General features: G+C 40.9%; 1 pseudogene; it reads left to right on the forward strand.

Annotated features, from left to right (window-relative positions):
- The first annotated feature begins 35,680 nt into the window (after window positions 1-35,680).
- Window positions 35,681-112,232, forward strand: LOC109184331 (annotated as a pseudogene).
- Window positions 112,233-144,179: the final 31,947 nt, after the last annotated feature.

The raw sequence follows: 144,179 nt of genomic DNA on the forward strand, positions 1-144,179 counted from the left end.
TATATATATATATATATATATATATATATATATATATATATGTATTGTATTTCAACGCGTTGGAGTGGGTTACCAGCATCTCTCGCTGAACAAATATATTTGGCTTTCAGGCACAGTGGATTAGAGCACCGGAGCGCGCTAGACTGGAGCATAGAAGTAGAGTAGTTTCCCTTTCGGCCTGCGTGCCATGTTATGCATTTACATTTCGGAGAATATTAGTTAGATAGCCTGTGCACCCGGGTTCTCTAGCCCAGGTGTGGCATAGCACCCCGTACGCTTATGTGATACTTTGGGATTTAGTGAGATGTTATGCTTGTTATATAAGTTTTAAATGTTCTTGAAAATCTGGGGTGTTACACCTAGGCTTGCCAGGATAAAACTTGCTAGTGATTCAATGTTTGAGCACTAAAACAAGGAATTCGACGAGCAAGACAAGCTTGTTTCGCCATCCGTATCTGAGATTAACTACGCATCATGGAGCAGATCCATGAGAATTGTGTTAGAAGTGAAGAACAAGTTCGATTTTTTCGACGGAACTGTTCTATGTCAAGAAGTTGGTGATTCGAAGCTTGCATCATGGAAGAGATGCAATCAGATCGTGTGTTCATAGATGCTGAAATCTATCAACCCTAACATTGCAGAAAGCGTGATGTACCTTGACAATGCATCAGATATATGGAGCTTGCTACAAAAGAGGTACTCACAGTCTGATCCTCACAAGATTTCTGAAATCCAAAATGAAATTTTTAAGAGTGTTCAAGGAAAAATGACTACTAACGAATATTTCACCAAGAGCAATTGTAACACCCCGTGACACGGCCTCTAACCCAAACTAATTATTTGATTACTCACCCTTAAAAGAGAATTAAACTCCCTTAATTAATTAGGAAGGGTCCACCATAAATCATGGACCCTTATCCCTAAAACAACCTTTAGTCCTATGAGGAATAGAATTAGTAAGTCCCTACCATTCAGACCCTAATTAGGACTCTTAGAGATATATATAAGGACATAGGAGGCACCTAGAATTCACACCACAATAGATTCCACCACACAAGAATTCCCCTATCACCAAACGTAGGAGAAATCAAGAAGAGGAGATCTTAGAGTAAAGAACCTTAGTAGCCAAGGATTCTAATTAAGGCAAAGAGGTAAACCATGTCTCAAAAAAACCTATTTTCCTTGCTATAATCTTCTTCATTGGCTCCTTTGATATGCAATTCTATGCTTGTGTCTTGATAAGGCTTTTATGATGATTATGATATAATCTTGATGTTTATGAGATAATTTTATGTGTTGATTGTAACACCCCCTAAAACCATGCTATTTTAATTCTTAAAACATGCAGATAACTTAAACCATAACACCAAACACAGTGGAAGACTGAAAGAGAAGATATATATAAAACAAGGAAACGGGGTGCTATGCCACGCTCACCCAAGGGTGAACGCACAGGCTAAATCTGCGTTGTTTAAAATCTACAACCATCCAACAGAGTACTAAGTCTAGATTGGCTCACAGGCCACAAAACATAAAAGGGGAGCTATACTAGCTGGCACTAGACCGCGCACTCGTCTAAGCATCACCTGAAAGAAGCATATAAAACATGGGACGACGCCCGGTCAGCGAATAATGCTGGTAACCCACCAATACATGTGAAATATCATACATAGATAAGATATAAGTTGTAAGTCCAAAACCAAGAGTAATAGTCAACACAAGACTCAAACACTCTCAACAAGAACACGGGAACATCCCAAGACTACAAAGAACAACAACGACTCACAAGAAGTCTCAAGGTATAATCTATCATCACACAATAGATTAGTACCCGACATGCATAACTCAAAGGAATAAGACACAACAAACGGCAACACATGCCTTTGTGACTACACACGTCACAAGATGAGAACTCACAACAACGGCTACACAAGCCCTCGTGATATCACCCATCACGAGTTGATATGCCTTCCTTATGCCCGGTTCCAACGTTATGGTTACCCCCAACCTTATATCTTCTTCCAACCATTACCTCCAGGACCCTTGTACACCAAGTCCAACCTTTTCCCTCCGAGTACCGTCGTCCCCATCCGCCAACGACCGCCAACAAAACCACCGATTTCATAGTACACGAGGGTACCGTTCACACACACGGAAACACATGCCTCTCCCAAAATACGTGAACCTGACACACAGGTCACAACTCCATAATTACGTCATGGCCACTATGAGGACCACTGCAATACCTTGGTGACTAGTGTCCCATACCACTAATTGTGCAATCCATGTAAAGCCACACACGCATCACACCACAACAGGAATCAATCAACGGATCACAACGAAGATATGAAACCATACTCAACCAAGGAATGGGTTACAGCCCAACAACAATAATGATGAATAACATAAGTTATCATCAACCAATAAGAAGGTACAAACAACACACACGCTAGCATTTAAACACTGAACTAGCATGCTTATCAAACGGGTAAACCAAACGTAGTTCCGAAGAACACACAAGACTCATCACGGTTCAACGAATCACAATGTTGAACACTTAGCACGATTCAAGACACCAAAACCTACATGGATTCCTACCATATAATTCTAGACATATGAAACATCAAGAAGACGCTCAAATAGTTCCACAAAAGAACATCGGGGAGTCAAAAGACCAAATACCGAGTCAAAAGAATCACGGGGAACAAATCCTCGCACAACCAACATATGTACCCCACAGGTGGGCCCACGGGTGGACCCCCACCCGTGGGTACACACCCACCAAACCACGTTCTCCGCGGGTGGGGCGGAGGGTAGGCCACTGCTCGCCGTTCCGCCCGCGGGTACACCACCTGTACAAAAATAATCCCTTCGGGGATTTTCAACACCAAGCTCAATTTCAAGTCCAAAACATGTCAAATCTCACCAAACACAACAAAATGACTTGAATCAAAGGAATAACCAAGCAATGGCATACAAGAACCCTAAACACAAGCTCTAGATATGCATTTTCACAAGACAATGGATAAACACTCACATTTCATAGCAAAACACATGTAGAATCCAAGAAATATTCATATAGGTAAGCAAAATAGATTTTGTAGAGCATGGGTTACCTCTTGTAGACCAAAAACCATCACTTAACACCACACCAAGCTCATATCAAAGCTCACATTCCAAACCCACTTCAAGAACATACCAAAAGATCATAAAGATTCTATGTTTAAGAAAAGACACCTAAGAAAATACTTAAAAGACAAGATGAACATGGATCTTACCCTCCTATATGCCCAAATGTATGAAAGCTAGAATCTTGGAGACAACTCTTGAAGTCTTGACAGAGCTTCAACTTGGCTTGGAAGAAAAGCTACCCACCTTTTTAGAGAGAAGGTGGAGCTAGGATTTTGGAAAGTGTAAGGATAGAAATGAGGATGTTCTTACTAGGTTAGGTTATAATACTAACACAAGGTGAAAGGTCAAGCATACCCTTACTAACATGGAAAGGTGTAACGAACAAGGGAACTCCTTACAAAGCTCAAGGTACAACTTTGACTATGGGGTTGACTAGTCAATTACTTGTCCCCGACTATTGAATTTCAGGAATTTAAGGAATTAAATTACAAATTGAAATAGGAGTAGTTACTTAATTAATCCCTTAACCGAATTTGGATTTCGGGGTGTCACATTGATCTTGATAATCTTGATGATTATGAGAGGATCTTGATAATTGTGTTTTGATCTTGATAATCTTGATGTTCTTGATTTTAAAGAAAAATTATGATCTTGTGCTTTAAATATGATTAGAGCCCTAGGTTAAATCGAGGATTTCGTATTGTGATGTTCTTGGTATATTTGGGTGAGATTTTGCATGTTCGGGTATTGAGTCTTGTTTACGTTTAGAAGTCATGTTAGGATGTATTTAATGTGATTCTTGGTTTTATCCCATTACTTGATTACGTGGTGTTATCGTTTGTGTTTAAATGTGTCTGGACATGGTTTCGGGTTCCATGAATGATCCCGGGACAAATTTATTACGGAAGAGTCAGTGGGGGGTAAGTGGGGGTAGGGGAACCCGCCACCTTACGAAACCAGCGGGCAGCCGGGGGGCAAGTGACTGCCTGCCGGGCACTCGCTGCCTTATGCGTGCCGCCGGCGGGTGGAGGACCACCCGCTAGTTTTCCTAGTGTGGACTTTGTGGTTTTCCCCATTTGATATTTTCCCGTGTTCCGTGGTGTCCCATTGGACCCCGTTTGTCGTGCCTAAGTCTAGTTTGATGTATCGGGTACCGTTCGTAGGATAAAAGAGTCTTATGTATTGCATGCTAGTTGAATTGGTAACCCGTTGGCCTATGTGAAAGATGTATGAACCCCTTAGGAATATTCTTAGTATTTGGTTGACCACGCATAAGTTTTATATACACGTTTTCCCCATCCCTATGTGCTAATGTGGGTTGCATGTGCTTGCTATGTGTTATGTGTGCATGATACCCCAATTGGTTGCGATCAATTGGTTATACGGGCAGTTGGATGGGTTGAGAACCATCGGTTGTTAACCAGGCCGGTTGCGATCGGTCAGGTATATAAATATATATAGGGTTGCGGTCCACCATTTGGTTGCGATCAAACATTATAAATGAGTAGCGGTTTATAATCTGGTTGCGATCAGAAATACACACTATTTGGGTTGCGGTCCAACGTTTGGTTGCGATCAAACGTTATAAATGAGCTGCGGTTCATCGGATGGTTGCGATCAACCCCATCATGCTGCGGTACGAGGCAGGGTGCTTCAGGGCCGTGTTAGCGCTATATGCGTTGACCCTCATGTATGGGCATGCGATTGGTCCTGCGGCACCACCATAGTGTGCTTGTGTGTTGAGATAATGATTGAATACTGATATGTTTGATGTGGTATAATCTCGTGACCTTAGGGAGCATGCTAGTATCTTATATGCGTGATTATAACTGATGAATGTGCATGCCTACCCTTACTTGTTGAGTCTATTCTCGGTTTTAAATTAGAGTCTCCTAAGTATATATATCTTCCGGCTTCAAAATGGTTTTCATATATATATATATATATATATATATATATATATATATATATATATATATATATATATATATATATATATATATATATATATGTATATATATATATCTACCTATATTGTATTTTAACGCGTTGGAGTGGGTTACCAGCATTATTTTCTGAACAGATATATTTGATTTTCAAGCACAGATGAGTAGCTCCGGAGCGTGCTAGAGGACCCGAGGCTTAAATAGTTAGTTTCCTGATCGGCCTGCATGCCATGATGATGTAATGACACTGTTTTAGGGATAAGGGTCCATGGTCCATAGTGGACCATATTAATTAATTAAAGAGAATCCTAATCATAATCTGAACAGTAAAAGGCCTACTTCCTTTATTCCTAATAGGCTTAAGACTCTAATTTAGGCAAGGGTCAACGGTTCATGGTGGACCTTATTAATTAATTAAAGGGAAACCTAACCGGATTAAATCGTATTTAATTATTATTAACAGGATTAATTAAACAATTAATCCGGGATTGAAGGCCGTAACACGGGGTGTTACATCTACCTATATTGTATTTTAACGCGTTGGAGTGGGTTACCAGCATTATTCGCTGAACAGATATATCACAGATGAGTAGCTCCGGAGCGTGCTAGAGGACCCGAGGCTTAGATAGTTAGTTTCCTTATCGGCTTGCATGCCATGATAATGTAATGACACTGTTTTGAGAATATTTAGATAGTGTAGCCTGTGCATCTGAGTTCCCCAGCTCAGATGTGGCATAACTCCCCAAACACTTATGTTTAGTAATGCTCTGTTTCGGGATTAATGATAGTATTGCCTTTATTTCATAAGTATTCAAAGTTTTAAATTTTAGGGGTGTTACAGCAATGCTCTATGGCAACTAATGAATGTTTTAAGATCTTTACTCATGTGTGACTGTACACCTAGATGTTCGTGCACTCTCATGAGTAGAATGCAAAAGCAGAGGGAAGAAGATTACATAATCAGGTTTTTGGAAGGCTTGAATGAAGACTATGAGACTATCAAGTCTGGAATTCTGGTTCTGGACCCCATTCCAGATATGGAAAAGGTGTTGAATATGGCCCTGAAGCTTGAAAGAAAAATTAGGGGATCAATGATGTTAAAATGCAATGAAAACCATTTTGAAGATATATATACTTAGGAGACTCTAATTTAAAACCGAGAATAGACTCAACAAGTAAGGGTAGGCACATTCATCAGTTATAATCACGCATATAAGATACTAGCATGCTCCCTAAGGTCACAAGATTATACCACATCAAACATATCAGTATTCAATCATTATCTCAACACACAAGCACACTTTGGTGGTGCCGCAGGACCAATCACATGCCCATACATGAGGGTCAGCGCATATAGCGCTAACACGACCCCGAAGCACCCTGCCTCGTACCGAAGCACGAAGGGATTGTGAGCATATAGCCATTAATGTGCAATCTAACTATCAGTCTAGGCTTTTAGTTGAGTTGGAGCACATGCTTTAATTATTTTAACGCGTTCGAGTGGGTTACCAGCATTATTCGCTGAACAGATATATTTGGCTTTCAGGCACAGATGAGTAGCTCCGGAGCGCGCTAGAGGACCCGAGGCTTAGATAGTTCGTTTCCTTATCGGCCTGCATGCTATGATGATGTAATGACACTGTTTTGAGGATATTTAGTTAGTGTAGCCTGTGCATCTGAGTTCTTTAGCTCAGATGTGGCATAACACCCTAGACACTTATGTTTAGTAATGCTCTGTTTCGGGATTAATGATAGTATTGCCTTTATTTCATAAGTATTCAACGTTTGAAATTTTATGGGTGTTACAGCAATCTCTATGGCAACAAATGAATGTTTTAAGACCTTTACTCATTTGTGACTGTATACCTAGATGTTCGTGCACTCTCATGAGTAGAATGCAAAAGCAGAGGGAAGAAGATTATATAATCAGGTTTTTGGAAGGCTTTGATGAAGACTATGAGACTATCAAGTCTGGAATTCTGGTTATGGACCCCATTCCAGATATGGAAAAGGTGTTGAATATGGCCCTGAATCTTGAAAGGAAAATTAGGGGATCAATGATGTTATAATGCAATGAAATTAATCAGTCCAATGCAGTTTTTAACAATCAGAATCAGGCTGAATCTGAAGAATCTGTTGTGGCAGTCACAGCATCAAACAATAGAAGGAAATTCATTAATAATGGAGGCAAGAATGTGCCTAAATGCACATTTTGTGGCATGCTTGGTCACACAATTGAGAAATTCTACAAGAAGCATGAATACCCTCTGGGATGGGTTGCAGGCTACAAATTCAAAAACAAACATTCCAAGAAACACAGCAGTCATCAAATGCTTCTGTGAGCCAAATAAATGACATATGTATGTCTACTGATCAATTCCAAAAGCTATCATCTCTTTTGCAGAACTAGAGCCATGGAAATCAAGGCTCAAGTATTGTAGCTTTAAGCCTGTGACAGTCACCACCCTTGGGATCAGATTAGACTTCAAAAGCTCTGCAGAAGTGCATGATGAAGGAATTTTTAATCCTGACATCCTTGTTAATATTGTTCACAATTCACATATAGCATGGATACTGGACTCAGGGGCAACAGACCATATAACCTGTACATTGGACTATTTTGAAAAATGTTCTGAGGTTCAGGGATTATCTGTTAAATTACCAAATGGTGAAACTGTAAATGTGACACACATAGGGAAAATCAGGCTTGACAAGGACATATTGTTGACAAATGTGTTGTATATTCCATCCTTTGCCTTCAATCTTATTTCTTCTAGCAAATTAACCAAGCAGTCAGGAAGCAAACTTGTGATAGAAGCTGATTCTTGTATTGTCCAGGGACATCTTGGAACAATGGCTGGTTTTGCTAGTGAGAGGAATGGTCTATACGTAATTACTGATCCTCCTACCAAGAAGAAGCCAGTCAGTGACTGAGAATAATATTCAATGTAACAGTTTCACCATGGAACTTTGGCACAATAGATTAGGACACCATCCTAGCAATAAAATTCCTATGTTGAATGGAATAAAGATTGATTCTAATAAGAAACATTGTGATTTTGTATGTGATGCTTGTCATCTTACTAAACACAAAAGTTCCACCTTCCCAGTTAGCATTTCCAGAACTGATCATTGTTTTGAGCTAATACATATGGACGTATGGGGCCCTTTGCTGTAGCATCTCTTCAAGGTGAACATTATTTCCTAACAATTGTTGATGATCACAGTAGATTTACTTGGTTGCATATGATGAAAAGTAAGCAAGAAGTTAAGTCTATCTTCCAGAATTTCTACAATTTTGTGTGCACTCAATTTTCTGCTAAGATCAAAACTGTGAGAACTGATAATGGAACTGAGTTCCTATGCATTCCTTTTATAATGAGAAGGGAATTGTCCATCAAAAATCCTGTGTTTACACTGTAACACCCCGTGTTATGACCCCTAAATCAAATCAATTAAATTATCACCCACCCTAAAAAGGAAATTAAAATCCATTAATTAGCTAAAAGGGGTCCACCATAGTCCATGGGCCTTTATCCCTAAAGCCAATCCCTTAGTCCTATAAGGAACAGAATTAGTAAACCCATGCCACATAGACCCTAATCAGGACTCTTAATTGTCATTAAAGAATTATTAATATAAAAAGCATACAAGATATGGGTAAGATGGATTTGATTTCCTTTGACGATAAATGAGTAACCGAAAATAAAATAAAATCAATTCATTAACCAGATCAAAGTTATTATCTGGTACAATACATATGCTTGATTGTAAACCTAGGGAAGATTTTACAAAGGAAATTCTTTCAGATATCATTTAGAATTTCTAGATATTTGATTTCTTGTAGCTTGCTTCATGCACATATAATTATATATACCTCAAAATTATACAACCAATGTTACAGAATAAAGAAATAAATAAAATCACTAGAGAAAAGGAGAGAAATATATTATGGAGTACTCTTCAATTTCTACTTACCAAAATCAGAAAATCTTCTTTTAGGAGCATGAAGAAACTCAGCATATTCAGCCCCTCCCTCAGTCTTATGGAGTTGCAGCACCAATGGCCTCCTTGGCTCCTTGTAACAATGCCTTTGCAGAAAGAAAAAAATTATGGAAATAAAAAAATATGCAATAAAGATTCTGATGAGCATAGCAGATGCACACAGCAGAACAGCTTGAGTTCTCTCATAGCTTTAAGGGCATTTGTGTCCTTTCACCATCAGTTAGTTATAATTGGCTTTCCCAGCATTTTAGTTTAAAAGCTTTGTTTTTCCCTCTCTTTTTTTTTCTTTTCTTTTTTTTTTTCGTAACAAAAACACTATGTTGACCTCTGTAAAACTTTGGAGCTTTCAATCCACTAGAATCTTTCTTTCTTCCTTAATGTGATGCTCCATAGCTCGTCCTGGTATCAAAGCTTCGCAGGACATACGCAGCAGCCGTGGTGATGAATACAGACGGTGGTGGGAATCAAACTCAGCGGAGCATGTGGGAACTTTTAAGAGTGTTCAAGGAAAAATGACTATTAACGAATATTTCACCAAGAGCAATTGTAACACCCCGTGTTACGGCCTCTAACCCAAACTAATTATTTAATTACTCACCCTTAAAAGAGAATTAAACTCCCTTAATTAATTAGGAAGGGTCCACCATAAACCATGGATCCTTATCCCTAAAACAACCTTTAGTCCTATGAGGAATAGAATTAGTAAGTCCCTACCATTCAGACCCTAATTAGGACTCTTAGAGATATATATATATAAGGACATAGGAGGCACCTATAATTCACACCACACAAGAATTCCCAAGAATTCTCGTATCTCCAAACGTAGGAGAAATCAAGAAGAGGAGATCTTAGTGAAAAGAACCTTAGTAGCCAAGGATTCTAATTAAGGCTAAGAGGTAACCCATGTCTCAACAAAAACATATTTTCCTAGCTATAATCTTCTTCATTGGCTCCTTTGATATGCAATTCTATGATTGTGTCTTGATAAGGCTTTTATGATGATTATGATATAATCTTGATGTTTATGAGATGATCTTATGTGTTGATCTTGATAATCTTGATGATTATGAGAGGATCTTGATAATTGTGTGTTGATCTTGATAATCTTGATGTTCTTGATTTTAAAGATAAAGTTATGATCTTGTGCTTTAAATATGATTAGAGCCCTAGGTTAAATCGTGGATTTCGTATTGTGATGTTTTTGGTATATTTGGGTGGGATTTTGCATGTTCGGGTATTGAGTCTTCTTTATGTTTAGAAGTCATGTTAGGATGTATTTAATGTGATTCTTGGTTTTAACCCATTACTTGATTACGTGGTGTTGTCGTTTGTGTTTAAATGTCTCTGGACATAGTTTCGGGTTCCACAAAAGATCCCGGGACCAATTTATTACGAAAGAGTCAGTGGGGGTAAGTGGGGACAAGGGAACCCACAATCTACACACTGCACCAAATGGGACCGCCGGCAGCGGGCAGTCGGCGGGTAGGAGACTGCCTGCCGGGCACCCGCTGCCTTACGCGTGCCGCCAGCGGGTAGCCGGCGGGTGGTCCTCCACCCACTGGTTTTCCCAGTGTGGACTTGGTGGTTTTCCCAGTTTGATGTTTCCCCGTGTTCTGTGGTGTCCCATTGGACCCCGTTTGTCGTGCCTGAGTCTAGTTTGATGTATCGGGTACCGTTCGTATGATAAAAGAATCTTGTGTATTGCATGCTAGTTGAATTGGTAACCCGTTGGTCTAGGTAAAAGATGTATGAACCGCTTATGAATATTCTTAGTATGTGGTTGACCATGCATAAGTTTTATATACACGTTTTCCCCCTCCCTATGTGATAATGTGGGTTGCATGTGCTTGCAATATGTTATGTGTGCATGATACCCCAATTGGTTGCGATCAATTGGCTATACGGGCAGTTGGAGGGGTTTAGAACCATCGGCTGTAAACCTATAACACCCCGTGTTACGATCCCAAAAAACCAATTAAATCATTTAATTAATCACCTAATAGAAAGAATTAAATCACAACAATTAATTAGGGAGGCCCACCATAGTCCATGGGCCCTTATCCCTAAACCCAATCCTTAGTTCCAAAAGGAATAGAATTAGCAAGCCTATATTATTAGTTCCTAACCATGACTCCTAGATATATAAATAGGGGACTTAAGAGGCACCTAGAACCCCCACCACAATAAACGACTCACCACCCCAAAGAGCTCCAAGAATTCCCTTAGAAGAAATCAAGAAAGCAAGAAAGCTTAAAGAAAAACCCTTCATAGCCAAGGGAATTAATTAAGGCTAAGAGGTAACCCATGGCTCAACAAAACCTATTTTCATAGCTATGATTCCCCTCTTAGGATTTCGCCATATTATTGTGTATTGATGATTTGTGTTATTATTGATGATTGATGGGATAATTCCATGGGTGATCTTGATGATGAACGGTTCTTGATAATTATGGTGTGATTATATGACGTTCTTGATGATTATACGATGTTCTTGATGATTGTAGGATGTTCTTGATGTTTATATGATATTGTTACCGAATCTTGATATTGGAAGATGAATTGTGTCCTTGTTGATTTAAAAACGATTAGAACCCTAGGTTGTATCGTATGGGATCATTCTTGGTATATTGGGTGGGAATTCGCATGATCGGGTGTTGATTACGTTTAGAAAAGCATGATAGGTTATGTGTCGTATGTTTCTTGATTTTGATCCGTTAAGTGTCTACGTGTGTTATCAATTGCGTTTGAAAGTGTCTAAGCATGGTTTCAGGTTTCACCAAGGTTCCAGGGGCGTTTTTGGTGAAAAAGAGTCAGTGGGGGGTAGGTGGGGGTAGGGGACCCGCCACCTACCCGCGGCCATCTTGGGCAACGCCGGCAGCGGCAGCCAGCGGGTGATCCCTCACCCACCGGCTACCCGCTGGTTTGGACCCCAATTTGGGATTTTGGCTTCCCCGTTTGATGTTCCCCCGATCCCCGTGGTGTCCCAACGGACTGCGTCTATCGTGCCTACATCTAGTTTGATATTTCGGGTACCGTTCGTAGGTTGTATGAGTCTTATATATTGCATGCTAGTTGAATTGGTATTCCGTTGACCTAGATGAAAGAAGTATGTACCCCTTAGGATTATTCTTAGTATGTGAAGGATCACACATAGGTTTTGTTATACGTTTTCTCCACCTTCCCAATGTGCTAATGTGGGTTGCATGTGCTTGCTACGTGTTATGCGTCATGATACCCCAATTCGGTTGCGATCGGATTGGTTATTCCTGAGCTACGGTTCAGAAGCTGGCTGCGGTCAGATTTACACTCTTGGGCTGCGGCCCACCGTTTGGTTGCGATCAAACGTTTCTACATGAGCTGCGGTTCATATTTCCTGGCTGCGGTCAGATGACATAATCTTGGGCTGCGGTCCACTGTTTGGTTGCGATCAAACTATGATGAGCAGCGGTTCATCGGTCGATTGCGATCGACCCCTCCGTGTTGCGATACGGGGCAGGGTGCTGCGGGGCCGTGTCAGAGCTATATGCGCTGACCCTCATGTATGGGCATGCGATTGGTCCTGTGGCGCCAACAAAGTGTTGTATGTGATGAGATATGGAGGAGTTGTTGTTATGAGTGCCTTGGGGATGTGACTATGGGATTCCTATTGGGAATCGTATAAGTTGGGTTATGGTTATTAATTGTGCTTATCTTATCTGTCTTGCCTGTGGTAAACTGTATATGCTTGGTATAACTGCTGTCTGTGCTTAGCCCTATCTGTTGAGTTTATCCCTGTTTTAAAACTAGAGTTCGTAGAATATATCTTCATGTTCAAAATGGTTTTTGTATATCTATATATATATATATATATATATATATATATATATATATATATATATATATATATATATATATATATATATATATATATATATATATATATATATATCTATATGTATTGTACTTCGACGCGTTGGAGTGGGTTACCAGCATCTCTCGCTGAACAGATATATTTGGCTTTCAGGCTCGGACGAGTAGATCACTGAAGCGCGCTAGAAGCTTGGGGCGTAGCTTAGATAGTTCTCCCTTTCGGCCTGCGTGCCATGATTTAGTATTGATACTAATTGAGGTTTTAGAATTTAGCGTGTGCACCCGAGTTCTCTAAGCTCGGGTGTGGCATAGCACCTCGTACTCTTGTATCGTATTTTGGGATTTAATGAGATACTATCTTTATTATATAAGTTTTAAAAGTCTTGAAAATCTAGGGTGTTACAGTTGGTATCAGAGCCTAAGTTTGACCCTAGGATAAGACTCTTAAAACCAGACTTTAGGACATTAGGCTTGAACTCTAGGTATTTAGGAACATAGGACTCGGGAATTTTAGGACGCGCGGTGAGGTTGTGAAACCTACACATAAACCCCCTCACTTCATTCCTTCCTTGTCTGAAGAAAACCTTCCTCCGCTTATCACGTCAAAGAAGGACACCAATCTCTAATTTAATGTTCTTATAAACATTGACTCAAAAAGGCGACAGGATGGCACCCAACAGAAGACAATCAAGGACTCCAGAACCCGCCACACATGACCCCCTGACCCAAACACTACAACAACTAACGCAAGTCGCCCAGGCACTAAGTGACGTAGCCCTTCGCAACAATAGGCCCCCGCCTCCTCCATCAAACACGAACTCAGACGTCGCCCGACAAGTTTCAAATCATCGACCACCCACGTTCTCAGGAGAAGAGGACCCCGTAATCCTGGAGGAATGGATCCGGACCTTCGACAAAATTTTCGGGTTAGTGGAATGCCCAGAAGAACGTCGCGTAGAGATAGCCTCGTTCTACTTCGGACACGAGGCCGATCTTTGGTGGATCCACGAGGGTCCCGCTTACCAACAAGAACCAGGATTCAATTGGGAAAACCTCAAAACACGACTACGGGAACGATTCTACCCAACACACGTAAAGGCATCCATGTACGAAGAGTTCCTCCATCTAAAGCAAGGGACAGCCACCATCATGGAATACCACAAGCGATTCCTCGAACTAGCGCGCTTCGCACCAGAGCTAGTCCCCACCGAAGTAACCAAAATAGAAAGATTCGTCTCGGGCCTCAACTTCGAAGCCCGGAAAGCACTAGTCGTAAGCAGACCTCGGACACTCAACGAGGCTTACTCCAGTGCCGTCAATCTCTATCGAATCCAACTACTCCAGCGCGGGGTTCAGGAACAGATACGAAAAAGGAACACCGGAGGGGGAGCACCACCGGTAAAAAGAACAAGGAACGACACCAACACAAGACCAAGCAACCTGACCAACCAAAGTCCGTCCCTAGGGAACAATGAAGCAAACCCAAGGAGCTTCCCTTGCCCAAAATGCAACAAAAACCATAGAGGCAAAGATTGCATGGGCAATCCCTGGCGATGCTTCAATTGCAGAGAAGAAGGGCACAAGGCCTTCCAGTGCGTTCAACCCCAAAGGCCACGCCCCACCACCACAGGTCAACACGGAGGCACCACCCACCAAGGGAACTACGGCGCTCCCGGGAAAATATTCGTCATGAGCCGCACTCAAGCCGACCTTGGGAACGAGAGCAACCTCGAGGAGGGGAACCTAACCCCAGAAGACGAGGACCACGCAAACCCCGCAGGAGAAAATCAAGAAGACGAATTCTGTCTAGGATAAACCGGCAATTCCTTGTAATCACCTTCGTAGTAAACTACTTATTTAGCGATTACTTCGGAATTTTATGAATTAAAGATTCAATTAAAATTCGATCCTGCTTAAGGACGAAACCACAAACTATATAACAAGCCAATCCTCCCATCACTAAAAGAGGGAAAAAGACAGGGACCACACCATCAAGAAAAGCCTAGTATTGCCAATAAAAATTGAACCCTTGACCTCCCATATACAAAACCAAGGTCTTAACCACTAGACTAGGAGTGTTTCTTGAAACCTCAAGGGAACACTCTCTTCTTAAAGCCCTACAAGTCCCTAAACCCACAAAAATCCCCAAATCAAAAACCCTTCTTCTTCTTCTTCTTCCACACCCTCTCTCTCTCCCTCTTCTCTTCCTTTCTCCCCCTCTCGTCCGACCGCCCCCACGCCGGAACCCACGAATCACCACCGCCAACCACCCAGACCACGCTCAACCGCACGCCGCCACCGGCCGAACACCATCCGTCAGCCCACACCACCGCGCCGTCGCCTAAGCCGACCGCCCCACCATCACCCACGCTACTCCTAGCTGCAACCCGCTACCACCACTGCCCAAAGCCGCCACCACGCCTTCGCCCTCGCCACACCAACACCGGAACCCACCTAGCCGCCACTTCCCTCGCAAAACACCGCACCGCCGAGGGTCTCGCCGAAAAAACGTGCCGGAGCTCCGCCGCCGTCCCACCGGAAAATCGTCGGAAAATCGTCGGAAAATTCACCGGATAATTTTACCACCAAGAAAGGCTTCACCATGTCGAAAAAACCCCTCGGAACCCGCACCCAGGAATGGAGCAACGCCGATTACACCGTGATCGGAGGTAAAGCCCTTGAACCCGACCAATTCTCTCCGGAAATGGTTGATATGCTTAGACACCAAGGGCTTTTGGATACATATCTCACCATCAAAGGGGATACGTATCCCGAATTGGTGAAGGAATTCTATCAACACCTTGTAGCCACCCAATGGGGTGATAAGCTAGAAATCACCACCAAGGTCCGCGGCAAGGAAATTATACTTTCCGAAGGCTGTTTCGCCAAGCTCTTGAAATTGACCACGACGGGTGGGTCAAACAACGACCGAAAGGGGTGGATCGATACCCAAAACACGGGGTACAAGGACTATCTCGGGTACCTACTTGGGAGAGAAGACGGATTCACCGCAGCCACACGACCAAATAGGAAGTGACTATCGGTGGAGCAAAAGATATTGGTCATGATTATAACCGATAGTCTCCTGCCCACGGACAATAAGAGCAAGGACATGGGGAGCTTAGAATGCGCCTTTTCCTATCTCTTGAAACATAAAGTCAAGTTCAACCTACCGGCACTCATGCTAAAACACATGGAGTTTTGCAAAATAAGCAACCGACTTAGCCTACCCTACGGGATGATCCTAAGTTGGATCATGGAGAAAAAGGGGGTGGACCTAAGCCACACTGAGGTCAAAACCGTAAATGGCATGGTCTTTAATGCCCAGAACCTACGTCGCACTGATATCTACTACACGGAGGGAGGACATTACCTCACCCTCGAAGAAATTTGCCTCAAACCCGAGGAAGAGCAAAGAGAGTTAGTCGACCAATTAGACATCTCCAACAAGAAACTCAAACGGGCCATGCAAGATTGTGGAGCCCTGGAGGGAAATGAGGGTCAGGAGGAGGATGACGAACCTAACCCGTCGGTGCACCCACGATCAGGAGGGAACCCAAGGGAGCAAAACGAGGGCTCAATCAATGAACGCATACTCGCACAGCTCAACCGACAAAACCAAATCATGGAGGAAGGGTTCTTGTCATTAATCCATACGAAACGCGCACTAGATCAGAGGGTGGCAGCAATCGAGGCCACCTTGGGCACTCGCGGGGCGTCTAGCTCAGGAGCAGGAGACCGAGGTAGACCCAAAACCTTTCTATCACAACACCACCAGGAATCCAGTCCACCCCAGCTAAGGCAAAATGTGGGGCCACATTCCTAACTGGGAGGCCAAGATGCGGGATGCCTAGGGGTGAAAGAATGGATTAACACACCAGGCCCACCATAGTCCATGGGCCCTTATCCCTAAATCCAATCCTTAGTTCCAAAAGGAATAGAATTACCAAGCCTATAATATTAGTTCCTAACCAGGACTCCTAAATATATAAATAGGGGACTTAAGAGGCACCTAGAACCCCCACAACAATAAACGACTCACCACCCCAAAGAGCTCCAAGAATTCCCTTAGAAGAAATCAAGAAAGCAAGAAAGCTTAAAGAAAGACCCTTCATAGCCAAGGGAATTAATTAAGGCTAAGAGGTAACCCATGTCTCAACAAAACCTATTTTCATAGCTATGATTCCCCTCTTAGGATTTCCCCATATTATTGTGTATTGATGATTTGTGTTATTATTGATGATTGATGGGATAATTCCATGGGTGATCTTGATGATGAACGGTTCTTGATAATTATGGTGTGATTATATGACGTTCTTGATGATTATACGATGTTCTTGATGATTGTAGGATGTTCTTGATGTTTATATGATATTCTTACCGAATCTTGATATTGGAAGATGAATTCTGTCCTTGTTGATTTAAAAACGATTAGAACCTTAGGTTGTATCGTATGGAATCATTCTTGGTATATTGGGTGGGAATTCGCATGATCGGGTGTTGATTACGTTTAGAAAAGCATGAGAGGTTATGTGTCGTATGTTTCTTGATTTTGATCCGTTAATTGTCTACGCGTGTTATCAATTGCGTTTGAAAGTGTCTAAGCATGGTTTCGGGTTCCACCAAGGTTCCCGGGGCGTTTTTTGTGAAAAAGAGTCAGTGGGGGGTAGGGGACCCGCCACCTACCCGCGGCCTTCTTGGGCAACGCCGGCGGGCGCCCAGCTGCCCGCCGGGCACCCGCTGCCCGGTTTTGCTACCGCCGGCGGGCAGTCGGCGGGTGATCTCTCACCCACCGGCTACCCGCTGGTTTGGACCCCAATTTGGGATTTTGGCTTCCCCGTTTGATGTTCCCCCGATCCCCGTGGTGTCCCAACGGACTCCGTCTATCGTGCCTACGTCTAGTTTGATATTTCGGGTACCGTTCGTAGGTTGCATGAGTCTTATATATTGCATGCTAGTTGAATTGGTATTCCGTTGACCTAGATGAAAGAAGTATGAACCCCTTAGGATTATTCTTAGTATGTGAAGGATCACGCATTGGTTTTCTTATACGTTTTCTCCCCCTTCCCAATGTGCTAATGTGGGTTGCATGTGCTTGCTACGTGTTATGCGTCATGATACCCCAATTCAGTTGCGATCGGATTGGTTATTCCTGAGCTGCGGTTCAGAAGCTGGCTGCGGTCAGATTTACACTCTTGGGCTGCGGCCCACCGTTTGGTTGCGATCAAACGTTTCTACATAAGCTACGGTTCATATTTCCTGGCTGCGGTCAGATGACATACTCTTGGGCTGCGGTCCACTGTTTGGTTGCGATCAAACTATGATGAGTTGCGGTTCATCGGTCGATTGCGATCGACCCCTCTGTGTTGCGATACGGGGCAGGGTGCTGCGGGGCCGTGTCAGAGCTATATGCGCTGACCCTCATGTATGGGCATACGATTGGTCCTGTGGCGCCAACAAAGTGTGCTATGTGATGTGATATGGAGGAGTTGTTGTTATGAGTGCCTTGGGGATGTGACTATGGGATTCCTATTGGGAATCGTATATGTTGGGTTATGGTTATTAATTGTGCTTATCTTATCTGTCTTGCCTGTGGTAAACTGTATATGCCTGTGCTTAGCCCTATCTGTTGAGTCTATCCCTGTTTTAAAAGCTAGAGTTTGTAGAATATATCTTCATGTTCAAAATGGTTTTTGTATATATATATATATATATATATATATATATATATATGTATATATATATATATATATATATATTTTGGATCAGGTGCACACCCCATTGGCAGATGAGCTCGTGAGCCTCTTTTCTAACCATTAATTAGTTTAGATGAATGGTCCAGATCATTTGGGAAATTTCACACGTGTAGCAGCTCTTTTGTTAACATTAGGGCTTTTTTTTTGTAAATTTGCAATAGCTTTTATTATAGGATGTATTTAATTTTGCCTGGGAATCTGCGAGAGTATTTCAACCCTTTGTATTCCATGTCTGTCTGTCTCTTCCAGCCATTCTCTTCCAGCCATTCTCTTACTCCCCATCAATAGCTGACCTCCAGCATCTCTCCCTCTCCATAAAAAATCTCGGCGGGTGAAGTTCATCATGGTGGCGCCTACTGTACGCCGATCGAAGAGGCAACGGCGGGCTAACGGTGGTTCCATCGAAGGTAATCGCAATCCCCATTATTGTTGTTCCAAAGTCAAGTTTGGGGGTGTCTTGCATGTGTATGGTTGTCTTCTCGTTTTTTTTATCGGCGGTTTGTGCTCCAATTGCGGTCAAATTGTGTCCCCGGGGTTTTGTCTGGGTTGTGGGTTCTTTTTGTGGGTGCGGGGCTATGGGGCGGTCGCTGCATGGGCGGCGTCTTGTCGCCGGGGGACTGGGGAGTTGGTCTGGGAGTCGGGGTCTGGGAAACATCTTTCCGGCGGTAGAAACATATCCGGCGAGCATTTTTTTTTTTTTTTTTTTTTATCCTGTTTCCATTTTTTTTTTTTTTTTTTTGTTTTTTCCTCTGTATATTTGCTTGGGCTTTGTTTGTAATTATTTTGGGGGGATAGGTGTAATTGCCTGCGATTGAAATGAAGGAAAATGCATCTTAGGGATATAGTATGTGCGTTCCAGTATAAATTTGTGGGATATAGTATGTGCATATAGCGGATATTGTATTTGCGTTAAGTATGTTCAAACATATTTGTGTAGATTTAGTATCATGGTTTTGTATTTTTAATTTTTGAGCATATTAAAAATGAATAATATGGGAGGGGTATGGGCGCAGTAGTGACTATGCGTGTACATTTCTTGTTAGCCGTAATTTATGTTCATTGCCCCCATGTTACCATCTTTTACATACACATTTTGTGCATTTTGCTATCTGAGTATGTGCATTTTTTTTGTTATTAGTATGTCGCTATATGTTTTTTATATGTTTTAATTTGGTTAGGTATAAGTGTTTGTTTGCAGTGGTAACTATCTTGATTTTGTATTTATAAAGTTTGTTTTAGGGTGATGCAGTGTGTTGAAACATCTTTTTCATTTAATTATACAATGGGTATTATGTGGTTTTTAGTTCTTTTTGTTTTTTAAGTCTGTGCATACGTATACATTTTAGGTATATAGTGTGTGCGTTACAGTGTAGAATGCACTGGTATGCACATTTTTTATGCTAATTAGTGTGATGTAAACATCTTTTTCATTTAATTATATCATGGGGAATATATAGTATGTGCACCGGAGATAGTATAGGTGCCTAACGCAGTGAAAAATCCTGTTTTTTTTTTTTTTTTGTCTATTTAAGTCTGTGCAAATGTATGGTATGGTAGGTGCATTTTTGTGCTGATTACAATGTTGAGTATGTTTTTTGTGGGGAGTGTATGTGGTTTGTGCTTGGGATGTAGTTAAATGCAGTGTTATCTATTTTTATGATGGTGTTATTTTCGATTTTTGCAGGTCAAGGTGACCCACACACCCCAGTTGGTGTAACCGATCCGGTTGCAACTTTACAGCCTGACCCCCCCTCGAAGAACACCACCCCCCGCCGACCTCGGCACCACATGAAGATAACGAGGTGGCTCAAGCCCCATCTGACCCGGTGCCGGATAGTGTTCCAGATGAGGATGAGATTAAGAATCTGAATTGGTGCAAATTTATGATCGATTGTTTGGTTGACAGGCATGCAAAGTGGTCTATGGATACAAAACAGTCATTTACTGTGCATTTACATAATATTTATTGCATGGGTTTAGTAGGTGAAATATGCATTAGTTTTTTATATTATTTGTGCTTTATTTCTGTTTTTTTTAAGACTGTACTTTTATGTTTGTGTGTTTTAAGTGAAATATAAGGGTATTCTTTGCTTTTTTTTAGCATGCACCTTGGGCTTTTTTTTATGATTGTAGGTATATGGTATGTGCATATATGTATATGTAGTTTGTGCATTAAGGGTTATATTGTTATAACATGCACATGAAGGTTTATTTTTGGGACTATAGGGTATGGTATGTGCCTGTATATATATAGTGTGTGCTTTTTGAGGTGTTGGTCTTTGCGTTGCATATTTAGTATGTATATTATGTATTTTGTAGCTGTAACATGCACCTAGGGCTTTAATTTTCTGACTGTAGGTTACGGTACGTGCGTATATATATATATATATATATATATATATATATATATATATATATACTATGTGCATTAAGGGTTCTATTGGTAAACATCATGTGTTGTGCATTTTGTATGCATTTTACTCTATAATCCATGCAATACGAGGTATATGCAATAGCATGGGTTTATTAGATGAAATATGCAGTAGATAAGCATTATACAAAAACCAGCATATGCACAGACACGAAGTGTTCATGCACTTAATGGTCCAAACCAAAAAAAAAAACCACAAAACACGGTCACAGTCTATTTTGTTTATTAGGTAGTACGACGTACATTTTATCGGCATTCTACGAAAACCAGCATATGCACAGACACGAACCGTTCATGCACTTACTGGTACAAACCAAAAAAAAAAAAAAAAAAAAAACCAAAAACCAAAAACACGGCCACAGTGTAGGTTGTTTGTTAGGTAGTACAGCGTAAATTTTATAAGCAGATATGGAAAAGGTGTTGAATATGGCCCTGAATCTTGAAAGGAAAATTAGGGGATCAATGATGTTATAATGCAATGAAATTAATCAGTCCAATGCAGTTTTTAACAATCAGAATCAGGCTGAATCTGAAGAATCTGTTGTGGCAGTCACAGCATCAAACAATAGAAGGAAATTCACTAATAATGGAGGCAAGAATGTTCCTAAATGCACATTTTGTGGCATGCTTGGTCACACAATTGAGAAATTCTACAAGAAGCATGAATATCCTCTAGGATGGGTTGCAGGCTACAAATCCAAAAACAAACATTCCAAGAAACACAGCAGTCATCAAATGCTTCTGTGAGCCAAATAAATGACATATGTATGTCTACTGATCAATTCCAAAAGCTGTTATTTCTTTTGCAGAACTAGAGCCATGGAAATCAAGGCTCAAGTATTGTAGCTGTGAGCCAAACACCACCCTTGGGATCAGATTAGACTACAAAAGCTCTGCAGAAGTGCATGATGAAGGTATTTTTAATCCTGACATCCTTGTTAATATTGTTCAGAATTCACATATAGCATGGATACTGGACTCAGGGGCAACAGACCATATAACTTGTTCATTGGACTATTTTGAAAAATGTTCTGAGGTTCAGGGATTATCTGTTAAATTACCAAATGGTGAAACTGTAAATGTGACACACATAGGGAAAATCAGGCTTGACAAGGACATATTGTTGACAAATGTGTTGTATATTCCATCCTTTGCCTTCAATATTATTTCTGCTAGCAAATTAACCAAGCAGTCAGGAAGCAAACTTGTGATAGAAGCTGATTCTTGTATTGTCCAGGGACATCTTGGAACAATGGCTGGTTTTGCTAGTGAGAGGAATGGTCTATACGTAATTACTGATCCTCCTACCAAGAAGAAGCCAGTCAGTGACTGAGAATAATATTCAATGTAACAGTTTCACCATGGAACTTTGGCACAATAGATTAGGACACCATCCTAGCAATAAAATTCCTATGTTGAATGGAATAAAGATTGATTCTAATAAGAAACATTGTGATTTTGTATGTGATGCTTGTCATCTTGCTAAACACAAAAGGTCCACCTTCCCAGTTAGCATTTCCAGAACTGATCATTGTTTTGAGCTAATACATATGGACGTATGGGGCCCTTTGCTGTTGCATCTCTTCAAGGTGAACATTATTTCCTAACAATTGTTGATGATCACAGTAGATTTACTTGGTTGCATATGATGAAAAGTAAGCAAGAAGTTAAGTCTATCTTCCAGAATTTCTACAATTTTGTGTGCACTCAATTTTATGCTAAGATCAAAACTGTGAGAACTGATAATGGAACTGAGTTCCTATGCATTCCTTTTATAATGAGAAGGGAATTGTCCATCAAAAATCCTGTGTTTACACTGTAACACCCCGTGTTACGACCCCTAAATCAAATCAATTAAATTATCACCCACCCTAAAAAGGAAATTAAAATCCATTAATTAGCTAAAAGGGGTCCACCATAGTCCATGGGCCTTTATCCCTAAAGCCAATCCTTTAGTCCTATAAGGAATAGAATTAGTAAACCCATGCCACATAGAACCTAATTAGGACTCTTAATTATATAAATAGGGACATAGGAGGCACCTAGAACTCACACCACAAATAATCTCTCACCACACAAGAAGTTCCAAGAATTCCCCTAGGAGAAATCAAGAAAGAAGAAATCTTAAAGAAAGACCCTTCATAGCCAAGGAAATTAATTGAGGCTAAGAGGTAACCCATGTCTCAACAAAACCTATTTTCTTCGCTATTATCTCCTTCCTTGGCCTCCCTCTATATACTTGTGTCTTGATGAATTCTTCTATTTTCTTCGCTATTATCTCCTTACTTGATCGATAAGATGATTTATGAGTATTCTTGATAATCTTGGTGATCTTGATATTGAAAAGAGGTTCTTGATATTGATATGATGATTCTTGACAAAACTTGATGTTTCCTAATATTAAAAATAAAATTGTGATCTTGATGAATTGGAAGGGATTAGAGCCCTAGGGTGGATTGGGAATTTGTGTTATAATGTTCTTTATATATATATATTTGGGTGGGAATTCGCATGTTCGGGTGTTGTTTATGTTTAGAAGTCGTAATATGATGAGTTATACGTAATTCTTGCGTTTGATCCATTAATTGACTACGTGGTGTCGTTAATTGCGTTTAAAAGTGTCTAAGCGTGGTTTTGGGTTCTATAAAGGATCCCGGGACGAAATTGTGATGAAAGAATCAGTGGGGGTAGGGGTACCCGCTGCCCGAAGATCACCGCCGGGCAGGCGTCCGCCAGCTGGCAACCCGCTGCCGGGCAGTGATCTCCGGCGGGCAGCCGGCGGGTGACCCTCCACCCACCGGCTACCCGCTGGTCCATTACCCAACCCGGGTTCTCGGCTTCCCAGTCCAATGTTCCCCATTCCCCGTGGTGTCCCAACGGACCCCGTTTGTCGTGCTTGAGTCTAGTTTGAGGTTTCGGGTGTCGTTTGTAGGATAAAAGAGTTTTAGGAATTGCATGCTAATTGAATTGGTGACCCGTTGACCTAGGTGGAAGTCGTATGAACCCCTTAGGACTATTCTTAGTATGTGAATGATCACACGTAAGCATAATTATATGTCTTCCCCTTCCCAATGTGCCATTATATGCTATTATGTGCTATTATGTTCTATTATGTGTTATGTGATGCATGATTCCCCAACTTGGTTGCGATCAAGTTGGCAATATGGGCAGTTGAATGGGTTTAGAACCATCCCAACTGTTAACCAGGCCGGTTAAGATCGGTCAGGTATATAAATATTATATAGGGCTGCGGTCCACTATACGGGCAGTTGAATGGGTTCAGAACCATCCCAACTGTTAACGAGGCTGGTTGAGATCGGTCAGGTATATAAAGATTATATAGGACTTCAGGTCCACCTGGGCCTCGGTGATATGACCCACCGACCTGGACGCGTCATGCGGTGTGTAGGGCCAACAAGCCGAGGAAGGCTGTAGTCCACCGACCTAAGTAATCAGGCGGTGTGTAGGGCTACGGCTGGCTGCGATCCACCGAGTGATGGGACAGCGGTGTGTAGGGCCGTAGTTTTCGAGGATCTTTGCCCACTGACTGAGTCCAGCTCAGTGGTGTGTCGGGCTTGATCCGCTATGGTCCACCGACTGTACGCATCAACGGTGTGTAGGGTTGTAAGTCCCCCCTTGTAAAGGGGATCACGGTCCACCGACTGTGCGCGTCAGCGGTGTGTTGGGTCGTGGTCCGACGTTGAGTTCGTCAGCCGTCCTCTATGGGTTGGTTGCGATCAACTCCCTTCATGCCGCGGTATGAGGTAGGGTGCTGCGGGGCCGTGTTAATGCTATACGCATTAACCCTCATGTTCGCAGCATGCGATTGGTCCCGTGGCGCCAGTGCAGTGTGATTGAGTGTCACAAATGTTGATTGAATGATGATTAAATGACGATTGAATGATGATATGATTGATGTGGAAATAGACTGTGACCTTAGTTGCGTACTCTTTACGATGATTCTCCTTAACTGTTATTATTGCTTGTGTGCTTACCCTATTTGCTGAGTCCGTTCCTCGTTTTTAAAACTAGTTCTCTTAAGTATATATCTCCCTGTTTCAAAATGATTTTCGTATATCTATATATATCTATCTATAATGTATTTAAACGCGTTGGAGTGGGTTACCAGCATCTCTCGCTGAACAAATATATTTGGCTTTCAGGAACAGATGAGTAGACACCGGAGTGTGCTAGAGATCTGAAGCGTAGAGTAGTTAGTTTCCCTTTCGGCCTGCGTGCCATGCTTATGTCCTGACATTACTTTGAGGGTTTTAGATTGTTTGCCTATGCGCCTAAGCTCTCTAACTCAGGTGTGGCATAGCACCCCGTACTCTTATGCTTACTTTTGGGATTTAATGAGAATTCACCTTTGTTATATAAGTTTTAAAAGTTTCAAAATTTCGGGGTGTTACATACACACCCCAGCAAAATGAGGTGGCAGAAAGGAAGCATCAACATATCCTAAATGTGGCTAGGGCTTTGAGATTTCTATCTGGTATGCCTATGGAATTCAGGGGCCATTGTGTTCTACATGTCTCTTATCTTATCAACAAGCTGCCGACTGAGGTGCTTAATGCAAATACTCCTTTCAAGGTGTTAACAGGGAAAAATATAGATTATGGCCAACTCAGAATTTTTGGCTTTTTGAGTTTTGGTACTACTGTTTCACAGTGAGGAAATAAAATGCAATCAAGAGCAAGGAAATGTGTTTTTTTTTAGGGATTTCCAGCCAATTTGAAATGTTTTTATCTTATATGATCTTGATGATAAAACTATTTTTGTGATAATGATGAGCTCAATCCATCCCTTCCCATAATTCCTATTTCTGCTGATGTAGAGATAACTTCCTGGCAGACCATGAGAAGAAATGAAAATACCAGAGTTATGACAAATGCCATTGACAGAAGAACAGATGAGAATGAGAATTGTCATGACAGAAATTTTGACTATAATGCTGAGCCAATTAATCTGGCAGCCACTGATAGAGATGAACCATACAGTAACATGGCAAATGCCCTTTACATGGACTTCAATGTTCCACAACAACATGATAGTCAACCAGAACCTAAAATGTCAGCAAGGACAAGAGCTATTCCTTCTAAACTGAGTGACTACAATTGCCGTTCCATGGTGGGAGATAAATCCACTTTGAGATCCTCTCCTCATCCCATAGAGAATTTCATTTCCTGTTGCGCCCTAACAAAAAATCCTATGTTTCATCTATTACTTCAACACATGAACCACAATCTTATCATGAAGCAGTACAACATAATGAGTTGAAAGAGGCCATGCAATCTGAAATTAATGCCTTGATTCAGAACAACACATGGGCTCTAATAGATCTCCCTAAGGGAAAATCACCTATTAGTTGTAGATGGGTATACAAGGTAAAGCATAAGGCAGATGGAAGCATAGAAATATATAAAGCCAGGTTAGTTGCTAAGGGATACACTCAACAGTCAGGAGTTGATTACATTGACACTTTTTCTCCCGTAGCAAGAACGATAACCATTAAAACCTTCCTAGCTGTGGCTGTTGCAAAGGGCTGGGATATTCAGCAGCTTGACATCAAAAATGTCTTTCTACAAGGTGACTTGAATGGCGAAGTTTATATTGTCTTGCCCCAGGTTTTAAAAGTGATAGGCCCAATCAAGTGTGTAAACTGTTAAGATCCCTATATGGTTTAAAACAGGCTAGCAGGCAATGGAATGCAAAGTTAACAAAAGCTTTGCAAGCTCATGGTTTTCAACAGTCCATAGCTGATCCATTTTTGTTCACCAAAACTTCAGACAGTTCTTTTGTTGCATTACTTGTGTATGTTGATGATATATTGGTGGCAGGTACAGATCCTGATCATATCAAAGGATTAAAGCATATGCTAGATACATCCTTCAAAATTAAAGATATTGGCAACTTGAATTATTTTTTGGGAATTGAAGCATTCAGGAATCCTAATGGCATTAGTCTCCATCAAAGGAAGTATACTTTGTAAATCTTGAAGGAAAATGGTTTCTTAGATGCTAAACCTACTAAAACTCCCTGCACTCCAGGCTCAAGACTCAACAATACTGAAAGCACACTACTAGACAAGCCTGAAATCTTTAGAAGGTTAGTTGAGAAGCTACTCTATTTGACCAACACAAGGCCTGGCATCTCTTACAGTGTTCAGCAGCTCAGCCAGTTTGTTAATTAATAAGCCAAGAGACTCACATTTAGCAGCAGCACATAGAATACTGAGATATCTCAAATGTTCTACTGGTAAAGGACTCTTCTATTCCTCGAAATCCAGCCATAAACTAGGAAGTCCATTAAAGGCTGCTGTATTTACCTTAGGGAGTCCCTTATATATCTTGGAACACTAAGATGCAAGCCTAAATATAAGGCTAAGGCTTCCTCATCTGAAGCAAAATATAAGGCTAAGGCTTCCACTGTCTGTGAGCTTCAGTGGCTGTTGTACTTGTTGGCAGATTTGAAAACAGAAAACAAAAATCCCATTGCTCTATTTTGTGATAACAACTCAGCTGCGGCTATAGGGGAAAATTATGTGTTCCATGAACGTACTAAGCACACTAACATTGATTGCCATATTGTGAGGCAAAAGGTGCAAGAAGGAGTGGTGAAACTGGTGAGCATTCCTTCAATTAAACAACTAGCAGATGGATTCACTAAGGCTTTGCCTATCCCTTTATTTGATATTTTTCATGCTAACACTATGCTGATCTCTGTAAAACTTTGGAGTTTTCAATTGACCAGAATATTTCTTTCTTCCTTAATGTGATGCTCCATAGCTCATCAGATTCCAACAAGAAACTGTCCAAACTCCATTGCTGTACAAGAACCCCAGGGGACATATAACTTGGCAAACTAGGAAAGCCATGGCTCACAATTGGCATTTGTATGGAGATTTACTTCAACAACATTGAACATTACAATGATGAGCATTCACTGAAAAAACAAGTGCTCAACAAACTTAATGATCTGTGGCCAATGATATAATTTTCCTTCTTCACAAACTGTTACTCATAATTATATATATTTAAAAAAAAACGAACAAGCTAATTTGAAATTACAACAATTGATAACCCAAATAGAACTAGGAGGAACAACTTGGGCTAATAGCTTCGGTTTCTATTAAGCCATTTCAAATTTCAATAACTTGTTTGCATAAATTATTACTAAAATAAGTGTTTATTGCAATTTGCTGAAAAAGGAAATGTAACACCCCCCCCCCCCCCCCCCCCCCAAAAAAAAAAAAAAACAAGCTATAATAAAAGCCTTAACGCATGCAGATATCATAACAAAACACTAGCACAGTGGAAGATAAAAAGGGTAACTGGATAACATAAAATCCAAAACAGGGGTGTTATGCCACACTTATCAACACGATAAACGATACGGCCAAATCTGCATGGTATACAACTATCCCAAACTCACAAGTCTATCACTACATCGGCTCACAAGCCATAAAACCAACAAAAGGTACTATACTATCGGGCACTAGACTCCGCTCTCGTCTAGACATCACTTGAAAGATCACAAAGATAAACATGGGACGACGCCTAGTCAGCGAATAATGCTGGGAACCCACCAATACATGTGAAATATCATACATAGGTAAGGTATAAATTGTAAAACCATTTTCGAAACGGAATACATATATATATAAGTCAAAAACCAAGATCAACATGCAACACAAGACTCAACACTCTCAAAGATTACACGGGAACACATCCCAAACCACAAAGGTTAACCACAACACAAAGGACAACGACAGGACCGATGGCAATACATGCCCAGGCACACATGCCTTTGTGACTACACACGTCACAAGAAGAGAACACACAACCACGGCTACACAAGCCCTCGTGACATCACTCATCACGAGTTGATATGATTTCCTTATGCCCTGTTCCAACCATATGGCTACCCCCGACCTTATATCTAGTTCCAACCTTTACCTCCAGGACCCCTGTACACCAAGTCCAACCTTATTCCCCCGGAAACCGTCGTTCCCCCTCCAACAGTCCCTCCAACAAAACCACCGATTTCATAGTACACGAGGTACCGATCACACATGGCAACACACACCCCGGATAACACATGTTATCCCCCATAAACACGTGAACCTTACACGAAAGCCATAAACTCCATAATCATGTCACGGCCACCGCGAGGACCGCTGCAATACCTTGGTGACTAGTGTCCCATACCACTAATCGTGCAATCCAGGTAAAGACACACACACATCACACTTCAACAGGAATCAATCAACGGATTACAATGAAGGTATGAAACATACTCAATCAAGGAATGGGTCACAGCCCAACAACAAGAATGATGAATAACACAAATTATCATCAACCAATCGGAAGGTACAAACAACACACACGCTAGCATTTAAACACCGAACTAGCATGCTTATCAAACGGGTAAACCAAAGGTAGTTTCGAAGAACACACAAGACTCATCACGATTCAACGAAACACAATGTTGAACACTTAGCACGATTCAAGACACCAAAACCTACATGGATTCCTACCATATAGTTCTAGACATACGAAACATCAAGAAGGCGCTCAAATAGTTCCACAAAAGAACATCGGGAAGTCAAAAGACCAAATACCAAGTCAAAAGAATCACGGGGAACAAATCCCCCAACATCACCACTTGTGTACCAGCGGGTGGGCCCACGGGTAGGCCCCTACACGTGGTCCTGCCCGCGGGTATAGGCCTCCTTACCACATGTACCCCGCGGGTGGGCCTCCTACCCGCCGTTCCGCCCGCGGGTACCACCTGTACCACAAAACCACAGTTCGCGGATTTTTCATCTCCAACTCAAATTCAAGTCCAAAACATGTCAAATCTCACCCAATACAACAAAATGACTAGAATCATAGGAAATGCCAAGCAATGACACAAATGAACCCTAAACACAAGCTCCAGATATGCATTTTCACAGGACAATGCATAAACACACACATTTCATAGCAAAACACAAGTAGAATCCAAGAAATCACATATAGGTAAGAAAAATAGATTTTGTAGAGCATGGGTTACCTCTTGTAGACTAAAGAATTCACTTTACACCTCAACAAGCTCCCCACAAGGCTCACTTTCCAAACCCACTTCAAGAACAAACCAAAAGATCATAAAGATCCTACGTTTAAGAAAAAGACACCTAAGATGGAACCCAAAACACAAGATAGGCTTAGATCTTACCCTCCTAGATGCCCAAATAGGTGAAAGGTTGAATCTTGGAAGCAAATCTTGAAGTCTTGGCAAGGTCTCAACTTAGCTTGGAGGAAAAGCTATTCACCTTTCTAGAGAGAAGGTAGAGCTAAATTTTAGAAATTGTAAGGGGTAGGAAGAAGATGTCTTCTAGGTTAGGTTACAATACTAACACTTGGTGAATGGTCAAGAATGCCCCTACTAACATTAGAAAGGTGTAAGGAACAAGGGAACTCCCTTCAAAGCTCAAGGTACAACTTGACTTTGGAGTTGACTAGTCAAATACTAGTCCCCAACTATTAAATTTCAGGATTTTAGAAATTAATTCCTCAATTGAAATAGGATTAATTACTCAATTAATCCATGAATTGAATTTGGATTTTTGGGGTGTCATAGGAAATATATTGTAGCTTACTTTTTACCTATGGATAAATTGAGTATTTGTATAAGCAATCCCAAAAGTGTTAAGAAATAGTAGGTTGAAGCCCCAAGATATTGGATTAAATCACAAAATATGAATAGCCTACTACTAAATAATTTCTAAAATGAGTAACTCAATAGTATTCACAGAGCATTGCACATTATAACAGGAGCCATCTCGCCTTAGGCAATGGTGCAATCAGGTTTGTATGGAATGCTCTTGAGCTTGAGCTTAATATTCAGCATCCTAGTGCGCATCACAAATTTACAATTGAACTAAATGCTCTATCATTTTCTTAATTGAATAGTCAAACTGATCGCATACAGATTGGCGGAGCATAATTGACTGAAAGAGTAAATACCGTCAGAGGTCCTCCGACTTTGGTGGCACTGCCAATTTTAGTCCTCAACTTTTAAATCAATCACTTTTAGTCCTTCTACTTTTGTTTCTAGCCATCTATGGTCCTTTTGTTAAACTTGACCATCTAATGCTATTTTCTAAAAGATAATTCAGTCCTTTCATAATTAATTTATTAATTATTATGTTTAATTTCCTCATCAGAATAGTCAAACAATGGTTTCCTCAACTATGAACTAGTACAAAACCAGCTCGTGAATCAAAATGACGTACAAAAGCTGGTATGAAGGTTGCGCCAAAACGACGTCGGGATATCTCGATATGACTCAGCAAACACAATAATTAATAATTTAATTATGAAAGGACTGAATTATCCTTGAGAAAATGCCACTAGATGGTCAAGTTTAACGGAAGGACCATAGATGGCTAGAAACAAAAGGTAAGAGGACTAAGAGCGATTGATTTAAAACTTAAGGACTAAAAGTGGCGGTGCCACCAAAGTCAGAGGACCTTCGCTGGTATTTACTCTTGACTGAAAATATAATTACCTGATGCACGACGTAGAAAATCTCTCCTGATAACGCTTTCCAACACTGATGATTTCGCAGAACTCTGATCAACAAACAAAATTTGAGAAAACAAACTCATGTAGGAACGAAAATGTCCTTGAAGAAAAAGTGGAGATTCAGGGACCTGGCCTCTAACAACGGCGATTGAAAGAAGGGTTTCCTAAAGGGAGCCTTCGCCGCTGTGATCTCCCAAGACAATGCAGGCTCGTTGGGTTCTGGCAACCGGCGGCGATTAAGCTGTGGAAGCTACACCCACGACGACGGAGGCGATGGAGCTGTGCGAGGACGGGAGATGGACAGCGACGTCAGCTATGGGTATTTGGTGGTTAGGTTTATGGAGATGGAGGATGGTATCCACAGCGGGGCTGTGGGCGGCGGCGGCGATGGAGCTGTGCGAGGACGGGGAGATGGAGAGCGGCGGCGTCGGCAACAAGTTGTGTGTATTTGGTGGTTAGGCTTAGGGAGATGGAGGATGGTGAAGATGACGAGGCTGTGGTTGAAAGGGTTTTTGTACAGAAAGCAAAAATAACACGCCTCCAAAGTTAGACACTTTGGATGCGTATTACTAAAATGCTTCGACTATATGCTTCCAAAGTATTTAGCTCTTGAGGCTTATAGTGTTTAAAATTAAAAAAAAAAAAAAAAAAAAAAAAAAAAAAGTAAATACCCAAAATGGTCCCTCAACTATAGCTAAATTCACAAATTGATCCTCGACTTTGAATTTTAACCAATTAAGTCCTTAACTTTGCAATTTTAACACAATTTGGTCTTCCGTCTATTTGACCGTTTGTTGATTGTGATTTTTGAGGATATATATGTCAATCGTTGGTTTTTTAAGGTTCCGGTTGCATTTCCAGACCGCACTATTACATTTGAATCTACTACCGAAAGTAATCTACCAAACCTGGTCGCCTTTCTTCATCCTCCCTTTGGATTCAATGTAATTGAGTTCGTAACAGAGCGAAGAAGACGGCGTGTTTCCAAATCGGTGCAGTGTCATCCTAGAGGCCTCCACATGCTCCGATGAGAGTTGCAGTTTCTTTTGGAGATCGTTGATGACGGCGCGACCGCAGGCGTTGATGCAAAAGTGTTCGAATGCTTGTTTGAAGTTGGGAATGTAGGGACTCCATTTGGGAATAAAGATTTTTCGGTTAATTAGGGTGAAGAGGAAGAGGAGTTGCTCCGACGGCGGAAGAACGCGCAGGCCGATTGTGGTTATGTTGGATTTGAGGGTTTCACGGGCGATCACCATTAGGTCTTTCGAGAGGTTGATTCCAACTTTCCCTTGCGGATCTTCCTTCTCGTAACACAGTGGTAGGCTTTATCGTCAGCGTCCTTGTGCATGTGGACCACGTGTATGAGCCGGTACTTGGCCCGACAAAATCGCGCTTCTTGTTGGACACGAGAATCGCGGCGCCGCCTAGTAGACTCAGACACGGTTGTTTATGGCGTTGGACCTAATGAAGATTGAAAATTGGGATGTAGCGCCGACAATGATGAATTATGCGAAGGTGTTTGGGCAGTGGATTGTGTCGTGGCAGTAGGTGAAGGCTAGGCAATGGAGTGTGTCATGGCAGTAGATGAGGGCGACTTAAAGATATGAACTGAGTGCCATTTGATGAGTAATTGAGAACAACGGAAAAGGATATGGAAACAATGAAGTAATGAAAGAGGAAGTCATTGCTAGTAGTAACGACTCGTCACGATCCATTGGTTCATATAGAATCCATGTCCTATGTGTATCAAAAAACATCCTTTTCGCTAAGCGTATATAATAAAATAGACTGAAAGGGTCCACCCTGAAACCAAGGAGGTACTAGACTGTGTCACGGTAGGGGATGAGGGCGGGTGGCGACGAAATTACATATATATCCTCAGAGATCACGGTCAAAAAATGGTAAAATAGACGGAGGACCAAATTGTGTTAAAATTGCAAAGTTAAGGACTTAATTGGTTAAAATTGAAAGTCGGGGACCAATTTGTGAATTTAGCTAGAGTTGAGGGACCATTTTGGGTATTTACTCTTTTAAAAAAAATTATTTATATAATGGCATTGTTATTACAAAAATGCCACTGCCTCCCACATTACGCGTCCAAACTATAAACTTTGGACGCGTATTATTTGATTTTATTGATGATTTTTTGTACTAGTGAGTGTATTGATAAGAGTTTTAAGGTGCCCGTTTTATTTTACTTGCTATCCATTATATTCCGTTGTTCTACCTTGTGAATTCATTGTGTTGTTTTTTCCATCATTTTGTCCATTGTGTTGACTTGTGATTCCACATTTGTTTTTATTTCATTTGTACATTGTGTGCCTTACTCCTTCTCTTCTTAAATATTGAAATTGAAATTGCATTTGAACTAACTTGCAACTACTTTTAGTTGCAAAATCTTTCTCTTGTCTTTGTGCCTTTAATGCTAGATTAATCCTTTGAAGTATGACCTCTCGTGGTTATAACTTTTATGATGATCCTTATGAACATTTCCAACATTACCATTATCCCCACCAACAACATACCCCACCACCACCCCAACCATATACCTATTCTTACAACCCCCACCATCAAAACCACCATTGCACTCCATCACCACCTCGGGTCTTCCTCGGATCCCTTGACTTTCAATAGACGCAGAAAATAAACAACGAAGTAGATTGGTCTAGTGGTTGGGGCACTAGCACGACAGCTTGAATGCTTAGGTTTGACCCCCTTGCTTTTAGAACTCTGTAGCCATTTCTTTTATGGTAGGAACATAGCTTTTTGTTGGGTCCTCACGGACGGTGCCAAAATGATAGTACTAATTTACCTAGATTGTATAAGAAGAACAATAAGGTAGTCAAGAGAAATTAGTTCCAAATCCCGTTCATTCAAAATTGTTCTTATGTCTTTTGGAGAATGAAGAGAGTTTTTCTAGAGAGAGAGAGTGTAGTGAGGGAAAGTGGAAGAAGACCCCTAACTTGGAGGCAAAAGGCCTTATTTATGGGCCAAAGGTTTGGGCGGGTTTGACCTGCCATCTTTGGATTTGATCCGTGGACCGGGACCCGAACTGTTTGACCCCGACCCGTCTGTAAACGAGAGTATGGACGTACCCATGGGTCAATACCGGGGTATATATCCTATTAATCTGTAAACTTGTTAAATTGGAGCTAGTGGGATGTTAACATTGTCAATTCTTTGGAAAATAGTTCTACCGTTTTAGAGTATAGGTGTAATTGTATATATCCTGATTTATAATCTTTAATGCTCAACTTTGAATGCTATGTATTTAGTCGGGCTAATTATTTGATCAAAGTTTATGTTATATTTTATATTGGATTTCTTAGTACATTTTGACATATTTGTAGTATATGTTTAACAATTACGTCAACTCTTATTGGGATGTGTTCGAATCTAAGTCCTTTCTTATATAGATTAAAAAGAAAGTTAAGAATAATAAATAGTTAACGGAATATCCCGTTACTAAAGTTTATAGTAACGGAATGCAGGGATATTTAAGTGAATAAAATAATATAATAGAGGGTTAATAAGAAAAATCATTAAAAAATACTAAAATCAAAATAATATGGACCATTCATTTCTGGAAACAATTACACCGACATTGTTTTTGTTCTTGTTAAGGGCCTAACATTATTGGCTCTTATTAGATTTGTATGTAGATAAATTATTTATGTATGATATTATGTTGATCGATTGAATGGATTGTGGTGGATTGAACGGTCAAATAGACCATTGAATTACACACCAAAATGCAATTTGGTCATTGAACTCAAAACACATGCAATTAGGGTCCTAAACTAAATAATTTCATGCAATTAGTTCAATTTGCAGGTTTTTCAGGTTTTTAGCATATCACCCCAAATTTAAAATATTTTTTAAAAACAATTATTTAAACTAAAAAAAAAAAAAGTGTCCATGCCAGAGACGAAGAAACCTTCGCCTCTGGTCAGAGACGAAGAGACTCCTCATCTCCGACCATAGATGAAGATGGTTTCTTTGGCTCCGGCCAGAGACGAAGGTTTCTTCGACTCCATAGCCGGAGACAAAGAAGGTTTCTTCATCTCCGGTATGGAGACGAGTTCCATAGGGAGGTCGGAATTGGGCTTAAGAACATGGGTTGTTATGTCAATGGCGTTTGGAAGGCAAGTGGTCCTACCGTATACATTGTAAATCCCACCAACAATAAGGTCATTTCATGTGAAAGTCAAACTCGTGTGATTTTAGTTCTTATGCTTTTGTTATGCTAATACTGTGATCATGGGAAAGGCATGGAGCGGTGCTGATGATAGGTCCGATTTGGTCGCCTTAAAGATTAGCCTCTTGGCCAATAACCAAAATGGCAAGACAAGTTTTTTGGTTACCATTATTCTTTCATATTTCCCTTCTTCATTACAACATTACCAATTGGAGGACTGAATCGGGATTTCAAGAAATGGACTGAATCGGATGGACAAGACAATTAATGTAAAAGGGGCTTACATATCTTACAACGTTTGGGAAGTGGAAGGTAATAGTAATGGAACCACATAATTCCATTTCTAAGAATATATGATTCAATCTTCACTAACAAACTATGATAATGCAGGCATTGATTTTTCAAGGGTTCAATTGGATTCGACCGAGAAGTGAACTGGATTCGATCGTCCTGAATTACACTTCCGGCTTCTGAGATGACGTCGGCGCCGAAGGGAGTCGTTCACAGTCGCCTCGTTTCTTATGACTTTAGATTCGTTTTTAGCTAATTAATTTCGTAATATAATTTCTCTATCATATTTTAATTAATGGATACTTTTTATAATATATCTTACCTAAAAGGCATCATATCGCCCCATATGTAAATCCGTTTATTATGGTAACCTATATAGGTAATTACCATATACTATTTACCATCTAAATAACTCGTGGTAATTACTAAGCGTATTTAACTTCGAAATTGATTATGGTCATTAAACATAGAAATGTCTTGTTACAACGATTTTATATTTTTTTTATATCAAATAATATCAATTACCCGTGCACTACAGTTGATTACTTTTGAATAAAATCTTAAAATTTTTGTCAATTAAGGAATTAATACTCTCCGTAATATAAATTTTATCTAATCAGATTGATAATACACATTAGGTTCATCATTAAAGGAGATTAAAAAAATTATGATAATGGTTACTCTTGAACAAAATCTTAATAGTTATGGTAATTAATAAATTCATTCACATATTATACATTTACTATATTGTTTTTTTACACTTACCGTAGTATAGATTTTATCTAATCAATTAACGGAATTAACGGTACAATATTAAGGACATAATTAAATTAAATTAAACATACACATATTAAATATTAAAGACATATTTAAAAGATAATTAAACATACTATACGCATATTGCGTCCATAATTAAACGAAATTATATATACACATACTATTTTATTAAGAATAATATATACTTCTTAAGTACCATAATTATTCAGATTACATGGACGTCATAATTAGCATAATATTAATAAAGAATCATATATAGTCCTCAATTACCATATAGTAATCATAATAAACGATCTCTTTTTTAAGGGAATCAACTCATTTTTATTGGAATTAACGATAAGTTTTTCTGTCTATATAGGAAGTTAAACATACACATATTACGGTGGGTAATTAAGGAAAAAAAACATACACATATTACGTCCATATTACCAACCTGTACTTAACACTTTAATCCTACTTTGGTATTCAACATAGAGATTCCTTTCATTTGATTATAATATATTTTTGTTACTTAAAATAATATCAATTAGCCTTTTTTCAAATATAATTTTTAAGTAATCAATTTCAACACTAATATACAAATCTTATAATTTCAAATAAATATACACTTTCAAATATTAAAATTGTTTATAATGTCATCATATATATATATATATATATATATATATATATATATATATATATATGTATGTATGTATGTATATATATATATATATACATACATACATACATACATACATATATGTACATACATATATGTATGTATGTATGTATGTATGTATATATATATATATACATACATACATACATACATACATACATACATATATATATATATATATATATATATATATATATATATATATATATATATATCCGTGCATCGCACGGGTAATTTATTAGTTATACATATAGCATGTAGTCTTCTATAAATGGTCTTTTACTTTTTACATGCTCTTAAGATGAAATTGCAGAACTTGTTCTATTGATGAACCATCATAATGAAATTCACAAAATAATTATTGCAATTTCATAACCCAAAATTCACCAAATTAAATAATATAATTCTTGTCAAATTTCTTTTCCAAATTCAAAAACTTTAGTTTGTTGCTCTAAAAAGAATAATGCACGTAGGTGATACGCTATTGATTCCCAGTAACTACAAACATTTCTTTTAAATAAAAGAAACGAGACCGTATTGGACCATGGTGCACACAATTGTTTAGACCAGGCCCACCATATAACAATTGATAATGCATATAGTATACAATTTAAAGTAATATTTTTGTCTAAATTTGCAGAACTAATTACTTTTTTTGAAATTTCATTATGTGCAGAATTTAAATATTAACTATTTCCTTTGCATATTTTAATATAAATATGGTACATTTATTATATATAATTACCTTAATTTTTTTCCTATTCATATATTTCAATCATTTCCAATTTGCTCTATCTTGACCACCGATATTATAACACTTCTATAATAGGCTTTCACTTTGTGACATGTAAATTTTATTATATTGATTTAATAAAGACTAAATTTCATTTTATTATTATATATACAGCATTTCAACGACACAAATTTCAGTACAAACTCTAGCATAGATTTTGAGCTACATAATTCTCTCCTCCATTGTCATTAGCAAAATGGACACCTTAAAACCTATGTTTTGCTTCTTTTTTGTTCTTATTTTTGCATCATCAGGTAACATATATTATCTTCTCTTTCACTATATTTTTGCAATTCCAATGTTTTATTATATATTTTTTATTTTGTATATCTAGGGTTTCCACCGTCGAACACGTTGAGAAATCCCCTCGCTAAATTATATTTTATTTTATTATTTTTTACCATAATAAAGTTATCAAAACCTAGGATTTTTTTGTTTAAAAAAAAAAAAAAACCTAGGGCTTATGGGTGGAAATAGTCTAACCAATTAACTTCCAACCACTTTAGAAATTCGGAATGAAATATTCTTTAAATATTCCTATACAAGTTAGCTAGAACCTCAACAACGTTAATTAGAATGTGTGTTATTTTAGATCAAAATTATAACATTTTTTGTAAATTTAGAATTACAACATTTTTCATCAATTATATAAATCAATCTTGAAATACAGTGTGTTGAATTGCATAATCAAAATCCTTCTATGTGATTATACCATCAATGTATGTACATTATCATCACTTAATGTATGGTATGCATATATATCTTGATTTTTAGGCAAGATGGCAGCGGGCGGCAAGTGGTTGCCAGCGGGCCCACCAGTAGAAGGAAAAAGAAGTGAAGTGGCAATAGGGATGGATGCACAAATTAATGAACCAAATTGCGTTGCAAATTTGGGTCCATGCAGCATAGCGTCGTGTGATGCAACATGTTGCGAAAAGATGTGCAACAATGACTACAGTGGACTCCATCCATTAGCACAATGTACCCCAATTCCTGGGATTGCCCTTAGACTTTGCGAGTGTTGGCATGATAGTTATTAACTTCAATCAATCTTCAAGGATTAAATTCTGGAAGCTGGTTGTGTTAGAATTCTTATAGGTTAATGGTACTGATTATAGTTCGACCCTTGATCAAAGTTATTTAATCCCAAATCTTTACAAATTGTTCTTATATTTGTAAGATTTCATTAATAATATATTAATATATTCCATCGTGTTTCAATGTGTATGTTTAAACTGAATCAAGAAAAAAATATGTTTTTTAGTCTAGTTAATTCCATTTTTGGTCATAAATTTATAGAGTTTTTTGCACTTTTGGTCTCACGACTATAGTGGCACTATCAGAATTGATCCACGACTTTCAAACCTTGCAATTTTAGTCCACGACTGTTGTTTTTTTGGCAAAAATGGTCCTTCCGACCACTTTTCCGTCAAAATTTCACCGGAGTAAAATTTCTTCATTTTTAAGAAGGCTAAATTTGACATGTTTAAGAGGCTTGTATTACTGATTGTTGGCTGCCATATTTTGCAATAAAGAATTGTTTTTTATCTAGGAAGAATTGTTAAGGGAAATGTCAAATTTAGCCCTCTTAAAAATGAAGAAATTTTACTCCGGTGGAATTTTGACGGAAAAATGACCGGAAGGACCATTTTTGCCAAAAAAACAATAGTCGTGGACTAAAATTGCAAGGTCTGAAAGTCGTGGATCAATTCTGATAGTGCCACTATAGTCGTGGGACTAAAAGTGCCACTATCTCTAAATTTATAGGTGGCAGTCCACTTTTAGTCTTTTTTTATTAGAACGTCATCTTTTGGTCCTAATATATATTATTGTGACATGACCAATTTTGGTACTCTATCAACAATATCGTTTAAATTTTGTTAAATGCAATGATATATTTATCTTTTTAATACAAAGTGCGTTGACCCGTTATTTTTTTATGTTTTTGTTTTTGAAAAAATTCATAATTGAATAGTGAAATGCCCTTTTATTTAACGGCATTTAAATTGTTTTGTTTATAGAGGATCAAAAATGGTCATGCCACAATAATATAGGACCAAAGGAGAATATTTTAAAAAAATGAGTAAAAATAGACTGTCACCTATAAATCTTGGACAAAAAATGGAATTAACTCTTTTTAGTCTATCAATTATTCATGATTTAGGTGATTTTGGTCACCTTATTACGGAGTAATAGATTTTTTTAATTTTATTTTTTTACATTTGAATTATCATTAAGTAGGGATTGAAATTGAACTACATAGAATATACATTTTAGTACTTTGGATGGTCAATTTTATGTGAAATAAGGACCAAGTCTAAAGAGAATGATGAAGTAAACATGAATATGTTTAACAGTCAAAGAGAATTCTTTTCTATTCATCCTAGTTCATTTCATTATGTTGTAACTGTCATGCATATATAACATGGTGTAACTGCATTTGTACACAGATTTTCTTCACTTTCTAAACAATAAACATTTTTCATCTTCTCTCTATCATCATGAGCTCTCTATCTTTCCTTCTATATCCTTTATCGTGATCTTAGCTTATCCAACATAGTATCACAGCGACAAAGCTACGACGCTGAAGTTGTGAAGGAAAGCGAGTTTGGCAATGACGAGACTCTCAGGTGTACAACAATAGAGACTCCAGTCACTCCATTGAATCTGTCCATACAGCAACACACCGCGTGATGAAATTGAGGATCCTCTGTATCTTCATATACATCACAGAGAATCCAAATATAATCCTTGTTTCGCCTACATTAACAAAACACAACTATGCATCCTAGAGCAGATCATCATCACAATAACAATTTATACCACAATCCTACCCACTAGATTTTAGCCAAGCATAAAACAAAGGGCATAAAGAGATATGATCAATGAAGAACAAAGATAGATTTTACCCAAATTGTTGTTTAGATCCACCAAATACAACTAGAGGATGAAGACCCGGTTGCCAGATGCTTTGAATCTTCAATTCTTCTTGCAAATCTTGTAAAATATGATGCTTTCTAGATCTAATTCCTCTCTCTAGAAACGTACTCTAACCCTAGAAACTCTCTCTAAAATCTGGTAAAAACTCTCTCTAAAATCTCCTTAGAACTAATTGGAACTCCTTCTCAATCTGATTTTCAGCCTTAAATTTTCTGATTTGGTTTGGCCTCCTATTCACGCACAGCTTCACGCTGTAAGGCCGGCATGAATAGGAATTAACTCCTCCCCGCGTTGAAACTTTGCTCGGTGCCTTTATTCCGGATTCATGCTGAGCTTTCACGCCGTAAAGCCTCCTTCAATGGAGAATAATCCTCCTTTTGTTTTGTTTCGCATTGTGCTCGTCCACACGCGTCCCTCCACGCCGTGACGAGGGCGTGAACGGGAAATAATTCCCTTCATCTTCCCTTCACATGCGCGGCTCGTGATCCTTTGTACGCGTCATTTTCTCGGCTTTCCTTCTTTTGGCCTTTTTTACCACGATTTTTGTCCTAGTTTGCCTGAAAACATGTAAAATACAATTAGGAAGGCATTTCCAGATAAAACCGTGCTTTTCAGATAATATGCTCTAAAAACAAGACTTCTACGTCAAAACGTGCATGTAAATCCTTAGAAAAGCTCCTAGAAACTAGCATATTTTGAGGCTTATCAATATGTCATGACTATCAACAAAAGTCAAGGTTAAACACTAACTCACGTAGAGTTATTACTGAAAAAAACCGTCTTTAATCACGGTTAATTGTATGTGACTTTTTTCCGAGTCACACATCTTGATGGTATGATGGTTTTAACTCTAGACGAGGATGGATAAAATTTCATTACCACTGCTAATGTTGTCTACAAAGAGATTTCCAATAATGTATAATTCAAACAATTGATATTATGTTTTTTTATATACAAAGATGACAAATCAAAATTGCTATATATCTACATAGAAAATATATATTCCGTATAAATAATTTCTATAACTGAGTTCCAAGACAACGAGCTAATTAGCCCAATTAATACAAATTCTAAACACTGATATATAAAATATCTAAAGTTGCAGCACCGAATGCATATATCTACATGTTAGCTATTAATTGGGCAATTATTTACTTGAATTCAAGCATTAATAACATCAGAAAACATAATTGGTTCAACTCAATTCTTCAATTATATTATATAATATTTGATGTTATAATTTATACAATTGTATATCGATCTAAATATTTTCAAAATATTATCACAGGAATATACTATTTTATGCAGAAGGAGATGGGCAGCAATCAAGAAACAATTGGAAAGGAGTGTTTAGTATATCTTCATATACCCAATATTTTAATGTAGATACAGATGTTGTGTTATGTTGGAGATAAAATTCAAAGGATGTGGTTTTTTGCCTTGCTACTTGTCCCACATTAGTTTTGTAAGTGTACAAATTAGTACACATTAGATTGACTAATTTATTAGTTTATTTTATTAATATGTAATGTTAATTAAATTGATTTGTAATTAGTATTATTGGACCAAGCTAAAATGTGTGGTGGAGATTTATTGTTAACGAATTGGACAAAGAAGCAAGTCTGAAGATCTCAAATTAATAAATGAGTGGTTGAGAAGAATTCAAGCCACATATGAAGCTACAATCAAGGCTTGGTGGAATGGGAATTGCGTACAGTATATAATGAAGGGAAAACGAAAGTGGAAATTGCCAATTCTGAAATTCTGATCTCATATGCAAGCTTCCTACATTACTGCTTTAATATTGATTATATTATTTGTGATTTAAATCTGTACAACAAATCAGCACCTATGACAGCTGAAGTGCTACACCAAAGATGGTTATGGCATGCACGGTTCAGTCCTGAGTAGGTGTTTTAGAAGAATTGTAGTGGTAAAGGCTGTGAGCCATTTTTAGTTACCTCTTGTAATACTCGGTGGTGAACATCTAGTGGATTGGGCAGACGTGGGTTGCCCCGCAGACGTAGGAGAAGGAGCTCCGAACTGCGTAAAAATTCTACTGTGTCTTTACTTTATTTATGCTTTCAATTTCGTTATTTATATGTTGATTAAATTGATTTAATTAAACAGCGAAATTGTCTCATAACATAAAATCAAGTAGAATCCTTAGTGTTAAATTGATTTCAAGATACACGGGCTTTTTCATTTGGTATCAGAGCCACCAGACTTAAGTTATTAGTCTGTCGATCTGGCTACTCCGTGCCCCTTGATCTCAATTCTTCAGTGGCTATTATTATTATTTCTGATTTTGTTAAATTGTTCAATCTCACGGGTTATTGAGTGTTATAGAATGGAGCATACTAAAGCTCTTCCCCAGCTAGTCGGTGACAACTATGCATATTGGAAGGTGAAGCAGTATGGTGTATCATTGTAACAGGCTGGGAACATCCAACCAAAGCCAGTACCAGTGAGGATGAAACTCGAATGACGAAACCTGAAAATGAATGGACCCAAGCTGAGAAAACAAGTGCTAGACACAACGATAAGGCGCTAGATATTATTTATGGGCTAATTCATGAAAGTCAATTTCCTATTGTTGCAGGCCATGATTCAGCTAAAGGCACATGGGAAGCACTAGAGGCTACCTATGAAGGCACAACGTCGGTAAAACAATCGAAAATGCAACTGGTACAGTCAGACTTCGAGGAGCTCCGGATGAATGAAGATGAAACCATCGTGACCTTTCACACTCGTGTGCAAGAGCTAGCAAATCGAGCTATGGTCCTCGGAGAACCGTTCACTCAAGAAAAGTTGGTGAAAAAAATTCTACGATCGCTGCCACCTCGGTTCCGGATGAAAGTTACAGCGATTCAGGAACATGACAACTGGGAGAAAAAGACCGTAACGCAACTAATGGGGAATCTAAGAACTTATGAGATGGAAATCTTAACAGATCACACAAAAAAACAAAAAAAACAGTAGCATTTACCGCTGAAGAAAATAATTGTATACCTGACTTAGATGAAATAGGTGATGATCCAGTTGTATTTCTTACTAAACAGTTTTCTAAACTTTTGAAACAGGTATCAAAAGGTTCACGAAACAAAAATATGAAAAAGGGAGCGTCATCATCAGAAACGAGTTCTAAATCAGGATCATCAACCTTTAAGCCTCCTGGTTCACGTCCAGGACAGTCCAAAGAGAAACCCAATAGTAAAGGGATCAAATACTATGAATGTGAGGGCTTCGGACATGTACAAGCAGAGTGCCCCACCTATCTTCGACGCAAGAAATCCATGTCAGCAGTTACTTGGAGTGATGATGACTCGGACGGTGAAACAAGAGGATCTGATCTAGACGAAATTTCTGGTAATTTTGTTGCCTTTACTGCACATATGGCTGCTGGACCAGGTCATGAAGATGTTGCTGACTCAGAGGGAGGCCAGTATATCTCTGCAGAAGATTTAGAGTCAAGTGAATCATCTTTTGAAATTGAGTTTAATAAGTTGTATCCCAAATGGGCAGCACTAAGGAAAGAAAATCGTAGATTAACTAGTGAAATAGGGATTGTAACAACTGCAAAGAAAGTGTATCAAACTCAAATAGCCGATAGGGATCTGCTTCTTAAAGAAGCATTGGCCCGAGAAGAAAAACTGAAACAAGAGGTACAGACTCTGAAGCAGGAGCTGAACACCTACAAACGCCAAATCCAAATGATGGATACCACGTCTACACTTGACGAAATCCTTGAGTTTGGAAGAAAGACTTCTACAAAATTTGGTATAGGTTTCACAGGAAACAGCTCAAAGGATAAAACGATGTTTGTCAAAGCGTTAGGCCCTGGTCAAGGCGATATTCCAGAATCTAGCACAGCGACACGTTTCGTTGGTACAGTAAGATCACTCAAGCCATATTATAAAACCTATAACCCGGTGTGTCATTATTGCAGGTTACGGGGTCATACCAGACCTGAATGCTACTACTTCTACAAGGATCAAAGAATCGAGAAGTTCAAACAAAAGAACATCCAACCCTTTACAAGACAAATATGGGTTGAAAAGATAGATTATATCTCATTCGTATCTTTCCACTCTAAAAGTACAGGTCGAGAAGAAAAATGGTACTTCGATAGCGGGTGTTCACGTCACATGACAGGAAATGCTAAATTTCTGAGTAACGTAAATACAAGCAAAGGTGAAGTTACCTTTGGCGACGGTATAAAAGGACAAGTCACTGGTATAGGCACGCTAAACGTAGTTGGTCTGCCAAAACTAGAGAAAGTTCTACTAGTCAAGGGACTTCATGCAAATCTTATAAGTATAAGTAAACTATGTGACCAGAACTGGAACGTGAGCTTCACAAAAAATGACTGCAGTGTCATAGACAAAACAAATCAATGTGTTATGGAAGGTACAAGGTCAACTGATAATTGCTATATTCTCACTAACAATGTTTTGTGTTGCAGGATCAATGTAGATGAAACTGAGCTTTGGCACCAAAAGCTAGGACATCTAAGTTACAGACTTCTTGAGAAGCTTGTGAAGATTGAAGGTGTTCGTGGATTACCCAAGCTAAAAGTCAAACCAACCATATGTGGTGCATGTCAAGCAGGAAAGCAAACAAAATCCTCTCATCCAGCTCAGCACACCATAAATACAAGTCACTGCTTGGAACTGATCCACATGGATCTCATTGGTCCAACGCAAACAGAAAGTGTTGGAGGTAAGAAATACATACTAGTTTGCGTAGATGATTATTCTCGTTTTTCTTGGGTTACCTTTCTCAGGGAAAAGTCTGAGACCCTCGAAGCCTTCAAAACTCTGGCATTGAAACTTCAAAAAGAAAGAAATGAACCCATCATTCGAATCCGAAGTGATCACGGACGAGAATTCGACAACAATCTGTTCGATACCTTCTGCAACCAAACAGGAATCACACATGAATACTCAGCACCGAAAACACCTCAACAAAATGGAGTCGTTGAATGAAAGAACCGCACTCTTCAAGAAATGGGAGGAGTTCTGCTCAATGCCAAAGGACTACCTCAAAAATTTTGGGCAGAAGCTGTGAACACTGCATGTCACATCATCAATCGGGTCTATCTACGTCCAGGCACGAATCAGACCACGTATACACTATGGAAAGGTAAGAAACCAAACATTAAATATTTTCATGTTTTCGGATCACACTATTTTATCTTGAAGGATCGAAACCCTGTTGCAAAGTTTGAACCAAAAAGCGATGAAGGCATCTTCCTCGGCTATTCAACGAACAGCAGGGCATATCGTGTATACAACAAAGTTACCAAAACCATCATGGAGTTCACAAATGTTGTAATTGATGATCAACCGAGAGGTATTATCACAACAGCTCAACCTGGACCAGTGCCAGAACCTGACCCAAGTCGTCCTGAAACTTCTGATTCCAGAAATCCTGAACCTAATCCAGAGTCTTCTATTCCAACTCCCACATCAACTCAATCTGAGCAAGGAACTAAGTCTGAGTCTCAATCTGACACTGATCTCTGTAACATTGATGTCCCTACTCGTATCCAGAAAGCTCATCCAATACAAAATGTAATTGGAGATCCTAATTCAGGCGTAAAAACCAGAGGTAAACTGAAACGTGATTACCTTCAACTAGCAGGATATTCTTGTTATACTTCGCAGATTGAACCGAAGAATATCAAAGGAGCTCTAACAGACGAACACTAGATTAAGGCCATGCAAGAAGAACTAGGGCAGTTCGAACGAAATAAGCTGGCAACATCGCTAAAAATAAAGCGTGGCTTGTAGCTCAAGGCTACTCCCAAATTGAAGGAATCGACTACGACGAAACGTTTACCCCAGTTGCACAGCTTAATCTACCAAACCAGGTATTACAAATAAATTCTAATTAATCTTTTTACGTTAACATGGCTGTTTGTTTAACTTTGTTGCAGAAGGACTGTTTTGATTTTTTTTAATCCATAAAGTTTTCTTTTCCCATTTTTAATACTAGTTAAAACCAAACCATATAGTTCAATTTTTCCCCAAACCTCTATCTAAAAATTATAATCTCACGCCTCACGCCCTCTTGTTACCTTATACGGCTCATTTGACCTCTCATATTTAATTTATTCTCGAACTTTAATCTTAAACTTAGATACTGGTTTCAACATTTCTTTGCCAAATCAGTTTGAATCTACCATTCCCTCTAGTGATATGTGTGCCCATTCCTTTCCTTTACAAGGTGATCCGTATGATTCTTCTTCAAATAAATTACCTGAAAATCTTGTCCCATTATTTGATTTAGTGCATGTTGTGTCATCTCCCTTCACCATTCGAAATATTAACCAATATGTGTCTCCCATGACTTGTGCTGCATTCTCTATTCCCATAACCATTCCAGTCTCGAAATCCGTAGAGGTTCCCATCCCTATGCCCACCTCACATGAATTCTGTTCCCATTATCTCTGTGCCCGTGGGCAAATCTTCCCGAAAAGGGAAAGAAAAAATTATTGTTTCAGGTACAGCCGAGAAAAGAAAAATTAGAGCATTGGAGGATGTTGTCTGCTTCTCTGATTCCAAGCAATCAAAAAGAGGGTCCACATTGCCACCCAGGGTGACAAGGTCCAGATCAATTTCAGGCCCAGTACCAAGTCCGGCCCCTGCACCAGCAGCTGCTACTGTCCCCTCTGGCTCAAAGATGAAACAACCCAAGAAGAAATATCACCCTATTTTACTGTCTCCGGATTTGATGTCTGACTGGAGTGTTCATGCTACTAGGGATTTTATTCTAGAGAAATCCATCAATGTGGAAGAGTTCACAGAAAAATGCAACATTGTGCCTATTCTGCGAGATCAATACCTGCTTGCCTCACTTGTTCATGTTGGCCCGTATTCCAGATGGCTCACTGCCGAGTTCTACACGAATTTAAAATTGGATACTTTTTCGGAGGGGTCACCTCGATTTCAACAAATTTTTATTCGGGATAAATGGTATCCCTTAAGTCCGACTGTGATTAATTCATATTTGGGTACTCCAAATCATCAAGATGCTCCTAACCCGAGTCCTAATCTCCTAGCCACTGCTTTAACTCACAACAAGGTCGTCACTTGGCCAAATGCCGGACTTGAAAGCATGAAGCTCACCACGGTCTACTCTGTTCTGTTACGGTTTGCTTCAACAAATTGGATGCCGGCTGTGCGTCATCATCTTGTGTCTGACCAGCTTGCTGCCCTCCTTTACAAGATCAGGAACCGACTTCCTTTCAATCTTGGAGAAATCATTTTTGGTCATCTTGCTCAATTCGTGCGACATAGGGAACCTAAGGTGCATCTACCGTTTCCTAGTCTCATTTTTGGACTTTTACAGGAACACGGGTTCAAGCCCTACACAGATGAGGAGGTGATTACTAATGCCCCAGTCTATAAATATGATGATCAGTTGACAAATAAGGATCACTATGATGATAGAGCTACGCTTTTTATCACTCCCGGCGCACCAACTGCCACGCCCTCTGTGTCTGCCCCTGCATCATCAGCTGACACTGCCTCTGCACCGAATCCCCGTCCTATGACAGCTATCAAGGAACCTCCGACGCTCATGGATCGCCGTCAAATTGTTCTCACTCTTCAAGCGTCAATTGCACAAGTCCGAACCTCGGTTGCTTCTCAACAAATAACCATTGATGGCTTAGAACAATTGTTGAGTGCTCAGTTGGAAGAAATCGCCAGAATGGAGGCTATCTATGCTCGGATTCGATCTTACCCTGGCGCTGGCACTGGTTCTATTTCTGAGAGTGATGAAACTGAGTCGGGCACCCCGTCTGTAAGTTAATCCAATCCACAAAAATGATGTTCACCGGTTTGTTTGTCATTTATTTGGCATAAACAAAGGGGGAGTATTTTGGAATGTTTGGATGTTTGGTAAGTTTTTGGTTTTGGTATATTTTGGCCTTGGTTCGGTTGGTATATTAATAATTTGGTAATATATAAATATTTTTGGAATGACTATGAATGAATTAAGTATGAAAGTATAAATGTTTTGGTATGTTGACTGCATGGTATGAATTGGTTTTATTTGGAATACATATGAAGAAAGGAAAGCTCCAAGTTAGGGGGGGTAATTCAAATTTCAGTACGGAAAGCGTGACATATATGGTATGTTTGATACAACACTTTTTCGTGCATGATTCACTATTTGTTAATTGGATGAAGTTTGTGAGTCAACATCAACCAAGGTTCAAAATAAAATCCCACACACAAATATGCTTTGGTCTGGTCTTAAGAGACTTTAATTTCACATTTGTTTTCTTTATATGTTCAGTACGTATACTATGGGATGTTAATAAAATATTCAGTCCTGAGTAGGTGTTTTAGAAGAGTTGTAGTTGTAAAGGCCGTGAGCCATTTGTAGTTACCTCTTGTAATACTCTGTGGTGAACATCTAGTGGATTGGGCAGACGTGGGTTGCCCCGCAGACGTAGGAGAAGGAGCTCCGAACTGCGTAACAATTCTACTGTGTCTTTACTTTATTTATGATTTCAATTTCGTTATTTATATGTTGATTAAATTGATTTAATTAAACAGCGAAATTGTCTCATAACATAAAATCAAGTAGAATCCTTAGTGTTAAATTGATTTCAAGATACACGGGCTTTTTCAAGTTTCCTAGAGACACCTTTCCCATCATTTAAATGCCACTCCTTTTGGAGTCCTTGAAATGTTTTCAAGGGAGGGAAAGGGGGAATTTCCGTGCGTCATCGCCTGCCCGCTCGGCTCGGTGTGGTCGAAGTTTTACGCGGCATTGCATTGTATTTTTGTCCGAGATTTTCGCTATTCTACACATACAGAATAATTCTACGCACTCGGAATTAAATTTGTGGCCAAGAGAGAAGCTCTACGCACTCAGAATTCAATTTGTGGACAAGAGAGAAGCTAGTGCGTTAGTGGGCACACCTGAACGCAAATTGCGTTCCTTCACTATAATTTCTCGGAATTTTGTGGCTGGTACAGGGAAGTCAGGTATTCTCATTACTATAAATACCTGTCTTCCCAGACCTATTTTTTTACACTTTAAAAATAAGCTTTCAAGATCCGTACGTACGTATCTCTATAAGTGCAACAGAGTGCGTGAGCTATTCTGTGTTAGCCAGTCGAAAGCGCCCGGATTCAAGACCGCACAGTCTCCGGCTATACGCTTTTAAGGCAATGTCCTGCACACGTCACAGAAATTATCCTTCATATATTCCAACCTATATAAATCGTAGTCCATATACAACCTACGACATTTTCCTAAAAACACAACAGTTAAAAGCGTATAGAATGAAAATGTCGTCCCTTTTATCCAAGCCCGCCGCTGAACTCCCGAAGATCGAACCGCTGAACGGTATCAATTACCACAGGTGGGCAGTGAAGATGATGGTGCACTTTGAGACACACGAGGTTGACTATGTGCTCACCAACAATCCCTTCGGTCGAACCACTGCAACAGCGACTCCGACAACACCAACACCTACTGGAGATGATCTCGACACTGCTTCGACCAAAGACACAACTCCAGATCCAGTGACACCAGACCCAAAGGCGTCCGCGTCCGCGAAATCGTCTGAAACAAGTCAAGACGTTCGAAACAAGTTCGAACGTGATAATAAAATGGTAAGGGGCATTCTGCTTCAGTACATGTCTGATTCACTCTTGGATATTTATGCGCCTCACAAGTCCGCGAAGGCCATCTGGGACTTGCTACAAAAGAAATACGGGTCAGATGATGCAGGTCGGAAAAAGTATGCTGTCGCCAGTTGGTTGAACTAAAAAATGGTTGACGGTAAGCCTATTATTGCTCAAGTTCATGAGTTCAAAAATTTAATTGGGGATTTAATCACCAAAGGGATTCCGGTAAGTGACACATTGCAAACTTATGCATTGGTTGAGAAATTACATGAATCATGGTCAGAATTTCAAAATAAAATGAAACATTGTTGGATATTTAGTGGTAAACACTCAAGTTTTGCTGGGGAAAATGAATATTTATTCCATGCTATGTCTGCTAATTTATACACAATTAACAGAGAAAATAATTCAATAAACAACTCTAAAATATCTCAACAACTTAGAATTAAAACAAGATAATGAAAGACTAATTCAAAATAAAATTAATATGCAGCAAATATAGCATTTTCTATCACTCCTCGCTATTTTTGCTGCAAACTCCAATCTTCTCTCTCAACACTTCAAATCTAGATCTTGGCAATCCCTTTGTCAGAATATCAGCTAGTTGAACACCAGTACTGCAGTGAACCAAGTTAACTTCATTAGCTTTTTGAACTTCTCTAACAAAATAAAGCTTAACTTTGAAGTGTTTAGTCTTGCCATGAAAGACTAGATTTCTTGAAATTGCTGTGGCTGCCTGGTTGTCCAGAAAAATTGTTGTTGCTTCCTCTTGGGTCATTGTAACACCCCGTGTTACGATCCCTAAAACCAATTAAACATTTAACAAATTACCCAAAAGAAGGAATTAAATCACAATAAGTAATTAGGAAAGGCCCACCATAGTCCACGGGCCCTTATCCCTAAACCCAATCCTTAGTTCCAAAAGGAATAGAATTAGCAAGCCTATAATATTAGTTCCTAACCAGGACTCCTAAATATATGAATAGGGGACTTAAGAGGCACCTAGAACCCCCCACCACAATAAACGACTCACCACCCCAAAGAGCTCCAAGAATTCCCTTAGAAGAAATCAAGAAAGCAGGAAAGCTTAAAGAAAGACCCTTCATAGCCAAGGAATTAATTAAGGCTAAGAGGTAACCCATGTCTCAACAAAACCTATTTTCATAGCTATGATTCCCCTCTTAGGATTTCCCCATATTATTGTGTATTGATGATTTGTGTTATTATTGATGATTGATGGGATAATTCCATGGGTGATTTTGATGATGAAAGGTTCTTGATAATTATGGTGTGATTATATAACGTTCTTGATGATTATATGATGTTCTTGATGATTGTAGGATGTTCTTGATGTTAATATGATATTCTTACCGAATCTTGATATTGGAAGATGAATTGTGTCCTTGTTGATTTAAAAACGATTAGAACCCTAGGTTGTATCGTATGGAATCATTCATGGTATATTGGGTGGGAATTCGCATGATCGGGTGTTGATTACGTTTAGAAAAGCATGATATGTTATGTGTCGTATGTTTCTTGATTTTGATCCGTTAATTGTCTACGTGTGTTATCAATTGCATTTGAAAGTGTCTAAGCATGGTTTCGGGTTCCACCAAGGTTCCCGGGGCGTTTTTGGTGAAAAAGAGTCAGTGGGGGGTAGGGGACCCGCCACCTACCCGTGGCCTTCTTGGGCAACGCCGGCAGCGGGCCGCTGCCCGGTTTTGCTACCGCCGGCGGGTGATCCCTCACCCACCGGCTACCCGCTGGTTTGGACCCCAATTTGAGATTTAGGCTTCCCCGTTTGATGTTCCCCCGATCCCCGTGGTGTCCCAACGGACTCCGTCTATCGTGCCTACGTCAAGTTTGATATTTCGGGTACCGTTCGTAGGATATATGAGTCTTATATATTGCATGCTAGTTGAATTGGTATCCCGTTGACCTAGGTGAAAGAAGTACGAACTCCATAGGATTATTCTTAGTATGTGAAAATGTGGGTTGAATGTGCTTTCTATGTGTTATGTGTGCATGATACCCCAATTTGGTTGCGATCGGATAGGTCATTCCTGAGCTGCTGTTCAGAAGCTGGCTGCGGTCAGATTTACACTCGTGGGCTGCGGTCCACCGTTTGGTTGCGATCAAACGTTTCTACATGAGCTACGGTTCATATTTCCTAGCTGCGGTCAGATGACATACTCTTGGGCTACGGTCCACAGTTTGGTTGTGATCAAACTATGATGAGCTGCGGTTCATCGGTCGGTTGCGATCGATCCCTCCGTGTTGCGATACGGGGCAGGGTGCTGCGGGGCCGTGTCAGAGCTATATGCGCTGACCCTCATGTATGGGCATGAGATTGGTCCTGTGGCGCCAACAAAGTGTGCTATGTGATGAGATATGGTGGAGTTGTTGATATGAGTGCCTTGGGGATGTGACTATGGGATTCATATTGGGAATCGTATATGTTGTGTTACGGTTATTAATTGTGTTTATCTTATCTGTCTTGCCTGTGGTAAACTGTATATGCTTGGTATAACTGCTGTCTGTGCTTAGCCCTATCTGTTGAGTCTATCCCTGTTTTAAAAGCTAGAGTTCGTAGAATATATCTTCATGTTCAAAATGGTTTTCGTATATCTATATATATATATATATATGTACTGTATTTCAACGCGTTGGTGTGAGTTACCAGCATCTCTCGCTGAACAGATATATTTGGCTTTCAGGCACAGAAGAATAAGTCACTAGAGCGCGCTAGAACTTGGAGCGTAGAAGTAGATAGTTTCCCTTTCGGCCTGCGTGCCATGCTTATGCATTTACATTATTGAGGATGTTAGTTAGTTAGCCTGTGCACCTGAGTTCTCTAACTCAGGTGTGGCATAGCACCCCGTACTCTTGTATTACGCTTGGGATTTAATGAGATTTCACCTTTATTATATAACTTTTTAAAAGTCTTGAAAATCTGGGGTGTTACAGTTGGTATCAGAGCCTAAGTTTGACCCTAGGATGAGACTCTTAAGACCAGACTTTAGGACACTAAGCTTAAACTCTAGGTACTTAGGAACATAAGATTTAGGAATCATAGGACACGCGGTGAGATTGTGAAACCTACACATAACCCCTTCACTTAATCCCTCTCTGATTTAAAGAAACTCCCCCCTTCACTTATTGCATCAAGGTGAGAATACAAAATAACATCGACCTATGAACACCAGGATGGCACCAAAAAGGAAACAGACAGGAACACTGAAACTCCCCACTCAGGAATTCTTGACACAGAATCTACAACGCCTGGCCCAAATTGCCCAGGCACTGAGTACTACCATTCCCCAACCCTTACCAACAAACGAGAACTTGGAAATCCACCACCAAGTCTCGGCGCATCAACCACCCACCTTCTCGGGGAACGAAGACCCCACGGTCCCCGAAGAATGGATCGGAACTTTTGACAAGATATTCCGGACAACCGAATGCCCATAAGACCACCAAGTCAGAATAGCCTCCTTTTACTTCAGGCACGGGGCCGATACCTGGTGGGCCCACGAGGGACCCACATGTGAACAAAACTACGAATTTAATTGGGAAACTCTAAAAACGCGACTACGAGAACAATTCTACCCCAATCATCTAAGAGCCACCGTATATAAAGAGTTCCTCCACCTAAAACAAGGTGCAACCCCAATCATAGAATATTACCAACGATTCCACCAACTGGCCCGCCTCATCCCCGAGCTAGTACCCACCGAGAGTATCAAGATCAAGAAGTTCATAACAGGACTCGATCCCGAACACCAAAAAGCCATGGCCACACAAGAGCCAGGAACCCTCGGGGAAGCCTATGCCAAGGCATCCCAACTACAACAAGTATCAAACCAACCCCGGGAGACACGTCTGGGGTACAAAAGGAAACCTAAGGGGGATCACACAAACCCCACCCGAGGGCCTAAGAACCCCAGGGCCATCTCACCCCACAAGATCTCAACGCCAACCATTCAGGAAAGGATCCTTACTCTAAGCAAAGTCAGGATCGGAGACAACAACATAGTCTCCGGAACCTTCCTGGTACACGCCACCCCCGCCACTATATTGTTCGACTCAGGGGCTACCAACTCGTTTATAGCAACCGAGTTTGCCACTCAGCTCGGCCTCAACACCAGCACCAAGGTCCGACTTCAGGTCAAGGTGGCCTCCGGCGAAATCATAAAATGCGACCGCTTGTACGAGAACGTAATGATTACCATCCAAGGGGTGGAATTTCCCAGCAACTTAATACGATTCAAGCTAGATGGGGTACAAGTGATCTTGGGCATGGACTGGCTAGGGAAATTCCAAGCGCAAATCCTATGCGGAGAACAAAAAGTGGTCCGACGGGGACCAAACGGTAAAAGGCTATCACACCGCGGGACCCCCCAGGAGTCAGGGATCAAATTGGTGAACATGATGAAAATGAAGAAATACCTAAACAAGGGAAGCGAGGCCTTCCTATGCTCGGTCGAGAACCTCGACACCAAAACCCCCGGGCTACAAACCATTCCAGTGGTAAACGAATTCACCGACGTCTTCCCGGATGAAATCCCCGGGGCACTCCCAGTCAGAGAAGTCGAGTTCACCATAGACCTCATACCTGGCGCTGCCCCGATCTCTAAACCACCCTACAGGTTGGCACCAAAAGAAATGAAGGAACTGAAAACACAACTACAGGAATTGCTGGATAAAGGGTACATCCGCCCCAGCACCTCCCCATGGGTGGCACCAGTACTATTTGTTAAAAAGAAGGATGGAAGCATGCGCCTGTGCATCGACTACCGGGAACTTAACCAAGTCACAATAAAGAATAGGTACCCCCTCCCTCGGATCAATGACTTGTTCGACCAACTAAAAGGGGCAGGGGTATTCTCAAAAAATTGACCTAAGGTCCGGATATCACCAAATACAAGTGGCCAAACCAGACATTCAGAAAACAGCCTTCCGGACACGTTACGGCCACTATGAATTCACAGTAATGCCCTTCGGACTCACCAACGCACCCGCCATATTCATGGACCTCATGAACCGGGTATTCCGACCCCACATGGATGACTTCGTCATTGTATTCATTGACGACATCCTAGTCTACTCCCGAAACAAGGAAGAACATGAAAGACACCTCCGCATAGCCCTGCAGACCCTGAGAGAGCACCAACTATACGCCAAGTACACTAAATGCGAATTCTGGAAAGACAGTGTGGCCTTCCTAGGCCACGTGATAGCCAAGGAAGGAATTAAGGTGGACCCCGCCAAAATCCGTGCCGTTAAGGAATGGACCACACCGAGCTCACTCTCAGAAGTCCGAAGCTTCCTAGGCTTGGTTGGCTACTACTGGAGGTTTGTACCCGACTTCACCAGGATAGCCCAACCCCTAACAAACTCATGAAAAAGGAAACCCCCTTCCGATGGGACAATGACTGCATCTCGGCCTTTCAAGAATTGAAGGATAAGCTGACCACGACACCCGTGCTCGCCATCCCCTCCGGGGAGGAAGGATTCGAGGTCTTCAGTGACGCGTCCAAAAAGGGATTGGGGTGCGTGCTAATGCAAAAGGGCAGGGTAATAGCATACGCATCCAGGCAACTCAAAACCCACGAAGAAAACTACCCCACCCACGACCTCGAACTAGCCGCTATCGTGCTCACACTAAAGATTTGGAGGCATTACTTATATGGGGTGCAATGCAAGATTTACACGGACCATAAGAGTCTAAAGTACATCTTCACCCAGAAAGACCTAAACATGAGATAACGAAGGTGGCTAGAACTCATAAAGGACTACGATCTAGACATCCAATACCACGAGGGAAACGCTAACATTGTGGCAGATGCCCTAAGCGGGAAGACTAACCACTCCCTCAACACCACCTGGATCCTACCGGACCAGTTGTACAAGGACTTCCAAAGACTGAATTTGGAAATAATAGAGCAAGATCAAGTCCACCCCGACGTCCACATATTCAACACGCAAATCATACCTACACTCTTCGAGGAAATCAAAACAGGACAACAGCAGGATTCGGAACTAGATAAAATCCGTCTCGACCTAACCCAGGGGAAGGAAGGGCCCTTCGAAATACACGGACACGGCAGTCTCCGTTACCGAGGTAGGTGGTGCATGCCCTCGACGCACCCCCACCTGAAACGACAGATCTTGGAAGAAGGGCACAACTCCCCATACTCAGTTCACCCAAGGGGTGACAAACTATATCAAGATGTGAAAAGGTCATTTTGGTGGCCCAACATGAGAAGGGAAATCGCAGATTTCGTGGCCAAATGCCTGAATTACCATAGGGTGAAGGCCGAACGATGCAAACCCAAGGGACTCGTACAACCCCTTGAGATACCACAGGGAAATTGGGATTCTATATCCATGAACTTCGTCGGAGGGTTACCCCCAACAAAAACTGGCAAGGATAAAATTTGGGTCATAGTGGACCGACTAACCAAAATGGCACGATTCATTGCCATGAAGGAAACATGGACAATGACACAACTGGCCCAAGCCTACTTGAGCCGAATAGTGAAGTACCACGGAGTCCCCGGAACATCGTGTCCGATAGAGACTCTCGGATTCTCTCACAATTCTGGAAATCGCTGCAATTAGCCTTGGGGACGCAACTAAAGCTGAGCACCGCCTTCCACCCCACCACTGACGGCCAAACCGAGAGAACCATTCAGACTCTCGAAGACATGTTAAGTGCCTGTGTGTTAGACTTTCAAGGGACATGGGAGGAACACCTAGATCTTATTGAATTCTCATACAACAACAGCTACCACGCAAGCATTCGTATGGCGCCCTACGAAGCTTTATACGGACATAAGTGTAGAACCCCCTTATGTTGGGAAGACATGGTCAACCCAGTAGCACTAGGACCCCAATACCTACAAGATACCATAACCAAGGTCAAACACATCCAGGAAAGGATGAAGGCTGCCCAGGACCGCTAGAAGTCCTACGCCGACCTAAGGAGGAAACAAGCCGAATTCAACACCGGGGACAAGGTCTGGTTGAGAATCTCGCCCACACGAGGGGTAATGAGATTCGGAAGAAAAGGGAAACTCAGCCCACGATTTATCGGCCCCTATGAGATCATAGAAAGAGTTGGAAACCTAGCCTATCGCCTCGCTCTACCCGTTGAACTAGAACGATTACACAACGTATTCCACATATCCCAGCTAAAGAAATACGTGCATGACCCAAACCACTTGCTTCAACCCGAGGTCGTGGACCTCGACGAGTCACTAGTATACGAAGAAAAACCCGTGAGAATCCTGGACACCAAGACAAGAACCACCCGACGTCGAGCCAAAGAAATGGTGAAAGTCCTCTGGACCAACCATGGGACCGAGGAAGCGACATGGGAACTCAAGGACACAATGAAGGAACGCTACCCCGAACTTTTCACACCAGGTAACTAAGAAGAAGTCACTCGACAAGGACCAAGATTCGGGGACGAAGCTTCCTGTTAAGGGGGGGAGAGTGTAACACCCCGTGTTACGATCCCTAAAACCAATTAAACATTTAACAAATTACCCAAAAGAAGGAATTAAATCACAATAATTAATTAGGAAAGGCCCACCATAGTCCATGGGCCCTTATCCCTAAACCCAATCCTTAGTTCCAAAAGGAATAGAATTAGCAAGCCTATTATATTAGTTCCAAACCAGGACTCCTAAATATAAAAATAGGGGAATTAAGAGGCACCTAGAAACCCCCCCCCCCCCCCCCCCCCCACCACCACAATAAACGACTCACCACCCCAAAGATCTCCAAGAATTCCCTTAGAAGAAATCAAGAAAGCAAGAAAGCAAGAAAGCTTAAAGAAAGACCCTTCATAGCCAAGGAATTAATTAAGGCTAAGAGGTAACCCATGTCTCAACAAAAACTATTTTCATAGCTATGATTCCCCTCTTAGGATTTCCCCATATTATTGTGTACTGATGATTTGTGTTATTATTGATGATTGATGGGATAATTCCATGGGTGATCTTGATGATGAAAGGTTCTTGATAATTATGGTGTGATTATATGACGTTCTTGATGATTATACGATGTTCTTGATGATTGTAGGATGTTCTTGATGTTTATATGATATTCTTACTGAATCTTGATATTGGAAAATGAATTGTGTCCTTGTTGATTTAAAAACGATTAGAACCCTAGGTTGTATCGTATGGAATCATTCTTGGTATATTGGGTGGGAATTCGCATGATCGGGTGTTGATTACGTTTAGAAAAGCATGATAGGTTATGTGTCGTATGTTTCTTGATTTTGATCCGTTAATTGTCTACGTGTGTTATCAATTGCGTTTGAAAGTGTTTAAGCATGGTTTTGGGTTCCACCAAGGTTCCCGGGGCGTTTTTGGTGAAAAAGAGTCAGTGGGGGGTAGGGGACCCGCCACCTACCCGCGGCCTTCTTGGGCAACACCGGCAGGCGGGCAGCTGCCCGCCGGGCACCCGCTGCCCGGTTTTGCTACCGCCGGCGGGTGATCCCTCACCCACCGGCTACCCGCTGGTTTGGACCCCAATTTGGGATTTTGGATTCCCCGTTTGATGTTCCCCCGATCCCCGTGGTGTCCCAACGGACTCCGTCTATCGTGCCTACGTCTAGTTTGATATTTCGGGTACCGTTCGTAGGATATATGAGTCTTATATATTGCATGCTAGTTGAATTGGTATCCCGTTGACCTAGGTGAAAGAAGTATGAACCCCTTAGGATTATTCTTAGTATGTGAAGGATCACGCATAGGTTTTGTTATAGGATTCCTCCTCCTTCCCAATGTGTTAATGTGGGTTGCATGTGCTTGCTATGTGTTATGTGTGCATGATACCCTAATTCGGTTGCGATCGGATTGGTCATTCCTGAGCTACAGTTCAGAAGCTGGCTGCGGTCAGATTTACACTCTTGGGCTGCAGTCCACCGTTTGGTTGTGATCAAACGTTTCTACATAAGCTGCGGTTCATATTTCCTGGCTGCGGTCAGATGACATACTCTTGGGCTGCGGTCCACAGTTTGGTTGCGATCAAACTATGATGAGCTGCGGTTCATCGGTCGGTTGCGATCGACCCCTCTGTGTTGCGATATGGGGCAAGGTGCTGCGGGGCCGTGTCAGAGCTATATGCGCTTACCCTCATGTATGGGCATGAGATTGGTCCTGTGGCGCCAACAAAGTGTGCTATGTGATGAGATATGGTGGAGTTGTTGATATGAGTGCCTTGGGGATGTGACTATGGGATTCATATTGGGAATCGTATATGTTGGGTTACGGTTATTAATTGTGTTTATCTTATCTGTCTTGCCTGTGGTAAACTGTATATTCTTGGTATAACTGCTGTCTGTGCTTAGCCCTATCTGTTGAGTCTATCCCTGTTTTAAAAGCTAGAGTTCGTAGAATATATCTTCATGTTCAAAATGGTTTTCGTATATCTATATATATATCTATATGTACTATATTTCAACGCGTTGGTGTGGATTACCAGCATCTCTCACTGAACAGATATATTTGGCTTTCAGGCACAGAAGAATAAGTCACTGGAGCGCGCTAGAACTTGGAGCGTAGAAGTAGATAGTTTCCATTTCGGCCTGCGTGCCATGCTTATGCATTTACATTATTGAGGATGTTAGTTAGTTAGCCTGTGCACCTGAGTTCTCTAACTCAGTTGTGGCATAGCACCCCGTACTATTGTATTACGCTTGGGATTTAATGAGATTTCACCTTTATTATATAAGTTTTTAAAAGTCTTGAAAATCTGGGGTGTTACAGTCATCTTTAGATCAGACATTAACTTCCTTAACCAAAGAGATTGATTAACAGATAAAGCTGCTGCAACATACTCAGCTTCAGCTGTTGATTGTGCCACGGCGTCCTACTTTGTTGATCTCCAACTAAAACAACCGGATCCAAACTTGAAAAAATATCCGGATGTACTTCTAATATCGTCTGATGAACCTGCCCAATCACTGTCCGAATAACCATGAAGAAACAACTTCTTTGTTTTTTCAAACTTCAAACCATAGTCTAGAGTTCCCTTTATATACCTAAGAATCCTCTTTGCTGTTGTATAATGCAACTCACTAGCACAATGCATAAATTTTGATAATGAACTTACAGGAAACATTATATCAGGCCTTGTTGGTGTAAAAAACATAAGGCATCCAGTAATACTCCTATATACCGTCTCATCAACTTTCTCAGCACCATCATCTTTGCTAAATTTTTCATTTTGAGAAAGAGGAGTACTTACTGACTTGCAACTTTCCATGTGGAATTTCTTCAACACCTCCCTAGCATATTTTTGCTGTCCAATATAAATTCCATTTTGAGTTTGTTGAACCTCCACGCCTATGAAAAAATTCATTTCTCTTAGATCTGTCATTTCAAAAGCTTGCATCATTTGAGTCTTAAATTCATTGATTCGCTTCACATTGTTTCCTGTCACAAACAAGTCATCAACATATAGTGAAATAACAATCAGATCATCATCAACAACTTTAATATACAAGGTTGATTCACTCTTGCTCTTGTTGAACCCCATGTTCTACAATTCTTCATCAATTCTACTATACCAGGCCCTTGGAGCCTGTTTTAGGCCAAACAAGGCTTTCTTAAGCAAGTAAACCTGACCTGAATCTGTTGCAAAACCTTAAGGTTGCTCAACAAAAATTTCTTCCTCTAGATAGCCGTTTAGGAAGGCTGACTTTACATCAAGTTGATAAATACGCCATTATTTTTGTGCTACAAATGCTAAGAGAAACCGTATAGTATCTAACCTTGCCACAGGTGCAAACGTTTCTGAATAGTCAACACCATATAGTTGAGCATAACCCTTCACAACCGGCCTTGCTTTACGCTTGTTAATAGAGCCATCAGCATTGAGTTTGGTTCGGTAAACCCAGTTCACACCAATGGTCCTCTTATGTTCAGGCCGATCTAAAAGTTACCAGGTTTTGTTTTTCTCAATCATTCTCATCTCCTCCTCCATTGCAGCAATCCATTTTGGGTCTTTAGCAGCTTCATCATACCCTGCAGGTTCAAGTACTGCTACATTGCACCTTTCATAAATTTCAGCAAGTGACCTTGTACCTCTTACAGGAATATCATCAATTCTTTCATCTTCAAGAAGCTTTTCTGATTCTTCTTTAATATTTTCAGGTTCATTTTTATACCAATTCCATCTGGCATTTTCATCAAACTTCACGTCTCTGCATACATTCAAATTAACTGTTAGAGGCTAAAAAATTCTATAACCCTTTGTGACATTACTATAACCAACAAAAACTCCATATTCTGCCTATGGATCTAGCTTCTCTCGTTTTACATTTGGAATATGAGTGAAACATAGACAACCAAATATTTTAAAATTAAGAACAAAAGGCTTAAAACCATACCATGCTTCAAAAGGTGTTTTTCCTTTTAAAACTTTAGTTGGTAACCTATTTAGCAAAAATACAGTTGTATTAACCGCCTCTACCCAAAACTTTTTTGGTATTCCTTTCTCAAAGAGCAAACACCGAGCCACATCCATGACATTTCTATTCTTTCTCTCACTCACCCTATTTTGTTGATGAGTGTAGATTTGTGACACCCCAAAAATCCACACTCCAAACCATGAATTAGTTGAGTAATTAATTCTATTTCTTTTGAGGAATTGATTCCTAAAATCCTGATTTTTGATACTCAAGGACTAGTATTTGACTAGTCAATCTTTAAGTGGTGTTGTACCTTGTGCTTTGAGAGGAGTTCCCTTGTTCCTTACACTTTCTAAGAGTTAGTAAGGGTATCCTTGTCTTTTCACCAAGAGCTTGTTTTGTAACCTAAACCTAGAACACTTCTTCATTTCATTCCCTTACATTTCCAAGAAAATATCTCTATCTTCTCTCTAGAAAACAAGAGTAGCTTGTTCTTCAAGCCAAAAGAAGCCTTTGTCAAGATTCCAAGTTTTGCTTCTAAGATTCAATCTTTCCTCTATTTTGGCATCTAGAAGGGTAAGATCCAAGCTTTTCTAATCTGTTTGGTTCCATCTTAGTTGTCTTTTCTTAAAGGTTGGATCTTTATGATCTTTTGGTTTGATCTTGAAGTGGGTTTGGCTAGTGAGCTTAGTGGAGAGCTTGTTGTGGTGTAAGAAGAGTCTTTTGGTCTTCAAGAGGTAACCCATGCTCTACAAAACCTATTTTGCTTACCTATATATGATTTCATGGCTTCTACATGTGTTTTGCTATGAAATGTGAGAGTTTATGCATTTATCTTGTGATATTGCATATCTAGAGCTTGTGTTTAGGTTTCCTTTGTGTCATTGCTTGGCATTTTCCTTGGTTCAAGTCATTTTGTTGTGCTTGGTGAGATTTGGCATGTTTTGGACTTGAATTTGTGTTTGGAGGAGAAAATCCCCGAAGGGATTTGTTGTGGTACAGGGACGTACCCGCGGGCGGAACAGCGGGCGGGGCACCACCCGCCGGCCTACCCGTAGAAACGTATGCCTTGTGGGTGTTGTACCCGCGGGCGGGACCACGGGTGGGGCGCTACCCGTGGGTCCACCCGCGGGGAACACAGTGACGTTGGAGTGGGATTTGTTCCCCGTGTTTCGTTTGTCTTGGTCTTTGATCTTTTGGCCTCCCGTTGTTCTTTTGTGGAACTATTTGAGCGTCTTCTTGATGTTTCGTAGGTCTAGAGCTTTTGGTAGGTATCCATGTAGGATCTTTGGTGTTGTGTATCGTGCTAAGTGTTCAACATTGTGTTTCGTTGAACCGTGTGGTGTCTTGTGTGTTCCTCGGAACTATCTTGAGTTTCCTTCGTTGTTGAGCTTGCTAGTTATTATCCTAATGCTAGCGTCGTTGTTGTCGATGGGTGGTGACCTGTCTCTTGATTGAGTATGTTTCGTACCTCTGTTGCAATCCGTTGCTTGTTTCGTGTGAGTGGTGGTGCGTGTGTGGCGTTACCTGGATTGCACGATTAATGGTATGGGACGCTAGTCACCAAGGTATTGCAGCGGTCCTCGTGGTGGCCGTGACGTGATTTCATGGAGTTGTGGCTGAGTCTACGTGTTTGGGGGATAACATTGTGATAGGAATATTTTTGTAAGTTTTGATGAGCCAAATGTATCTTTAGATCCCCTTAGTTTTTAAGTCTTTAGTACAAGCATCATAAATCAGAATATTGAAATCAGAAGGAATCTACCATAGGAAGAACAAAATTAATTTCAGAAATTAATTTTGGTCCTACGAGTATTCATCCGTAAAAGAAGCATAAAGCAATGGCGTTGCAAGGAATAATTGGATGAGCTTAACGGCGAAATGGTAGAGGTCTTTACTCTAAATGATCACACCCGAGATCGATTTCCCCTAAGGACCTATATTTTTTTATAATGCAGATTTTGAAGGAGCTCGATGTGTGCTAAAAGAGCACGATGTGTTCAAAAGAGCACGATGTGTCTAAAAAAACACAATGTGTCCGAAGGAGCACGATGCTTACTAAAGGAGCACGATGTGACCAAATCTAAAAGGAGCACGATGTGACCAAATCTAAAAGGAGCACGATGTGACCAAATCTAAAAGGAGCACAATGCTACCTAAGAAGCACAATGTTGTCTAAGAAGCACAATGCTGTCAGAAGAGCACAATGCCACCTAAGAAGCACAATGTTGTCTAAGATGCACAATGTTGTCAGAAGAGCACAGTGTTCAAAGTCAAAGGAGCACGATGTTCAAGTCAAAGGAGCACGATGTTCAAGTCAAAGGAGCACAATGTGGCAAAAGAGCAAGATGATCAGAAATTGGATAAATTCGAAGGAATTTACTCCAAGTCCACCCACATGCCACAAGACTCCAAAATTGCCTGAAAGACATTTGATCAGAACGGAAAAATATTTATGAAGGCATGAATATAAAAACTTATCCTAGAAATAAATTCTATCAGATGAATTTATTTCAAAGATTCGTTGGATATTCAAATTGACAATTAAAGTAATATTTTTAGAAACAACTAGAAAATCAAAGTTGTGCTAAAGAATTACTTTGTCAGGCAAGTTGACAATCAAATCAAAATTGAAGACCTACTATTGTCAACAATATCAGGCTATGAAGATTCAAATTTCAAATATCAAATTATCCCACTCCAACGGATATATTTGATTGACTATAAAAAGCCATGAAGACTTGAAGACACAGAGAGTGCAGAGATAGAAGTGAACGAGATAGAAGTGCAATACAAGTGCAAAATTCAAAAGTGCTAGTGCTCAAAATATTCTAAGAGACTTAGTCTGAATAGTCTCAAATCTCGTTGGAGAGAGAAATACAAATCTTTGTATTTGTAAATTGTAGAAAGAGTATAGCTGTGTGCAAAATACTCTAGTGAGTGTAGCTGTGTGCAAAACACTCGTAGTTGCTAAGTGTAGCTGTGTGCAAGACACTTGGTTGGCGTTGAGTATAGCTGTGTGCGAAATACTCAGAGTTGAGTGTAGCTGTGTGCGAGACACTCGGAGCAGGGTGTAGCTGTGTGCAAGACATCCGGAAGAAGTGCCTGTGTAGCACTTGTTCACTATTGTAACTGTGTGTGGAAAATAGTGAATTTCTCCTAGACGTGAAAGGAGAAAAGTGGACTAGGAAGATTACGCCACTTCCGAACCACTATAAATTGCCTCTCTCATTTACATACCGCACTTACATTATTTGCTATATCTATCTATCTCATCCGACTAACCCGTTTACTATTCACAGTTAATCTTAATCATCCGGGTTTAGTGTGTTCTCACGTATGCATGTGACTCAAACTTCTCGAGCTTAAATACCAATTTATTCTAAGCAAGTTTGACGTGCTGCATGTAACATTCGTCACACGGACGACGTGACACGATATTTATTTACAATCTTGAATATTGTTATTATATATTGAGTGCACCATCTCCTTTATATATTCAAGATATCTCTGTCACTTTACATATCATTTGTACCTATCTTACTTATTCTTGCACGCTTAATTTACTAGTTGGGCATAACTCTTTACTATTATTCTGCTGTGCAGTACAAACTTGCTCTATTTACTTGTTACTTAGAGTTGAAGTTACCAAAGAGTTATTTAATTTGAAAAAGCTTGAAAGTCTATTCACCCCCCCCCCCCCTCTAGACTTTCACCACCCTATCGGGACCAACAATTGGTATCAGAGCGGTTGTCTATTTGAGTCAATTTTGACTGCTAGACAGATCTCGAAAAATCAAGATGATGAAAAGAGATAATGCTCTTGCCCAAAATTTATTATTTTCCATAGAAAAATTTGACGATTGGAAAATTCGCATGCAGGTACATTTATCCGCTTTACACGATGAAATGTGGGAAGTAGTTACAAGTGGTCCTATTGAGATTTTACAAGTCAACACTTCATCCGCACAAACAAGTGACACTCCACAGTACATTCCAAAACCAAAAGTGGAATGGTCTCGTGAAGATAGAACAAGAAATAACTTGCACAATATTGCCAAGGATATTCTGTTTAAATCTATCGATGTCACGATATTTCCAAAAGTTCGAAAGTGTCAATCCGCGAAGGAAGTATGGGAAACGCTCATTCAAATTGGTGAAGGAGACGAACAAGAAAAGGATAATAAACTCACTATAGCATTAAAGAAATTCGAGGATTTCAAAATGCTAACCGGCGAGAATATTACCGACATGGAAACAAGATTTGCCAAAATTTTAGGAGAGATTAATGATCTTGGAAAAGATATTAATCAAAAAGAAATCTCACTCAAAATTCTACGTGGTCTACCATCTACATGGGACATGAAGGTCACAGCCATGAGAGATCATAGGGATCTAAAAACCCTATCAACCGATAAGCTCTTTAGTGATCTAAAAGCTTATGAATTTGAGATGAAATCAAGATTAGAGGAAGATCATGAAGAAAAGAACAACGCGCTTATAGCTGAGCAACCATCAACCTCAAGGTCAGTACAAAATGTTGAATTATTGCCTAATGATCAATTTGCTCTCTTTGTCAGGAAATTCAGGAAATTCATGAAGAGAAGCAACTACAAGAAAAATCCACAAGGGAAATCGTGGAATACAACGAAGAATTCGAAGAAAGAAATTATTGAGGAAGATTCAAATTTGTGTTACAACTGTAGAAAACTGGGACACTTTGCAGCAAGTTGTCCATATCCCAAGGTGAGTAAAAGCCAGTACACAAATGTTACTAACCCTCAACAGGAAGAATTCAAGCCCAAAGATAAAAGATTAAGAGAAAGAAGAAAAGCACTCATCAGTGACCCACTTGAAATAAGTGAGTCAGAAGAATCTTCAAGTGATGAAAGTGACACCTCAAAGGATGACAATGCAATGTTTTGCATGAGCATCTCCAACAACACACCACACGAGGACATGTGTCTTATGGCTAATGGACATGAAGAAAATGAGGTAACATCTAAATCTTATGACTCTGTTAATTCTTCATTTTCTAGAGAGTCCCTCTTTCACTTAATGGAAGAATGTCAAACCGTAATGGACACTCACTCTCAACTCAAAGAGCGCAACAATCATCTGATTCTTGAAAAAGATCAATTAAATGAAAAATTGCAAAATGCTCTACTTGAAGTGAAATACTTGAAAGATAAAATTATTTGTCTTCAAGAAGAGTGTAAATCAAGGGAAGTGAGAGAACACAACCTCAGAGAGGTTATAGCAACATTTACGCATTCATCCAAAATAATGGACAAAATGGTAAATATGCAAAAACCCTCAAGTGATAAAACCGGACTTGGTTATGATCCATCGTGTTCTCAAGCCTCCGAGAAATTGACCAATTCTACTACTACTTTAAGTAATAAAGTTCAAGTAGTAAAATGTGTAAAAGGTCAAGAAAGCACAGTGAGACAAGGAATTGGTTACCAAACTGATGTCAACATTAACACTGTTGGACCAAAGCCTCAAAGAAACAATATTTCGTCCAAACAGTACACTAAAAGACAAAAGTTTGTTCCTAAATGGAAATACACCAATGAGTCTAGTGCACAAAGTCCTCATAGGAAAATGGGAAGAAATCCGAGGATTGGGGCAGGGAGACTCTATCCCTCTAAACAAGATTGGTTTGGAAATATTAAACCATGGACTAAGTCCAGATTTAATGCTTATCACAGGTCCAAACAATCTATATCCCACGTGCCAAGAAATCGAGTCAATTTTCAAAAACCGGCACAAAAAATGTTTTCAAAAATTAAATATGATTATAATGTGTTTAATGGTTACCAATCACCTAAACTTAGATCAGTGAGTACAAGGTGGATTTGGGTACCAAAAATGACTAACACCCAAGGACCCAAGTCAAGTTGGGTACCTAAAAATGTTTAATTCATTTGTAGGAAGTTTGGTACTTCGATAGTGGATGTTCTAGACACATGACTGGAAATAAACCAAGTCTTGTGAATCTTAAAAATATCGAAGGACCAAAAGTCGTATTCGGTGGAAATGAACGATACGGCATAACAAAAGGAATCGGTACAATATTTCGAAATGGTTTGAAAATCGAAGATGTATCCTTTGTTGAAGGTCTAAAATTCAACTTGTTAAGTACAAGTCAAGTTTGTGACAAAGGTTATCTAGTAGAGTTCTTCAAAGAGAAGTGCCAAGTGAAAAATAATTCCACAGGAGAAGTTGTTCTCGAAGGAATAAGAAAGAAAAATATGTACGTTGTGGATTGGAACACAACAAAAGAATCAGTGTGTCTACTAGCAAATAACTCACACGCAACAAGTTGGGAATGGCACAAGAAGTTGAATCATCTAAACTTCAAGACTATCAACAAGCTAGCAAGAAACAAATTAGTTGAAGGTCTACCCGACATTGTCTACAAGAAAGATCAAATATGTGATGCTTGCCAAAGAGGAAAGCAAGTCAAGTCATCTTTCAAATCCAAAGCTCAAGAATCTACAACAAGACCGCTAAGTCTACTACACATGGATCTATTTGGTCCAGTAGACCCAGCAAGTCTAAGTGGTAAGAAATATACACTAGTTGTTGTTGATGACTTTTCCAGGTACACATGGATGATATTTCTCAAAAAGAAAAATGAAGTGGAGCAAAAGTTGCCAGAGCTACTGAAGCTACTACAAAATGAGAAAGACTTGAAAATTGCAAAAATCCGAACGGATCGTGGAACTGAGTTCGTGAATCAAGTGATTGAAGCCTACTGCAATTCCCAAAGAATTCTACATCAACTATCTGCCGCACGTACACCTCAACAAAACGGTGTAGCCGAAAGAAGAAATAGAACGCTAAAAGAAGCCGCACGAGTGATGATTACGTCAGCCGAGCTACCTAAAAGATATTGGGCTGAAGCAATCAACACCGCTTGCTACACACAAAATCGGAGCTTGATACATAAGTCTTACAATAAGAATCCGTACGAATTATGGAAAGGGAGAAAACCTAAACTCAAATATTTCCATACTTTTGGTATCAAATGTTTTATTCTTAATAATGGAAAAACATATCTAAAGACTTTTGATGAGCGTGCAGATGAAGGAATATTTTTGGGATATTCATCTACCAGTAAAGCATTCAGAGTATTGAACAAGAAATCAATGGTGGTGGAAGAATCAATTCATGTCACATTTGATGAAGCTCATATGAAGGAAACCCAAAGCAACAAAAATGATCAGGAGATTTGTCAAGTTGAAAAATCATTTAATGATGCTGACATATCTTTTAAAGATCAAATTATACAGGGTATGGAGCAATTGGACATTGATTGCAATAGTAAAGGACACGTGGAAGCCAATGAAGATGCACACGTGGAAAATCAAAACTCTCAAGTGAATATACAAATTGGAGATCAATCTGATGAGCAAAATGTGTCTACCTCCAATTTACCTACTGAACAAGAAAACGTGGAAAGCCCATGCAACCTATAACCCGACTTGAGATGGCTCAAAAATCACCCTCCAGAGCTAGTGATTGGAGATCCACGAGAAGGAGTAAAAACAAGGTCCTCAAGTATAAATTCTTTATTCTCTTGTTTTCTTTCTCAGGTGGAGCCCACAAGCATTGAAGAAGCACTAAGTGATCCAGATTGGATCAATGCAATGCAAGAAGGGCTTGAACAGTTTAAGAGAAATGACGTATGGGAATTAGTTCCAAGACCTGAAAATTACAATGTAATTGGAACAAAATGGGTCTTTCGGAATAAAGCTAATGAGGATGGAATCGTCATTCGAAATAAAGCACGTTTAGTGGCAAAAGGATATTCACAAGAAGAAGGCATAGATTTCGATGAAACGTTTGCACCCGTTGCAAGACTAGAAGCCATCAGAATATTTCTAGCTTATGCCGCATACAAGAATTTCACTGTCTATCAAATGGACGTGAAAAGTGCATTTTTAAACGGATTACTTGAAGAGGAAGTCTACGTTGAGCAACCTCCCAGTTTCGAGGTAAAAGGTGATATTAATAAGGTCTATAGATTAAAGAAGGCGTTATATCGGTTAAAACAAGCACCGAGAGCTTGGTATGACACCCTATCAACGTTCCTAATTAACTGTGGTTTCACAAAAGGCCTTGTTGATAAAACCTTATTTAGAATTCAAGAAAATGATCACATTTTATTAGTACAAATTTATGTTGATGATATTATCTTTGGAAGTACTAATAAAATTCTTTGTGAGAAATTTTCTAAGCTCATGCAGAATAAGTTTGAGATGAGCATGATGGGAGAATTGAATTACTTTCTTGGACTGCAAGTAAAGCAACTCAGTGAAGGAATATTCATCAATCAGGCCAAGTACACAAAAGATCTGATAAGAAAATTTGGTCAAGATGGAAAATCCTCAATCAAGATCCCGATGAGCACATCTTTACGATTAGATAAAGATGATGAAGGCAAGGATGTTGACGAAACAAAATATCGAGGAATGATTGGATCATTATTATACCTCACTACAAGTCGACCAGATATATCTTACTCAGTGGGAGTATGTGCTAGGTTCCAATCAAAGCCAAAAGAGAGTCATCTTCTTGCTACCAAGAAAATCATCCGATACTTAAAAGGAACAGTCAATGTGGGATTATGGTATCCCAAAGAAGGTAATTTTACACTAACTGGTTTCTCAGATGCAGATTTTGCAGGATGTAAAATCGATCGCAAAAGTACCTCAGGAACGTGCCAGTTCTTCGGGGGAAGGTTGGTTTCATGGTTCAGCAAAAAGCAAAACTCCATAGCTACAAGTACAGCCGAAGCTGAATATATAGCTGCTGGAAGTTGTTGTGCGCAAATTCTTTGGAGGAAACAACAGCTGAAAGATTATGGCGTGAATTGTGAAAATGTCAATATATTGTGTGACAATAAAGTGTTATTGCCATAACACATAATCCCGTGTTACATTTAAGAACAAAACACATTGATGTGAGACATCATTTTATCCGGGATCATGTTGAAAAGAAGGAATTATCAATCGAATATATCCCGACCGAGAATCAATTAGCTGATATTCTCACAAAGCCTCTGTGTAAATCAAGATTTTCGAAATTAAGACACGAGATGGGCATGATTGAATTGAGCTAAGTTTCTAAACTCTATTCTATTTATAAGCTCAATTTTTCATCTGATATTTCGACACTTTATCTGATTTAAATTTTCGTGCCTATGTGTCACACATGCAAAAAATGTCACATCTTTTTAAAGTCCACCTATATCTATTAAATGGTGTTAAAGCACATAGTGCTTACATATCTTTCTAACCGTATATCTATATACATATATATAAGTAGAAATCATTTAGATATGCCAAATCTTACCATTTAAGAGTGATAAGATGGTGTGATGATAGAATGTCTTAAATGAGAACACCTTTTTATGGTAGTTGTGCACAATAAATAGTCTAGAAAGAATAGATTTCTCTTTCTTCCATCTACATAAAAACGTGTAGATACATACATATTATTTTCGAACAGATTTAGTGCTCTTTGAATTTTATTTCAGGTAAAATCAGTCCCAGCATCTAAATTTTTGCACCACATCAGCAGACAAATTGGATGGAGAATATATAACCTAAACTAACTATCAGTTAGGTCCAAGGTTGGAAGCTATTGGAATATCAAAAATACCCCTCACTTATTAAAAGTCAACATTTAATTGTGAGGATATTTGTGTAAAGACACCTCTTTTCTACCCAATCGGTTGGAGAAGCCACCATCACACTCAAATTTTCAAAAGCCTTTCATCTTCCATAGCCGAAACACAAACCTCTACTTCCAAAAAATTCTCAATCCCTCAAATCTCCTAAAAATATCAATCGCACTATGGCCACCATTGGAGATACAAGCTCACAACCGAATGAAGAACACACCACACAACTCAACCTCACAAAGCTAGCAGTGGGAATCTAGGCCGGAGGAAGTTTTGACCCTCAAGGATTCCTCAAAGAAGCCGAGAACTCTCATCTTGCACAAAGAATCATCAATGCACTTCAACAAAGAAATCTAATGAGGTTATATTCTTACTCATATTCTGGATTTTATGATGAAGATGTAGCAGAGTTTTATATGAATGCCAAGGTTGTTGGATGGACCATTGAGTCCACCGTGAATGGAACGCTCATCACCATTGATGAACACGAGTTACACACAACCTTTGGACTGCCCATATCTAGTCCAGAACAACCACTGTTGGACTTAGATGTTCATTTATATGATCATATGGAAATTTGGACAAAAATTCGGAATGAGAATGCCTCTTTCGAACCAAATCTTTCCGGTCAAAAATCTGAGTTGAAGTTGGAGTATGAAATGCTTGTTAAAATTCTCTACAAATGTGTGTTGTGCAAATTAAATAGCATGGAAGATATTTCACCCGTAAGAATTGGTTATGTACATGCTATCATGAATGTTGTTAGGGGTGATTGGAGTAAGCTTGTCTTGAGTCGAATTGCACACTTTGTGAAAGGTGCAAAAATAAGGAATGGGAAGTTCAACCGTATATTAGGGTTCGGTTTGCTCATTGGTGAGATTATCAAAAGAAAAGGGTTGACTATGAGGTCAAAGAAGCCTTTTGGGAGTAATAGAATCTTGTTTAAAGATCATGAAGTGATTAGTGATCTAAATTCCAAAAGAAAGAGGAAGCCGAGAGGTATCCCAGCTAGAAAAAGACCAGTTGCAGAAATTCTTGGTCTACCCTCTCAATCCCATGAAAACCCTACATCAAGCCAAAATCCAAACACAAGCCATAACCCTACCACAAGCCAAAATCCTACCACATGTCTTAACCCAAATGCAAACCAAAGTCTCTTAAATCCTTTTTCCCAAATTGCCGAATTGGAAACAATGTTGAATTAGGAGATTCATCAAGTTGAAGGTTTAGACTTTGTAGTAGTGAATGAATACCGTAGAGTCCTAAATTGGAGAAAATGGAGACTTGGTCCTTATGATGAGTTGATGACTAAGGGACCGAGTATGCATGAAGAAGAATTATTTTCGTTAAATTGGATTGGCAATTTTGATGTTTGTCATGCAACCTTGTTGTCTACGGTGAATGGAGCATTTGTGAATAAATTGAAAACCAAATTGGCCGAAGCTACTGTTGACTGCACTGTTCAAAGTGATTTGCCTATTGAAGAAAAATTTTTAGTTGATATGGCCGAATTTGTGACAAGGGATGTTGAAGAAAATGTCACGTATGGTGTACATTTGATGGATAGTGGCTTATATGATGTGAGTGTGTTAAATCTCACTGAAATAAGTCAAGACCAAAATGCCATGCAAGCTAGTCAACATACGGAGGAAATTCAATCTATTAATGAAGAAAGTGCACATGGTGATACTCACGTGCTACACACTCTGGAAAGGGAAGGAAATCTAGTGGAAAATCAAGCTCAATCTCACATGCTTGAAGCCAATTTTGCTCAAGAAGGAGCAAGGTGTTTTCCCTCATCCCGAGAAGAGCAAGAAGTTGATGGCACACCTACAAATGAGAAATTAAAAAATCTGGAGAATGTTGTCTTAAGCCTTGTTGACCGAATGGAGAGCATGTTTCAAGGGATCTACACTCATGTGGATCAAGTTGTCAATATTCAAGGTGGAAAATTTGAAGCATCTTTTGATGAAAATCGGAGAAGTCAACAACATTTGATTGATACCCACCAAGCACTTGAAAGACAAGTTGGAAGCTTGAATAACAATGTCAAAGGGCAACTCAATGAGTTCTATATCCAACTTTCCCAAATCCTCAAGAATTCTGGAAAGGCAAATGAAGCAATTGTCGTGAGCCAAAGCCAAGGTATTCTCAATGTTGTTCATCAACATGAAAAGCAGATTAGTGATGTCCACACGGATCTCATCTCAGTTAACACCAAAGTGGGCTGTCTTCGGGGTTCTTATGAGAATATTTCCGAATCCATTTCATCTCTTCGTGAATCGGTTCATACACTTCTTGATTACGCCAAAAAGGGGGAAGAGAGATTCAGTCATTTGGAGAGCATGATTGAGATGATGATGACTGCCATGGCTAGCAGAAATGTTGGCACAAGCAGTAGTAGAGGTGGAGGAGGCAGATCTGTTGGAAGAAATGCACCAAGAAGAGGAGGATTGGAGTACTGGTTCGGTGGTGGTGAAGCTGGCAGTCCAGGAGGATCAAGCAGTGCAAATACCACTAACCGTTATTTTCGTGATATTGTTTGTGCAGGAGGAAACATTGAGCAAATAAATTGGTACAACCGTGCAAATCTTTATTTGGAATCCACACCGAGAGATGGTAGAGTTGAAATGCCAAAGTTGGTGACCTTGAATGATCTACCAAAAGGAATGAAGAAAAGTGGTCCTAGTGATCAAAACAAGTGGGTTTCAAGTGAAAATTTCAGAAGAATTCAAAGCTATGCTAGAGCCTTGATGATTATGGTTCTAAGAGACTACATCAAAGTCAATGATGCCGAGCTACAAGATGGAAAAAGTCTAGAAGAGCGCATCATATGGTATGAGGAAGGTATACTGCCCGGGGGCAACATCACTGAAGCTTTCAACTACTATTCAGTTGGGCAGGTATGCAACAACTTTGCCATTAGTGACAATTTCGTTGATGTTCAGAACAATATTAACAATGTGCTCAAGGAAAAGAGAAACAAAGTGATTAGATGATTTGTATGATTGGTACAATTTTTGTGGTCCACGGGTACATGAACCCATGAAACAATTTGGAATGATTTGAATTATCTGTTTATGATGCTATTAAGTTGTTTCTTAATTTTATTATTTGTCTTGAAAGGTAACATTTTTAGCTTAGAGTGTATCAAATCGCATGAATTGGAAAAATGCAAAAATTCATTATCATTAAAATTCCAAAAATGCGAAATAGGAATATAGTGGCTAAAACTACCTTTCCTAGAGTCAAAATCATTTGTTAAACTCATCTTGGCTATGTCTAAGTTAATAAAATCTTTTGAAAAATAATTGTTTTTAAAAGACAAGCCAAATGACTGAGTATAGGTTTTGGCGTCATCAAAAAGGGGGAAAATTGATAGGAATATTTTTGTAAGTTTTGATGAGCCAAATGTATCTTTAGATCCCCTTAGTTTTTAAGTCTTTAGTACAAGCATCATAAATCAGAATATTGAAATCAGAAGGAATCTACCATAGGAAGAACAAAATTAATTTCAGAAATTAATTTTGGTCCTACGAGTATTCATCCGTAAAAGAAGCATAAAGCAATGGCGTTGCAAGGAATGACCGGATGAGCCTACGAGATAGAAGTGAACGAGATAGAAGTGCAATACAAGTGCAAAATTCAAAAGTGCTAGTGCTCAAAATATTCTAAGAGACTTAGTCTGAATAGTCTCAAATCTTGTTGGAGAGAGAAATACAAATCTTTGTATTTGTAAATTGTAGAAAGAGTATAGCTGTGTGCAAAATACTCTAGTGAGTGTAGCTGTGTGCAAAACACTCGTAGTTGCTAAGTGTAGCTGTGTGCAAGACACTTGGTTGGCGTTGAGTATAGCTATGTGCGAAATACTCAGAGTTGAGTGTAGCTGTGTGCGAGACACTCGGAGCAGGGTGTAGCTGTGTGCAAGACATCCGGAAGAAGTGCCTGTGTAGCACTTGTTCACTATTGTAACTGTGTGTGGAAAATAGTGAATTTCTCCTAGACGTGAAAGGAGAAAAGTGGACTAGGAAGATTACGCCACTTCCTAACCACTATAAATTGCCTCTCTCATTTACATACCGCACTTACATTATTTGCTATATCTATCTATCTCATCCGACTAACCCGTTTACTATTCACAGTTAATCTTAATCATCCGGGTTTAGTGTGTTCTCACGTATGCATGTGACTCAAACTTCTCGAGCTTAAATACTAATTTATTCTAAGCAAGTTTGACGTGCTGCATGTAACATTCGTCACACGGACGACGTGACACGATATTTATTTACAATCTTGAATATTGTTATTATATATTGAGTGCACCATCTCCTTTATATATTCAAGATATCTCTGTCACTTTACATATCATTTGTACCTATCTTACTTATTCTTGCACACTTAATTTACTAGTTGGGCATAACTCTTTACTATTATTCCGCTGTGCAGTACAAACTTGCTCTATTTACTTGTTACTTAGAGTTGAAGTTACCAAAGAGTTATTTAATTTGAAAAAGCTTGAAAGTTTATTCACCCCCCCCCCCCTCTAGACTTTCACCACCCTATCGGGACCAACACATTGTGTTATCCGGGCATGTGTTGCCGTGAATTGGTGGGTTTTCGTTGGTGGTTATAGGTGGGGGACGACGGTCCCGGAGGAATAAGGTTGGACTTGGCTGTACAGGGGCTTTTTGGAGGTAATGGTTGGCACCGAAGGTACAAGGTTGGGGGTAGCCATAAGGTTGGAATAGGGTATAAGGAAGGCATATCAACTCGTGATGGGTGATGTCACGAGAGCTTGTGAAGCCGTTGTTGTGGTGAGTTCTCTTCTCTCGTGACATGTGTAGTCACGGAGGCTTGTGGTGTGTTTTGGCATGTGTTGCCGTTGGGTGAGTCTTTATCCTTGTGTGTGGTTAACCTTTGTGGTTTGGGATGTGTTCCCGGTTTTATCCTTGTGAGTGGTGAGTCTTGTGTTGTCTTTTGATCTTGGCTTTTGACTTATATATATGTATTCTGTTTCGAAAATGGTTTTCATATTATATATCTACCTATTTATGATAATTAACGGTATTGGTGGGTTACCAGCATCTTTCGCTGACCAGGCGTCGCCCCGATGTTTATCTTTGTATCTTTTAGGTGATGCGTAGTCGAGCGCCATGTCTAGAGCCGGTAGCTTAGCACCTGTATCTTTAGACAGTGTTGTTGAGTCCTGTGTGCCAATGTCTTTAGATTGTTCTAGTTTGGTTGTTTTTGGGATAGTGTTACACTTGCAGATTATCGCCGTAGCGTATACCTAGTGTGGTATACGTGGCATAACACCCCGTTTTGGATTCCTTTTATTCAGTTATCTCTTTATCTTCCGCTGTGCTAGTTTTGTGCTTGATCTGCAGGTGTTATGACTCGTTTTAAGTAGTCTTGTTTTTGGGGGGGTGTTACAAGATTACCGTGAATTGATGTTTAATTCCTGCTCTTCACAAAACTTGGTAAATCTGTCAGCAGTATATTCAGTACCATTATTAGACGGAATTACTCTAATTTTGCAACCACTTTGATTTTCAATTCAAGATTTAAACTTCCAAAAAACATCAGCAACTTCACTCTTTTGTTTAAGAAAATATACCCAACACATTTGAGTGAAATCATCAATGAAAAGTATAAAATATTTCTTGCAATTTATAGAGACATTCTTCATACCTCTACACACATCAGTATGAATGAGTTGAAGTTTTTCAGTTTCCCTCCATGTTTTTCCTACAGCAAATGGCAATCTGGTTTGCTTCCCCAACTGACATATCTCACACACTGTTGCAACTCCTCCTGTGAATGACATTCCTCTTACTATCTCCTTTTTCTGCATATACTCCAAGGTGGAATAATGAAAGTGTCCTAGCCTTTTGTGCCATAATTCAGCTTGGCTAACAACACATGGATTGGCTTTAAACTCTGCCTCATCCCAATCAAGACAAAAACTCTTGTCTTTCATTTTCACAGAAAATAATTCAGCACCACATGAATCAGTTATAAAAGACATGTTATTCTTGAAAATAACAGAATAACCTTTCTCAAGTAGTTGTCCAACACTCATCAAGTTTTGATTAATTTCAGGAATAAGCATCACATCATAATTTAGTTTTATACCTGATGGTCCTTCAATTGCAACAGTTCCTTTACCTTTGACTTCAATATTGTAACACCCCGTGTTACGACCCCTAAAACCAATTAATCATTTAACCAATTATCCAAAGAAAGAATTAAATTACAATAATTAATTTGGAAAAGGCCCACCATAGTCCGTGGGCCCTCTTCTCTAAACCCAACCCCTAGTCCTGAAATGAATAGAGTTAGCAAGCCTATAGTATTTGGACCCTAATTAGGAGTCTTAGATATATAAATAGGGGACATAGGAGGCACCTAGAACCCCTACCACAATAATCCCTCACCACAGAAGAAGTTCCAAGAATTCCCCTAGGAGAAATCAAGAAAGAAGAAAGCTTCAAGAAAGACCCTTCATAGCCAAGGAATTAATTAAGGCTAAAAGGTAACCCATGTCTCAACAAAACCTATTTTCATAGCTATGATTCCCCTCTTAGGATTTCCCCCATACTCTTGTGTGTTGATGATTCGTTATAATGATCTTGATAATTGGTGTTATGATTCCATGGGTGATCTTGATGATAAGAGGTTCTTGATGATTATATGGTGTCCTTGATGTTCTTGAGGATTATATGGTGTTCTTGATGTTCTTGATGATTATATGATGTTCTTGATGTTTATATGATATTCCTACCGAATCTTGATATTAGAAGATGAATTGTGTTCTTGTTGATTTAAAAATAATTAGAACCCTATGTTGTATCGTGGAATTCGTATGGTATTATTCTTGGTATATTGGGTGGGGATTCGTATGTTTGGGTGTTGGTTATGTTTAGAAAAGCATGATAGGTTATGTGTCGTATGTTCTTGCTTTTGAATCCGTTAACTGTCTTCGTGTTGTTGTCAATTGCGTTTGAAAGTGTCTAAGCATGGTCTCGGGTTCCACAATGGTTCCCGGGGCGTTTTTCTGTGATGAAAGAGTCAGTGGGGGGTAAGTGGGGGTAGGGGACCCGCCACCTACCCGCGGCCAATGTTGGTAACGCTGGCAGCGGGCAGCCGGCGGGTGACCCCTTACCCACCAGCTACCCGCTGGATTTTACCCTACCTTGGGATTTTGGCTTCCTCGTTTGATGTTCCCCCGATCCTCGTGGTGTCCCAACGGACTCCGTCTATCGTGCCTGTGTCTAGTTTGATATTTCGGGTACCGTTTGTAGGTTGTATAAGTCTTATATATTGCATGCTAGTTGAATTGGTATCCCGTTGGCCTAGGTATAAGGAGTATGAACCCCTTAGGATCACTCTTAGTATGTGGATGATCACGCATAGGTTTCGTTATACGATTTCTCCCCCCTCCCAATGTGCTAATGTGCACTGCATGTGTTATGTGTGCATGATACCCCAATTCGGTTGCGATCGAATTGGTTGTTCCTGAGCTGCAGTTCTGAAGCTGGCTGCGGTCATATTTACACTCTTTGGCTGCGGTCCACCGTTTGGTTGCAATCAAACTTTTCTACATAAGCTGCGGTTCATATTTCCTGGCTGCGGTCAGATGACATACTCTTGGGCTGCGGTCCACTGTTTGGTTGTGATCAAACTATGATGAGCTGTAGTTCATCGGTCGGTTGCGATCGACCCCTCCGTGTTGCGATATGGGGCAGGGTGCTGTGGGGCCGTGTCAGAGCTATATGCGCTGACCCTCATGTATGGGCATGCGATTGTTCCTGTGGCGCCAACAAAGTGTGCAATGTGAGGAGATATGGATGGTTTGATGTTATGATTGTTACGAAGTCGTGACCATAGGACAAATGCTAGTGAACTATATATGCTTGGTTATGATTATTTTGCTTACCTATATCTGTGCCCTACGTTGAGAATTGTGTGTGCTTGGTTATGTCTGTTGGTTGTGTTCATCCCTATCTGTCGAGTCTATTCCCTGTTTGAAAGCTAGAGTCTCTTAGGATATATCTTCATGCTTCGAAATGGTTTTTCATATAACTATGTATATATCTATATGTATTGTATTTCAACGCGTTGGAGTGGGTTACCAGCATCTCTCGCTGAACAGATATATTTGGCTTTCAGGCACAGACGAGTAGATCACTAGAGCGCGCTAGAGGTTTGGGGCGTAGATTAGGTAGTTTTCCCTTTTGGCCTACGTGCCATGATTTGTATTGATACTGACTGAGATTGTGAGAATTTAGCCTGTGCACCTGAGTTCTCTAACTCAGGTGTGGCATAGCACCCCATACTCTTTATATTATGTTTTTGGGAATTAATGAGATTTCACCTTTATTATATAAGCTTCAAAAGTTTTTTAAAATTTCGGGGTGTTACAAATATATTGTCCGTTACCAATTTAGACTTTTGATATCACCGTCTTATCAATCTTTCTAAACAATGACTCATCAAAAGTCATGTGATTGATGCATCCGCTGTCAATTAGCCAAACATTACTCGAAATTTGGCTTGCAAAACAGGTCGCAACAAAAAGTTGTTCCTCTCCTTATTCTTTATCCACTACTTGAGCCTGTTGTGGTTTGTTTTTACAAACCTTTTTCACATGACCCATTTGATTGCAAGAGAAACATTTCACATCAGGTCTAAACCAACAATATTTTTATAAGTGTGAGGTTTTCTTACAGTGCTGGCAAGGAGGGAATTTTCCTCTGTTGGCACCGTTTTGACTACCCTTCTTCTTCCACGGTTGTTGCTGGTTTTTGCCTTTTGGTTGGTTTTGACTCACCTCATTTTCTTTGAATGCTCCCTCAGTGTTACTTTCATTCCTGTAGGCCCGTCTTTGTTCTTGAGCTTTGAGTGCATGGAGAAAATCTGCTAGAGATATTTCTGACAAATCTCTAGACTCTTCAAGAGAAGAGATTTTTGATTCAAATCTCTCCGGCAAAGTTACCAATATTTTATCAACAACCCGATCATCAGGAAGTTCTTCTCCCAATAATCTGATTTTGTTTACCACCTTTTGCAATCTTTCGGAGTAATCTTTTAATGATTCTGTCTCCTTCATTTTCTGCATCTCAAATTCCCTTTTTAAGTTCAGGACTTGCATTCTTTTTGTCCTGTCGTTTCCTGCATATTCATTTTTCAACAAATCCCATGCCTGTTTTGCAGTTTTACATGTCATGATTTTTGTAAAAGCTTCATCTGTTAGTGCCGAGTGAATGCAGGTCTTGGCCTTATTCATCTTCTTCTTTTCCTCCTTGTACTCTCTCATTTGTGCAATTGTTGGATCTTCAGAAAGTGCTGGAATTTCATCAATTTCCACCATTTCCCATAAGCCATATGCTTCTAAATAAGTTTCCATTTTCACAGCCCATGCATGATAATTTTCACCTGTGAAAACCGGGGGTTTAGACAAAAAACTATCACATGCCATTTGAAGGTAAGATTTCAGGTCTTATATGATAAGGGTTCCTCACTGATTCACTCACACAGGTCCCTTAAGAAAAGGGGCTCTGATACCACTTTGTTGGATATTTAGTGGTAAACACTCAAATTTTGCTGGGGAAAATGAATATTTATTCCATTCTATGTCTGCTAATTTATACACAATTAGCAGAGAAAATAACTCAACAAACAACTCTAAAATATCTCAACAACTTAGAATTAAAACAAGATAATGAAAGACTAATTCAAAATAAAATTAATATGCAGTAAATATATCATTTTCTATCAAACATGAACCTAAATTAAGAACATGGGAATAAATGGTGAATCACATCAACATCGAAGAGGCATTTCGCCTAAAACAAAGGTCAGTTTCTTTTCCTGAAAACTTAAAGGCTAACGTAATAGAAACGAGTGACAGGTCAAAACCTTCAAACAGTGGTAAAAATAAAGGTTGGTAGAAAAGTATGAAATCAAACAACACCAAAAGCTTCCGGCGAACAAAAACCAGAAATCAGGGAAAGGAGGTGGCTGCTACGTCTGCGGCAAGCATGGCCATCGTGCAGCGTAGTGCTACCACAAGAAGGGTGGAACTGATCAAAAAGGGAACCAAGGAGGACCAAAAAGCCAAGCAAATGTGGTGGAAGACTCTAAAGTAGTGGCAGCAGTTGTAACGCTAGAAGCCAATGTTATAGAAGACTCTGAAGAATTAATCGTGGACACTGGAGGGTCACGCCATTTCTGTTCAAACAGTCTCTTCAAGAGTTTTCAAGCAATTGTTCGAGGGCAAGGTGAACAAGTTTTTATGGGCAATGATAGCATGGCCGAAGTAAGAGGTAGTGGTACCATAGAAATAAAACTATGTTGAGGAAAAAAGTTGTTTTTAAACAATGTAATGTACGTTCCTTCTCTGCGAAGGAACTTAGTGTTGGGACCTTTATTAGTGAGGGCCGGGATTAAGTTAGTGTTTGAATCTGATAGAATGATAATGACTCATAGGGAGGATTATCTGGGGAAATGTTACATGCGTGGGGAGCTTTTTGTGTTACCTTTCATTTCAAACCAAAACACTGCAATCAATATGAATAATGTGGCCAGTAGCTCTGCAGTTCTGCTTATATTGCTGTTTCGTTTGATATGTGGCATTCTAGATTAGGACAAATTGGTGTTGAATGCATGAATAGACTAAGGAAAATGACCTTGCTATTTAATGTGACAAATGAAAGTATAATACAATGTGAGACTTGGGCTGAAGCAAAATTCATTAAGAAACCTTTTTCTTTAGTTAAGCATAACACAACATGTGCCTTAGAGTTAATTCATTCTGACTTAGCAGACTTTAGAAACACAGAATGTAAAGGTGGAAAAAGATACTACATATCTTTTATTGATGGTTTTACTCGCTTTTGTAAAATATATCTGCTAAGGACTAAGGATGAAGCCGAAGATAAATTTGTGATTTTCAAAAATGAACTAGAAAATAAACTAAGTATGAAAATAAAAAGATTGCGTTCAGATAGGGGGGGAGTGAATATGAATCTGCATCTTTTAAATCTGTGTGTGAAAAACATGGAATTATCCATGAAGTGACAGCACCTTACACTCCTCAACAGAATGGCATAGCCGAGAGAAAAAACCAAACTCTCAAAGAAATGATAAACGCCTTTCTGGTAAGTTCGGGTGCCCCCAATGCACTTTGGGGAGAAGCTGCACTTACAGCTAATCATATCCTTAATAGAATACCCCACAAGGGGTACGATAATACACCTTATGAGATGTGGAAAGGATACTCCCCAAACCTGAAATACTTCAGAGTGTGGGGGTGCCTAGCGAAAGCTGGGCTTCCCTCATTCAAAAGACCTAACCTGGGGTCTAAGACTGTGGATGCAGTATTTGTTGGGTATGCAGAAAATAGTGCAGCCTACCGGTTCATGCTGTTAGAAAACCGGTCTACATGTGAAGCCACGGAAGCTGAGTTTTTTGAAACCATCTTTCCCTTAAAAACCCCTAATAGGAACGAATCCTTTTCTCTTCCACACTCACAAATTGAGAGTGAGCCTGAACAACTCCGGAGAAGCAAGAGACAACGAACTGAAACAACCTTTGGTTCGGACTTTATAACATACATAGCTGAGCTAGAAGACTTAAATGAACTTTCTGAACAGCTTGTTTGTCAACTAGTCTTAGAAGAGGAACCAAAGACCTTCGATGCGGTTATGTGCTCAGTTGATGCAGTGTTCTGGAAAGAAGCTGTTCAAAGTGAACTAGACTCAATAAAGTTTAATCACACATGGGAAATAGTAGAACTTCCCAAAGGGGCCAAGCCTATTGGGTGCAAGTGGATCTTTAAAAGAAAACTAAGACTCGATGGGTCAATAGAAAGATTTAAGGTGAGACTAGTAGCCCAAGGTTACAGACAGATGTTTGGGGAAGACTACATCTGTACTTACTCGCCTGTGACAAAGATAGCAACAATAAGAGTACTATTTGCCTTAGCCGCAGCACATAAGTGGACAGTCCATCAAATGGATGTCAAGACGGCCTTCCTAAATGGAGACCTAGAGGAAGAAATCGACATGGACCAACCTCCTGGGTGTGTAGAACCGGGACAAGAAGGAAAGGTCTGTAGACTAGTGAAATCCTTATACGGGCTAAAACAAAATCCAAAACAGTGGTATGAAAAATTTCATAAAACACTGTTGGATCAGGGTTACATGGTAAACAGGTCAGATACTTGTCTATACTCAAAAGAAGTTGAGTCAAGCGTGGTGCTCATCTGCATCTATGTAGATGACATGCTAATCTTTAATCCTAATGTCGAAGTAATAATACAAACCAAAAGGTCTCTTTCTGAAAAATTTGACATGAAAGACTTGGGGAAGGCCGATGTGATACTTGAAGTAAATATCATTCAAAGTGAAAAGGACTACAAGTTGTCACAAAGTCACTATACAGAAAAACTGTTAAGGAAGTTTGACAGTTATGAAGTGACCCCGGCTCCAACTACGTATGATTCCAGTGTCAAACTGAAAAGACACACTGGAGCAGGAGTGGCGCAAGAGTAGTATGCGAAGTTAATAGGGAGTCTGATGTTTCTAATCAACTATACCAGACCTGACATCGCTCTTGCAGTCAACAGACTCAGTCGGTACACTCACAATCCTAATGAGGTCCACTGGCATGCACTAAACGTGTACTACGCTATTTGAGAGGCACAATCGAGTGGGGCCTACAGTACACTGGTTTTCCAAATATCCTAGAGGGATATTGTGATGCAAACTAGATCAATGACATTGATGACGTAAGCTCCACCAGTGGGTATGTGTTTACCATGGGAGGAGCAGCTGTGTCGTGGAAATCCACGAAACAATCGTGCATAGCCAGGTCAACAATGGAAGCTGAGTTCATAGCTCTTGATCTGGCTGGGCAAGAGGCTGAATGGCTAAGAAACCTACTGGCAGACGTGCCTTTGTGGGGGAATTCTACTCCATCAGTGCCTGTTTATTGTGACTCACAAACTGCCATATGTGTAGCCAAAAATAGTTCCTACAATGGAAAAAGAAGATACATAAGAGTCAGACACGAGTCTGTAAAGCAGTTAATTGTGAACGGAGTACTCACACTAGAGTATGTGAAGTCTGAGAGGAATCTTGTAGATCCTCTAACAAAAGGACTAAACCGGAAAGCTATCCTTGACACGTCAAAGGAAATGGGCTTAAAATAAAAGGTAAGGAATTCAAGGTGGATACCACTGTAGTGGTCAAATGAAGCCATGAAAAGACTTATGTACCGAAATGGAGCGCATACTAAAGCACTGATATGTGAACCAGAGTTCAAAACTACCCACTTCTCAAAGAGTTCAAGACTTAGTTCACTCCTGAGAAGTAAGTTACTCAGGTCACTACGTGTCAGTTCAAGTTTACACACTGACATTAAGGTCAGCCTACGTGATATACTCAAACGCCATGTTTCCACACTCCTTGAATGTGTGGGGGATTGTTGGAGATAACATTCAAAGGATGTGGTTTTTTGCCTTGCTACTTGTCCCACATTTGTTTCCTAGAGACACCTTTCCCATCATTTAAATGCCACTCCTTTTGGAGTCCTTGAAATGTTTTCAAGGGAGGGAAAGGGGGAATTCTCGCACGTCGCCGCCGGCTTGGTGGCGTCGAAGTTTTACGCAGCATTGCATTGTATTTTAATAATTCTACGCACTCAGAATTAAATTTTTGGCCAAAATAATTCTACGCACTCAGAATTGCGTTCCTTCACTCTTCTTTCTCAGAATTTTGTGGCTGGTATAGGGAAGTCGGGTATTCTCATTACTATAAATACCTGTCTTCCCAGACCTGTTTTTTTACACTAGCTTTCAAGCTCTGTAAGTACTTATCTCTATAAGTGCAACACAGTGCGTGACCTATTCTGTGTAAGCCAGTCGAAAGCGCCCGGATTTAAGACAGCACAGTCTCCGGCTATACGCTTTTAAGGCAGTGTCCTGCACACGTCACAGAAATTATCCTTCATATATTCCAGCCTATATAAATCGTAGTCCATATACAACCTACGACATTTTCCTAAAAACACAACATGTTAAACAGCTTGATGTGTCCTTCGAATCCTACAAGTGCTGATTTCTTCAGCAAAATTAATGTTAACCCTGATCTGTAAGTCCAACACTATATTACTCATAGTCTTGTCACTTGTGGGTACATTTCCAAAATGCATATATTTGATAAGTTGATTGTTCTTTAGTTCTTTTTCTGGGTTGATGTGGTCCATTCAATTGAATGGATCTGCAATGGTGCTGCTAGGAAACTAGACAAAATGAATACCTCGGCTATATGAGTGTGGCTGCTTATCTGGATCTCAACAACTTTGGTAGCTGCAATTTCTTCCTTTGGAAATTTGGCTACTGATGGATATATTGGACCCGGAGCGAACCGACCCGGAGAGACGGACCCGAGAAGTCCCCCGGCCCAGTCAAGTGGGCCGTGGCCAAGTCGGCCCAAGGCATCTCGGCCTTGGGCCGAGTCCGGCCACGGGTGGGCTTGGTACACCCGAGCCCACCACCATGGACTCGGCCACTGAAGGGCTGGTCCATGGTGGACTCGGCTAGGCCGAGCTCGGCAGCTCGGCCATGCCGAGTCGGATGGACTCGGCTAGGCCGAGCTCGGCAGCTCGGCCGTGCCGAGTCGGCCCGCCTTGGACCAGGTCCCGGGGGGACCCGGTCAAAGCGGCCGATCCAACTAACCCCGATTCTAGGGGTCCGGTTGGGGAGTCTGAGCTGATATAAAAGGACTCCCTCTTGTCCTAACAAGGGACCAGATTATTACACAACACAACAGATTCCTAAATTGCTACCTTCTAGCCTTATTGTCCTAATCAAGCCTTGTAATAGCTTATTAGCGATAATTAATACAATATATGGTCCCTGCGACCTACGGTCCCCGCGACCTTATTATATCTCTGCGTCGTATTATTTATTTCTTTCGTATAATTATCCGGGTTTAATAATTTGGGCTACCCCAGGGGAATTAAATCCATCAGTGGTGCTCTTGTTGAGAGCTGCTGTACAAGCTTAAGCGCTCTCCCCATTATTGTTCATTGACAGCGATGACGAGATCGAGATCCAACTCTCGCCACACCAACGGTTCCCGCGGCACCCAGCTCGTCGCAAACAGGAACGTCCCCAACAGGGCCCCCAGCGTCCAACCGGCCGCCTCCAACAGGTCGGGAGGAGACCTAAAGGCCCAGCTCACCAACCGCCGCAGCAGTGGTGCACCACCCCCCGTGGCTCCCGCTACTACGGCTCCCGCTACCGCTCCAACTCGTGCCCTCATCCAGGAGGGGGTGGCGGTCTTCGAACAAGCCTCCATGGCACTGGCTCGTGTTGCGGCGGGCCTCCGGGCAGAGGAACACGCCGACCTAGGCGCCACCCAAGGGGCGTGCCGCCGAGCGCCATACCGCCTCCACCTCTCTCCCGGGGGCGCAGCGGGCCGAGCGCCGTGCCACCTCCGGCACGGGCCACACAAGGAGAAGTCAACCCCCCCCCCCCCCCGCCCGACGGACAGACGAGGAGGAGGGAGCTCCCGCCAAGACCGTCAGCACGGTGATGATGGAAGGGCCCCAACCCCAACCAGGCCCGCCCTGGAACGGTTGGGTGAGCGCGTGTCGGCACGGGACAGGTTGGGTCCGAGGCCGGCCGCCAATGACCCGCCAGCGGCCGAATCGTGCTCCCGCAGGCCGCCACGACAAGTGGCGGGCACCCGGAGGTTGCCAAGTCACGACCCTCGAGCCCGACCGCAACAGGAGGTGGGCTCGCATAGATCCCCAAACCGTGAGACCCGAGCTCCCCCGCGATGCGGACAGCCCACCCGGGTGGAGCGAACAGGTGAGACAAATGGCCGAGTCCCGAGCTCCAACCGGGACGAGGTCGAGCAGTTACGGAGAAGGATGGACGAGCTCCAGAAGAAGTTCGATGAAAGGGACGGATCCTCGGAGTCCCATGACATACTGTCCACCCCGTTCGCGAGTTCTATCATGGAAGAACCCTTGCCCAAGGATTTCCGTTTCCCCGCCATCAAGGCATACTCAGGGACCACGGACCCGCGGGCGCACCTCACCAGGTACAGGGCCGCTATGTTGATTACCGAGGCTACCGACGCCATCTTATGCAGGGGATTCTTTGCCACTCTGGACGGGCAGGCACATGACTGGTTCGGGTCCCTGCCAGGGGGATCCATCTCCACCTTCAAGGACCTAACCAAGCAGTTCCTGTCCCACTTTGCCACCACCATACCAAGGAAGAAGCAGGTTGCCAACCTGTGCGACCTGAAGCAGAAGAGCTCGGAGTCATTAGCCGAGTATCTCAGTAAGTGGAAGAAGGAAGTCATGGGAGTCGCCAACTTCGATGGTAAGTCGGCTATACCAATTTTCAGGAACAATGTGAGGTCGGGTGCTTTCCACCAGGATCTCATCCGGTACCCCCCGAAGAACTATGCCGACCTGATGGACAGGGCGGCCAGGTATGCTGACGCCGAAGCTGCCGAGAAGAGAAAAAAGGAAGCAGGAAGAAGGGAGAGGTCGGAAGGACAAGGCTCCCCAGGAGGAACGCGGCAGGGCATCTCGGCAGCATCGTCGCGACCACGCCGAGGGGCCCAGGCTGAACCCCACACGTTTCCTTACCCCGCTGACGCACCCCGTGAGTGTCATCCTAGCCCACGCGGAGGACCAGGGGATCGTCGAGTTCCCGAAGGAGGAGTGCATGAAGATCTCGGCGAAGGGCGACCCCAAGAAGTACTGCCGGTTCCATCGCCAAAAGGGTCATGACACGGACGAGTGCATCCTCCTGAAGAAGCAAATTGAGGAGCTCATCCAAATGGGTTACCTGGGCCACTTCATTAAATGGCCCAGCCAACCCCAAGGCTAGGGCCGGGACAACGTATGGAAGAAAGGGAGTGGTGGCTCCGCGCCACCCAACTCGGCACCTCGCAAAAGAGAGCATGGCCAAAGCTCTGAAAAAGACGACAAGCCGACGGAGGACTCCCAGCCCCCAAAGAAGCGGTCCATCTATGTCATTTTTGGAGGACCCAAGGGTGGCGACACCCCGGCCGATCGGAAGAAGTGGGCAAGGAGTCTGTACGTCGGGGAGGTGACACAAGCCCCACGAGAGAAGAAGCTACGAAGGGAACCCATCACCTTCACTGATGACGACCTGCCGAATGGTCCCCTACCACACCGAGATGCCCTGGTGATCAAATTGGACGTCAACAACGTGGTGGTGCACCGAGTGCTCGTAGACACGGGCAGCTCGGTAAATGTCATGTACTACGACACGTTCATCCAACTCGGCCTCCCAGGGGACCAGCTGGAGCAGGTTAGGACCCCCTTGTCTGGGTTCACGGGGGACTCGATCGAGACGGAGGGGTCGATCAGCCTGGACGTGGAGATAGGCACCGCACCTCACCTCAAGAAGTGGAGGGTCGAGTTCGGGGTCGTAAAAATCAGCTGCGCCCACAACATGATACTTGGCTGACCTACCCTGGAGGACCTCAGGTGCGTGATTTCCATGGAGCACCTGTGTCTCAAATTCCCAACGCCGAACGGGGTCGGGACTGCCCGGGGGGACCAGAGGGTGAGTCGTAGCTGTTACCTACGGGCGTGCCGCCAGATGGGCAAGATGGACCTCCGGGTCCACACCATAGCCGAGAAGGCATTACGAAACGAGACGGGTCGGCCCCGGGCCGAGCCCATAGTTGAGTCGGAGGAAGTCGTCCCGGATCTCAACCGACCCGACCGGGTCGTAAAGGTGGGGGTCGGCCTCCCGGATGAGCTCCGAGCTCGCATCATCGACACGATCCGGAATTACAGGGAGATCTTCGCATGGGGCCCCGAAGACATGCCGGGCCTCAGCCGCGAGGTGATTACACATAAGCTGGCTGTGGACCCCTCGGTCAAGGCAGTCCAACAGCGGAAGAGGTACCTCTCCACAGACAGGAGGGAGTTCGTGAAAAAAGAGGTCGACACCCTCTTGGAGATAGGTCACATCAGAGAGGTCCTATACCCCACCTGGTTGGCTAATGTGGTCCTCGCCCCGAAGCCGCCCACCTGGAGGATGTGCGTGGACTACACCGACCTCAACAAGGCCTGCCCCATGGACCCCTTTCCGCTTCCCAACATCGACCAGCTGGTGGACGAGACAGCAGGTTGTGCCCTCATGAGTTTCCTTGACGCATTCAGGGGGTACCACCAGATCTTTATGGAGGAAGCTGATGAGGAGAAGACAGCTTTCACCACTCCAGAAGGGGTCTACTGTTACAAGGTCATGGCCTTCGGGTTGAAGAACTCGGGTGCCACCTACACCCGGATGGTAGCCAAGGTGTTCAAACAAGTCCTCGGTCGCAACCTACAAGCTTACGTGGACGACATGATAGTGAAGAGCACCGAAGCCAACCTGCACACGGACGACCTAGTTGAGGTATTTTCAATTATGCAACGTTTCAATCTGCATCTTAACCCCAAGAAGTGCACCTTCGGGGTCCACGGGGGAAAGTTCTTGGGGTACATGGTTTCCAAGAAGGGCATAGAGCCCAACCCGGACAAGGTAAAGGCTATCCTGGACATGGAGCCCCCACGGTGTCTCCGGGAAGTCCAGCGCCTCAATGGACGACTAGCGGCCCTCGGTCGTTTCCTCTCGAGGTCAGCCGAGAGATCTCTGCCATTCTTTGGAGAACTCAAGAAGACCAAGGGGTTCGAGTGGTCTCCGGAGTGCCAAAAGGCTTTCGAGGATCTCAAGACATATCTGATGTCGCTCCCCCCGCTAGCCAAACCCGTCAAGGGGGAGGTCTTGTACTTGTACCTCAGCATCTCCCAGGCCGCAGTCAGCTCTATGCTGGTCCGGGACGATGACGGGGTCCAACGGCCCGTGTACTACACGAGCCGAGCTCTACGGGGAGCGGAGATCAGGTACACGCCCGTCGAGAAAGCCATATTTGCGGTAGACATCACCACAAAGAAGCTCGGCTATTATTTTCAGGCCCACCCCGTTCACGTCCTTACCAACCAACCCCTAGATGCGGTGTTGAGGGCCTCGGGGTCGGCCAGTAGGTTAGTCAAGTGGGCCATGCGGCTTAGCCAGTACGACATACAATTTCGGACCCGCCCAGTCATCAAGGGGCAGGCACTAGCCGACTTCATAGTCGAGTGCACTGCCCGAGAAGCCACCGAGCAGGCCCGAGATGAAGACGAGGAGTGGTGGACTCTGTCCACAGACGGAGCTTCGGGACCAAAAGGCTGCGGAGGGGGGGTCGTCCTCATCACACCCAAGGGGTTCAGAGCCTACTACGCCCTCCGTTTTGCCTTCAAGCTATCCAACAACGAAGCCGAGTACGAGGCGCTCCTCGGAGGGCTCCGACTAGCACTAAACATGAGGGTCGAGAAGCTCAAGATCCGATGTGACTCCAGGCTAGTAGTGGGCCAAGTCACAGGAGAGTTCGAGGCAAGTGACGAGAGGATGAGGAGGTACCGGGATGTGGTGCTCCAGCTCCTGGGCCAGCTAATAAACTATGAAGTCCTACAGGTACCCCGAAGCATGGGTAACATGCTTCCGGAACCGGGGAAGAGGAAGAATTTTACCTGGACGAGGTCGGCCAATTTTCTTCACGGGACAAGTGCACAGGAGCCGGGGACTTGTTTGAACACCTTAGCTACCATCCGGATGAATTAATTCGGGCTACCCCCGGGGAATTAAATCCATCAGGGAGCGGAGATCAGGTACACGCCCGTCGAGAAAGCCATATTTGCGGTAGACATCACCACAAAGAAGCTCGGACATTATTTTCAGGCCCACCCCGTTCACGTCCTTACCAACCAACCCCTAGATGCGGTGTTGAGGGCCTCGGGGTCGGCCAGCAGGTTGGTCAAGTGGGCCATGCGGCTTAGCCATTACGACATACAATTTCGGACCCGCCTAGCCATCAAGGGGCAGGCACTAGCCGACTTCATAGTCGAGTGCACTGCCCGGGAAGCCACCGAGCAGGCCCGAGATGAAGACGAGGAGTGGTGGACTCTGTCCACAGACGGAGCTTCGGGACCAAAAGGCTGCGGAGGGGGGGTCGTCCTCATCACACCCGAGGGGTTCAGAGCCTACTACGCCCTCTGTTTTGCCTTCAAGCTGTCCAACAACGAAGCCGAGTACGAGGCGCTCCTCGGAGGGCTCCGACTAGCACTAAACATGAGGGTCGAGAAGCTCAAGATCCGATGTGACTCCAGGCTAGTAGTGGGCCAAGTCAGAGGAGAGTTCGAGGCAAGTGACGAGAGGATGAGGAGGTACCGGGATGTGGTGCTCCAGCTCCTGGGCCAGCTAATAAACTATGAAGTCCTACAGGTACCCCGAGTCCAAAACACGGATGCCAACATGTTGTCCAAGCTCAGCCAGGGGGGCCCGGAGCACATCTCAAAAATTGCCCGAGTCGAAGACTTTGAGAGGTCGAGTCTGGAGTTCTACCCGGTCCTACCGGTACAGAGCCGACCCCCCTGTTGGTTGGACCACCTCAAGGAGTATAAACAGACAGGTACGCTACCTCCTGATAAGGTTGATGCCAAGCTAGTGAAGTGGCGTGCCCCCACATATGTCATCATGGGGGACACACTCTATAAGAGGTCGTACAACAGCGCCCTACTCCGCTGTTTGTACCCGGACGAAACCAGGTCGGTCATGGAGGAAATCCACGAAGGAACCTGCTCCGCCCACCAGGGCGCCTTCACCATGGCCCGTCGAGCCATCTTGCAGGGGTACTTTTGGCCGAGAATGGCCAAAGAGTGTGCCGACTACGTAAGGAGTTGCGAGACATGCCAGCACTTTCAGGTCGGCCCCGGCCGGCCCGCCACGAACTACACCCCGATCAGCTCGGTCATCCCCTTCTCCAGGTGGGGGGTCGACATAGTAGGGGCCCTGCCTATGGGGTCGGGCAAAAGAAAGTACCTTATAGTGGCTGTCGATTACTTTACCAAATGGGTAGAGGCGAAGCCGCTGGCAAGCATCACAAGTGCCCGGTGCAAACAGTTTGTCTACCAAGACATTCTATGTCGATTTGGGGTCCCGATACAACTCATCACTGACAACGGGCGCCAATTCGAAGGGCAAGAGTTCGAGGCATTCTGCGCCGAGTGGCGCATCAACCATAGCCGAGTCGCCGTTTGCTATCCACAAGCCAACGGGCAAGTGGAGAACGCCAACCGCACCATAGTAAATGGTTTGAAGAAGAAACTTGAATCCGCAGGAGGAGCATGGGTGGAGGAGCTCGACGCCATCCTATGGGCCTACGGCACCACCCCTAGAAGGGCCACCGGGGAGACACCATTTTCCTTAGCCTACGGTTTTGAAGCCCGAGCCCCCGCAGAGGCGGTCATACCTTCCCGGCGAGAGGAACAATATGACCCCGACACCAATGAGGAACACCATAGCGCCGACCTCCACATGGTAGATGATAGAAGAGAGGCAGCTTCTATCCGCGCTGAAAACTACCAACGGCAAACCAAGTCCTACCACGACAAACGAGTGCAACCCCGTTATTTCCAGGTAGGAGACTATGTACTCCGGAGGAGAGAAGCAAGCCAACCCCAAGCCGGAGGGAAGTTCGCGGCAAACTGGGAGGGCCCCTACATTGTGGCAGCGGTGGTCCGTCCCGACAGCTACAAACTCAAGAACCCCAAAGGGAAGGAGGTACCTAGAGTTTGGAACTCGGAGCATTTATTGAGATATTACCAGTAATCCACCACAAGCTGACTCGACCATACGGAGTTAGCGACATCTCCATTAATGTTTTGCAAATAATGTCATAGGAGGCGGCAGGCCCCCTCCATTGCTATGAACAGAATAAAGTTATGTAATAAGAAACACCTTTTCTTGTTCACCTATCGCACAGGAATGCGATTTTGTACCCGGCCTCCCCAAGCATACCCCTAAGGGGGCACGAGGTCCGACCTCGCGTACCAGCCCCGACGGAGGAGCCCCAGGGTCGAGTCCAGCAAGGACTCGACTATCGGGGCTAACATACCCTAAGGGGGCACGAGGTCCGACCTCGCGTACCAACCCCGACGGAAGAGCCCTACGGCCTAACATTCAAAGAACTCGGTTCGAACGGCTACGAAAAAAAAAAAAAAAACGGCTCGGCCAAGGCCGCGGACCAGCAACTCGGCCGCGGCCAAGTCCTGGCAACTCGGCCATGGCCGAGTCCTGGCAGCTCGGCCACGGCCGAGCCTTAGCCACTCGGCCACAGCCTAGTGGCCGAGTCCCGTATCGGCCCCGAGCCCCGGGTCTAGGCCCCGGCCTACCAAGGTGTTCTCTTTTCCTTGTGAAAGCGTAAAGACAAGCAGGAGGTGTTCTAACAAATTCCAAAACACAAAGGAGTCCATACAAGATAGAGAATGCAATACCAAATCAAGCAGATACGAAGTTCATATGGACAAAAAGTTCAAACAAAATGAGCAAGCTCCACATGAAGCCAAAACAAGCATAAGTTTTTGGCTCTAAGTGCCACAAAAAGAAATCAGTCTCGGCTCTAAGGGCCACAAAAAGGTAAGCAACTCCGAACTAGCCATTCAAGTCGGGGCGTCACGGGCAACCTCGGGAGCAGCCGCCCCCTCAACATAAGCACCCAAGCTGGCATGGACGATCTCCGTGGAGGGAGAAACGGAACCCGCAAGAGGGGCCTGGCTCACGAGCAAAGCATCCAACCTCCCCAATGCATCCACGCAACTAGCAGCTACACCTCCATCAACGTGGGTAGAAGCACCCGCCCCGGCAGGAGAAGTCCCACCACCACCAACAGCACGGGCTGGAGTTCCCGCCCCAGCAGAAGAACCAACTGCAGAGCCCTCGGGCAAGGGAAGGTAACCGGGCAAGCCCCTCGCCACAGGGTCAAAAGTAGGGTCCTGTCGCATCAAGACCGCATAGATGTCCTGCTGCATCGTGTACAGCCCCACATCGTAAGCAGCCATCCCCTCGTCCTCAAGGCGAGTCCGCCCCTCCTCCGAAGCAAGCCACTCGTCTATGAGCTCTTGCCGCCGGCCCCGGGCACACGACATAGCATCTAGAGTAAACTGGTGGGACCTCTAATAAGCCGGCACCACGTGGCCCATCTCCTCTCTTAGCCTATCCACATCAACTCGGCGCCCTTCCCTCTCCTGACCCAACAGCTGGGTGAGCTCGGCGACCCGTCCCTCAAGAGTCCCAGTGCGCGCCCGGAGCGCCTCATGGCTTCCACAAAGGGAAGTGCAGTGGAGAACAGCCTGTCAAGCCACAAAGAAGGAAATACAAGTTAGAGATAACATGAGAATCATAAAGTCTTGTTGACACCAAAAACGGACTCACCTCTATCAGATGGTTATACATGGCCCCCTCTTCAGCGACAGCCGGACCTCTAGAAGTGACCAAGTCCTGGAGGAGCGTACGGAGGCGCGGGAGATCGCCCAGTCCTGACTGGCGTGAAGGAACGGGGGGTGCCCGCGGTGGGGCGGGGGGTGGAGGCGGTGGAGCCACCGGCCTAGTAGGACGGGGGCGGGGGGGGGGGGGATCGCTGGCCCAGTAGAACGAAGACGCATCGAGGCCTCACCCCCCTCGGCAGCTCTCTGGCGCTTCCTCTCTCGATCCCTCTCTCGGTACCTCGCAACCCGATCACCCATCAAGGGAACGTCTCCTGCAGCCCGATCACCCATCAAGGGAATACCTCCTGCAGACCACCAGTCAGAATACAATCAAAACATAAGGAGATGTCACAAGAGCACGAAGATAGCTTAGACGGAGGAGGACCAACCTCTCGGCGTAGCCATGGTAAGCTCGAGCTCGGACTCAGGCAGGACCTCAGGAGTAGGAGTCGGCCCCGCCGAGGCCGAGCCGGGGGACTCGTCCCGATCTCGTGGTAAAAACTCGAAGACCATGTCATCCGAGTTCTCATCTCCGGAGGGCGAGTCCACAGCAATGGGCGCGGGCTCATCTGCAGGGGGACCCGGCAAGGGGGGACGAAGCGGGGCACCCCGGGCAAAGCCTAAACCCGCCAGGCTCTCCTCGGTCACCATCGGGGTGATGTAGATGATGGGACCACCCCGTCGGAAGATACGGACGTCTTCTAGCAAGGCGGCTCCTTTCCTAGGGGTAACATGCTTCCGGAACCGGGGACTCCAAGGTGACACGAAAGGAAAGTCGGGGCCCACGGAAACATACACAAACTTTGGTTTCTAGTTATGGTTGGAAGAGTTGAGATCTTGGAAGGTTTTCAAGCGGGCACGGGCCGAAAAGGACACCCACCCCTTGCTAGAACGACCCGTGGAGTTGGTGGCTTGGAAAAGATAATTGAAAAGGTCGAGGTAGGGCATGACCCGCACCTCTCTACATCTAAGGAGAAAGGCCAAGAGGACACAATGCGAGTTAGGGACTAGTTGTCCCGGGGCAATCTCGTAGTAATTGAGGAGGGACACGACAAAGGGATGGAGTGGGAAACGCAACCCGTATGAAAGAGAAGCGACGTGCACCCCAAAGAAGCCGGCTCGAGGCGGGACGGTCACATTATCATCCGGCGAGGGAGCCAACACCTCGACACCCGGACCCACTAGTTGAATGGCCTTCTCGTGTTGAGACGATGAGAGGCGGGCCAAGGTGGTAGCAGGGACGTGCGGGTCGAGGTCGGTATACCCGACCTCGACCTCAAGAGGGCCCGTAGCGGTCGAGTCCTCCCCAAGGGACTCGGACCCCTCGGGGAGATGTGGGAGCTCGTCCTCTAGTGGAATCGAGCCGTTCGGAGAGTGAGGGGAGTTGGGGTCGCTCATATCGATTTCACTCTCGTCTATGGAGTCTAGAACCCCGAGATCAAAGCTAATAGACATGCAAAGGTGGCAAGGAGGGGCAACACGGCTGCACCGAGTTAACTCGGTCGAGCTTTCGGCCGGGTCAGCCGAGTCGGCCGAGTCGACAGCCGATTCGAAAAACGGCCTGGTCGGCCGAGTCGAGGCAGCCAAGTCGAGGGCCGAGTCGACAGCCGAGTCGAAAAAAAAAATGTGCGAAAGGCGGGATTCGATACCACGAAGAAAGAAGGGGAGAAGAAACAACTAACCGAACTCGGGACGAAACTTGGAGACCCGGAGAAGAGCTTGTGACCCTAGGAGGAGCTTGAGAGGTTTTTGGGTGTTGTGGGAGTGGTATGGCCGAAAAAGAGAAGAGAAAAGGGGGGTTTTATAGGGGATGGATGGTGGAAAAGAGGGGGAAGAGGAAGGGTTGACCAAAAATTCAAAATTTGGGAAAGTGCATTGGGAAAAGGAAAAGATGATGGGGATGGGAAGTAGATTTGATGGGAATAAAAAGGGGGGATTCTCAAGATTTTATAGGGAAGGAGTTGCATATTTTGAGTGGGATTCTACTATATCTGAGGAGGATTTTTCGGAGAAAAATTCTATCCGCAACAAGAATTTTACCTGGACGAGGTCGGCCAATTTTCAACTCGGGACAAGTGCACAGGAGCCGGCTCGCAATGTGTCTACTCCCTATCATTGTCGACTTATCACAACGAAGAGAGTGGGGGACTCGTGATGGATATATTGGACCCGGAGCGAACCGACCCGGAGAGACGGACCCGAGAAGTCCCCCGGCCCAGTCAAGTGGGCCGTGGCCGAGTCGGCCCAAGGCATCTCGGCCTTGGGCCGAGTCCGGCCACGGGTGGGCTCGGTACACCCGAGCCCACCACCATGGACTCGGCCATTGAAGGGCCGGTCCATGGTGGACTCGGCTAGGCCGAGCTCGGCAGCTCGGCCATGCCGAGTCGGATGGACTCGGCTAGGCCGAGCTCGACAGCTCGGCCGTGCCGAGTCGGCCCGCCTTGGACCCGGTCCCGGGGGGACCCGGTCAAAGCGTCCGATCCAACTAACCCCGATTCTAGTGGTCCGGTTGGGGAGTCTGAGCTGATATAAAAGGACTCCCTCTTGTCCTAACAAGGGACCAGATTATTACACAACACAACAGATTCCTAAATTGCTACCTTCTAGCCTTATTGTCCTAATCAAGCCTTGTAATAGCTTATTAGCGATAATTAATACAATATACGGTCCCTGCGACCTACGGTCCCCACGACCTTATTATATCTCTACGTCGTATTATTTATTTCGTACGTATAATTATCCGGGTTTAATAATTCGGGCTATCCCCGCGGAATTAAATCCATCAGCTACATATCTAATTCATAAGCAAAGTGATACTACTTCTACTAGGGCGCGCATTTGACGTTGGCTATATGAGTGTGGCTGCAAAGGCGGACCTGCCATGGGGGCAGTGGGGGCAACTGTAACACCCCGTGTTACGGCCTTCAATCCCGGATTAATTATTAAATTAATCCCGTTAATAATAATTAAATAGGATTTAATTCGGTTAGGTTTCCTTTAATTAATTAATAAAGGTCCACCATGAACCGTGGACCCTTGCCTAAATTAGAGTCCTAAGCCTATTAGGAATAAAGAAAGTAAACCCTTTACTATTCAGATTCTAATTAGGAATCCTAGACCTAGTTATCTATTAGGAATAAAGGAAGTAGGCCTTTTACTATTCAGACTACGATTAGGATTCCCTTTAATTAATTAATATGGTCCACTATGGACCATGGACCCTTATCCCTAAACCCAATCCTTAGTTCCAAAAGGAATAGAATTAGCAAGCCTATAATATTAGTTCCTAACCAGGACTCCTAAATATATAAATAGGGGACTTAAGAAGCACCTAGAACCCCCCACCACAATAAACGTTCCACCACCCCAAAGTGCTCCAAGAATCCCCTTAGAAGAAATCAAGAAAGCAAGAAAGCTTAAAGAAAGATCCTTCATAGCCAAGGAATTAATTAAGGCTAAGAGGTAACCCATGTCTCAACAAAACCTATTTTCATAGTTATGATTCCCCCTTAGGGTTTCCCCCATATTATTGTGTATTAATGATTGGTGATGATTATTATTAATGATTGATATAATGATTCCATGAGGAACCTTGATAATCTTGATATTGGGAGATTCTTGATAATTATGGTGTTCTTGGTAATTATATGGAGTTCTTGATGATTATGTGTTGTTCTTGATAATTATGTGATGCTCTTGATGTTTATGTATTATTCTTACCGAATCTTGCAATTAGAAGACGAACCGTATTCTTGTTGATATAAAAGTGATTAGAACCCTAGGTTGTATCGTATGATATTATTCTTGGTTTATCGGGTGGGGAAATCGCATGTTTGGGTGTTGATTATGTTTAGAAGAGCATGATAGGTTATGTGCCGTTCGTTTCTCGTATTTGATCCGTTAATTATCTACGTGTTGTCGTTAATTGTGTTGTAAAGTGTCTAAGCATGGTTTCGGGTTCCACAACGTTTCCCGGGGCGAAATTATGTGATAAGAGTCAGTGGGGGGTAGGTGGGGGGTGGGGACCCGCCACCTACCCACGGCCGGAAATAGTATATCCGGCAGCGGGCAGCCGGCGGGCGGGCAGCTACCCGCCGGCGACCCGCTGCCCGGAACAGTGAGTCCGGCGGGCAGCCGGCGGGTGGCCCCCCACCCACCGGCTACCCGCTGGAAATTTCCCCAACTTGGGATCCCGGCTTCCCCGTTTGATGTTCCCCGTTCCCCGTGGTGTCCCAACGGACCCCGTTTGTCGTGCCTATGTCTAGTTTGATATTTCGGGTACCGTTCGTAGGTTTATGAGTCTATTATATTGCATGCTAGTTGAATTGGTATCCCGTTGACCTAGGTGGAAGAAGTATGAACCCCTTAGGACTATTCTTAGTACGTGATGGATCACGCATAAGGTTGTTATACGCTTTATCCCCCTTCTCAATGTGTAATGTGGGTTGCATGTGCTTGCTATGTGTTATGTGTGCGTGTTGCCCCAATTCGGTTGCGATCGGATTGGTTATCCTGAGCTGCGGTTCAGAAGCCGGCTACAGTCAGATGGGAATTCCTGGCTGTAGTCGGATGACGGTATCCTGGGCTGCGGTCCAGAAGCTGGTTGTAGTCAGATGGGAATTCCTGGCTGCAACCAGATGACATTTTCCTGAGCTGCGGTTCAGAGGCTGGCTGTAGTCAGATGGGAATTCCTGGTTACAGTCAGATGACACATTCTCTTGGGCTGCGGTCCACTGTTTGGTTGTGATCAAACATTATGATGAGCTGCGGTTCGTCGGTCGGTTGCGATCGGCCTCCCCGTGTTGCGATACGGGGCATGGTGCTGTGGGGCCGTGTCAGAGCTATATGCGCTGACCCGCATGTATGGGCATGCGAGTGGTCCCGTGGCGCCAACAACGTGCGTTATGTGTTGTGACATGGACGAGTTGTGATTATGGGTGTCTTGGGGGATGTGACTATGGGATTTGTATTGGGGATTGTTCATGTTGGGTTATGATCATTGTTTATGCTCTGCCTCATCTGCCTTATCTGTTGTGAACTGCATATGCTCGTTATAACTGTTGCTTGTGTCTGACCTTATCTGCCGAGTCATTCCCGGTTTTAAAACTAGAGTTCGTAGGATATATCTTCATGCTCAAAATGGTTTTCGTATATCTATATATATCTCTGTATGTATTGTATTTCAACGCGTTGGAGTGGGTTACCAGCATCTCTCGCTGAACAGATATATTTGGCTTTCAGGCACAGAAGATTAAGTCACTGGAGTGCGCTAGAACTTAGAAGTAGATAGTTTCCCTTTTGGCTTGCGTGCCACGTTTACGTATTTACGCTTTGAGGATATTAGTTAGTTAGCCTGTGCACTTGGGTTCTCTAGCCCAGGTGTGGCATAGCACCCCGAACGCTTGTATTTATATCTTGAAATTTAATAAGATTCTACCTTTATTATAAGTTTTAAATGTCTCGAAAATCTGGGGTGTTACAGTTGGTATCAGAGCTTAAGTTTGACCCTAGGATAAGACTCTTAAGACCGGACTTTAGGACATTAGGCTTGAACTCTAGGTACTTAGGAACATAGGATCCAGGAATCTTAGGACGCGCAGTGAGATTGTGAAACCTACACATGACCTCCCCTCACTTCATCCCTCTCTAACTTAAAGGAACCTCCCCCTACGCTTACCACACCAAGTAAGGGTACGAATAGATAAGTTTACTTCCACTACTGGGTAACGTACACTTACCCGATAAATCGCCTCGTCCTAACTCCCGTCAAAAGACTTGACAAGGACCCTGACCAAAGAAAAGGAAGATTTGGATGACTACTAAGAAGAGGCGTTACAGTCAGGACTGCTAAAAGGGACGGACTGCAATACGCACCAACCTAGGGTAACCACGATAACCCCCGAGTCAGACAAATGACATGCACCTTCCGACAAGTTGCCTTATCTCGGCAAACCCGGGTTGCGGCTACAACAAACAGGAAGGAGAACTAGGACACCTATTAAAGTAGCGAAGGAACGACACCATTAGTCGAATCCTTGGGTGCAAGGTAAGTATATCGCGACACCTTGCGACCCCACCACCCCAATTTAAAAAAATCATCCGCCCTGAAACCCCAGCATCTTGATACCCCTATTTGTTGAAAACTCCCACCCCGAATCCTTAATTACCTTAAGAGCAAATTCGCAACCGTCATGACCTTGCTCACCCTTTGTTGCGCTTAACCCAAACCCTCGGAAACCCTAAATTGTTATTGCCCTTACTCTAAGTTCACATCCCCACTCCGTTTGGAAACCCTGTTAAAAACCGTAGAGCAGCATAAGGCCCTTACCCTGCCTAGGGGCGTGAAGAACCGACATTTGTTGATTCAATATTAAAATAAGTTGTTAGATAGGAATCGGCGAAGTAGGTGGAGGTTACGAATACGTATCACCCCACCCTTGCACGAAAACCGTGAAGGCTTCACGAGAAACCATAGCCTGTACGTACGCCACCGAAGAACGCCATGCGTTGACAAAAGCGGGCAAACAAATACGTTCAATGTGTCAGGGGCCCTCGCTACAGAAAACATCGTCAAATAGGTGCAACAGGCCGAACCTCGAGGAGGACATAAATCCTTGCTAAGAATTTCATCCACCAAGGAAGGGATGAAACCCAATAGAACAAGAAAGACTAACCCGAAACCCCCCTTACCCTTAAGAACCCTCGGCAAGGATTAGGAGTCAAGACCTAGGGGTCTGACCCACTAAACCGACTGGGTCCAGACTTCTGGACATCCGAGGGGAACGTGCACGGAAACCATCACGATAATTCCCCTGGAAGCCATAGAAACGAAGGGGGCTTCGACACGGGAAGAGAAGATCAAACGAAAATCTTAGGATCAAACAAAGCCAAGGAAAAGGGATCACCAGTTCGACTGCACGCCACAACCAAGCCCCAAACAGGCATAATCACTCGAAGCCAAGAGTCCTTAGCCCTTTCCCTCCCCTTGCCAATCAAGTACCATTTCGTTAAAGAATCCGTCCTATCACTCCAAACCTCGCTCTTGATCCCCCATTACAGACGAACCCGTACAAGGTGGCAACCTTCCTTCCTGTATTACGACCTTGAGACATCGACCCTATCCGCCCCTCGACTTTGAAACCTAGCTCTTGCACTCCTTACACCCCTTTAAACCCAGACCAAGAAAACATAGATATATATATATATATATATATATATATGTATGTATATCTACCCCTAGAACTCATGCTTAAGGATCAATGAACATTGTACGATGGGTCATCCTATGTATCCAAGTCCCTTTTATTGTGCACAAGGGCATGGGACTTGTCAGGACATGAATCTGTGCATTTTTGGGGTCTTTCCCGAAGGAATTGACTATTCCTAGTCACTTTCCCGCGGGTCCCCAACGGGTCCTTGACAGGACCTTGGCGGGTCCTTGGCAGGAGCTTGGCAGGCGGACGACCACCCACCTCGCGCCCACTGGTACAATGTGCTGATTTCTTAACCCCTCATTTTATTGATTTGTGGCGCACTTGTGTGCCTCGATTGAGGAATATGAGTCTTGGGTAAGGAACCATGGACCACCCAAACATAGTGTCCTACGTAAAAGACCTTGACGCACGAGACACCATCGGGAAATCACAATCAATTACATTGCAGGAGTAATTGAAATCAGATCCTACGATACAACCGACTAGGGATGTTTGGCTTAAAGGATTGCGCAAACCAAGGAGGCGAGTTGGGAACTCGTACTAAGAACCCACGAAAACCTTAAAAGTCAAAATGCTAAGGAGGGACCAGGACTCCTCCAAACCATGGACATCGTTCGAGCAAATCAGAGAACTCCTTACAAGTTGTATGGAATCAAGAACTACGTAGCCCATGGTGCTAAGCAAAAGGGTGAAGTACACATTCGCGCCAAGACTTCAAGGGTCATTAAGGACCTACAAGGAGATGAGGTGACTCGTAAAGTCGCCGAGTCATCCCACAACGAGATTTGGTAACCGACTGCGCTTTAAAAGAAAAAGGGCACGCAAGGACACCTTCATCATTAAAAATAACACAAACAGGGCACAACAATGCCGAACCTCGGGTAAGACATGAAGTCTTACTAAGAATTTCATCCACTAAAGAGGAGATGAAATTCAATAAGAAGAGAAATTCAACCCAAAGTCCATCGACTCCCAAGAGACTTTGGGAAGAATTTGGGAAATGCGCCCTAAGAGATTGGCTTGGTTGACCCAACTCGGTCAAGACCTTGGGCGCATTAAAGAAGTAAGTGTTGAATCACCACGGGAAATTCCCTCAAGAAAGAAGAGAAGGATGAAACCTTAGCCTGGGAAGCAAGGTCTAACAAGGATCTTAAATTCAAGCAAGCACCAACACCAAGGAAGGAGGATCATCAGCTCGTCGGCGCATCGTGATCAAAGAATCTAACCAGATTATTCACTTGGGATCGAGAAACCTTAACCCATCCTAGCCGAATTCCTTTCCCTCCCTAAGAAAATCGGCCCCATCCTTATTTCAAAACCCTTTCTACCCTTCAGACCCCATTCTCAATCCCATGTTTTAACGATTCCATACAAGTGGCAACCTCACAACCTAAGTTGCAACCTCGAAAACTTGATCCTAATTCCTGAATTCACCGTGTCCTCAAGTTTGAAAGCCACTCTCTTAGCCCTGTAAAACCTAATCGCTCCCAAGAACCCAACACACATAGGCGTGCAAGTATACAATTTCCCCGTGGAATACCTTCTCTATAGGACCACGGTTCTTCTCTTGACTCGTTAACCCTGCAATGATTTCCAAGCTTCGGGGACGAAGCTTCTCGTAAGGGGGGGAGAGTGTAACACCCCGTGTTACGGCCTTCAATCCCGGATTAATTATTAAATTAATCCCGTTAATAATAATTAAATAGGATTTAATTCGGTTAGGTTTCCTTTAATTAATTAATAAAGGTCCACCATGAACCGTGGACCCTTGCCTAAATTAGAGTCCTAAGCATATTAGGAATAAAGAAAGTAAACCCTTTACTATTCAGATTCTAATTAGGAATCCTAGACCTAGTTATCTATTAGGAATAAAGGAAGTAGGCCTTTTACTATTCAGACTACGATTAGGATTCCCTTTAATTAATTAATATGGTCCACTATGGACCATGGACCCTTATCCCTAAACCCAATCCTTAGTTCCAAAAGGAATAGAATTAGCAAGCCTATAATATTAGTTCCTAACCAGGACTCCTAAATATATAAATAGGGGACTTAAGAGGCACCTAGAACCCCCCACCACAATAAACGTTCCACCACCCCAAAGTGCTCCAAGAATCCCCTTAGAAGAAATCAAGAAAGCAAGAAAGCTTAAAGAAAGATCCTTCATAGCCAAGGAATTAATTAAGGCTAAGAGGTAACCCATGTCTCAACAAAACATATTTTCATAGTTATGATTCCCCCTTAGGGTTTCCCCCATATTATTGTGTATTAATGATTGGTGATGATTATTATTAATGATTGATATAATGATTCCATGAGGAACCTTGATAATCTTGATATTGGGAGATTCTTGATAATTATGGTGTTCTTGGTAATTATATGGAGTTCTTGATGATTATGTGTTGTTCTTGATAATTATGTGATGCTCTTGATGTTTATGTGTTATTCTTACCGAATCTTGCAATTAGAAGACGAACCGTATTCTTGTTGATATAAAAGTGATTAGAACCCTAGGTTGTATCGTATGATATTATTCTTGGTTTATCGGGTGGGGAAATCGCATGTTTGGGTGTTGATTATGTTTAGATGAGCATGATAGGTTATGTGCCGTTCGTTTCTCGTATTTGATCCGTTAATTATCTACGTGTTGTCGTTAATTGCGTTGTAAAGTGTCTAAGCATGGTTTCGGGTTCCACAACGGTTCCCGGGGCGAAATTATGTGATAAGAGTCAGTGGGGGGTAGGTGGGGGGTGGGGACCCGCCACCTACCCACGGCCGGAAATAGTATATCCGGCAGCGAGCAGCCGGCGGGCGGGCAGCTACCCGCCGGCGACCCGCTGCCCGGAACAGTGAGTCCGGCGGGCAGCCGGCGGGTGGCCCCCCACCCACCGGCTACCCGCTGGAAATTTCCCCAACTTGGAATCCCGGCTTCCCCGTTTGATGTTCCCCGTTCCCCGTGGTGTCCCAACGGACCCCGTTTGTCGTGCCTATGTCTAGTTTGATATTTCGGGTACCGTTCGTAGGTTTATGAGTCTATTATATTGCATGCTAGTTGAATTGGTATCCCGTTGACCTAGGTGGAAGAAGTATGAACCCCTTAGGACTTTCTTAGTACGTGATGGATCACGCATAAGGTTGTTATACGCTTTATCCCCCTTCTCAATGTGTAATGTGGGTTGCATGTGCTTGCTATGTGTTATGTGTGCGTGTTGCCCCAATTCGGTTGCGATCAGATTGGTTATCCTGAGCTGCGGTTCAGAAGCCGGCTACAGTCAGATGGGAATTCCTGGCTGTAGTCGGATGACGGTATCCTGGGCTGCGGTCCAGAAGCTGGTTGTAGTCAGATGGGAATTCCTGGCTGCAACCAGATGACATTTTCCTAAGCTGCGGTTCAGAGGCTGGCTATAGTCAGATGGGAATTCCTGGCTACAGTCAGATGACACATTCTCTTGGGCTGCGGTCCACTGTTTGGTTGTGATCAAACATTATGATGAGCTGCGGTTCGTCGGTCGGTTGCGATCGGCCTCCCCGTGTTGCGATACGGGGCATGGTGCTGTGGGGCCGTGTCAGAGCTATATGCGCTGACCCGCATGTATGGGCATGCGAGTGGTCCCGTGGCGCCAACAACGTGCGTTATGTGTTGTGACATGGACGAGTTGTGATTATGGGTGTCTTGGGGGATGTGACTATGGGATTTGTATTGGGGATTGTTCATGTTGGGTTATGATCATTGTTTATGCTCTGCCTCATCTGCCTTATCTGTTGTGAACTGCATATGCTCGTTATAACTGTTGCTTGTGTCTGACCTTATCTGCCGAGTCATTCCCGGTTTTAAAACTAGAGTTCGTAGGATATATCTTCATGCTCAAAATGGTTTTCGTATATCTATATATATCTCTATATGTATTGTATTTCAACGCGTTGGAGTGGGTTACCAGCATCTCTCGCTGAACAGATATATTTGGCTTTCAGGCACAGAAGATTAAGTCACTGGAGTGCGCTAGAACATAGAAGTAGATAGTTTCCCTTTTGGCTTGCGTGCCACGTTTACGTATTTACGCTTTGAGGATATTAGTTAGTTAGCCTGTGCACTTGGGTTCTCTAGCCCAGGTGTGGCATAGCACCCCGAACGCTTGTATTTATATCTTGAAATTTAATAAGATTCTACCTTTATTATAAGTTTTAAATGTCTCGAAAATCTGGGGTGTTACAGCAACTGCCCCCACTGCCCAAAATTATTCAGCCCCAAAACGACGTCGTTTTGGGGCTATTATATATATAATTTTTTTTTTCATTTGTTTAGTTGAAATCTGGAGTCGAGAGACCGAGAGCTGAAGTCGAGATTCGAGAGCTGAAGTCGATGAGACTGAGAGTTGAAATCTGAGTTTCGCTAGTCACGTCACCGGCCACAGCTGCTCTCGGCTATTCACGCCACCGCCCACCGCTGCTCTCCGTCAGTTCGACGCCACCACCAGCGCCACCGGCCACCGGCCACGACTGACTGCCACCGCCCACGACTGACTGCCTCGCAACTCACAAAATTGCAACTGCCAAGTTCAACTCCGATCCCTTCTCAGTTCAATACCCTTTGTTCAAATGTTCAATACTTCAATTTGTTTGTTTAATTCTCAACTGCTCACTTTCCATGCTCACCTAATTTTCCCTAAATCCTAATTTGCCCTAATTATTGAATTGGTTTTTGAATTGCTAAATCCTAATTGGCATCCTAATTTGTTCTCAATTTCTTTTGACTGATTGCTGGTTCTCGAAGTTGAGGTTAATCTGAATGGTTGTTTAAATTTGAATGGTGTAAACTGTAAAGATTCAATTTTTATTTAAGTTTGTTGGCAAATGGTGAGTGTAAAACTGGAGCTTTCATTAAGATTAGTGATATTTGTTATTGCAGTGGCATATGAGTTGTTTGTAAATATATGCTTAATGATTCTGTTATTGACCTAAATTAATCTGATTAATGCTTAATGATTCTGTTGTTGATTTTAATTAATCTCTCTTCATTTCTTGATTTGTGTTTTGTGAGAGAGCTTACAGTATACAAATTTTTGGCTGTTGAAACTGTGTTTGTCCCTACAGTTTGGGTCCTGACCATTATATTCTTTATTATGTTTTTTTCATTTTGTGCTGTTACCTATCTATGTTTTTTCCTATTATAATGGATCGTGATGATGCCCTATTCTGAGCACTTTCTAGTCTAGGTTATCTGTATTGTTCCTACTTCCTAGTGATCTATTCAGGTCAAGTTCTTAATCTGAATTGGGCATTTTTCACATGAAGCAAATGATTTGAATAGGGGTAGTTAAAGAATGCTACTGTATAGATAAGATCTAAGCTTAGAGATTAGTTTAATCCAATTTTCTCTGTATAGCTTCTTATAGATCTACATATTTTTATGGTTATGGAATTCTAGCTTTACCAATGGTTTCACATGATGTGATTTCCTTTGCACATTTCCTATTTAGTGCATTTCAATTTGTCATAATAAATCTATGCTACAAGACTTCTCTAAAATGCCTCTATTGTCATTGAAACATTCTTTGTAACGAAAGTAAGAAGCACTTCATTTAGTGATGCTGTTACTGTGTGATGATGTTCTTTGTAGTTGGGAATAGTTAGTGGTCAATGATGTTGAAAACTAAAGAGTTAGGTTTATCTATAGGGTTGTGTCTGTTTATGAATAGGTGTCAGTTATGGGTAGTTATGGGTAGTTACTTACAGTTATGTATTTGTGTATATATATGTACTGTGTTTCTGTATTAGAAACAGAGAGAATACCAATATAATTTCAGTTTTACACATTCCCTATTCCTTTATTCTTCATATTGCTTCCGCCTAACTGACGGGTGGTGTTATTCTCCACCCGCCAGGCCATTCCATCTTCCAAATTCAACATGGTATCAGAGCCTACTTTCCTAGGGTATTTCAAACATCAAAATTGTATTTTTCCTTGTGATGTATTCTCCGGTGAAAATTCCAGATTGTTGTTTTGCCCTTGGACCTTTTGGTGAAGTTTGAAGGCTTTTTGGGTTGGTTGCCAAACCTCTTTCCGGGGTGTTTTTGGTATAACCGTATTTATTTCTTTATATTTTGTATACCATACTTAGTCCCTAGGGTTTTCATGTTTGGCACCTTGTTTATTTCCAGAAGCTTATTTTGTTATTCACTTATCCTATAAGAGGTATAAACAACAATCATGTGGTTTTCTCGGTATTCATACAACAATCTACGGGCTCTCCCCTTTGCTGCTCATGATTTGGTTGCTCTGTCGTTCTTGATGGAGATTGTTGATTGGCAAATCCTAGAATGCTTATGTTGTTCTGAGGGTGTTCGTGTTAATCTTCGCCCTTGGTGACTTCATTCCCAAGGTTGTTTGTGACAAGCTTCGCCCTGGTGCCTTCATTCCCAAGGGTTGTTTATAGCATTGTTCCTCCGAAGCCATCCAACAGTGTTATTCTCTAGTTGCTTTTAATCTTCATTTTTAATGTAGAGTGTATGTTTTAATCCAAGCTTGGAACTTCTAGACGTTCCAGCTTGAGGGGGGTTGTTGAAAACTAAAGAGTTAGGTTTATCTATAGGGTTGTGTCTGTTTATGAATATGTGTCAGTTATGGATAGTTATGGGTAGTTACTTACAGTTATGTATTTGTGTATATATATGTACTGTGTTTCTGTATTAGAAACAGAGAGAATACCAATATAATTTCAGTTTTACACATTCCCTATTCCTTGATTCTTCATATTGCTTCCGCCTAACTGGCGGGTGGTGTTATTCTCCACCCGCCAGGCCATTCCATCTTCTAAATTCAACAAATGAGATGATTACTATAGTTCAATGGGATTTGATAGTAATATGGTTGCTTTGACATGTTTATTGCAGTTCATCAATCTCTAGAGATACTATTGGTTGCAACAATGGATCTAGGAAATATGCCACGAAACCTTCCTAATGCAACAATGGATCTTAAGGATATCATTAGAGAACAAGCCCTTCCATTCCTTCCTGCTAAATCACTGCTCAGATTCCTGGCTGTTTGTCAAGTCTGGAAGCTCCCGATTTCAGCACCATTCTTTGCCCCCACTAAAGAAAAATCCTGGGTCCGCCACTGTGTGGCTGCATTTTCTGTATACGGTTACGCATTCATTGTGCCACTGGGGTTTTACTAGCTTCTTGCTTCAGTACTTGGGTTCTAATGCTAACCTCGTACGTTTTTTGTGCTTGTGGGCATATTCTCTCTTCAACTTTATTCTCAGCTCTGTAAGTATATGTATCTTTTATCTTTTTAATTACGATGAACTTTAATTGCATGGCATCATGCATTGTTGCCTTTGATACATGTTATGGAGCTATATTAATAAACTTTTGTAGATTGAGAAACATAGTGAACTAGTTTTGATTGCGATACATTCCAACAGAAAGTAAAAAATGGTTCTGCACCTCTAAATGCATCTAGTGTACCTAAATGTTCCATAGGAATGTGAAATAATGATAATGAATTTGACAGTGTAACCTGAGTATATCAAAATCAATCAGAACTCATCTTAATCATATATGGTTGTGCCTTGTATGAATAGCTTTGGTATAATGAATGCATGGATACCGGTTAGCACCTAATGTGAACTTTCTTATTGGTGAGCTGTCGTAGGCTCCCAAATTAAAACCTTACAAACGTAGTAGCGGGAGTAAGGATCGATCCCACGAGGAGTAACTAGTTTAACTTTTGTGCTCAAATTAAAGGTAGGGGGGTTTGGAATATATCGAGAATAAAGATAAAATAAAAGAGAATTTAAATAAACAAGAAATTTAATTAACGAATAAAGCAATGAAAATAATATATCGAAAATACTTATAATAAGGAACCTTGGTTAGTAAAGATCCACCACCGGAATTCAACACTGACCATTGATTAATAAAGTAATTAATATGCAATTGAATATTTGTCGTGAAATTATTTCATTTCTGTTTTCCCTTAGTTGTAGGTAAATAAAGCACAAGCGGTTTAATTACCCCTAACTACTAAATAACCTAAGACAAGCGCTATAGATTTAATTTAATAGCAGCAATAGGAACTAGGAAAACCGACAAACTAAATAACACAAGCACAAGCGGTTGCATTTAATTTAGGAAAATATTCTTCCCGAGTCCAATTATCACTAAGCCGTCAATAATTAACCTCAGTTGCTACTGAATATTAGAATAATTTGTAGCACAACATTATCTAATATAGCAAATAATTATATCAAATAACTTAGAAGAATATTTAATACCCAAATGCATAAAAATTATATAATAAAATAAATAAATAATCTTACAGCATAATCAATTCCGGGGCTTCAATTCACTAAATCAAGTTAAAGAAATTAGCCATGAATGGACATTGACAACAACTTTAAAGAATAATCGAGAGGGAAAGAATGAACTAAAAAATGAACGATTTTCAATACTACTACCGACATCTACTTATACTATTTTTAGAATGTTTTTAACCATTCATTTTCTATTTTTTAGCCGAAAGATGAAGTCTTCCGCGAGTGTTGCTTAGTCGTGCGTCGGAATCGGTGTGTTGGTTGAAGAATTCCACTTCTCGCTACTTTGTCATATGCCCTGTACAAAAGAATTAAGAAAAAAAATATTTTATTTGTTTTGTTATTTTAGTACGAATTGGGACAAACAACATTTAAAATACTTTAATATTAAATTAACGTAAAGAGGAATCTTTTGAATTTAAAACACAAATTATTAACTAAAATATTATTATAAAACACTTAATTAATTAATTAATTATTAAACTATAAAATGAAAGAATTATTAAATAATTATAAATAATTAATGTAAAATTATTATAAAAATGTATATAAAATATGAGTGTAAAATATGCCTATCACTTATTGATTTAATTAGTTCCCTTCTGTTTGACAAGCCTGGATTATTTGGTTGTCGTTTTATATGGCAGTTTCTCTTGATCATCCCAGTGGAATTTATCAAGTTGATCGTCATATTACTCGCTGGTGCAATGTAAGGCGCTTTTGTTACATTCAATCCTAATTAAAAGCTTTGTACAGACTACTGATCTCACCATTGTGCCCATAGCTGCTTTTGTCCTACAAATGGTCCTGGCAATCTTCATCAAGATGTGGTTCTTTCCTTGAGTGTGGTGGCTGTAGTGAATTTCTTTATTTTTCACTCCCAGGAGTTGAGAACTTGATAATGGCCTGCTCAGATAGTTATGAAGAACTTGGAGTGTTAATCTAGAAAAATATTTAATGGCAAATGCTGAGCATGAGAAGTGCTACTGTTAAAAATTTGTTATATATAGATGGCTCATATATATAGTTGTGGTGTAGGGTTTTTGGGAGACTCAAATCAGGACATTAGCTGTATTTATGATATGAAAATATCCCTCTTGTAAATAAATATAAGCTGATGGCTTATTAGAGCAATGTTTTTCTATCAATATATTGTGTTTGAAAAATATTCAAATTCTTACTAGAAAGTTATTGCATCTCTTTCTTCTTTATATCTTTGTCACTTTGTGGTTGTGTGCAATAGGAAAAGGGAAATTCCTCAGATTTTCTGAAAAATACAAACTTCCATGGAACTATGGAAGTAGTGGTTGGTTGTTGGCGTGAAAAGCGAGAGATGAAAATCAGGGTGATTGATTTTTTAGTGTAAATTTGACAAGCAAAAGACAAAAATAGATAGAAACAAAAAGGTGGATAAAAATATGTAAAATATTAAGCTGATTATCTTCTTCTCATTAGGATTTTCAATAAGAAGGTAATCAACTTACCTTCTTACAAAAAAAAAAAAAAAAAAAAAAAAAAAAAAAAAACAACTGACAAGAGAGTCTTCTCTCTCCTCATTGAATGCCCAATCAGGAGGAGAGAGAAGAAGGTATCCTTCCACACGGTGAGAGAAAGAAGAGGTAGTTCCAACTACCTCTTCTCTCTTAATTTAATTTTCTCCAAAATATTTTCTCCTTCTTCTAACATAAATACTAGAGGGAGAAAGTAATGAAAAATGCACGGTGATGGATATATTGGACCCGGAGCGAACCGACCCGGGAAGACGGACCCGAGAAGTCCCCCGGTCCAGTCAAGTGGGCCGTGGCCGAGTCGGCCCAAGGCATCTCGGCCTTGGGCTGAGTCCAGCCACGGGTGGGCTCGGTACACCCGAGCCCACCACCATGGACTCGGCCACTGACGGGCCGGTCCATGGTGGACTCGGCTAGGCCGAGCTCGGCAGCTCGGCCATGCTGAGTCGGATGGACTCGGCTAGGCCGAGCTCGGCAGCTCGGCCGTGCCGAGTCGGCCCGCCTTGGACCCGGTCCCGGGGGGACCCGGTCAAAGCGGGCCGATCCAACTAACCCCGATCCTAGGGGTGCGGTTGGGGAGTTTTGAGCTGATATAAAAGGACTCCCTCTTGTCCTAACAAAGGGACCTGATCACTACCTGATCATTACACAACACAATAGATTCCTAAATTGCTATCTTCTAGCCTTATTGTCCTAATCAAGCCTTGTAATAGCTTATTAGCGATAATTAATACAATATACGGTCCCTGCGACCTACGGTCCCCGCGACCTTATTATATCTCTGTGTCACATTATTTATTTCGTACGTATACTTATCCGGGTTTAATAATTCGGGCTACCCCCGGGGAATTAAATCCATCATTGGTGCGCTTGTTGAGAGCTGCTGTACCTGCTCAAGCGTATTCTACATCCAAGTGGTCTACCGCGACCAGCTACCATGACAAGGTCGAGATCCAACTCTCGACCACACCAACGGTTCCCGTGGCACCCAGCTCGCCGCAACCGAAAACGGCCCCAACGAGGCCCCCAGCCTCCAACCGGCCACCTCCACCAGGTCGGGGACTTGAGAGATCACTTCACCAACCATCGCAGCGGTGGGCTGCCAGCTTCCATCGCCCCTCCTCCAAATCTCGCCCCGCTACAGGAGGGGGCGGTTACTCTTTAGCAATCCTCTACGACTTTGGCTCACCTCACAGAGGGTCCCAAAGGAGGTGCGCACGACGGTCTGGAGGCCACACCAAGGATGCCGACCCCGCCTCCACCTCCCTCAAGGGGCGCACCGGTCCAAGCACCCGGCTACACTCAAATCGAAGAGGATGTCAACTCACCCCGACCATCGGACACGCGGGGAGGGGGTGACATCCGCCACAGACGGGCTCGGTATACCCAAGCCCGCCACCATGGACTCGCCCACTGTCGAGCCGGTCCATGGTGGACTCGGCTAGGCCGAGTCCGGCACGTGCCGAGCTCGGCCATGCCGAGTCCACCAACCCCTAACGTACTACAAGCGGAGGAATCATGTCCCCGAAGGTCGCCAAGCCGCGGGCCCCGAGCTCCGCGGCGACGCGAGTAGGCCTCCGGAGATGAGAGGTCGGGAAACAAGTGGTCGAGCTCCAAGCACCAATCGTGACGAGGCCGAGCAGCTCCGTAAGCGAATGAACGAGCTCCTAGAGGGGATGGTCGCGCCCCAACAAGCTACCACCTTGTTGACCCACCCCGTTGAGGGGCTCCAAGGAGATGTCCGAACCCTCTTGCTTGGCCCCGACGTCTCTCGAGGGGTGCCTACATTTACCCCGGCCCTCCCAAGGGAGCGTGATAGGTCGAGCACCCGGCTCCCCCGAACCCCAGGAGCTCAAATATTGACATATGTTCCCCATGGTCGCGGTCGTTCGCGCCGGCCCCGACCTTGGCATTTCTTTAACGGTAGTACAGGGGGGACGCCCCCACTCACTACCTAACGGAAGAACATGTTATGGGTTACTTGCCCTTCGACAAGGACGAAGCTGACGGGCATATTTTACACTCATATTTTAGGTACATCTTTATAATAATTTTGCATTAATTATTTAATATTATTTAATAATTTATTCTTTTTGGAGTTTAACAATTAATGAACTAAATATTGTACTAAATATATATATATATATATATATATATATATATATATATATATATATATAATATATATAATAATTAATATATAAATATATATATATATATAATATATAAGAATACATATATATATATATATATATATATATATATATTTATATATTAATTATTATATATATATATATATATATATATATATATATATATATATATAATATATATAATAATTAATATATAAATATAATAATTAATATATAAATATATATTTTATATATATATATAATATATAAGAATACATATATATATATATATATAAGAATACATATATATATATATATATATTTATAATTAATATATAAATATAATAATTAATATATAAATATATATTATATATATATATATAATATATAAGAATACATATATATATATATATATTTATATATTAATTATTATATATATATATATATATATATATATATATATATATATATATATATATATATATATTATAAATGTAAGTTATGTTGTGGTCCAATCCATTGCAATTGAATTTATTAATCCTAACATTTTATCTCTTTCTTTCCTTTTGAATAGGTAAGCAGCACAACTAACAGAAGAAATCAGACATGCCACAAAAATAGGAGAATAAGTGGTAGAGGTTCATTAGGTTTAATTTAGAAAGTGTATAAATAGTATAAGTGTTTTATTTTAAAATGTTCATTCTTCCCCTCTCGAATATTCTTTAAGGTTGTTATCAATGTCCATTCGCGGCTAATTTCTAGTTTGGTTTAGTGAATTGAAGCCCCGGAGTTCATTACACTGTAAGGTTATTTATTTATTTTTATTATATATATTTTTATGCATTTGAGTATTAAATATTCTTCTAAATTATTTGAATAGTTGTATCATTTAATTGCTAGGGAGGCCTACTAGTTATTTATTTGATATAATTATTTGCTATATTAGTTAAGGTTGTGCTACAAATTATTCTAATATTCAGTAGCAACTGAGATTAATTATTGACGGCTTAGTGATAATTGGTCTCGGGTCGAATATTTTCCTAAGTTAAATGCAACCGCTTGTGCTTGTGTTATTTAGTTTATCGGTTTTCCTAGTTCCTATTGCTGCTATTAAATTAAATCTATAGCGCTTGTCTTAGATTATTTAGTAGTTGGGGGTAATTAAACCGCTTGTGCTTTATTTATCTATAACTAAGGGAAAACAGAAATGAAATAATTTCACGACAAATATTCAATTGCATATTAATTAATTTATTAATCAATGATCAGTGTTAAATTCCGGTGGTGGATCTTTACTAACCAAGGTTTTCTACTATAAGTGTTTCAATATATTATTTTCATTGCTTTATTCGTTTGATTAAATTTCTCGTTTGTTTAATTTCTCTTTTATTTAATATTTATTCTCGATATATTCCAAACCCCCCATCGTTTCCTTAAGCACAAAGGTTAAACTAGTTACTCCTCGTGGGATCGATCCTTACTCCCGCTACTATGTTTGTAAGGTTTTATTTGGGAGCCTACGACAGCTCACCAAATTTTGGCGCCGTTGCCGGGGAGATTTTCTAGCTTATTTTGTGTTTGTTTATTTATTTAATTATTTATTTTGTTATTTGTTTATTTGTTTTTCATTTGTCCCAAAAAAAAAAATTTAAAATCTTTTCTTTCGTTACTTTTATAAAATTGCTGCAATATATTATCTTTTTGTTTATGCCTATAACTCAATCTGCTAATCAAAAAAATCTTGCCGTACAATCCAGAAATTGAAAGAACTGTACGCAGGTGGAAGAAACAAGCTTTGAGGAAATTGGAGTTTAGTGATCTGGCTACCGATCCCCAACCTTCCGCCCATTCTGATTTAGAAGAGGAACCCATGGCTCAAAATCAGACCTTAAAAGAGCTTGGAGCTCCAAATTTAGATCAGCAACCTTTATGCATCACTTTCCCTGCTCTAGATGCTAATGTGCAATTTGAACTTAAATCTGGATTAATTCATCTTTTGCCTTCTTTTCATGGACTTGCAGGTGAAGATCCTCACAAACACATAAAGGAATTCCATGTGGTGTGTTCAAGTATGAAACCCACTGGGGTTACTGAGGAACAAATCAAGTTGAGAGCCTTCCCCTTTTCTTTGAAAGATTTAACCGGAAGCATCACCACATGGAATAACTTAAAGACAGCGTTCCTTGAAAAATATTTCCCAGCTTCAAGGGCGGCCAACATTAGAAAGGAAATCTGTGGTATAAGACAAAACAATGGAGAGTCGTTGTATGAATATTGGGAACGTTTCAAGAAATTATGTGCAAGCTGCCCACACCATCAAATTAGTGATCAATTACTCATTCAGTACTTTTATGAAGGACTTTTCCCAATGGATAGAAGCATGATTGATGCCGCAAGCGGTGGTGCGTTAGTTGACAAGACACTAGACGCTGCAAGAACCCTAATTGCAAACATGGCTGCAAATTCTCAACAATTTGGCAATAGACTTGTCCAACCGCCTAAGCAAGTGAATGAGGTAAATATTTCTGCTCTTGAACAACAAATTACTGGTTTAACTACTCTTGTTCGTCAATTAGCAGTAGGCAATATGCAAACTGTAAAAGCATGTGGAATTTGCTCGGTAGTTGGGCACCAAACTGATGCCTGCCCAACTCTTCAAGAAGTCGAACAAGTCAACATGGCTGGAGGTTTTCCTAGACAACCTCAAGGTAAGTATGATCCATTTTCTAATAAATATAATCCTGGATGGAGGGATCACCCGAACCTTAGCTATGGGAACTCACAAGGGAACCAGTTTGTTCAGAATTATCCCAATTCTCAGCAGTATAGACAACCATTTCCTTCAAGACAACAGCTAGCACAAAGCTCTAGCTCAGGTATGAATCTAGAAGATATTGTTAAATCTCTTGCTAATAACACTTTGCAGTTTCAACAAGAAACACAACTATTCCAACAAGAGACAAGGGCTAGTATTCAAGAAACAAAGGCTAGTATTCAAAACTTAGAAAGGCAAGTGGGCCAACTAGCAACTACGATAAGTCGGTTGGAAGCACAGAGTTCTGGCAAATTACCTTCTCAAATGATCGTTAGTCCTAAAGAGAATGTAAATGCAATTACTGTGAGAAGTATGTCGCTGGAAAAGAACGTCGATATAAACAAGGGAGTATGTGCAGGTATCAATGTCAATAATAAAGAGAAGTCCCAAGGTAACCTTTCTTCTTTTTCTGATTATGAACCAGTACCCCCATTTCCTCAAGCTCTTTTAGAACCAATAAGAGGAAACTCAAATAATGATCTGTATGAGACCTTTCGTGAATGTGATGCTAATAAACCATTTTTAGATTCTATGAGAAAAGTACCTCGCTATGCAAATTTTCTAAAAGAGGTACGCACTATGAAAAAGAAACGAAATAATGAAAGAATTGAGGAAGTGAAAGTGCATGAGAATGTCTCTATGGCTAGTCAAGACAATCTTCCTGAAAAGTGCAAAGATCCAGGTATGTTTACTATTCCATGCATGATAAGTGGGGTGAAATTTGAAAATGCTATGTTAGATTTAGGAGCTTTTATTAATGTGATGCCATATTCTGTTTATAAATCGTTAAATCTTGGACCCCTGAGCAAATCTACTATAGTAATTCAATTGGCTGATGGATCTACTACATATCCTAGGGGTGTGGTTGAGGATTTGCTTGTTGAAGTTAATAACTTGGTTTTTCCTGCTGATTTTTATGTACTGGATATGGAAAATGATAATAAAATTTCTCATATTTTGTTAGGAAGACCATTCTTAAAAACTGCAAAAACTAAAATCGATATTCATAATGGTATGCTTACAATGGAGTCTAATGGTAAACTTGTGACTTTTAATATATATGATACCATGAAATCTCCTAGTGATGATAATTTTGCAATTTTTGTTGATTCTTTGAAGTTTGTTACATTTGATGAAATTGCTTCTAATGAAAATAAAGAAGAAAAAAATAATAAATCATCTTTGAGTCCTAATCTGCATGAAGGGGCTATTTCTTTGAATAATCATAATCATTGAAGGTACTCAAAAAGGTGATGGAAATTTAAAGAAATATCATAAGTAGAGCCAACGACGATAAACAAAGGCGCTGCTTGGGAGGCAACCTAAGGTGTGTTTGTTCCATTTTTATTTTATTTTATTTTATTTCCTTTTTCTGCATGTTTTTATTCAACATTGGGGACAATGTTGGTAATAAGTGTGGGGGAGGAGATTTAGTTTTATTATTTGTTTGCTTAATTTAGTTTTATTGTTTGTTTGCTTAATTTAGTTTTATTGTTTGTTTGCTTAATTTAGTTTTATTGTTTGTTTGCTTATGTCAAAAAAAAAAAATTATTATTATTTGTTTTCTTATTTCATAATTTTCAAAAAAAAAAATATTTTACTATTATTTTATGCAAAATAAGTATTATTTTGAAAAATTATTTTTTTTTTTCCTTTCTTGGAATTCATGACATGATTGAATAAATAGTTTGGAAAATTGTGATTAGTTTGTTAGCATTTCCTGTTTGATATGTAGTGGCTATATTAAGTAAGCAATAAACCTGTGAGATTTTGAGCCATTGACCGACACTTCGGTCTTATTTTCTTTCTATTGTGCGCTTTCTTCCATAATTTTGTTTCTCTAGAAATTGCCTTGATTCTCTTTTAAAGCTAATTAGACCATGCATGATTCAAGTGTGATTAAGGCCATTATTTGATTTTGAGCCTCACTAGCCAAATAACCGGTTTGTCCTATGATTTATCATTCCTTTGTTAACCACTTTGAGCTTTATGGCCATTCCTTTCTTTATTTTGGACCACATTACAAGCCTTTTATATCTAAAATAATGCCTTCACCCAGTTGAACAACTAGTGGAGCAAATTTTGGATTATTTTTGTAATCTACGTGAGGTTGGGAAGGATAAGTGTGGGGGAGATCACTTACTCTTATTAATATGATTGAGAGTGAGGTGAGTTGTATCTTCGTTGCCAATATGTCGCTGGTCTTCTATGAAAAAAAGAAAAGAGGAAGCAGTTCACGATTCAAAAAAAAAAAAAAAAAAAGCATGAAAAATTGAAAAAAATGAAATGGAAAAATGAAGAATATACGTTTGAAAAAGAAGAATATTGCTGAAAATTTATGAGAAAATGAAAAAGAATCAGCAATTGATTTTGAGTTGAAGTTACTTCTAAATAAATGAAGTAAGGGGAAATTTTGGTAATACTGAGGAAGCATTCTATACTTTTGAGAATGATAGTCATATTGGAGCCTCAATAGGAAATGCTTTGAGTGAAAAATTGAGGGTGTTGAGCAAGTATCTTGGATTATTTGCTTATATTTTGCTCCTCTAGTTTGAAAGTTATATTTGAGCTACTTTCCTAAATATTTCCTACCTTAACCCTAGCCCCATTACAACCTGTGAAAAGTCCTTATGATTTGTGTCATGCATGACTCTTGTAGTGGTGATTGAGAAGATATGCAAGCCTATGGTAGAGCAATTTATAGGAATGAACTTGAGTGAAATTTATACCCATCAAACACTTAAGTGATGAGTGACATTCCTGTGAGGGCTTACTTATTTAGTTTTCTCCATTTTCAAACAGGGTGCTAACTTATTAATTGCAGGGTGCTTCAGATTGTTGTTCATGATATGTTATGAGTTTTGGGAATTTCATTTTAATTTACTTCGCAAATAATATTTTTGCTTGGGGACAAGCAAACGTTTTAGTGTGGGGGAATTTGACGGGCATATTTTACACTCATATTTTAAGTACATCTTTATAATAATTTTGCATTAATTATTTAATATTATTTAATAATTTGTTCTTTTTGGAGTTTAACAATTAATGAACTAAATATTGTACTAAATATATATATATATATATATATATATATATATATATATATATATATATATATATATTATAAATGTAAGTTATGTTGTGGTCCAATCCATTGCAATTGAATTTATTAATCCTAACATTTTATCTCTTTCTTTCCTTTTGAATAGGTAAGCAGCACAACTAACAGAAGAAATCAGACATGCCACAAAAATAGGAGAATAAGTGGTAGAGGTTCATTAGGTTTAATTTAGAAAGTGTATAAATAGTATAAGTGTTTTATTGTAAAATGTTCATTCTTCCCCTCTCGAATATTCTTTAAGGTTGTTATCAATGTCCATTCGCGACTAATTTCTAGTTTGGTTTAGTGAATTGAAGCCCCGGAGTTCATTACACTGTAAGGTTATTTATTTATTTTTATTATATATAGTTTTATGCATTTGAGTATTAAATATTCTTCTAAATTATTTGAATAGTTGTATCATTTAATTGCTAGGGAGGCCTACTAGTTATTTATTTGATATAATTATTTGCTATATTAGTTAATGTTGTGTTACAAATTATTCTAATATTCAGTAGCAACTGAGATTAATTATTGACGGCTTAGTGATAATTGGTCTCGGGTCGAATATTTTCCTAAGTTAAATGCAACCGCTTGTGCTTGTGTTATTTAGTTTGTCGGTTTTCCTAGTTCCTATTGCTGCTATTAAATTAAATCTATAGCGCTTGTCTTAGATTATTTAGTAGTTAGGGGTAATTAAACCGCTTGTGCTTTATTTATCTATAACTAAGGGAAAACAGAAATGAAATAATTTCAAGACAAATATTCAATTGCATATTAATTAATTTATTAATCAATGATCAGTGTTAAATTCCGGTGGTGGATCTTTACTAACCAAGGTTTTCTACTATAAGTGTTTCAATATATTATTTTCATTGCTTTATTCGTTTGATTAAATTTCTCGTTTATTTAATTTCTCTTTTATTTAATATTTATTCTCGATATATTCCAAACCCCCCATCGTTTCCTTAAGCACAAAGGTTAAACTTGTTACTCCTTGTGGGATCGATCCTTACTCCCGCTACTATGTTTGTAAGGTTTTAATTTGGGAGCCTACGACAGCTCACCAGAAGCCAAGCCGATGCGGAGAACCTACATAGTCTCCCGTGATATACACTACAAGAAGTCCTCCAATGACACCTTGCTACATTAGGTGTCAGTCATAGAGGAGGTCCACAAAGGGACCTGCCCGGTCCACCGGGTCGTCCGTCCTCTCCAATGATGTTTCAAGAGGTCGTCCGTCCTCTTCAATGATGTTTCAAGAGGTCGTCCGTCCTCTCCAATGATGTTTCCAGAGGTCGCCCGTCCTCTCCAATGATGTTTCAAGAGGTCGTCCGTCCTCTCCAATGATGTTTCAAGAGGTCGCCCGTCCTCTCCAATGATGTTTCAAGAGGTCGCCCGTCCTCTCCAATGATATTTCAAGAGCTCGCCCGTCCTCTCCAATGATGTTTCAAGAGGTCGTCCTTCCTCTTCAATGATGTTTCAAGAGGTCGTCCGTCCTCTCCAATGATGTTTCAAGAGGTCGCCCGTCCTCTCCAATGATGTTTCAAGAGGTCGTCCGTCCTCTACAATGATGTTTCAAGAGGTCGCCCGTCCTCTCCAATGATGTTTCAAGAGGTCGCCCGTCCTCTCCAATGATGTTTCAAGAGGTCGCCCGTCCTCTCTAATGATGTTTCAAGAGGTTGTCTGTCCTCTCCAATGATGTTTCAAGAGGTCGTCCGTCCTCTCCAATGATGTTTCAAGAGGTCGTCCATCCTCTCCAATGATGTTTCAAGAGGTCGTCCGTCCTCTCCAATGATGTTTTAAGAGGTCGTCCGTCCTCTTCAATGATGTTTCAAGATGTCGTCCGTCCTCTCCAATGATGTTTCAAGAGGTCGCCCGTCCTCTCCAACAACGTTTTAAGAGGTGGAGTGTCCCCTTCAACGATGTTTCAATTCCCCCCGACGATGTTGTAAGAATCGAGTACTCACCCGACCTCCCCAAGCATACCCTAAGGGGGCACGAGGTCCGACCTCGCGTACCAACCCCGACGGAAGAGCCCGGTGACTTAGTCCGGCAGGACCAGGCTCAAGCGGCTAACGTACCCTAAGGGGGCACGAGGTCCGACCTCGCGTACCAACCCCGACGGAGGAGCCCGATGGTTTAGTCCAGGAGGACTAGGCTCATGCGGGTAACATACCCTAAGGGGGCACGAGGTCCGACCTCGCGTACCAACCCCGACGGAGGAGCTCGGTGGCTTAGTCCGGCAGGACTCGGCCCAAGCGGTTTGCGCAACCTAAGGGGGCACGAGGTCCGACCTCGCGTACCAACCCCGACGGAAGAGCCCGGTGGCTTAGTCCGGTAGGACTAGGCTCAAGTCGCTAGCGTACCCTAAGGGGGCACGAGGTCCGACCTCGCGTACCGACCCCGACGGAGGAGCTCGGTGGCTAAGTCCGGCAGGACTCGGCCCAAGCGGCTTGCGCACCCTAAGGGGGCACGAGGTCCGACCTCGCGTACCAACCCCGACGGGAGAGTCCGATGGCTTAGTCCGGCAGGACTTAACTCATGCGGATGGCGCACCCTAAGGGGACACGAGCTCCGACCTCGCGTACCAACCCCGACGGAAGAGCCCGGTGGCTTAGTCCGGTAGGACTAGGCTCATGCAGCTAACGTACCCTAAGGGGGCACGAGGTCCGACCTCGCGTACCAACCCCGACGGAAGAGCCCGGTGGCTTAGTCCGGTAGGACTAGGCTCATGCGGCTAACGTACCCTAAGGGGGCACGAGGTCCGACCTCGCGTACCAACCCCGACGGAGGAGCCCGGTGGCTTAGTCTAGGAGGACTAGGCTCAAGCGGTTAACATAAGGCATTGTGCTAAAAAAAAAAAAATTAAATCAATAAGGGAGAGCTGATTGTCCATTCAAAACGCCAAGTCAATACAATGTGCCCACCTCCCGGAGGCAAGAGCATAGAGTATGCCCACCTCCCGAAGGCAAGAGCATAAGGTGTGCCCACCTCCCGGAAGTAAGAGCATAAGGTGTGCCCACCTCCCAGAAGCAAGAGCATAGATTATGCCCACCTCCCGGAGGCCAGAGCGTAAGGTGTGCCCACCTCCCGGAAGCAAGAGCATAAGATGTGCCCACCTCCGGGAGGGGAAGCATGCTTATCGAAGCAAGGTACAAAAGGACACACCTCCCGGAGGGGGCCATAAAATATGCCCACCTCCCAGAGGGGAGTCATAAAATGTGCCCAACTACCGGAGGGGAGACATAAAATGTGCCCGCCTCCCGGAGGAGAGACACAAATGTGCCTACCTCCGGGGGGAGAGGCATGTTAGGAAAAGTATAAAGTCGTGGAGCGGAAGACAAGACCCATATGATAATGAAGGGATGACACTAATCAAGCCGCTATCAAGTCTAATCCTTGTGGTTGGGTCGGCCACGTTGGGGTCGGTCATGTTGGGGTCGGCCACGTTGGGGTCGGCCACGTTGGGGTAGGCCATGTTGGGGTCGGCCACGTTAGGGTCGGCCACGTTGGGGTCGGTCACGTTGGGGTCGGCCACGTTGGGGTCGGCCACGTTGGGGTTGGGGTCGGCCACGTTGGGGTCGGTCATGTTAGGGTCGGTCACGTTGGGGTCGGCCATGTTGAGGGGTCGGCCACGTTGGGGTCGAGCACGTTGGGATCGGCGACGTTGGGGTCGGCCGTGTGGGGCTCGGACCCATGGAGTGCGACTCGTGTTTACTCTACTTCATCAACGAACTTCGATCCAAGACGCCTCGACACAAGGCACCTCGGCCCAAGAGGGGCTACCTCATGAGCTCACCCGGGAGGAGGACAACTACCTCATGAGCTCGCCCAAAAGTGAACTCAGAAATCAAAGTCTCATACACGATGCCAGGGAGTCCAAGACTTGTTAGTGTTCTTACAGAAGAGAATAAGTCCCGATTGCGATGGAATCACACCAAAGTCAGCCGAAGAGGAATGCGGAAGAGAAGAAGTCTCGCTCATGATGGATATATTATGATTGGAGCAAACTGACCCGGGAAAGCGGAACAAGAAAGTATGGAATAGACCCGGGGCAAAGTGGTTGGGCCCCGTGCTCAGCCCAAGGTGCCTCGGACATGGTGAGCTCGGTCACAGAAGGTCGGCTAATTATCAACTCGGGGCAAGCGCACAGGAGTCGGCTCGCAAGGTGTATACTCTCTATTGTTGTCGACTTATCACAACGAAGAGAGTGGGGGACTCGTGATGGATATATTGGACCCGGAGCGAACCGACCCGGGGAGACAGACCCGAGAAGTCCCCCGGCCCAGTCAAGTGGGTCGTGGCCGAGTCGGCCCAAGGCATCTCGGCCTTGGGCCGAGTCCAGCCACGGGTGGGCTCGGTACACCCGAGCCCACCACCATGGACTCGGCCACTGACGGGCCGGTCCATGGTGGACTCGGCTAGGCCGAGCTCGGCAGCTCGGCCATGCCGAGTCGGATGGACTCGGCTAGGCCGAGCTCGGCAGCTCGGCCGTGCCGAGTCGGCCCGCCTTGGACCCGGTCCCGGGGGGACCCGGTCAAAGCGGGCCGATCCAACTAACCCCGATCCTAGGGGTGCGGTTGGGGAGTTTTGAGCTGATATAAAAGGACTCCCTCTTGTCCTAACAAAGGGACCTGATCACTACCTGATCATTACACAACACAATAGATTCCTAAATTGCTATCTTCTAGCCTTATTGTCCTAATCAAGCCTTGTAATAGCTTATTAGCGATAATTAATACAATATACGGTCCCTGCGACCTACGGTCCCCGCGACCTTATTATATCTCTGTGTCACATTATTTATTTCGTACGTATACTTATCCGGGTTTTATAATTCGGGCTACCCCCGGGGAATTAAATCCATCACACGGGATCAATATTAAGTACAAAAAGCTTGGTACGGACGCCTAAAAGGTATTGAGAGCCTTTATGGCAAGTGGGATTAATCATACAATGATCGAACTTTTCAAATTTTTACATTCCGTCCACCAAAGCAACCCAGGCACAATGATTGACCTTCAAATTCAGCTCTCTATGGAGGATGCAAACTACTACGAGTTTTAGTACACTTTTTGGGCATTTAAGCCAGACATTGACGGTTTTCGTTATTGTCTTCCTGTTATTTTAATAGATGGGACATGCTAATATGGTAAGTACAAAGGACATCTACTATTGGTTGTGGCTAAGAATGCTAACAAAGAGATTTTTCCCCTCGCGTAATCAATAGTGGACTTTGAAAATGCCCAGAGCTGGTCTTGGTTCCTGCCCGTTTGCTAGCAACAACCTTCTTTGAACATGGCGAGTCTATCTGTATAATTTCATATGGACATCGAGGCATTGACGCAGCATTCAACAATCTATCGGAGTTGCAACATGTCCATCGTCGTTGTTGCCTTCGTCATCTACGAAGTGACGTGATGACACAGTTCCGGGACAAGAGGCTGAAATCGTTGGTTTGGGAGGCAGGTAGTTCTATAAAGCAAAGAGACTTCGACTTGGCAATGAACATTATAAAGGAGTTGTTTCCAGATGCATATCAGTACTTGGCAGAAATCCGACCGGAATACCGGGCGTTCTATCATGACCGTGGACACAGGTTTGGCATTATGACGACCAATAGTTCTGAATCCTTCAACAATACACTAAGGGGGCGTTTGGTTCACGGAATCTTGGATTACCCCCCGTAATAGGATTAGCTCCTAGAAGGTAATGTGAGATTTTAGAAATGTAAGATTATCTTCTGTGTTTGGTTTGGATGCTGTAATATAATATTACCTTGTTTGGTTTAGGGTTATATTTTAGGTTATATGGATCATATGGAATATATATATATATATATATATATATATATATATATATATATATATATATATATAATGTCTGTGTATTTATTTATATCTATGAATGTATATCAAAGCTTAAATATTAAAAAAACAAAATATATAAATATACACATATGTATATTTGATTATATAAATATATATTAATTTCATCATCATCATCATTATTATTATTATTATTATTATTATTATTATTATTATTATTATTATTATTATTATTATTATTATTATTATTATTATATAAGAATTAGTTAGCAAGGGCAAAGTTGGAATAATTCAAGGTAATCTAAGATTACCTAAAAAGAAATGGGGGTAATCACATTATCTTGAAACATTACCGCCACATCAGCTTTCAGGTAATATAACATTACCTGGTAATCCTATAACTTGAACCAAACAAGGTAATATAACATTACCAGACCCAGATTACCTAGGTAGGTAATCTAAGATGACCCGAACCAAACGCTCCCTAAAGGGTTGTCGAATGTTACCTGTCACTGCTATCGTCCGACTGACTTTCCACAAATTAGTGGCTATGTTTCAAAATAGGCGTTCTACTGGGCAGTTAATGCAACAAGCTGGATTGCGTTGGCCAACCAATATTGATAAGGAGATGTCCGCTCGGGAACAGTTCAAGCACAACGCAACCATTCCCTCATATAACAACCAAAGAGGGATATACGAGGTAGAACTTGAATCAACTTCAATTTCTCTGGGCTGGCCACGCTATGTTAAGGTAAATTTGACTGACCGGACATGTAGCTGCGGTCGTTGGGCTGTCCCGGACTCCTTTGTGTCACAAGTTTTCTCGTTACAGTATTATAGAATGAGTTATGCAGGAGACTTGAATCCATTGCCGGATGACGATGTTCAGCTGACCACAACGCTCACGTGCCTGCCACCCTTAGGAAGAACATTATCAATTCTTTAATTGCTTTGAAGATCATATAATCACATATATTAAACAAATTAATGGTGTTTGCAATTCTAAATAATTAATATATTAGTAAAGAAGGCAATAGTTAACTTTTTAATTAAACAAAGTGAAAAGAGGGCAATGTAATTCCCTTCTTTTGTGACACTTTTTGGTCAAGGCAAGAAGAATAAAAGAAGCTATTGCCATTACCTTCTTTTCAAATACGGTTTTGAAAAGAAGGTAATGGCTGCACGCATTGGTACTTTACATATTTTAGTCTAGGATTTTTAATCAACACATTTTTGTCAAAATCATGTTAAAAGTGCACATTCTTGGCTATATCTCTGAAAATCACAATCTAAGCTCTTCTTCCTGCTAGAGTATTATTGGAGGAGGAGGTAAATCGTGAAATGTGCCTTAGTGAGGGGGGTTTGGGTCTGAGCGTTTGCTCATTTCGTCAAGGTTTATTCTTATCCTAGCTAGTAAGGATTCAAACTCGGGTGCCCGCTAAGTGCTAATACCCACACTCAATCTTTTGATCAATGAGCTTCCTCCACCTCAGAAAATATTCACGAGCATATTTTTTTTAAAGCTACTTTTTTTTAATTTTTTTTTATTTTTATTTTTAAGGTGGCAGCACTTGAAGTAGCATTCACGAAGACATCAAGAACAATACAACATGTCATACCATCGTATGACTTGGGACTTGCACCAACCCACCCAAGCTAGCTTGATGTTATGGATAATATGGGTAAAGCTAAGGAAATTAAAGTTGCAATTTTGGTCTTTTAAGATTATTTATTTTGGGTGTACTTGAGTTTTTCACCGTCAAACAAAGTGACTAATGACAGTTATCTTAGTGACTAACTCTATATATTCATAATTCTTGAACTCTATATTCACAACTGCAGAACTCTATGTTCTTAATTATAGAACTCTATGTTCATAATTATAGAACTCCATGTTCATTATTTTTGAACAGTATATTCACAATTTTTTATGTCGCTGAGTTGTTTTGACAATTCTTTTAAAAATTCTGATTGGTGGAGGAAAGCGGTGCCACTAACAGCACCACTACTCCAAAATTGCCAAACTGCGTCGTATTGTAACCATGTCCACCTTGCAAGGTGGACACAGTTTCATGGCATAACAATTGCACATTGAGCATCCACATTAGTTTGTTAGTTTGTTTTTTGTTTTTTGTTTTTTGTTTTTTTGTTTTTTTGTTTTTTTGTTTTTTTGTTTTTTATTTTTTTTTTATTTTTTTTTTAATTTTTTTTTTTGGTTTTTTTTGTTTTTTGTTTTTTTTTTTTTGTGATTTTTGAGGTGCGACATATGAGAGAGATGAGGAAGAGAGAAGAAGGAAAAGAAATGGTGACTAGCAAGCAAAAAATAAAATAAATAATGGGTATTAACGCGCCTAGAGGCGCATGCATTGCACGCACCATTTAGGCGCGCAGTAGTGCTTTACACACACCAACAAGGAAAGCTTATAACAAAAAAAGAAATATTAGTGGGACCCACAAAAATACAAAACTACTGGAAAATATTTTTATCTCTTTCCTCTCTACTCTTTAGGGATGACAACGGGGCGGGGCGGGGAGGGGCGGGGAATACACACCCCATCCCTGTCCCCGTCCCCATCCCCGCAGGAATTAGGCGGGGACGGGATAAATTGTCATCCCTACTACTCTTTCCTCCACATCATAGCCTCTCTCTTTCATGTCATATAAAAAACCCACTAAAATGCATTGATGTAGAATGCTCTTTTAAATTTTTTAGATTTTTTTTTTTTAAATTGGTTAACCGTGGTTTAGTTGAAATTTACTATTATTCTTCAAAAATCATTAATTAATTAGAGCTATTAATAAAATTTCTGCTATAGTTATGTTTAGTCTTGTACATCATTGTAATTAACCTGCTACTATACCTACATATTATTGTTTACATTTGTATCTAAGCTGGTACTGATACAAAGACCTTGTGATCAAGCGCCATGAAATGATTCTCTCAAATGAGAGGTCATGGGTTCGAGCCTCATTGGAGATAATATTGATTCGTTGGACTTCAATACTTTGATAAAGTATATATAAACACATACTTCATGTAATAGGGTCAATAGTATTTGAAAAAAAAAAAAAAAAAAAAAAAAACTAGTACTGAGAGCAACGCACTGAAGTTTTCCCCTTCAATACTCTTGTTGTTGTGAATCATATCCAATTAAGATGGCGTTCGTGAGCTACTTTCGGCAAATTATACTTTATGGAAGTGTGGAACGTAACACTGATAATTGTTTATTTTTAATTTATTAAAAAATTGTTTTTAATGTACTAATGATTCATTTTAAGATAGTATACTTAAAATAATAAACTTTTAGTATACTAAATATAAATCTTCAAAAAATAATAATACACTTTCTATATATTAAAAATGAACATGTATCTTAGTGGTATATCTTATATTATGGACTTGATTCACGTTATAATTGCCTTAACTGAGTGGCAAGTGCTGAGATTCCATATTTATTAGAGTATCTTCATCAATTTGATTTTTTTGTCAGAATTTTTAGCCAACAAAATGAGAGAAAGTGGAAAAATGGAAAAAGAAAAAGAACAAAACATGATTCACTTTATAATTGCCTTAACTGAGTGGCAAGTGCTGGGATTCCATATTTATTAGAGCATCCTCATCAATTTGATTTTTTTTGAGAATTTTTAGCCAACAAAATGAGAGAAAGTGAAAAAATGGAAAAAAGAAAAAAGAACAAAACAAACAAAAAGTTGTTATGAATAATCTCCGGCTCCAGTTGAGAATGAGGATAGTAGGATTAACGGGAGGAATTGCTTCAGGGAAGAGCACCGTCTCAAATCTTTTCAAGTCCCGCGGTATTCCGGTCGTCGATAGATGCCGACATCGTATATTCTACTCGAAAACTGGATACTGTTAATTTGTGGCTCTAAATCCATGAAGTCTTCATCATCTTATACAATCAGACCATGTCGCATGCAACATAGCATTTCTCTTGCACGTTTTGCCGAGCGCTATGGATCTCCATATAATTGCCGCAACTGTCGCATGATGCTCCTATTACATGCGTATTTCTCTCATTTTCTTATTGTATAAATAGTTGTCTTAACTTTTGTAAATCATGCATCTCAATTCAACATTGAATTCATTTACTTCTTGTATTCTCTCCTCACGTAGCATATATATATATATATATATATATATATATATATATATTTATGCTTTCCCACTTTATTAATTCCTTTTGTCATTTAATATATTTTCTTATTATTTAACTTTTATAATTCTCAATTTTCGATTCTTCGCTTCCGCATTATTTCGCTATATTCCTAACAAGTGGTATCAAAGCGGTTTAATTTAGAGTTATTTTCAAAGATGTCGACTGTTACCAAGTTCGATATCGAGAAGTTCGACGGGAAAAATAGCTTTTCTATCTGGAAGGTTCAGATGAAAGCTGTTCTAACCCAGAACGGTTTGAAGAAAGCGCTAGCTGGGAAGAAGAAGAAACTAGCTACAATGACAGATGTAGATTGGGAAGATTTGGATGACAATGCACGTTCAACTATTTTTTTGTGCCTGTCTAAAGAGGTTCTACGTGAGGTAGTAAGTGAGACGACTGCGTCAGATTTATGGTCCAAGCTGGATACCCTTTACATGGCCGAAACTCTGGCGAACACGCTGCGCCTGAAGGAGCGTCTGTACACAATCCGTATGACGGAAGGTACTTCTATTAAATCTCACTTGGATGAATTCAATTCTATTTTATTGGACTTGGAAAATATTGATATCATAATTGACGATGAGGATCGTGCTGTTTTATTGCTTGTCTCTCTCCCTAAATCATACAAGCATTTCAAAGAAATTATGCTGTATGGTAATAGTAGTGACACCCTTACTTTCGACAGTGTTAAGTCAAACCTATTGTCCAAAGAAAAGTTTGACTTTGAAATTAAGTCTGAGGACAAAGGTGAAGGCTTGACTGTAAGGGGTCGTTCACTTGAATCAGGGAGTAGCAATAAAAATTCTAGATCTAAGTCCAAAGGACGTAAGTCCAACAAATCCTGCAAGTACTGCAAGAAGCATGGTCATAATGTGACTGAATGCTTTAAGTTGAAAAACAAGCAAGAGAGAGAAAAGTCCGCTGAAGCTAGTGTTGTTGAAAGTGATTCAGAAGGCGATGTTATGTTATCTGTTAGCTCCGGTTGCAAACGGAGCGAAACCGAGTGGATTCTGGACTCTGGTTGTTCATTCCACATGTGTCCTCACAAAGACTGGTTTGCCTCTCTGTAACTGGTTGATGGTGGAGTTGTCTTCCTGGGTAATGATACTCAATGCAAGGTTAGTGGAATTGGAAGTGTTCAGATTAAAACTCATGATAACGTTATCAGGACTCTTACCAATGTTCGGTATATTCCTGATTTGAAACGCAATCTGATATCCTTGGGCACCTTGGAATCTCTGGGGTGCAAGTACACAGCTGAAGGTGGAGTTCTAAAGGTCATAAAAGGCTCTTTTATTCTCATGAAAGCTTCTCGTTCTGGAAGCTTGTACGTCTTGCATGGCAGTATTGTGACAGGTTCAGTAGCGGTATCCTCATCGATGTCTGATGCGGATCTCACTCAAGTATGGCATATGCGTCTGGGGCATATGAGTGAGAAAGGCATGCATATCCTGAGCGCGCAAGAAAGGCCTCCTTGTTGGTACAGGTACGAGTAAATTACAGTTTTGTGAGCATTGTGTTTTTGGGAAACAAAAGAGGGTTAGTTTCTCTACTGCTACACACTGTACCAAAGATGTATTGGAATACATACACTCCGATTTATGCGGACCAACTAAATTCCAGTCTATGGGAGGCTGTAGATACTTTATGTCTATTATTGATGACTTTTCTCGTAAAGTCTGGGTCTATTTCCTGAAACATAAAAATCATGCATTTTCTATTTTTAAGAAGTGGAAAATACTTGTTGAGACTCAGACAGGTAAAAAAGTCAAGAAGCTCAGGACAAACAATGGCTTGGAGTTCTGTGAGTTAGATTTCAATGACTTTTGTGCGGCAAATGGAATCGCCAGGCACAAGACCTTGCCTGGTAAACCCCAGCAGCATGGTGTTGCCGAACGTTTGAACAGGACTCTATTGGAAAGAGCTCGTTGTATGCTCTCTAATGCTGGGTTATGGAAACGGCGTGATTTTTGGGCCGAGGGCGTTTCTACTGCTTGCTATTTGGTAAATAGATCTCCACATTCATCCCTTGATTTCAAAGTTCCAGAGGAAGTTTGGTCAGGTAATCCTGTTGACTACTCTATCTTAAGAGTTTTTGGATGTCCTGCTTAGGGCATTCCCAATAAGGGGATTTTAGATAGATTTTGGAATAGTAAAAGCTTGAGGTTGGATTTTAAACAAATGTGGTGGTTGAAAATTTAGTGGATTTTTCTCCTGCAAAAATGGGATCTTTGTGGGTCCCATTAAATATTAAACAAAAAGAAGAGATGAGAAAATAAGCGCGTACTGCGCAATTTTTGCGCCTAGTAAGGCGCGTGCATAGCACTCGCTTTCTGGGCGCGTTTGGCACAGCTTTTAATATTTCTTTTTCAGATTTCTTTTTTCTTTTTTTTCTTTTTTCTTTTTCTTCTCTTTTTTCCTTCATCCTCTCTCTCCTAATAGGCACCTAAAATACCGCAAAAAACTCATTACTATTGAGGATGCCCTTATGCTCATTCCAGTACGGGTAAATTAAACCCTCGAGCTGTCAAATGCATTTTCCTTGGTTATGCTTCTGAATCAAAAGGGTATCGTCTATGGTCTCCTGATTCTCGGAAAATCATTCTGAGTCGAGATATCACTTTAGATGAAAATGCACTACGTTCTTCTGGAAAAGTTCCCAGTACAGATGAGACGCAAAGTACTGGTGAGAAGGTGGAGTTTGAGTTCAGGCCTATTGAGAGTATTACTACTGCTGATGGTAATACTACAAAGGATGCATCTATTACCACTGCACCTCTCGTCGAGCCACAACGAGAGTATTCCATTGCTATGGATCGTCCTAGGAGGACAATTAAAAAACCTACTAGGTATGCTAGTGATGATGAAACCAACATGGTTGCTTATGCTCTTTCAGTCTCATAGGAAGTTGATGGTGATCCATCCTGCTATTCTGAGGCTCTTCCTATTGCTAAGTTCAAGCAGTGCTTGAGTTTAATCGACTGTTCCAATTGTTAATTTTCACGATGGATTTAATCCAAGGTGGAGATTGTTAATTTGTGGCTCTAAATTCATGAAGTCTTCATCATCTTATACAATCAGACCATGTCGCATGCAACATAGCATTTCTCTTTCACGTTTTGCCGAGCGCTATGGATCTCCATATAATTGCCGCAACTGCCGCATGATGCTCCTATTACATGCGTAGAATTTCTCTCATTTTCTTATTGTATAAATAGTTGTCATAACTTTTGTAATTCATGCATCTCAATTCAACATTGAATTCATTTACTTCTTGTATTCTCTCCTCACGTAGCATATATATATATATATTTACTTTGTTTTCTCGCGAAATAGGAATGGATTTTGTTCGTCCACGTGTCCAGATCTAATGGATGAGAAACACTGATTTTTTTAAAAAACGCGATGGCATTCTCGTAACTAATTGAACATCGAAGTGCAAGTAAAATGTATTACAAGTGCATGTAAAATGTATTATAGGTGCAAGTAAAAATTTACACTGAGCATCAATACTTAGTTGCACCTATAGTTCTAAGTAGTTGCACACATAGTTTTAAGTAGTTGTACCTAGGTGTATGAATGTTTGCGAGTGGTTTTCAGGGGTATTACTACCCGCTGAACTCAGATCAATGAATGTTAACAAGGCAAAATTACATGCACTTATAGGTGAAAGTAGGTGCACCTATAGTTATAAGTAGTTGCACCAATAGTTGTAAATAGTTGCACAGATAGTTATAAGCACACCCAGGTGCAAGAATATTTGCGGAAAGTGAATGCTAACAAGGAAAAATTACATGCACTTATAGGTGAAAGTAGGTGCACCTATAGTTATAAGTAGTTGCACCTATAGTTATAAATAGTTACACATATAGTTATAAGCACACCCAGGTGCATGAATGTTTGCGGAAAGTGAATGCTAACAAGGCAAAATTACATGCACTTATAGGTGAAAGTAGGTGCACTTGTAAGTGATTTTACTTGCACTTCGATGTTCAATTATTTACGAAAATACCACCGCGTTTTTTTTAAGTTATTAGATCTGGACACGTGTCTCGCGCTGATTCGTTCGCATTTCCCTCTTGAGCACTCATTCGCACCTGAGTGCATTCCTATATATATATATATATATATATATATATATATATATATATATATATATATATATATATATATATATATATATGCTTTCCCACTTTATTAATTCCTTTTGTCATTTAATATATTTTCTTATTATTTAACTTTTATAATTCTCAATTTTCGATTCTTCGCTTCCGCATTATTCCGCTATATTCCTAACAGATCCATTTGTTGAAAGTTTCTTATTGTGCTAACATAGCATGCAGGATACCAATTTTATTAATGAATTTTGTATTTTCTGTTTTTTTGATTTTTTTTTTAAAAAGAATAATAACAATAATAGTGTGTAATATATGAGGACGCGTGTTTAATTGGACTCACACCATGATGAGTCAGTTCTTTTCCTTCGAACTTGTAGTTAGCCTTTTAGAATCTGTGAACCACCATGCCTTGTGGCAAATTATGCCCTGGACCCGTGTCCACATTGAATTGTGGACACGGACCCAAAACGACGTCGTTTTAAAAAAAAAATGCGTCATTTAGTTAAAACAAAAAAAAAATCGCGCGCATTTTGCCGTTAACGGTATTAATGGCGTTATTTATTTTTTTTTTTTTGGATTATGAATGTATAGTTATGCCGTTATGAATGTACAGTTATGCAGTTATAATATACAGTTATGCAATTATGAAATTATGAACACAGAGCTCTAACATTATGAACTTACAATTATGAACATATATAGTGATAAAATTATGACCATGGAGCTTTAAAATTGTGAATATAGAGCTTCGAAGATTATGAATGTACAGTTATGGAGTTATGAATGTACAGTTATAGAGTTATGAATCTACAGTTATGGAGTTATGAATCTACAGTTATGAGATTATGAATCTATAGTATGGAATTATGAATGTACAGTTATTGATCAAATTATGAACAAAGAGCTCTAACATTATGAACATATAGTGATAAAATTATGAACATAGAGCTCTAAAATTGTGAACATAGAGCTTCGAAAATTATGAATGTACAATTATGGAGTTATGAATGTACAGTTATGGAGTTATGAATGTACAGTTATGGAGTTATGAATGTACAGTTATAGAGTTATGAACGTACAGTTATGGAGTTATGAATGTATAGTTATTAACATATAGTAATAAAATTATGAACATATACTCTTACAATGAAGCGGTCTGAAATTTTTTTTAAAAAAAAAAAAAGAAAAAAAGAAAAAAAAAAAAGGAGATAACAGTGCCTAACGGCACTGTTACCCGTGTCCAGCATGCTTGCTGGACACGGGTCCAACGCATAACGATTGATGCCTTGTAATAAAACTAAGTCTGATCTTTACAGCTTAATGTATTTGTAATTGAAGTAGCTTAGTGGAAAGCAATCATTATTTTGTGGACCATGGTCCACATACAAATTTGTATGGACCATATTTTGTATACTGTAAAATAATGACATTAAATACAAAAATAATGTATATTGTATTCAAGGGATGTACATTATTTTTGTACTGAGTGTACATTATATTGTATAATGTACATACAATACAAAAATAATGTATATTTAGTATATTAAAAATTTACTTTTTGTTATGGTCCACATAACATTGTGTGGACCATGATCCACACAATAATTTGCCAATGGAAAGAGCCTCATTTTTTACACAAAAGATTGAAGGTTCGAAACTCAACTTGGACATTCACATTTCTTTTTGTTTCATAACAAAAGTACAAATTTAATCAAAAAAAACAAAAAAATAAAAAATAAAAAACAAAAAAAAAAAAAAAAAAAAACAATAGTAAAAATAAAAAATAGGAAAAATGATACTTTTTTCCCCTGAGTTATATACTTATAGTCATTTTTCCCCCTCAATTATTTAGGTAAGCACATTAGCCCCCTCAATTATTCTAAAATTAAGTGGTGATTTTTCCCCCTGATATATTAAATTGACATTTCTACCCTTAAAGTAAACATTTTATTTATTTTACTTCTCTAAGAAATTATCGCGTATACGTAGGGATGACCACGGTTCAGATAAAACTGAACCGGACACTATAGCAATTGAATTAAAAGTTTTCGGTTATGATTCAGATCTAGAACCTAATATTTGTATTTCAATTTATTAAAATTATGAATAAAAAAATTTGGATCTTGAACCGTGAATCGGCGGTTCTGGATCTGGTTCGCGATTTTGAACCGTCTTTATTTTAAAATTTTATTTTTTATTTTAAATAGTCTAAATTCAACAGTAAATGTATTTTATTTTTTCAGTTCGGAACATGAATCGTCCGTTCCGATTCGCGATTTTAATAAACTCTAAATATCGAGTTTCGATTCTAAATTGTAATTGGAATATTTCGATTTGGTTGCTATAGTGTTTGGTTGGTTTGGACCAAATTATTGTCATAATTTGTTGGAGAAGGAAAATAAATGAAATATTTATTTTAAATATTTATTTTAAGGGTAAATATGTCCATTTAACATTTCAGGGGGAAAACAACCACTTGAATAATTCAAGGGAAGAAAGTGCTCTAAGTATCTAACTTAGGGAGAAGAAGTGCCATTTTTCCTAAAAAATATATATTCTTTACGTGTCCAGCTGATGGGTGCAATGACTTATATTTAATATAATAACAAATTTAATTGATTAGCATGATTCATTGTTTCCAAAATGTTGAATTGTCATGTAGTTGAAGCATTAAAACCTCTTGAATCATTAATTAGGTTAATTTGATTAGCACTTTATCTTTTAATTGGACCGATCTAATGCAAATGAGGATTAGTTTAATTACATTTAACAGGTTAACAATTATCACTGCTGAAAATTTACCATTTTCCGACCACTAAAAAGTGGCCAGAAATGGCCTTAATTAGGTCGAAAACGCTTGTTGCGACCTCTTTTCCGACCAATTTGAGTATCCAGAAAAATCCCCCTAGCTATTTCCAACCACCAGAGAAAGTGGTCGGAAAGAGTAAGCACTTTTCTAAGGCCGTCGGAAAAAATGGCCAAGAGAATAGTTAGGCGGATCCAGATTTTCCGACCACCAGTGGTCGAAAATTTCGACCACTTTGGTGGTCGGAAAACTGGACGCAGTCAATAAAAAAAATTCATTTCACTACAGAGGAATTCTCTTTAATGAAATGAATATATATATATATATATATATATATATATATATATATATATATATATATATATATATATTGATTGTTGCAAGCCGGTAAGATATTTGTTGAAAAACATAAAATACACATTTCATATGCTTGAAGAGAATTCATTCATCGATATACAATTGAAAATTTAAAACAAGTCAAAATATGGCATTTCTATTAGGCTCTTAATTCTAAATGTATAAACAGGAAAGACACAAGTTCCAAGGACACATTTTCATTATGGAAGCAGCCTGTTCCATCAGCAGTGTTTCCATTGTCCTTCTGCAGATTTTAGGCATTTTCACTATTAGGCAGCTGAAAGAAGCAGAAATATATAAACAAGCTAGCTTTATCATGTTTCATCTCAGATTTTGAATTGCAGTCTATTTTTAAATATCTAACCAGGGATGGTTAGAGCTCTCTTAAATGGACTAATGCAATTCAACATCATTGCCTCATTTGTTAAACACATGGAATCAACCATTAACCAACTCATTCAGACATAACAAAGTTTTAGCCTTTACCTAAATTCAAAAATACTAATTCAGGAGAATAAATTAATAAATTGTTAACTATTGGTCTATTGTTAAGTGTTACTACAAATGCGTTATAAGCATCTATATAAAGTTCTAAACCATAAATGGATAATAACTATTAAAGTCTTGGACAACAAAAGCTCCAAATAAAAAGACTATTATCAAGGTCAAATGAAAGCAATTTCTGAAGTATAAACAATAGGCAATTGTAGCTAAAACCTTGGATATGGTAAGCTAAATACTCTCCTATTACTAATGATATTTATTCAAAACTCATATACCACAGAGTAGTAGGTTACCTTAGTCAAGCCTTTGATTGATTCAGCTGTCTCTTCAGATAAGAACCTCTTCAAGACATTATATACAAAGCTGTCAAAGATTATAAACACTGGTTCTGCATACAATCCTTCAATGCACTGTTAATGTGAGTTAGCCTTCCATTTGCAGCTTCTCTCTGCTTTATAGATTCTTCTAACTCTTCCTTCAAACACATAATTTTAGCCTCCGCTTTCTTGTGAGCTAAATTTTGCATCAATTAACAAATTGCACAAAAGTTAGTTGGAAGGACTTTGCAGAAACGGGAAAAAATTTGAAAGAATCATCAATACAACATGAATAAACGAAGAAATGCAACTATCACCTACAATGGCTTCTTCCGCCATTTTTGTGAACTTTGTGACTAATTCATCTTTAGCGTTGCACTCAACGATTCCTCCAGAACTTTTTCCTTTTCATTCTGAAGGATCTGAACCTGCACCCAAAATTACAAAAAGCTTCCTTCAATCTAAGACAAATATCATGTCTTAAGAAGTGACATTTAAGAGTATCAACAAATCAAATCATAATCAACTAGCTATGAGGTTTTGGATATAATTTCATGTCAAATGTCAAAAGGCCACAGGCTCGAGTACGGTAAAAACATGATATGTATAGTACCTCGTCATCGTTGTCATTAATGGAAAGATCAGCTTTGTCATTTGCAATTATTCTTCTCTCTGAGGATTTTTTTCTCCACAGCCAATTCTTCTAGTCCATGGTCTACTGTTTGCTGTAAAATATCAAAATCGGGGTTGTCGGTGGTCACTCCAATGATTCAATGAAAATGTCAAGGTCTCAAATATCCAAATCATAGCTTATTAAGTCAAGTTTACCCACACTTCTGCTAGGACATCCACTTCTTGGACAAGACTGGTTATGCTTCTGACTTATCAGAGATCATTACATTATAGTCCTATTCTAATAATGTAGCAATCACAAAAAAGGTACTTCCTACATTATAGTCCTATTATAACCAACCCTGTTTTACTTGGTTAGTTACCTGCTAAGTGTTCTTGATCTTAATCATTCTTGAGTAAAAAGGCGAAAGATTCAATTTCCCAATATCAAACATAAGTTTAGGATAATACATTAATCATGCAATAACAAAAGATTAAGGTTACTTAAGTTTAGGATAATATAATCCAATGATCATGCAAGAACAGAAGATCAAGGGTTACTTTAGGGAAAAAAATTGTTAGCGTTATGTGTTAGATCAATTAGAAAAAGAGATCTATATGTTCCAATCTGATAAAAGCAGTGCCTAAAGCATATCTTAAAGTCAATAATTTGTCATGCATAAAACTGTATATGAAGTGCTAAAGTAGCTAAGATTCAGAATCGATATATTAGCATATGTAAATGGCACCTCTTCGCAATCAAGGCATCATTGTTGTACATAGAGCTCCGAGAATGAACACGTGATAGCATATCCAAACTAATTGTAGGATAATGTGTAAGAAGAGCTGCTTTGCAGATTCACCCACTAAATCAGTAAGAGGTGCTTCAATGTTCATGTGCACATTCTCTCTGTCAGTCCTCCACAAGAACTTGCCTGCTTCAATCTGCCTTTCTATCTCATCTAGACCTTTTAGAATTGTATCCCTGTCATTTTCGCTAATCAATCCCTACGATACACCAAAACAATGTGCACATTTGAATACTACTCTTTCACATTTCACTTGTTAAGGAAATAGAAGTCATGAACTAATATAAATTCGGTCCTCTTTATGTTTGTGTCATAAACTAAAACCAAATGTGGTAACGATAGAACACCACAAATTTGCAATTTCTTAATAGCTAAGCCAGCAAAGCAAGATATAATGAGAATAAGAAGAAAGCATTAACATTTTATCATGAACATATTCAAAACCAAATGATGACTTTTACACATAAAAGAAAAAGGTTATAGCTTGGTCAGCAAAGTAAGACAAAACATATAGAGGAAGAGAGCATTTAAATTTCACATGAATAGATTTGAAACCAAATCAGGATAGAGTGTAGATGACTTGTATAACCATCCAACAGATGTAACCACATACACAGCCAATTATAGTCTAATTATAATATCACCAAACCAACCAAAATTTTCCTACTTCATCATTGGCAACTAAAAAGATTATAATTAATAGCAAAACCTCAGAGAGTTTTAAAAAATATAGTTAAATATAATTGATGCGTAGTATATTTGCAAACAAATAATTCTCGGAGTACGAGTTATCGATCCACAGGGAAGTGGTTGTATCAAGCACTAGTTACTAACTTATTCATTAGAGCTAATCCTAACAATTACTTAGATGATTAATTGACATAAAATAAATAAAATAAAACAGAGGTTCAGGATTTTGGAAACAATTAGAGAGAAGTTGAGATTCATGGGATTCAAGTATTTAATCACCTAGTGCCAATTATCGTTTGCAATATTTAGTTTGGAATTAAGATTTGTGTGGGAATGCAAAGTGGAATCGAATTACTCCCGTAATCTCTATTCCTAGTGAATTTCCACTCCCATGGCTTAAACACCCAATAAGATCAAAGATCAGCATTCAATTATTCCTAATTACTACCATCTCCCGATGAGCAATAATCTAGAATAAACTTCCCCAAATAAGTTCCCCTTTCCCAAGGACCAACCATTAGGTGCAATCGTGTGTGCCCTAATTTATGCCCCAACTCCCATTGGTGACACAAACATGGCTATGAAGCTAGTAACTATGGCCATTAATTACAAGCATCAAACAATATTATCACGATTGCAACACAAGTATTAAACCCAAATAATAATATATTAAAGAAACTGAGAGCTCAGGCACATAGGTTCATAAACACTTTTACCCAAGAATCTCTAAAGAATTTAGCCAAGCATGACTAAATTATACATAGCAAATATAAATAAAGAATTACAAATCATCAAAAGAGTACAAGAATTAACCAGACGATTTTCCCAAATCTCCCTAGTCTTCTTCTTGCTTTCCAAGACAACTTGTGGCTCTTGATTTCTCTCCTTCTTGTTTCCAAGAATCTCTGAATTCTCTCGGTCCCCGTCCTCCCATTAGGGTTGAGGAAGGAGGGATTTTATAGTGGGTACAAAGTTGAGATGAAATAGGAATCTTGTACCAAATTGGACTCAAATTCTAATTCCTATATTTAAATAAAGAAATTGTCGTCTTTAATGATATTTAGAATTTGGAAGATTCCTTGAATTGCTAACTTTTAATATGGAGATATGAGCCTTGAAATCCGCGCAATTGATATTAGGAAAAGAGATCTCGCGCTTGTATTGAATTTTGCCCAGCTGCGCCACTTTAAGCGTTTGTTTTTTTTATCCGCGCCACTTTAGGCGTCTATTTTTTATCCCAGAAACAGACGCATATTCGACGCGTCGAGACTTCCTGTGCGCGAATTAATTAGCTACTGGAAAATTTCGACGTGTCGAGCCCTTGGCTCGACGCGTCGAGTCCACTGGGCCCCGAACTCATCCAAAATTGCTCCAAACTCATCCTTGAACTCCCCTTGGTCATATCTTTGACCTAAAATGGTTCAAAAACACTAACAAACAGCGTAAAATATTCAAAACAAGTGCGAACCATAATTAAATGATAATAGCAAGGAAAACATGTATTAAATAAGCAAAATTAAAGAGCTTAATTACTGTGATGATTCAAAATAACCATAAAAACAAGCACAGATGTGATAACATCACCCCCTCACACTTAAACTTTTGCTTGTCCTCAAGCAAAACTAAGGAATAAAATCACAAGTCAAAACATACAAATTACTCATGCTCTCTCTTGCACAACCTTTCAAACCACCAACCCACTTGCTACAAAACAACAAGCTTCAAGAATCAAATTAGTTTGGCACATAAGAGACCCATTTCCAAGCCAATAACCAAGCACCAAGAATTTAAAGCATGTGAGGATCAAATGTGCACAAATACTCAGTTGAGATTATGAAAGATACGGTTCATGAATGAGATCCCTTAGGCTTGCCTTTCATACTCCCCTAGATCAAATCTAAGAATGCATGCTAAGATCAAATAGGACTTTATTTAGCTTGAAATGGGGCTACGGGTGATGGCTAACAAAGAAGTGGTATGGAAAAATTAATCAAAAAGAGAGAATGTCACAATTTATCTAAACTTTTCAAAATTTGGAAGAGATGAGATAATCATAATTCCAAGGAGCAAATTTCTTTTAAGAACTTAGCAACTCTTTGGTAAAGTGGGGATCCAAACTCAAAAACTTTCAATCTCTTTTTTTTTTTTTTTTTTTTTTTTTTTTTTTTTTTTTTTTTTTTTTTTTCTTTTCATTCTTTTCTTTGTCTTTGGACTTCTTTTGGATATAGCAAGATAATTTTAATCCAAACTTTCATGACATCCACACTTGAACATTTGTAACACTAGCTGCTTCTTTTTTTGTAGCACAACTCCATAAAAACTCTTCTTACAGAAAAGATAAAGATAAAAGTTTCATTCTCTCAAGGGTGGATGGGAAATATTTGGCCACGGGCTAAGGGTTATAATAAGTGGGTAAATCAAAGAAAAACAATCACAAAGAGGGGATAAGTGCTTAGCACATATTTGAACAAACAAAAGGCACAATGGGGATACGAAGGATAAAATATATATAGGGACAGGTTTAAAGGGTATGGCTAAACAAAAATTGCCTAAATCACTTCAAAACATGCAAAACTTAGACATCACTTAGGGAGTAATGAGGCAAGTTCTAGCAAAACACCCATGACCGGAATCTCACATAAGCCTTCACTAGCAATGCAAAACACAAGATCAAGAACTAATCCAATTATTAAGTGGTTGACAAAGCTATTGGCAAGAGAATAGATCAAATATGTGTTACACCTCAAATCATCCATCACAAATTGAGATGCAGCAAGCACCACTAAAACAAACCACAAACCAACAAGAGAGAATAATTGTAACTGCATGCTAAGACAAGTAGCTTATTCACCAAAAATAGCATATGAGTCATCCAAGCAAAAGCAAAAATTTTAAAAATTTTAGAAATATCCCCAAATTAATGATTCCTCCCCCTCACACTTGAAACTTTGCATCATCCCTGATGCAAAATAAAAGAAAAGGAGAACAAGAGAAAAGAGAAAACTAAGAAGCAATAAAATAATCACGAACTAGAAAATAATAAAACTAAATAAGACGAAACTAGAAAGCAATAAATAAATAGGGAAAGTAATAAAAGATAACATGGGGTGCCTCCCATGAAGCGCTAAATTTAACGTCGTTAGCTCGACGTTACCTCTCTAGCCATCAAGTGATTGGAGAAGAAAAATCCCCTTCTTTCCATCAACTTTCTCTTCCAAGTATTTCTTCAAGTGGTGTCCATTTATAAACTCTCTTAAGCTCGAACCCTTCACGTCGTCATGTAAGGAACCACATTTGCCCGAATCAAGAATTATGCCT

Source organism: Ipomoea nil, unplaced genomic scaffold (assembly GCF_001879475.1).
Source record: "Ipomoea nil cultivar Tokyo-kokei standard unplaced genomic scaffold, Asagao_1.1 scaffold1259, whole genome shotgun sequence".
Lineage (NCBI taxonomy): Eukaryota > Viridiplantae > Streptophyta > Magnoliopsida > Solanales > Convolvulaceae > Ipomoea > Ipomoea nil.